Source organism: Mustelus asterias, chromosome 1 (assembly GCF_964213995.1).
Source record: "Mustelus asterias chromosome 1, sMusAst1.hap1.1, whole genome shotgun sequence".
NCBI lineage: Eukaryota > Metazoa > Chordata > Chondrichthyes > Carcharhiniformes > Triakidae > Mustelus > Mustelus asterias.
In genome coordinates this window covers 147,104,927-147,249,105 of record NC_135801.1, presented here as the reverse complement: position 1 = coordinate 147,249,105, position 144,179 = coordinate 147,104,927, and the positions used below count along the sequence as shown (strand labels likewise).

Genomic DNA, 144,179 nt, shown 5'->3' with positions numbered 1-144,179 from the left:
TACACGGTGGAAGAATTTAGCATGGCCAATGCACCCAACGAGCACATCTTCCAGACTGTGGGAGGAAACCGGAACACCCGGAGGAAACCCACGCAGACACAGGGAGAACGCGCAGACTCCACACAGACAGTGACCCAAACTGGGTATTGAACCTGGGTCCCTGGCGCTGCAAGGCAGCAGTGCTAATCACTGTGTCAGTTAAGGCCAGAGGTTGTGAAAATGGAAAAAAGACTGGTAAAAGAGTTAAAGGTTCTGCATCTTAATGCACACAGCATTTGCAATAAAATGGATGAATTGTTAGCACAGATAGAAAAAATATGTATGACCTGATAACCATCACAGAGATATGGTTGCAGGATGACCAAGGCTTGAACCTGAATATTGAAGGGTACTTGACATTTTGAAAAGACAGAAAGCTGAGAACAGGTGGTGGTGTTGTCCTGTTAAATAAAGATGTCATTAGTTCAGTGGTGAGAGATGACATTAGCTCAAAAAGGCAAGATATATGCCAGAATTTTATCGGCACACCTGCCCGGAATCGGGGTGGACAAGGCTCGCAGATGGCATTTTCCATGCGGGCGAGGCGGTATAATTCCAGCAATAGAATCAGTTTGTGTAGGGATCAGAAACAGTAAGTGAGAGGTCACTTGTGGGAGTAGTTTATAGATCCCCTAACAGTAGTTACATTATAGGGCAGAGTATACAGACGGAAATAAATGGAGCATGTAAGAAACGTGCCAGAATAATCATGGGTGACTTTAATCTACCTGTAGATGAATATAATTGACATAGGTAGCCGAGAAAATTAGTTCATAGAGTGGGTTCAGGACAATTTCTCAGAGCAGTACATTCTAGAGCTAACTAGGGAGCAGGCTATTTGAGACCTGGTATTGAACAATAACACAGGAGTAATCAATAAGTTCAAAGTAAAGGAGTCTTCAGGTGACAATGATCATAGCATGATAGAATTTCACTTTCATTTTGAAGGGGTATAGTGTTGGTCTAAGACAGCTGTTTTAAGCCTGAATAAAGGTAATTATAAAGGTATGAAAGCAAAGCTAGCTCAAGTGAACTGGGAAATTAGGTTAAAAGTAGAGTTGCAGTGGTAGACTGTTAAAGAAATATCCCTGTTGTCAGTATTACGGTCAATATTTCAATAATGTGGCTTGAGGCGAGCAAACATGGAACTGGCTGATGAAATGGAGAAGTCAGCCAATAATATGACTGCAGAGGCCAGCACAGGACAGAATGAACCAGAAAATGTCCAGTGCAGGAGCAAATATTCCAAACAAGTGGAGTCCAGTGAGTCCAAGCCTTATATCAGTGGCTTTGCTGGCAACTGCCTGACAGGATTCTGTTCTTTGTCCAAAAGAGACTTTCTGAAGGCTAATATCCTGAAGGGATAGCAGTTACTCACTGGATAAAACTGTCTGCATGTGACAGCTTTGATATCAGACCAGCAAATAGTGGTCCCATTTGAAAAACAGAATTTAAACAAGAGAATATGGAAGAGAGACATATTTTTAAGATTTGTTTTGCTTCATTAGTTGTTTGCAATCCATGGCAGTTTCGATAGCTTTTCTTCTGCACGTTTTCTTCACAAAATCATCAATAACATCATCATAGGTAAAATCTTGTAAGGAAGCATTTTCAATCACCAGCATTGCTAAACTTGTCAAATGCTCCTGACTGATCTTACTTCATAGATAATTTTTAATTCGTTTGGATAAAAATAATGTTCACTGGAAGCCTTTGTGATAGATACTGTTAAAATTATTTTCAGAATGGTTTCCACATTTGAAAAGGTTACCTGCAAACCATCACATACAAGTCTGTACAAATCAACAGGTGTTCTCTAAGCATAGAGCTCATTATTATCGATGAAATGAATGATTTTCACTTCATCTTCAAAAGAATTTGTGTCTAAATCCTCTGGGTAGAATTCAATTGAGTTCTTACTGCAGCAGCTCCTAGTATTGTCACCCAAATTTCTGTTGAAAAGCACGGAAAATAATTCAACGGTTTTCTTCAGAGATTCATTTTTACTCTGCAACTGCACCATTACTGTGTCAAAAATAACATTGACAGTCTCAATGATGATTAGCATGGTGGCACAGTGGTTTGAACTGGTACCTCACAATGCCAGAGACCTGGGTTTGATTATGACCTTGTGTGGCTGTCTGTGTGGAGTTTGCATGTTCTCTCTGTGTCTGTGTGTTTCCTCTGGGTCCCCCGGTTTCCTCCCACAGTCCAAAGATGTGCAGAATAGTTGGATTAGCCAAATGCATGGGGTTACAGGGATAGGGTGAGAGTATAGGTGAGATATTCTTTCAGAGAGCCGGTGCAAACCCAATGGACCAAATGGCCTCTTTCTGCACTGTAGGGATTCTATAATTCTATTCTCTTTCCCTTTTAACATGATTTCATTGCCTTGAGTTTAATCAAAAAATAACTTCCTAAGTCTTACGCGCTTCTCATCATCACCACTGAGATGTAGTCATTGTGAACTTCCATGACAAAACTTCTAACAGAATTTAACAATTGCGAAGCATTCAATAAAGTTGTAGCAACATTTTGCGACAATTTGCTGACAGCACTGATTCTTTGAAGTAAACATTTCCGCAAAACAGCAAAAACCGCAATATTGTACCTTTCAAACTTCTCTGCTCAGGATTTTGCTTCAGCTTTCACAGGTGGTTCTTTGAATTTAATGTGGCTACGTCTGATAAGCATTCCTTTATATCGGCAAAGTTCAGTTTCAAAGTCAAAACAGTAACATGCATGAGCAGACCATCTGGCATCACAAATTCGTTTGACCGTCAAATGTTCCCCATGTGCCTGTTCCCAGGGTGATTGCGGCATATTTCGCTGCTCTGTGGAAACCAAAAAAAGCGCACAAATTTTGAACAAATTCAATAAAATGCAAGGCCCTGCTCACATGATTCAGCTGCTGTGTTGCAGATTAAATTCAAGGAGTGACTGGAACATGGGATGAATAATGCACAGGGGCTTGCATTACCAGTCTTGCATGTAGATCTGAATATTTTCCTGCATCATTATCGAAGCTTTGTCCACAACAATTTTTGATGTTGGGGCGGCACGGTAGCACAGGGGTTAGCACTGCTGCTTCACAGCTCCAGGGTCCCGGGTTCGATTCCCGGCTCGGGTCACTGTCTGTGTGGAGTTTGCACATTCTCCTCGTGTCTGCGTGGGTTTCCTCCGGGTGCTCCGGTTTCCTCCCACAGTCCAAAGATGTGCGCGTTAGGTTGATTGGCCAGGTTAAAAATTGCCCCTTAGAGTCCTGAGATGCGTAGGTTAGAGGGATTAGTGGGTAAAATGTGTGGGGGTAGGGCCTGGGTGGGTTTGTGGTCGGTGCAGACTCGATGGGCCGAGTGGCCTCCTTCTGCACTGTGGGGATTCTATGATTCTATGTCCACACCTAAATTTGTAATGATTCCCAAAACCATTGTCTCCGGATACTAGGATTGTAGCTGAATAAAACAGACCAAACACTCTACAACATCACCATCGCTGGTCACATATCTTAAAATTATTGTTAATTGGTTCATATGACTCACATCTGGTGTTGAATCAACTATTATGGAATAGTATCTGGCATCTTTTACTCCATTAGTGAATTGGTTTCTGAGCCGCTCTGCCATTATAGTGATGAAATGCGTTAAAAGGTTGGTCTTCCCTGAGCCAGAATATTGGGCGGCACAGTAGCACAGTCGTTAGCACTGCTGCCTCACAGTTCAGGGACCTGGGTTTGATTCCTGGCTTGGGTCACTGTCTGTGCGGAGTCTACTTGGTCTCCCCATGTCTGCATGGGTTTCCTTCGGGCGCTCCAGTTTCCTCCTAGAGTCCAAAAGACATGCTAGTTAGATGTATTGGCCATGCTAAATTCTCTCTCATTGTACCTGAACAGGCACCGGAGTGTGGTGACTAGAGGATTTTCACAGTAACTTCATTACAGTGTTGATGCAAGCCTGCTTGTGATGCTAATAAATAAACTTTAGAAAATAATATTAATAGCTTTTCAAATGTTCTTTGAGAAGCTTGTCAAGGCAGCCTAAAAAATTAGTTCTTCGACTTGACACTGATGACTGATCATGTCCTCTTAAAGGAAGTCCCAAGAAAGATAGCAGATTGATTGTGGCAACAACACATCTCAGCATTTTCCTCCGGTAACACTCCTTTTCAAACTAAGGTGTTCACCCAGAATCTATTCTTCCAGATAATTTACATCTTTGAACGAATCGAGACTTAATATGGCTTTTGGAATTCTCATAATCAGCAAGATCTCTTCCAACATTTCTCCAGTTAGAGTACCCGTCAATGAGTGCTCGTTTCCCTTTACTAGGATGAGGGAATAATTTGCAAAGATAACACTGACTTGGCGATTTCTGAAAAAATCAATCAATTTGTCCTTTCCGTCATGCCATTTCTTTTCACCCTCAGAAAATGGGACTCATGAAGACTTCTAAACTGCTTTTGGCCTCTAACATCAAACGCTTTTCTCAAATTTTCCATGTCACCTATGTTCTCTGGTCTATTTATTACAAAATATATAATCATACTCAGTGAAATAGATTTTAGCCATAAGGCAATGTCTTCAGGATAGGTTTCTTCCCTCACTTCAGTTGCAGAAGAATGAGTTTGAGCAGTTCCATTCCCATTTTAGAGTCCACTTCTTCTTCTTCTTTAATTTTTTGTTCAACTTTTTCAAGTGGCATCTCCGGAACTCAGCAAGTCAAAATCAAAAGATAATTCACCCGTACTATTTGTGGACGAGGATTAATGGACAGTTTGTACATTGTTCAATACTTCAAACTTCCTAAATTAAAATGATAAACTCTCTTTTTGCTCAGCTTTGTCCTCTTACCTCACCTTCAATTTTCTGCACCTTTGACTGCCAGGTCGACAGTATTGCTTAATATTGACTGATCTGTCTTGATTTTAACAAATTATTTTCTGAAAGAACAGGCTTTTGTTTTGCCCTCCTCAGCCATGGGGTTCAAGTTGCCTCTGCTCACTCAACACCCTCGCTGTTCTGCTGGCTCACTGGCTGCCTGTCTGGTTATCTGGCTTCCTCACCTTACCCTTGGCTCTTTGCTCAGCCCTCCTCAGCCCTGTTAGTCTGGTCAAATCACCCTGCTGCTCCCCTGGATGTCTGCCAATGTCTTGTCGGCCCTCACATCTCACGTCTGTTCAATGGCGAACACCTTGCAAAATGTGCTGGCTCAGTCATTGGCCCCCTTGCCTACTGTCTGGTTGGCCTCACCACCTTGCCTTGGAGTCACCACCCACCAGGTCTTTCAGCCTTGCTGCTGGCCTGCTCGATTCTCCCCGCTGCTCCCCTCGCAACTACTGGTGCCTCCTCAGCCCTCGCACCTCACCTCTGCTTGCAGACGAAGACTCTGGGAAATGTGCTGGCTCATTCACTCACTGGCTTCTCTGCCTGCTGCCTGACCTCACCTCTCCCGTCTTCACCCGTGGTTCATTGCACACCAGCCTAGCTACTGGCCTGGTCGAGTCACACAACTGCTTCCCTTGATGACCACCAGCACCTCATCCTCAGCCTTCGAAGGGTGATCATTTTTTTCAGAGCATTGGAGGAAGGGATAGGAAAGATGGAGGATTGGGCTGATGGGTGAGCAAGATTGCATAAAGGCAACAGTTTTGGACAAGGTGGAGTCTATCCATTACAGTTAGCTTACCGCTGCAACAGGTCTAAAGCAGATGCCATCTCCCTGGCCCTGCATTTAACCCTGGAATATCTAGATAACAAAGACACCTATGTCAGACTCTTATTTATTGACTACAGCTCATCCTTCAACATCATTATTCCTACAAAACTCATCTCCAAATTCCGTGGCCTGGGCCTCGGCTCCTCCCTCTGCGACTGTATCCTGAAATTCTTAACTCACAGACCACAATCAGTAAGGATAGGCAACAACACCTCCTTCATGATCATCCTCAACACCGGTGTCCCACAAGGCTGTGTTTTCAGCCCCCTACTATACTCCTTATACACCTATGACTGTGTGGCCAAATTCCCCTCCAACTCGATTTTCAAGTTTGCTGATGACACCACCGCAGTGGATCGGATCTCAAACAATGATGAGACAGAGTGCAGGAATGAGATAGAGAATCTGGTGAACTGGTGCAGTGACAATAATCTCTCCCTCAATGTCAACAAAATGAAAGAGATTGTCATTGACTTCAGGAAGCGGAGTGGAGAACACGCCCCTGTCTACATCAACGGGGTGAAGTAGAAAGGGTCAAGAGCTTCAAGTTTTAGGTGTCCAGATCCCCAACAACCTATCCTGATCCCCCTATGCCAACACTATAATTAAGAAAGTCCACCAATGCTTCTACTTTTTCAGAAGACTAAGGAATTTTGGCATGTGAGCTACGACTCTCACCACTTTTACAGATGCACCTTGGAAATCATTCTTTCTGGTTGTATCACAGCTTGGTATGGCTCCTGCTCTGTCCAAGACCGCAGGAAACTACAAAAGGTTAAGAATGCAGCCCAATCCATCACATAAACCAGCCTCCCATCCATTGACTCTGTCTGCACTTCCTGCTGCCTCGGCAAATTAGCCAGCATAATTAAGGACACCACGCACCCTGGACATTCTCTCCTCCACCTTCTTCCATTGGGAAAAGATACAACAGTCTGAGGTCACATACCAACCTACTCAAGAACAGTTGCTGCTGTCAGACTTTTGAATGGACCTACCTTGCATTAAGTTGATCTTTCTCTACACCCTAGCTATGACTGTAACACTACATCCTGCACTCTCTCCTTTCCTTCTCCATGATATGCTTTGCCAGTATAGCATGCAAGAAACAATACTTTTCACTGTATACTAATATATGTGACAATAATAAATCAAATCAAATCAAAAGCAAATCACCCGAGGCAAGCTCGCCGTTGGCTCAGGCTGCTCTGGCCTCCTGAGAGCCTTAGGGGTCTCCACCAATCTGAGAGTGATGTTGCTCTAGATTGTTTGCTGATAGTCTCAATCAGCAAATTCAGAGCTCTCAGGCTGTGATTGATGCCTGGCACAGTAGCTAGCACTGCTGCCTCACAGCGGCAGGGACCTGGGTTCAATTCCCGGCTTGGGTCACTGTCTGTGTGGAGTTTGCATGTTCTCCCGTGTCTGTGTGGCTTTCCTCTGGGTGCTCCGATTTCCTCCTACAATCCAAAAGACATGCTGGTTAGGTGCAAAGGCTATGCTAAATTCTCCCCCAGTGCACCTGAACAGACGCCGGAGTGTGGCAACTAGGGGATTTTCACAGTAACTTCATTGCAGTGTTAATGTAAGCCTACTTGTGACACTATTAAGTAAACGTTAAAACAAAGACACTAGCCAACATACCCTTCCCGCCACCCCACCCCCCCCCCCCCCCCCCGCAACACACAATTGGTTGGGGTCCAGGCACAATGTGTTTCATTGTAAGTCCTCCTCTGATTCTAGGATCTTAAAAGAAATGGCTGCAGAGAGAATAAATGCATTGGTAAAAATCTTCCAGAATTCCTTCAATTCTGGAAGGGTCCCAGTGGCTTGGAAACTAACTAATGTGACATCTTTATTTAAGAAAGGAGGGAGACAGGAAACAAAAATCTGCAGACCAGTTAGCATAACATCTGTCACAAGCAAACTGCTAGATTCCATTATTAAGGTGGTTATAGCCGAATATTTAGAAAAACATAATGGGATCAGGCTTTGTGAAAGAGAAATCATGTTTAACTACTTCATTGGATTTTTTGAGGCAAGGTGGATAAAAGGGAATCTGTAGACATGACGGGTGGGGTGGGGGGGTGGTGGTGGGTGGTGGATTCTCTGGCCTCCCTGCAGTGTGTTTCTTGCGGCGGAAGGCAGAACACCATCCGCTGGCAGCAGGGTCTTCTGGTCAATGGGATTTCGCATTGACTGCACCCTACACCACCGGGAAACCTACGGCAAAGTGCACTGTCGGTGGGACCAGAATATGCCACCGGCATGAATAGCCGGAGAATTCTGGCCATGGTGTACTTGGATTTTCTAAACGCATTTGATAAAGTGCCACATCAAAGGTTATTACACAAGGTAAGATCACATGGTGTAACAGGTAACAGATTAGCACAGATGAAGGATTTGTTTGCTATAACTGGTGAAGAGCCATAGGGACCAGCCTTCAACTATTTACAATCTGCATCTGTACCTTGGATGGAAGAACTGAATGTATGGCAGCGAAATTCACCGAAAGCACCAAGATAGGTAGGAAAATAAGTTGTCAAGAACAGGTAGAAAGGGATATAGACAGATTAAATGAGTAGGCAAAACATTGGCAGATGAGAATTGGAGAATTGCTTTCCCTCAGACATTCATTAGTATGTGGAATTCTCTTCCCCAGAACGCAGTGCAGGCTGGGCCATTTGAATTTATTCGAGTTAGACAGATTTGACAAGGGCGTCAAGGGTTATGGGGGGCAGACAGGAAAGTGTAATTGAGACCATAACCAGATCAGCCATGATCATATTTAATAGCAGAGCAGGCTCAAAGAGCCGAATGCCTACTGCCTCATCTAAGTCAGATGTTCCGACGTTCCTATGTAAATGCAATTTCACTAGATGTCGGATGTTAACATCATTGTCAGAATTTGCTGCAGGCATGAAAATCAATGGTATTTCCTTTGGAGTGATTAATTTATAAATATATATCCTCATTACAAGGCAAACTAACATACGGGAAAATGCAGAACAAACAGGGAATGGTCTCATGATGGATGTCTTTATAAATGAGATTTGCTGTATCGAGTACAGGGTTTCCTTACAAATTTGGCATCTGTTTCTACTTAGCTGAAATTCTTACTGAAGTGGAACATTATTTCTCTCTGTGCCAGGAGATGTCAAGTGATCATTGCCAGCAAATGCTGAAGAGAATTCACAGAAATTACAACAGGGACTCTGGGCTGGGTTTTTACCTGGTCCCACTGGCCGTGTTTTTGGCGGGGGCGGCAAGTCAAATAGGGCAATTGCCCAGCCCACCAGCTTCCTTCCAGCCCACCTAAGTGCACTCCCATAACCCCCACAACACGGTAGGTTGATCTTGTCTCAACCACTGAAACCTTTGACAATGATGCATCAGAGGTCGCGAGGGAGTTGCCACAAAGTCTCATGGCATCGTGTCAAGCTTGAGTAAGTGAACCTCTTGCTGATTGCCCCATTCTGCCCTGACCATCTGTCATTCCAAGCTGATGAATCAGTACTCCCACATGTTGAACATCACTTCAAGGAAACACTGAGGGTGGCAATGTACTCTGGGTTGGAGACTTCAACGTGCATCATCAAGAGTGGCTCCACATCAGAGCTGGCCGAGTATTAAAGGACATAACTGCTGGAGTGGGTCTGCAGCAGGTGGTGAGGGAACCAACTAAGGGAAAAACATACCTGAACTCAGCTTCACCATCCTGCCGGCAGCAGGGCATCTATCTGCCCATGACAGTATCAGTAGGAATGGGTACAGTACAGTGCTTCTGGAGATGAAGTCTCATAATCACATTGAGGATACCCCTATAGTGCTGTTTGGCACCACCACTGTGTTAAATGGAATGGATTTCAAACACGTTTAGCAACTCAAGACTGAGCAACCATGAGGTGCTGTGAGTCGTAAGCAGCAGCAGCAGAACTGTACTCAACCACAATCTGTAACCTCATGATCCAGCATATTCCCCACCCTACTATTACCCTCAAGCCAGAGGATCAACCCTGCTTCAATGAAGAATGCAGGCAGACCCGCAAGGAGCAGCATCAGGCATACCTAAAAATGAGATGTCAACCCTGATGAAGCTACGAAACAGGATTACTTGCATGCCAAATGGCATAAACCAAATGGATAGACACAGCTAAGTGACTCCAGAACCAATAGATCGGATCTAAGATCTGCAGACCTGTCACATCCAGTTGTGAATGATGGTGGGCAATTAAACAACTCACTGGAGGAGGAGGCTCCACAAATATCCCCATCCTCAATGACCGAGGTGTACAAAATTATGAGGGACATAGGTAGGGAACATAGGAAGGACTTTTTCCCTTGGTAGAGGAGTCAATAATCAGGGGGCAGAGATTTAAGGTAAGGAGCAGGAGATTTAGAGGGGATTTGAGGATAATGTTTTTCACGCAGAGGGTGGTGGGAATCTGGAACTCACTGGTGAAAGGGTGGTAGAGGCAGGAATCCTCACAACAGTCGTGAAGCATTTAGATGAGCACTTGAAACACTATAGCATACAAGGCAATGGACCAAGTGCTGGAAAATGGGATTAGAATAGATAGCTGCTTGATGGCCGGCCAAATGGGCCAAAGGGCCTCTTATTGTGCTTTATGACTCTATAATGGGAGGAGCCCAGCATATCAGTGCAAAAGATAAGGCTGAAGCATTTTCAATAACCTTCAACCAGAAGTGCCGAGTGGATGATTCATCTCAGCCTCCCCTGGAGGTTCTCAGCATCACAGTGCCGATCTTCAATTTAGTTAATTCCACATGATATGAAAAAACAGCTGAAGGCACTGGATACTGCAAAGGCTATGGGCCCTGGCAATATTCTAGCAATAGTACTAATATCTTGTGCTTCAGAATTTGTTGTGTCCCTAGTCAAGTTGTTGCAGTACAGCTGCAACACTGGCATCTACACGACAATGTAGAAAATTGTCTATAGTCCTGACATTGTCCGATCTACACAAAGCAGGACAAATCCAACCTAACTTACTACCACCCCATGAGTGTACTCTCAATCATCAGTAAAATGATGCAAGGTGTTATCAGCAGTGCTATCAAGCATCACTCTCATAGCAATAACCTACTCACGAAAGCTCAGTTTGGGTTCTGCCAGGGTCACTCAGCTCCTGACCTCATTACAACCTTGGTTCAGACATGGAAAAAACTCAAGAAGTAAGATGACAGTGACTTCACTTGACATCAAGACAGCATTTGACCAAGTGTGGCATGAAGGAGCCCCAGCAAAACTGGAGTCAATGGGAATCAGGGGAAAATACTCCTCCGGTTGGAGTCATACCTAGCACAAAGGACAATGGTTATGTCTGTTGAGGTCAATCACCTCAGTTCCCGGAATCACTGCAGGAATTCGTCAGGGTAGTGTCCTGGGTCCAACAATCTCCAGTTGTTTTATGAACGGCCTTCCTTCCACCATAAAATTCGAAGTGGTTGATGTGCAATCATCCACAGACAATGTTCAGTAGCATTCACAATTCCTCAGATACTGAAGCTGTACATATTCAGGTGCAGCAAGACCTGGACAAAATTCAGGCTTTGGCTGATAAGTGACAATTGACAGGCAAGGACCATTTCCAACAAGAGAAATTCTAATTACCTCCTTTAGACATTCAATGGTGTTACCATCACTGAATTCCCCACTATCAACATCCTGGAGGTTACCATTGACCAGAAACTGAACTGGCTACAAGAGCAAGTCAAAGACTGGGAACTCTGTAGAGAGTAATATACCCCCTAACACCCAAATCAAATTCACCATCGACAAAGCACAGGTCAGGAGTGTGGTAGAATACCCTCCATTTACCCAAATGGTTAAATATCCAACAACACTCAAGAAGCTTGGCACCATCCAGGGTAATACAACCTGCTTGAAAGGCACTCCATCGACCGCTGTTGTACCTGTTAATTCTCAAATACTTTCGACCCATTTGCTTACTCTAAGGTTTTACCCTGATGTCCTTATTTGCAAGATGGACAAAGGACAAACACAAGTGAAGGTTCAACAAGTTTATTAATAATAACACTACTAACCCTTAAATTACCCACATAAAACAAGAGGATACTCCAGATTCAAGTATACTACCCGTAAAGATGGTTTGGTTGAACTGCAGGCTCGATTCTCTGAGTCCCTCTGGTCCATCGTCACGAAGGTGAGTCTCGATGGCAGCTTCTTCCTTCCTTCCTTCTTCAGTCAGTCTTCCAAATGGGCAAGGCTGTCTCCTTAGTCGAGTCTTCACTCCTGTGTATCTCCAAGTGTGTCCCTTTATCTCCCAGCCTGCTTGCCTTTCCAGAAACTTCTCTGGCTTCCGGCCAATGAGGTTCCAGGAGGGGGTTCCAATACCCAGTGGGTTTCTTGATGTCTGCCTAACAGGACACCAGGGTCTGCCCCCAGGTGTCCATCTTCATGCTGTTGTTCATGTATAACTTGTTATCAGATAAGGTATCTACTGGAACTCTTGGTGACAGAAAGGCTGGCCCGATCTGGGCTTCTAACAATAGGCCGGTGCATTTCAATAAGGTGCAATGATCTCCTGCTAAGTCTCGATAGATTGTAACGACCTTTGATGGGTGGTTGATGGGTCAGGCGCAGACACGTTTGTGAATTTGTACAATTGGCCTGCCTGAGGTTTGACTGTGTTTGATTTTAATATGCCCAATTCTTTAATTTAGGATATCCAATTTTATCTGCCTTAAAACTAGGCCCTGTTTATATCACCACACAACCAAAAACATTTACTCCCTCCAGGGCCAACATTCAATGGCAGCAGTGTGTACCGTCCAGAAGATTCATGCAACAACTCAGGAAGACTCCTTCAACAGGACCTTGCAAACGTGCAAGCTCTGCAACCAAGCAGGACAAAGGCACCACCACCTGGAAGATCACATTCAAGCCACAGACTGATCTGATTTGGAATTAGATTACTGCTCTTTCACTTTTCTTGGGTCAAAATCCTGGAATTCTCTCCTCAACTATATTGTGGATATACAAACAATACATGGACTGCAGCGGGTCAAGAAGGCAGCACCTTCTCAAGGACAAATACGGATGGATAATAAATGCTGGCCAAACCAGTGACACCCCCATCCCATCCCATTACTGTACTGCTTGTTCTCGAGCACAAGTCTTCTATACTGTGGCTAGTGTGTTTTCAGGGGCCATAACCTTTGCTGTACAAAGTGTCTTCAACAATTCCCTAGTATCACTTGGATTGAACCAAATTGTTGGAAGACTGGCATCTGTGATGCTATCTGACCTCAGGAGAAGATTAAGATAGATCATCCACTTGGCACTTGTGGCTTGCAATTGCTCCAGCCTTGTCTTTTGCACTGATGTGCTGGGCTCTCTCATCATTGAACGTGGGGATATTTGTGGAACATGGGGATATTTGTGGGGTTTGTGTCGGTAAGGGAAGTCGGCAAGTCAAATCTGTAACTTTGAGATAAGGATTGGCCCTGAGGGCCAGGGCGGTCAGGCTGCGGTGCGAAGTGGAGCTGGGCACGTGCCACGGCTGGATGAGGCGTCACCCTCCGGAGTAGTGCTGACTCTGGATGCACGCTGGGCCCTTCCTGTGGACCGCCCCAGCTGCAGTACCCATCGGCCTCCTCAGCAGGCAGGTGATCTTGGCCGGCACCACCAGCTGACTTAAAACTGGTGCAGAACAGGGGAATCCAATTGTTTCATTAAAACAAAGCCTCACGATGGCCGCAGGTGGGTGTTTACGTGATGTGATTTCTGCCCAGTGCTCTGAATGTCAAGTGAAGAAATTCAATGAAGTGTGGGTAAACAGGAAGGGTAACTACGACTCTCTTGGACGGGTCTCCTCGGAGAGTCAATTCTGGCTAGTTACCTCTGTGGTGTTTTTGACATATTTTTGGCGACCATAGTGACAGTCGTGCCTCCATGTAAACTTAGTAGCCTGCTTCTGAGGGACTAAACAACTACAAAAAAGCACAAGATGGCCATGATCTGCGTAGATCAGATACTTAGTTGTAAGATGGTATCACCCGCAAAAAACTATGGAATATCCACCTTCGACGGATGAGTCCGGTTGGGAAGCATCCCGGATAAACAACCTCCCCACAGCTGCGCCCTTAACAATGCACTGTGCTAAATGTCAAAGCCATAGTTACACAAGTTCTAGCTCTCTCGAGCTAGTAACAAGACCTGCCTCAACTCAAACAGAAGAGGAGATCTTGAGATCCTGTCATTACTACCTGCCCGACTGGGAGCTGAACTCAGTTGCTAGACCAAATGAGCCAGACCCTCGGTAGCGGACGACACTACATCTATTTTAGAAGAGCTCGAGTGGACGGCCCACCCACCGGAAGATACAAGCATCGTTACACGAACCTTCTACAATAAGAAATATTTTATTTCAAATATGGGAACAGAAACCAAGGCTAATGAAGCTGTAATTGAAACAGATGGCGAAACTTCTGAAATGGTGACCTTCATGGAAGGAGTCGTTTTCGAGCCAACATATGACAGAACATCGGTCAGGTAGGTGATCATCCATTACCGCATCGATGGGCTGCTCTGCACGTCCTGCAACACCCTCTTCCCGTTGATTCGTTTGTACAAGATCCATATGACCAAAGTGCACCAGATCAAGAACATCCGGACCATCAGACCTGCATCTACCCTGTCTATTCCTTTAAGTATTTTATAAGTTTCACTTCTCATTCTTCAAAATTCAAGAGAATCCAGGCCCAATTTCCCGGATATCTCTTCTTAGATCAGCCCTGCCATCCCCAGAACAAGTCTGGTGAACATTCGTTGCACTCCCACGTTGGCAATAATATATTTTCTGAGGTAAAAAAGTAAATTTTATTTATTTATTTTTCACAAGGAGGCTTACATTAACACTGCGATGAAGTTAGTGAAAATCCCCTAGTCGCCACACTCCGGCGCTTGTTTGGGTACACCGAGGTACAAAATAGTGTGTACTTAACATGGTAAGTGCACCCAACCACCACGTCTTTCAGACTGTGGGAGGAAGTGCTGGTAAAGTTGGGCGTGCAGCCATTAAGTCAATTTAAATGCATGCAAAAGAGGGTAAAGGGGGAACCAGCGCAGATCGCGCTACTCACCTCACGCCCGACGTTACCAAGTTTTTGCACCCAAAAACAGGCACAATACGATGGTAAAATCAAGGCCCAAAGAGTCATAGAGGTTTACAGCATGGAAACAGGCCCTTTGGCCCAACTTGTCCATGCCATCCTTTTTTTACTATTAAGCTAGTCGCAGTTGCCCATATTTGACCCATATCCCTCTATACCCATCTTACCCATGTAACTGTCTAAATGTTTTTTAAAAGACAAAATTGTACCCGCCTCTACTACTACCTCTGGCAGCTCGTTCCAGACAGTTACCACCCTCTGAGTGAAAACAATTGCCCCTCTGAACACTTTTGTATCTCTCCCCTCTCACGTTAAACCTATGCCCTCTAGTTTTAGACTCCCCTACGTTTGGGAAAAGATGTTGACTATCTATCTTATCTATGCCCTTAATTATTTTATAGACCTCTATAAGATCACCCCTAAGCTTTCTATGCTCCAGCAAAATATGTCCTAGTCCATCTAGCTTCTCTTTATCACTCAAACAATTAAGTCCCAGTAGCATCCTAGTAAATCTGTAAGACTAATAAGTCTGTAATTCCCTGTTTTCCCTCTACCTCCTTTCTTAAGTAGTGGGGTGACACTTACTAACTTCCCAATCTTCAGGAACTATTGCATCTGCAGCATTGGAAGATGATCACCAATGCATCCATTACGTTTACAAAAGCCACTTTCAACACTGGGATGCATAATATTGGGTCCCAGGGGCTTGTCAACTTTCAGTTCCATTAATGTTTTCAAACAACCTTATAACTTGTGCTAATTTCCTTCAACGCCGCATTCTCCCTCGTCCCTTGGATTTGTACACCTTGAAGATTTCCTGTATCTTCCTTAATGAAAACAGACACAAAATAATGAATGGGTGGAATCGTATCAAAAACGGCAACGTGTCAGGATCTGACAGAAAATCAGTGTGCTTCTCTCTGGAGAAACAGGCAGTTTTTCTCTCCAGATCGTATGGCATTTTGTCAAAAAAAGCAGCGGGCATGTTTCATGTCGTCATTAAGCACATCAGCAAAGCCTGACTCCAGAGATCTTTTTAAAGAGTGCCCCAATCAGAGCTAAAAATAACCTTCCCCTCACCCCCCTTTCAAGCAGTCATTGCCAGCAATTCCTTCTCCACGTCTCCTTCACATTACCACCAGCATTTCCCTCTTCCACGCACCCCCCTCCCACCCCGCCACATCATCACTGGCATTTCCTCCCCTTTGAGTGCACGCTTTTCCCATCCCCTACACATCTACAGTGCCAACCTGTGCCAGGGGCAATAATGGGAGCAGTGCCGGGGGCAGTGCTTGGGCATGTCTCTCTCCCCTGGGGGGCTATACTCGCCTTTGCGCTCCTGGAGGGATCCCCCTGACAGGTTCACGTTTTGATGAGCCTATTGTAAACCTCACTGGCCTGACATCATGTCGGTGAGGTTTGAAAATATGGCGAGAAGGGTAAATATGGCGGGAGGGGGGGGGGGGGGGGGGGATGGGGGAGATCCTGATAATTAGACTAAAATATATGTAAAGGCATTAAAATGAGGTTCTCGCCCTTTATGGGCGTGAATCTTGTGATCTCACTAACGAGGGGTGGGGAAAATTGGAGAAAGCGAAACCTCCAGGGAGAATCACGTTTCCCGATTGTCTCTGGATTTTCAGCCCACATCATCGTTCCCTTTGACGGTGAACACGGGCTGAAAATCACCCCCAATCCTTTAGCTTCTCTGCTATTTCTCTATTCTCCATAATAAATTCTCCTGTCTCTGCCTGTAATGGACCCACATTTGCCTTAGCCGAGCGCTTCCTTTTGACATACCTATAGAAACGTTTACAGTCCATTTTTATGTTTTTCGCCATATTGCATTCATAGAGGGGAATTTTGTCATCCCACCTGCCACGGGAATCGTAGCGAGTTGGGGGAGAACCATCCAAAGGTCTGTTGACCTTGGATGGGATTTTCCGATTTTGGGGTGAGCACGGCGAGAAAATCCTGTCCATAGTCTACGCTCCCTTTGTTTATCAGTTTCTTGGCCTTCCTTTGCTGTACTCTAAAAACCTCCCCATCCTCAGGATTCTCACTATTTCTGGCAACTTTACAAACCTTTCCTTTTAATCTAATACAATCTTGAAATTCTGTTCTCTATCATGATTGACTGGCTTTATTTTGGGGGGGGGTTGCACCTTAAAGGAATGTATAGGTCCTGCATGCTATGTAATAGTTCTTTGAAGATTATCCTTTGCCTATGCACAGTCATACCTTTTAATGTATTTTCCCATTCCACCTCAGCCAAATTTGTCCCTCATGCCTTCATAATTGCCTTTATTCAACTTAACACCCTAGCTTCAGATTGAACTTCTTCGCTTGCAACTATATTGTGGTTACTCATCTCAAAAGGTTCTTATGCAACACAATGCAAGCCCTTTTTCATTACATAACACTAGATCCAGAATTGCCTGTCCTCCAGTTGTCTCCCCAACATACTGGTTTTGAAAGCCATCCCTAACACATTCCGGGACTGTGTCTTCCACAGCATTAATGCTCACTTAGCTTAACCAGATTCTGCTCAGACTGAAGTCCTTTATGATTACAGTGCTGCCCATGCTGCATGCTTCTCTCATCTCCTGATTAATACCTTGCCCTGCATTAACATTACTATTAAGTGATCTGTAAACAACTCCAAACAATGTCTGGTGCCCTTTGCTGTTTCTTAGCTCCATCCAAGTAGATTCCATACATTCATGGAATCATAGAGTCATAGAATCATACAGTACAGGGGAGGTTCTTCTGCCCATCGAGTCTGCACAGACACGTGAGAAACACCTGACCTCCCACCTAATCCCTTTTACCAGCACTTGGCCCATTGCCTTGAATGTTATGTCATGCCAAGTGATCATCCAGGTGCTTTTTAAATGATGTGAGGCAACCCACCTCTACCACCCTCCCAGGCAGCACATTCCATTCCGTCATCACCCTCTGGGTAAAAACCTTTTTCCTCACATCCCCCTAAACCTCCTGCCCCTCACCTTGAATCTATGTCCTCTCGTGACTGACTCTTCAACTAAGGGGAATAGCTAGCCCCTTTCCACTCTGTCCATGCCCCTCATAATCTTGTACATCTCAATCAGGTCATCCCCTCAGTTTTCTCTTCTCCAACGAAAACAACACTAGCCTATCCAACCTCTCTTCATAACTTAAATGTTTCATCCCGGGCAGCATCCTTGTGAAACGCCTCTGCACCCCTTCCAGTGCAATCACATCCTTCCCATAATGTGGCGACAAGAACCGTACACAGTACTCTCGCCATGGCCCCATCAAAGTTCTATACAACTCCAACATGACCACCCTGCTTTTGTAATCTATGCCTCAATTGATAAAGGCAAGTGTTCCATATGCCTTTTTCACCACTCTACTAACATGCCCTTCCATCTTCAGCGATCTGTGGACAAACACAGCAAGGTCCCTTTGTTTCACATAACTTCCTAGTGTCCTACCATTTATTGGGCACTTTCTTGTCAAACTACTCCTTCCAAAGTGTATCACCTCACACTATCTGCCACTTATCTACCCACATGACCATTCCATCTGTATCTTCTTGTAGCCCGACACATTCAGCCTCACTGTTAACCATCCGGCCGAGGGCGGTGGGGGGGGGGGCGTGGTTGCCATGTTACATTCATTTCTAATAAATACATTGTACTGGAAGCAATGTCCTCTTCGAGCATATAATCATAATCACTGCTTTTATTGTTGAAACCCCAACTGTTCTTTAAGTCATCTCAAGGATCCATTACATCACTGAAGCATACAGATGGGACCTTGGTTTCATGTCACAAGTATGACAGCATTCCTCCAGTGTCGCAGTGAAGTGTCACTATAAGTTACATGCTGTAAGACTCTGCATGGTGCTTTTACCCTCAGCTTTCAAAAGCAGATTAAAAAGCGCTGTCAATTCAGTCAAGCTTTCAATATCCAGTTGAGTCTACTGGACATTAATCCAGGCTAACAACACTGGATGATTCAAGTCCAGTATGAAATGGACTTAAAGGGACAATGACAATTGCTGCTCATGAAGTACGTGACACGGGGTAGCAACCTTCCAAATGCACATCTTGAAAAATGTCAAAGCTACAGCACATTTAACAAAAAAATGAAGTAAAGGATGTAGGGTAACTTCACAACATTGCCATAAAACATTCAAAGCTATTTTCTTTCAAATGACAGCCTTAAGAGAAAAGGTTTGAAGACAAACTGATTTTAAAAATGCCTTCAACATTTTAATGAAAATAGTCTCATCGGTTTACATGTTGCAACAGTCGGCCTTCCAGCACTGAAAACACAGATAACATGAATAGCAAGGATGTGGCAGCCAGAACAAACAATTTCAAGCTTTGGGTAGCTGAAGATACATGTCCTTTGAATGGAGATTTGGAGCAAGATGGATGCTCTGTTTAGGATTGAGAACCAGAATTCCGCTCAGAATAAGGCATGTATTTTCTGAAGTTCTCCCTTCTTCGACAGTCCCTCAGTAAGGAGGATTTGCTTTCACTCTGGTTCAATGGTTCTGAGGTGACTGTTAAGTCCAAGATGGTTGACAAATCCTGGAGTGTGGTGGCTCTCTGGCAGTGAGTATCACCCTCTCGAGCTGCAGGGCTCCTCAACAATCCAGGAAAATATCTGCTTCCCTGATCCTTCCTTGTAATCCTTTTAGCTGCATTTTTAGGCCTTCATTCATTACTTCATTGATAGTAGTGTGTGATTACCTTCAGTTTGGCACATAAACTGGATCACAATCTCAATAATAATTGGGTGAAAACATTGAGCTTTAATGCAACCACAAAATTAAACTGTACAATAAGCAATACAAAAGGGCAATGTCCATATGGGAACAGACTCCCAGCCACAACAGGATGATAACATATAATGGAGTAACCTCTTTCTTTGTTCTAATTTCCGTACAACAAAAATTCTTCTTGTATTAGCTCACAACCCAAAAATAAATAAACTGAATATATGCAAGCTGTTTCTTCATATCAAACTGAAATCTCAAGTGAACATAGATGCCCAAAGAATACAATATCATTAACACATGGCCTGAATTTTTCATGTGATAGGATCTGGAGATTCAGCGGAGAACGCATCCCCACTGACTCTGACAGGCCAGCAAATATAAACCAGTGGTTAGATCAAGATACTGTGAAGAACAATCCTCGAGCAAGATTAGAGTCATAGAGTCATAGAGGTTTACAGCATGGAAACAGGCCCTTCGGCCCAACTTGTCCATGCTGCCCTTTCTTTTTTAAAACCCCTTAGCTAATCCCAGTTGCCCGCATTTGGCCCATATCCCTCTATACCCATCTTACCCATGTAACTATCTAAATGCTTTTTAAAAGACAAAATTGTACCCGCCTCTACTACTACCTCTGGCAGCTTGTTCCAGACATTCACCATCCTCTGTGTGAAAGAATTGCCTCTCTGGACACTTTTGTATCTCTCCCTTCTCACCTTAAACCTCCCCTACCTTTGGGAAAAGATATTGACTATCTATCTGATCTGTGCCCCTCATTATTTTATAGGCCTCTATAAGATCACCCCTCAGCCTCCTATGCTCCAGAGAAAAAAGTCTCAGTCTGTTCAGCCTCTCCTTATCACTCAATCCATCAAGTCCCGGTAGCATCCTAGTAAATCTTTTCTGCACTCTTTCTAGTTTAATAATATCCTTTCTATAATAGGGTGACCAGAAATGCACACAGTATTCCAAGTGTGGCCTTACCAATGTCTTGTACAACTTCAACAAGACATTCCAACTCCTGTATTCAATGTTCTGACCGATGAAACCAAGCATGCTGAATGCCTTCTTCACCACTCTGTCCATCTGTGACTCCACTTCCAAAGAGCTATGAACATGTACCCCTAGATTTCTTTGTTCTGTAACTCTCCCCAATGCCCTACCATTAACTGAGTAAGTCCTGCCCTGGTTCAATCTACCAAAATGCATCACCTCGCATTTGTTTAAATTAAACTCCATCTGCCATTCGTCAGCCCACTGGCCCAATTGATCAAGATCCCATTGCAATTGGAGATAACTTTCTTCATTGTCCACTATGCCACCAATCTTAGTGTCATCTGCAAACTTACTAACCATGCCTCCTATATTCTCAACGAAATCATTGATATAAATGACAAATAACAGTGGACCCAGCACTGATCCCTGAGGCACACCGCTGGTCACAGGCCTCCAATTTGAAAAACAACCCTCTACAACCATCCTCTGGCTTCTGTCAAGAAGCCAATTTTGTATCCATTTAGATACCTCACCCTGGATCCCGTGAGATTTAACCTTATGCAACAACCTACCATGCGGTACCTTGTCAAAGGATTATTATCATCTTAATCTCAAAATTAACATTGATTGGCAGTATGTGGGACTGCCGTCCATGCTTGGAAGGAAGTCCAGCCTTGGAGAGTTGTTGGCTAATCAGATTGGCAGGCAACTCTCCAGCCCATTCTGACAAGGCACTGCAGTGGCCAGAAGAGGTATTGCAGCTCTGTGCCTAGGATGAAGTGTAAGGAGCTGGTGTGAAAGTAACTGCCAGGGGTCCCAAGGAAGGGATGGTAGGGGATGCCTAGGAGGACCAGGGGAGTGGGGGGGGGGGGGACGACTGGATTATCAGGGGGTAGGCCAGTATAGGAGAAGGAGGCATCTGGTCCTTGAGGGGAGGGAGCCCCAGTTTAAAGGAGTCTTCCAATGGAGACACCCCTCACCTTATCGTCCAAGATTAAGGATGGCAAATCTTTTAGATTTCCTTTCCTGAGTTATCCTGAGTGGTCCTTTAAGGGCCTTAATTGGGGTAAAGGCAGGCTTCCCTTCAAAGAAAATCTCCATTCACTGCAGCGGGACTGGAGAATCCTAGCTGCGGGCAAGGTTGGAGAATGCAGCCTGAGAAAACGGCAAATGAAGGGTACAAAACTGTCTTCACCCAGGCATTCCACTGTGTTATAACACTGAAGATCATATTCCCGATAATCCACAATTCTAGAACAAATTGCACCAAAGTCACACCGGTTTTGTAAAGGGTTTTGGATCTCTCTCTCCCAACCTAAATCTCAATTGAGATTTATTCACATATCATCAACCCCACCATAAAATTGTCTCCGGGTGAGTGTAGTTGGGATCCCAGAGGAAATCCCACCAATGCAATTTCATGCTCTCAGCCCTCCCGCACACCTCAGAATCCACGCCAGGGGGAATGGGGCAGTGCGGGGAGCATAAAATTCAGGCCATAAGAAACAAAAATGTCTTTGAAAAAGACAATACAGACACATGTAAAATTGAAATCAAAATTTAAATCAAGAAAGAAAGACCTTTGAGCACCTTAGATGAAGCACAGTGTAAGGCATCACGAAAATTATGACCCTACTACCAATCTGTTCAATACCATAGATGCACAAATTTCTTTCACTTTTCAGTTTGATCCATTTGTGTTGCTATATTTCCTCAATAGATGATTGATGGTATTATTTGTTGTTCCCTTTACATTTGGTATTCTTGCATATCTGATAAGTGCAAGCTGAAAAGCTTTGACAACATGTCACTTTTTTCAGCAGCATATATTAAAGTAAATTTCACATGGTGTGGAACAGTAGCATTCTTTTGATTAACAAAGGAACAGAAAGCACTTTCTTATTGTCCATTTTTATTTACTAGTGTTTTCCAGAAAGGTAGACTTCAATAGCTAGTGAAATAAGTTTTTATGCAGCAATTTACCATACAACTACGCTCATAATTAAAATTTAATTCTGATTACTGTTAAGCATTGCATTATCAAAGGAATTTAAATGAATGGCACGTTCCTCAAGAAGACTGGCTGGAGGATAATAAGACTAGGACAGCTCAAATATAGACTGAGATATGAAACTTGCATCAAATTTTGTTTACCATATTTTCTTAAACAGTCTCAAAGAGTGCAGATGGTACTAATGCCATCAAAGAATGAGATGTTCTCTGAACCAGCAGGCCATATTCTTGGCACATAAAAGTTCAATTCAGTATATTATGTTCATGAAGACAAAATCAAAATGTTGGTTCTCCGGGCAGGAAATATGAAAGGGTTTACTTCATCTCTTCTGGATTTAGATCATCAGAAGTATTTTCTTAACCTTTGAATAGGATTTTCAATGAGTATGCAGAGTGCAAATCCGAGAATGTGCGCCAAAACTGTGTGACCGATGAAGAGGTAAAACTAGGAAGAGAAAAGAAGAGAAAACTAGAATGGTTCATCAATTTCAAATGATAAAATCACATATTTTGAAAAGACTCTCTCAGGAACTTAAGTGACTGTGTAATGTAACTCTTACATAAGCTTGAAATTTCCTCCGCGCTGTTCAAGCTCCGTCATTGTAATTTTGCCAGAAAAGTAGTGTAAAAAATGATATGCAAGTATCAAGGTGATGAAGGAGGAGCAGTCCTAAGAATATTCATAGTATAAGAAATGAAAAACAGAATTCTCCGGCCGTTCATGCCCCGCCGCCACTGCCAGTGAGAATGGAGAATTTTGCGCTTAGCCAAATCTCCGTTCACTGCAGCAGGATTGGAGAATCCCAGCTGCGGGCAAGGTCGGAGAATGCAGCCTGAGAAAACGGCAATTGAAGGGTACAAAACTGTCTTTCACCCAGGCATTCCACTGTGTTATAACACTGAAGATCATGTTCCCGATAATCCACAATTCCAGAACAAATTGCATCCAAAGTCACACCGGTTTTGCAAAGGGTTTTGGATCCCTCTCTCCCAACCTAAATCTCAATTCAGATTTATTCACATATCATCAAAAACAAAATGGTTATGAACCACCATAATCCAGCAACATTTTGACAATTTGAAGAGTTATTTTCTTTAATATTCCTTGATGTACTTAAGAGTGTTAACTTGGGTGGTTTGATTAATACAACTGAAAATGGGTTTATCACAAATTTCAAATTTCAAATTTCAATCACATTTCAAATCATAGAATCGACTCCACCATCTGTGAGTAAACTGATTTTAAATTCCTTAAAATAACTTCTTAAAGAAACATATTAAACTGTTTCCTGTTTAGATTGGGATACTACAGTTTCTTCATATCTTTAATAATAACATCCAAAACATACCTATTGATGTCTTTTTGCCTTTACATTTCAGCTTCAGTTTCTGGAGACTTCTTCAATGCTTGCAAATGAGCGCGATTAGTATAAATTCTCAATGATGATTCATTCATCTGGGGGCATGGCCAGTTTTGTGGCAGGTTCTAATCCTAGCACAATATTAAAATTAGGGGAAGGAACCATGGAAAGGCAAGTTGCACTGAGCGCAAGTTACATTGAAAAATTCCATGATTCCTTGTGCCAGTTAAGCTGATATTAGAGGGAATTATGTCAACAAAAAAAACAATTCCAGGTCAAAATGATCCAGATTTATCAGAAATTTATTATATATTCAGATGTACTTTTCTTTAATTCCTTAGAAATAAATATTTTTAAAAATCAAAAGAATGATCTTTGATCCAATTGATATTATTGTGGGACAAGACATGGTAAGTGTTCATTTATTTTACACTGATAGAGTGGATCAGAGGTAAACATAATGCTGTTCTTCCCAAAGTCCACAAACAACTACTCCGGTAGGCCCATCCTGTCAGCCTGTTCCTGCCGCACCGAACTCATTTCCTCCTATCTTGACTCCATTCTCTCTCCTCTTGTCCAGCCCCTTCCCGCTTACATCCGTGATTCCTCTCATGCCCTAAAATGAGGGGAAGGAATGGGCGGCATGGTGGCACAGTGGTTAGCACTGCTGCCTCACAGCTCCAGGGGCCTGGATTCAATTCCTGACCTGGGTCACTGTCTGTGTGGAGTTTGCACATTCTTCCCATGTCTGCGTGTGTTTCCTCCGGGTGCTTGGTTTCCTCCCACAGTCCAAAGATGTGCGGGATAGGTGGATTGGCCATGCTAAATGTCCCCTTAGTGTCAGGGGGACTCGCTAGGGTAAATGCATGGGATTATGGGGATAGTGTCCTGGGATGTGTAGGTTAGAGGGATTAGCGGGGTAAACGTGTGGGTTTGTGGAGGTAGGGCTTGGATGGGATTGTTGTCAGTGCAGACTTGATGGGCTGAATGGCCACCTTCTGCGCTGTAGGGATTCTATGTTTTATTATTCGGCAGGAACTGAAGAATGTAGACTGGGGGCAGATGTTTGAGGGCAAATCAACATCTGACATGTGGAAGGCTTTCAAGTGTAAGTTGATAGGGGTTCAGGACTGGCACATTCCTGTAAGGATGAAGGATAAGTATGGCAAGTTTTGGGAGCCTTGGATAAAGAGAGATATTGTGAGTCTGTCAAAAAGAAAAATGAAGCAGTTATCAAAGCTAGGAGCTGGGGACACACGAAGCAAGTGTGGAATACAAGGAAAGCAGAAAGAAACTTAAGCAAGGATTAAGGAGGGCTAAAAGGGGTCACGAAAAAGCATTGGCCAGCAGGATTAAGGAAAATCCCAAGGCTTTTTATACATATATAAAGAGCAAGAGGGTAGCCAGGGAGAGGGTTGGCCCACTCAAGGACAGTGAAGGGAATCTATGCATGGAGCGAGAGGAAATGGGTGAGGTATTAAACGAGTATTTTGCGTCAGTATTCACCAAAGAGAAGGACTTGGTGGACGATGACTCTGGAAAAGGGTCTGTAAATAGTTTGAGTCATGTTGAGATCAAAAAGGAGGAGGTATTGGGGCTCTTAAGAAACATTAAGGTAGACAAGTCCCCAGGGCATGATGGGATATACCCCAGAATACTGAGAGAGGCAAGGGGGAAAATTGCTGGGGCCTTGAGAGAAATCTTTGTATCCTCACTGGCTACAGGGGAGGTCATGATGTGGAGATGCCAGCGTTGGACTGGGGTAAACACAGTAAGAGTTTTAACAACACCAGGTTAAAGTCCAACAGGTTTATTTGGTAGCAAATGCCATTAGCTTTCGGAGCGCTGCTCCTTCGTCAAAAGCTATGAGGAGAGGTTGGAGAAACTTGGTTTGTTCTCACTGGATCGATGGAGGTTGAGGGGCAACCTGATAGAAATCTACAAGATTATGAGAGTCATGGACAGAATGGATAGCCAGAAGCTTTCTCCCAGGGTGGAAGAATCAATTACTAGGGGGCATAGGTTTAAGGTGTGAGGGGCAAGGTTTAAAGGAGATGTATGAGGTAGGTTTTTTACACAGAGGGTGGTGGGTGCCTGGAACTCACTACCAGGGGAGGTAATGGAAGCAGATACAATAGTGACTTTTAAGGGGCGTCTTGACAAATACATGAATAGGGTGGGAGTGGAGGGATATGGTCTCCGGAAGGGTAGGGGGTTTTAGTTGAGTTGGGCAGCATGGTCGGTGCAGGCTTGGAGGGCCGAAGAGCCTGTTCCTGTGCTGTAACTTTCTTTGTTCTTTGTCATCAACTTCAGGAAGCGTAAAGGAGAACATGCCCCTGTCTACATCAATAGGGATGAAGTAGAAAGGGTTGAGAGCTTCAGGTTTTTAGGTGTCCAAATCACCAACAACCTGTCCTGGTCCCCCACATGCTGACACCAACGCCTCTGCTTTCTCAGAAGACCAAGGAAATTTGGCATGTCAGATACGACTCTCACCAACTTTTACAGATGCACCATGGAAAGCATTCTTTCTGGGTTGTATCACAGCTTGATATGGCTCCTGCTCTGCCCAAGACCGCAAGGAACTACAAAAGGTCGTGAATGCAGCCCAATCCATCACGCAAACCAGCCTCCCATCCATTGACTCCGTCTACACTTCCCGCTGCCTCAGCAAAGCAGCCAGCATAACTAAGGACTCCACGCACCCCAGGCATTCTCTCTTCCACCTTCTTCCTTCGGGAAAGAGATACAAAAGCCTGAGGTCACATACCAACCGACTCAAGAACAGCTTCTTCCCTGCTGCTGTCAGACTTTTGAATGGACTTACCTTGCATTAAGTTGATCTTTCTCTACACCCTAGCTATGACAATAACACTACATTCTGCACTCTCTCGTTTCCTTCTCTATGAATGGTATGTTTTGTCTGTATAGCAGGCAAGAAACAATACTTTTCACTGTATGTTAATATATGTGACAATAATAAATCAAATCAAATCAATGTTCCAAAATGCTTTCCAGTCAATGAAGTACTTTTGAAATCTAGTCACTGTTTTAACCACAGCAACTAATTTAGGCATCGCAAGGGTCCACAAACAGCAAGTAGATATATCCATTTTTAATTAAATTGGTTAAAGGATAACTGTTGTCCAAGTAAACTGCCCTGCTGTTCTTCACATATTTCTGTGAGATCTTTGACCTCTAATGGGGCCTCAGATTAATGAAGGCAGCATTCAAGCACTCGCTCAGTACTGCACTGAAGTGTCAGTCCAGGTTATGTGTCCGAGTCTCTGGAATGGAGATGGAACCCAACTGCTTCTGATTCAGTGGCAAAAGTGCTACTACTAAGTCGGGACTGACATGTTTGGAATGGGATCAAGAACATGAACCTTGGTTAATTTTCTCCTTTGCAGCCCAGGGGTGCTGAGGCCAGTTGTAGTCTTACCGTTTTGAGAGATTAACTAACTTTGAATACACTAGGTGAATAAAACACGTAAACTTCTTTTTGTTTGGTTCACTGGGCAGTTACATGTATCTGAAAAACAGTTGAAAATTTGAAAATTGTCAGCTGTGATACCACCAAAATTTATTAGATACTTATAAGGGGTGGTATAGTGGAACAGTGGTTAGCACTGCTGCCTCACAGCGCCAGGGATCCAGGTTTGATTCCCGGCTTGGGTCGCTGTCTGTCCAGAGTCTGCACGTTCTCCACGTGTCTACGTGGGTTTCCTCTGGGTGCTCCGGTTTCCTCCCACAGTCTGAAAGATGTGCTGGTTATGTGCATTGACTCGAACAGGCGCCGGAGCGTGACAATTAGGGGAATTTCACAGTAACTTCATTGCAGTGTTAATGTAAGCCTTATTTGTGACTAATAAATAAATAATAAAATAAACTTTATTTAGGCTTGCACGTTTTTAAAATTCATTTATGGGTGTATAGGTGGTTGGGCCAACATATTTTGCCCATCCCTATCCTTCCATTTCTGAGGGCATTTGAGATGTAGGAAGGATGCTTCCGATAGTGGAGGTGTTCAGAACCAGGAGCATAGTCTAAGAATACAGGATAAAACCTTTTGGGACTGAGTTGAGGAGAAATTTCTTCATCCAGAGAGTGGTAAGTTTGTGGAATTCATTACCACAGAAAGCAGTTGAGGCCAAAACATTGACTATTCCAACACACTCTTTGGTGGTCTCTCATCTTCTACCCTACTTAAACTTGAGTTCACCCAAAAACCTGTTACCCAGACATTAAATTGCACAAATCTTAGTCACCCTCGTGCTCACTGATCTACACAGGCTCCCAGTCTAGTGATATCCCATTTTTAAAATTCTCACCCTTGTGTTCAAATCATTCCATCGTCTGTCCTCTCTCTCTCCCTATCTCTCTCTCTAAATTCTTTAGCCCTTAAAACCCTTTGAAATCTCTGTCCTCCTCAAATTATAGTGTTCCCTATTTTAATTGCTCCACTTTTTGTGATCATATTTTCAGCTGCCCCAAACCCAACCTCCGAAATTCTCTCCCTAAACTTCTTGGTCTCTCCCTCTTAAGGCACCTCTTAAATCTGGTTCTTTGGCCAAGATTTTGATCATCTGCTTTGATAATTCCTATTGTTGCTCGCTGCCAAATTTTATTTGGTAACGCTCCTGTGAAACAGCTGGAGATGTGTTAAAAGTGCTGTATAAATGTAAGTTGTTGTTATTGCTGTGGAAAATATTTGAACATGCCCAGTATTAAATCATGGGAGATATTAACATTTCTCACCATGTTAATGTCTGTGTAATGAAGGAGTGTCTCCTGTAGCCCATAATACACATCTATTACAGCAGGATGTATCAGGAAGCAAGCATAGCTGAGATTGGCTAGTGGGATCCATAACTTGCTGCATAGCAAACTTCGAACAAAACCTAAGGGGAAAATTGATAGAAAATTAAATTAAAATAGCAGTTGAGAATTTAGCCCAGGGTTCCAGTTGACATTAGGCCAATAAATATACATGCGCAAAATAAAAATCAACACGAACTTTAATCCCTTATTGAACAATCAATATACTGTCTTCCTAAATTGAAGATAAGCAGAATGATTGAAGATAAGATCCAAGTTAAACATTTCGGCATATTTGGCAAGATAAGGATCCCAAAACTTTTTTTTTGGTTTTTCCGCCTGAGAGTTTCTCCTCTCCTTTTCTGTTGCACTGACTCCTGTTGAGATACAATTCAACAACGCAGAGGGAGTGATTGTTGTCATTCCATTCTTCATGGAAATACCCATAACAAATGTCTACAAAATGTCATGGATCTGCCGAGTAATAGTAGGAACAAGAATTTAATAAAGAATGCGAAGGTATGATCTGTCCAGCAAAAGGTAAAAACCTGCATAGCGATAGCAGTAGCCAGCATTCAATGGAATGATGAGATGTAACCTTTTCCAGCAACAAGATTAGTAGGCAGCCAGGCAGAATTAGGCGTAAATTTCCCTATTATCAGGAAATAGCATACCTAGATGACTGAGAGATTAGTGACGGCATACAGATGCTGATTCTGAGAGTTAAGGAACGTGAGAGATGCAGACAGCCCAAATACACACAAAGGAGAATCAAAGTGGAATCATGGTATAATTGTCAACATCTGCAGAAGCAGGCAGGCTAGTTTACAACTCACAGCCAAGAGACATTGCAACATATAAGAGCCAACAGGCCATTTTAAAATCTCACAACCAGAGGCCATTTTAACATCTAAGAAGTCTTACAGTCAAGGTAGTGCTGAAACCTTCATAGAGCTGGTTTAAATATCTTTGCTGAACCAGGAGGAGACATTTCCCAGACTTGATTATCTGCCTTGTACGGTGTGGTAACTATAAGCTGGATTTGATTTATAGATTGATTTAATTTTGATGTTGTTTGGAAATGGGAAAGTCTTAAGGAGTTCAGGAATTGCAGATATTTTGTAGCAAGGGGTAATTTCTATATAAACTGTTGTGTGTGTTTAGTAATTTCTATATTTAATTGCCTTAGCGTATTATAGTCATATCTGTGTGTATTTTCCTTTTCTCTAATTTAGTAAATAGTCTTTACTAATTGTTACACAATGACTGGGCTAGTTATCCTCACTGGGGATTTCACATAATTCCTCACACTATTCCAAAGACAAAACCATTCACTCCACAAAATAGTGTTTCAATTTGAGTCATCCTCACAAATAACATCCACGTGGTTCATGACATGGCTCACTATTTTCCAGCGACTGTTATTGGTTGACAATCAGAAGCTGAAACTCTTTTTGATATTATTTCTTTCCTATCACTTCTCAGCTGATTTGTTTCCTTTTAACGTCATTATCTTGCCAGCACCAGGAATCCGAGGAGCAAGATGGAATGAGAGGGCCTGTTCCTTGGTATGACTCCAAACATCTAGCTCTTCATCCCTTCATTTCGATTAATTACCTAAAAATACTTCTGCTCTTCTGTAGGGATTTTAGGTAGTTGAAATCGACAGAACCTCCTTTAATATTGCAGCCACAGTCCCACTTTAAGAAAGGCAAGTACTCTCTGAATGGCAAAAATCTCCACAGTAACCAACATGTCCCACCTCACCAGTACCCTCGTGAAATAATTAAGAATCCAACCATCCAAAATAGAAGATACTTGCTTTGGAAATGTTGTGCCTCAAATTTATTTTTGAGAGATTTTACCTCAAGTTCCAGGTATCTTCTCCAAACATTGAGAAGAGAGTCCTACTTTATCTTCTGCCTGTCTAGTGGGAAATAACCACTGATCTCCTGTCCCAATCGAATTGCAGGATAAAAGGACACCCAGCCAAAGCGGATGGAGTCTTTCATTATTTAATCAGATTAGTATTCGATGATAGCATGCAATCTTAAGCACAGGCTTGCTCCACCGGACCCAGCAAGAACTTTGGATCACCTCCCTTCTCCCATGGCCACAATCTCCTCCTGTGCCCACTCCAGATTACTTATTTTCGTGCCAGGGACTGCTCGTTCTGCTTCCAGTTATAGTATCCTTCCACCAAACAGCTGCTTAGCTGCTTTCCACTAGCTTTCTGTTCATTTGGTTGGGATATTGAACATTGACCCATCAATGTGGCCCAACCATTGACCAAGTCTTCTGCTGCTTTTCCCGGACTGGCCAACCAACCCTTAACTTCTCTTTGTATAATGTATGTACACTAGCTTCCAGCTTTTTCCCAAATAGTTGCATGGCTTATCCCTGGCCTCCTTTCAATTCTTAAAAATATTAAAGGTTACCAAAGGTTGATGCGTCCAATTGCAGGTTAACCATTCCCTCAGCTGCACATAATTCTGTTTTGCCATCAGATGCAGCATGATATTAATGTTATGTCACTATGGATTTCTATTGGCACAATTGTCAACCCAATCTTGCATATTTAAAATATATACTATTTAAAATATATACTACATTCAAATCCTCACCACATGTCCTGACTCGATCCATTTAATACTCATCTTTTCATTATTCTAGAACTCTATAACATATAGTCATAGAGAAATACAGCACAGAAACAGGCTCTTCGGTCCAACCATGGTGCCTGTGTTTGGCCCATATCCCTCTAATCTTTTCCCAACAATTTACTTATCCAAATGCTTTTTAAATGTTATTATTGTACCTGCCTCAACCACTTTCTCTGGCAGCTCACTCCATATTCCCCCCACCCTCTGCGTGAAGAAGTTGCCTCTCAGATCCCTTTTAAATCTTTCCCTTCTCACCTTAAACCTATGTCCTCTAGTTTTCAATTCCCCTACCCTGGGAAAAGGACTATGTGTGCTCATCCTATCCATGCCCCTCATGATTTAATGTTCCACGCATGAAAAAAAATGTAACAATACGCTGTGTGCAATGTGGAAAGAAACAGCTGGAAAGGCCAAAGACACTGTTTTAAAATTGCTGCAGTAGTCACCTGACTGGAAAATTGGCCAGGTTTCTAGAAACATCTAAAATTGGATTACCAAAGGGTGTACCTGGGCAGTTCCCCTGATGAATTTACCATTGTCTAATCTCTCAGCACAAAGGACAATAGACCATCAGACTTCCTGACTCTAAAAACTACCAGGAATAAAGAAGGACTAATAAATCTCATCACAAAAGGTGCTAAGGATGCATATCTGTTTCAACGGCATCTTGATAGCTTTGGCAATGAGAAATTGAAACTTCTTCTTTAAAGTAGATTGCATTCTATTGTGTGCCAATAGCTAGCTGTCATGTGTTTGAAACTCCACTTATGAGAAGCTTTGATGGTAAGCTTGTCTGTTTGTTACAGCAAAAGCTGCCTGCAGAATGCAACAGTAACATTAAGAAGACAACTGCAAAATGTACATCACCTCTGTCTCTCCCTGTTATCCTTAAGTTTGGAACCCTATCTCTGTTACATTTTGGAATTCATCACAGAGACTTTTAATCAAAAAAAATTGCAGGTGCCTTAGCATCCACGTTGAAAAAGACAGGTCAGAGTTCAAAAGAGATTGTCTTCAGAAAACAAACAATTTCCATCAGCCTCAACACCACTGGAATTTCAAGACTACCAAAGGGACGTTGGAACTGTGTGAGAAACATCTGAAACAGCAGGAAACATCTGAAATAGTTGAACCATCATGGAAAGACTGTGTAAGCCCCCAGAATACAAAACTTGTTCAAGTTTCCAATTCCATCCGAGAATCAATCTCCTTGCTATTCATCCAGAAGAGGCTGTGCAGTTTCATGAGAACTTATTGTCCCTATTTTTTTTAAAAACCCTTCACTCCAACTAAAGTATCAATTCAACCCAGAAGACAACAGGCCTACATCGATCAAAAACTGGGCTACAAAGCTTTAACTTAATCTGTATCTAATTTTTGCGTATGTGATAACATGAGTGATGTGAGCAATCAAGACTTTGTGTTCAAACGTCCAGAGCAAGAATGTGATAATAAATAACCTTCTTTAGATTTAAAAATCACCAGAAATCCTACTACTGGAATTGATAAACAAACATTGCACACTCAGTTACAGACTGGAAGGGGCCACACAAATCCTGTCACAACACTTTCCACTAAACTGAAGTCTGTGCAAAGTTTGAATACGGTTTTTTTTTACCTGGGGAGACTTAAGATGCACAAGATACAAGAAGAAAATGCTGTTTGATAAACACTTCCCTCTCTCTCTTGTGGATCTTTGTTTATTTTACAATGGCTATTGCACACCTAAGTTTTCCTTCTGTGCCCAAATTTCAAGTGTGCCAGCCTACACATTCTTCCTCTCCCTTCAATCCTCACCAAGGACTTCAACTTAATTCTTTTGCAGTATTTCAGAGTGGCTCAACTTTCTTCCTTCAGTCTTCTCCTTCCTTAACAAGTTACAGGCTTTTAAAACCTTGACATCCTTATTTCTCAGATTGCTGCATTTTCAACTAGTCTTTTCAGCTTTGATGTTGTCCCAGACTTGGAGCCTTGGCTGTTCACCTTGATTTTGCAAGAAAATAATCGTTACTGTAGTTTGATATTTGAAAATGTGGCTTGCTTTTTTGTTAAGTTAGAGTTTCAATTAAATAATAGTTCTCATAATCTTGGGATTGTTGCAGAGAACTGCGTCTGTAGTACGCATGTTCCTGCAGGGGACGACTGCAATTCCCCACCCACAGTACGTAAATCCCAATTATACATGTCCTAGTGATTTAGAAAAAATGTGACTGAATGTTCCTTGCTCAGGGATGAACTTCACCCCACCATTTTCTTTTAGCATTTGCATTATAAAGCTAGTTCTTTGAGTGCATCCAGCTTCCTTTCTTTAACACCACAAAGGGTCCTGAACAAAATTTGACCTTAAAACCTCCAAACATGCTGCAGGCATTCAATAGGTGTTCACAAATACATGGAGTGTTTCAAGTATTGCCTAGATTCTAGCACTTATCTGAGCATGACAGGTACCACACTGGTTCTCAAAACTCTGCATTATTTCAATAATGTAAAATGGTTTGCTTTTAAAGGTCATTTGACGAGAACACTCCTTACTGATGCGGGTTTGTTGTTCACAATGCATTAAAGTCATACTTTTTGAGAAAACTATGAATGTCACAGCTTTAAATAAAATTAATGTACTTCAAAACTATCCTATAACCTTTCATTGGCCTGTTGATGGCTGTCAGTGCTTAGTACATGACTGATAGTAAGAGCTCCCCTACAGTGAAGAATTGCATTGCTGCCACAGTTTCAACCTCCATCTGCTGGTTGCAGATTGACTTCAGATTCTGATGTAAACTGTCCAACCTGAGCCTCCCATCCATTGACTCTGTCTACACTTCCCGCTGCTTCGGCAAAGCAGCCAGCATAATTAAGGACCCCACGCACTCCGGTCATTCTCTCTTCCACCTCCTTCAGTCGGGAAAAAGATACAAAAGTCTGAGGTCACGTACCAACCTACTCAAGAACAGTTTCTTCCCCGCTGCCATCAGACTTTTAAATGGACCTACCTCGCATTAAGTTGATCTTTCCCTGCACCCTAGCTATTAATTTAACACTACATTCTGCACTCTCTTGTTTCCTTCTCTATGAACAGAATGCTTTTTCGTATAACACGCAAGAAACAATACTTTTCACTGTACGCTAATACATGTGACAATAATAAATCAAATCAAATCAAATAACAGGCTTTTTGAAATGTCATTTTAAGACATTTTGATGCCTTTCTGAATGCTATTTCAGGATTATAACTTAAGTCAAAATGAAACAGGCTCTATCGGTTCAGTTACTAATTTTTCTACTTAGTATGAACACAATCCATGTAGGTCAAAAGGTTTAATTCTTGGCATTTATAGATCTCAGTCAAGAGTTAAAGGTAGTGAGATTGATAAGACTGGTCCTTTTTACCTCATGTCATGATATAACCTAAGACTTCAGCTAGATGTCCTGGCTGAGGATCACTCCTTGTTGTCAGCAATCACAAGAGGAAATCTGAATGCATCAGCGGAAAATCTAGTTTAAGTTTTTAACAAGTGAAAATTTTCGAAGAGCTGTCTACTTTTCCCAATAATAGTACTGTACCTGCATATCCTTCTTCACATGCAAATATGATCCAGCCAACAGCAGCAGCCCATGCGGTTCTGTGCAATGCCTGATACAGCGCAGGAAGTACAGAGTAGTACTCAATTGAGACATCTAGTGCATACCCCAGTGCTATCACTGCAGCCATGGTGCTCAGAGAACACAGCCAACCAGTAAGAACCTGAGTCTAGAAAAGAAAGAACATTGGTGTTGTTGCAGCAACATCAATCTGCATTTGATACAAAAGAATGTTCAGTGCAACTTTGAAATCAGAATATTTATGAGAATATTAGAATCATAGAATCATAGAAACCCTACAGCGCAGAAGGAGGCCATTCGGCCCATCGAGTCTGCACCGACCACAATCCCACCCAGGCCCCACCCCCACATATTTACCCACTAATCCCTCTAACCTACGCATCTCAGGACTCTAAGGGGCAATTTTTTTTTTTTAACCTGGCCAATCAACCTAACCCACACATCTTTGGACTGTGGGAGGAAACCGGAGCACCCGGAGGAAACCCACGCAGACACGAGGAGAATGTGCAAACTCCACACAGACAGTGACCCGAGCCGGGAATCGAACCCGGGACCCTGGAGCTGTGAAGCAGCAGTGCTAACCACTGTGCTACCGTGGTTAGGACAGGTGCTGAAGGCTTGGTCAGAAGGAAGGGCGGGAAAATGTTGCAGACCACAGAGAGTCAAAGGCATGGAACAATTTATAATTGAGCCATGTTACAAATTAGGACTTTAGTTCCATCCATTTTGGGATGGAAGCATCATAGGTCAGAAAGAGCATGGATAATTGCGAAAGTAAGTGATGCATTGAACTGTATGGAGTTACAGTGACAATTAGGATTCTAAATGGATCCTATTGTGAGCTTGTATTCCAATTTTTCTTTCAGTGAAATGAGTTGGTGAAAAACTATGATCTCGCATATAAAAAGATGAAAATCAACCCCTAAGAATTTGTCAGCAACTAGCACTAAATTCTGTGATAAATATAGTCATCTACCTATTCTCTCCCTTCTTGAGAAGAGATGTTGGGCCGTAACTTCCTCGGCGTGGCAATCAGCAGCAGATTGTTACTCCGTACAGACTTAGCAATGCTTAAAACGTATAGCCCCTGTTTCGCCCGATCTTCCTGATTCAGGCCTGGTAAAAGTCAAGCAGCATATTCCCAGCTCCAGCGACAAAGCGTTAAAGGAACAAAGCGAAGAAGGACATGGCCCCTTTTTAAGGCACTATCTGCTGTAAAGCAAGTGAGTTTAAAAGTCCCATTGAAAGGGAGAAGGTAAGTTTCTACGGTAAGTGAACAAGGTGGGGGGGGGGGTGGTGGGGATGGAGTATCGGACATCAGCTTTGGAGGGAGTCAGACATTGGGGGGTGGGAGTCACACACCGGTGGGTGGGTAGGGGGGAGAATTGGACATTGGGAGAGGAAGTTGGACATTGGGGTGGGAGGAGACAGACATCAGGGGAGGGGGGGGGGGTGATACCTCCCCCTTGCCTCTGACCTCGCAGAGGGCCCTCAATAGCCCCTGTCCCCACTAGCGGGGTAAGGAAACCTGTTGCCCATTAGTGGAGAGCAGTCGTAAACCCTGCTGGAGGGAACCATTCCCAGTGGTGGGGAGGTGGGAGTCGCTAGTGGGTCTGGAGAATACCGTTCCAGGTCTGCTAATCATATGGAAATTGTAATTTCCATGTGATAATCAGCTCCGCGCTGATTTCTGGGGCAGAGCTGATTGCACTAAAGAAAAGCACTTGGGAGACTAAATAAACCTCATTAGTTTCTCCCAGCCTGCTGCACTGCTCAAGCCATCATCAAAATGAATGGCAGAGCAGTCTCAAAGGGCCAAATGGCCTTTTCCTGCTCCTATTTTCTATGTTTCCATGTGAGAGAGATTGAAGTGATTAACCTCTCCAGTGACAACCTTTATTTTTGCAAGTGTTCCATCAATATAGTTTGAACTAGTGATTTGGTATTCATTGCCTGTATGACTTTTTCTGCAAAATGGTGATAATCAGGCAGCAAACGTATTGCTTGCAGTAAGTGTCAACATTTGTCACAGGATGTCATAACACACAGTTACTGTAGTGCAAAGGGTCAACTCTAATGATAGCTACTGAGCATGTACATACTGATCTGTGTCAATCAATGAGTGAAGATGTGTGCAGTGCAGCTCAGAGTGCAACTGTGGCTAGGTCCTCTTGTGATAACCTTTCAAATAGTTAGTGATATAAATAAAGGAGTTCTGAGCAAAAGAATATTGCCTCAAACTAAGAACCCATTGAATCCAAAACCAAACCTTCAGTAAGAGTTATTGGACTTCATTACAGTAAATGATGGGAAGGGTGTTGGGAACACGTATATCGGTCAACTTCAAGTCATCTGCACACAGAGAACATTCATAATTCTTCACAAACAGATACACTTAGGACAAGTTTTGCCACCACACAAACACAACATAAAAGTCTACTGTTGATTTTTTCACCTCATCAATTGTCTTAAAATAAGTACCTTCGTTGTCAGCAAAGGTGTTTTTCTCTGATGCATTAAAATGCCCAGCATAATTCCAATTAAAAATGGACCATAACGGCAATAAGGCTTTGTATAATATTGTATGTTGTACATCCCATGTGTAAACAGTCTGAAGACAAACATAAAAATGTTTAGTGACAGAAAATAAATGGATATTAAAATAATGTTATCTAATAAATTCATAGTGAGAAGGTCTGGCCTCGCATTGTTCAAAATCCCAAACATTATCATATGTGAGTGACCTAACAGTCAGTCTTGAGTCCTCATGTCACGCTATTATAATTCAGTTTGAAGTAGTTTTCATGATTAACCCATTCCATAACATTCCCTTTCTTATCTACCCTGTGAAGTCATCTCTCAGCATCTCCTTTCAAGACTAAATAGCCCAGGTTTTTCCAGCCATTCGTCATATCGCAGGCTCATGACACTAGGAATTGGTCTCATAGATATCCTCTGAATAACATCCAAGGCTTAATTCAGGGTAATCACTATGGCAATTCCAAGCCTTCCATTCTAAGCATGACTTCCTCCAATGTGTACTCTGCTGTTTTGACTATACATTTATTTACATTGCTGATTCCTGCTCTGCAATGTATGTGCTCATTGAGCTTTGTTTCGACTGAAACCGTTAGGTATTGTTCAAGTTCATCTTTAGCTATTTTTAATTTGAGTATATGTAGCCCATGGGCAGACGGTGGCTGCCCAGCTTAGTGGAGGGAAAGAAGTCTCACCTCAGAGTTCCAGAAGTGCCACCAGGGGCAATGGCCATTGAATGGAAAACAAGCAGCTTCCATATTCAAAGTGCCGAGTGCCCAGGATGAAGGTAAGTACGGTATAGAAGGGGAAAGAGCGCCTGGGAGGTGGTGGGGGAGGGTGGAGGTTTGATTGGTGTGGGGGGTGTCCCAGTCAGAAAAAGGAGCCAGCAAGGGGTGCCCCTACTTCCTGCCTGTCTGAGGCCCATGCAGCCTAACTTGTCCCTGCCCTCCTCACAGCTGCCTCAGAATTGCAGCCAGCTAGAAGCAAGTGACCAATGGACCTCAACCAGGATGAGAGCAGGCGAGCTGACCTAGGCCTTACCTGATCCCCCCCCACCCACACCACCCCCAACATTTCCTACAGGTCAAGAGCAGGAAAGACACCCAGTGAGTTTTATGCGCCCTAACCCCCACCTGTAAAGCAGTTGGTGGGTGCCAGTAAAATTTATTTCTTCCTTTTTACAGTACTTCATACTTAACCCTAACTTTAGTCTAATTCTTTTCATTTTTTCCAAGCTATCTGCTCAGTCTCAACTTTCCTTCTTAGTTATTTTTCAGTTGTGAATTTGACCAGTTTACATTAAGATTCTGAATTGCAGTTGTGAACATAAAATAAATTAAAAAGCAACATCATTCACTAAGAAGTCCACTCAGCAATTTTCCTCACCTCAACATAACTCTTTCCATGCGTATAAATATAACTCAGAACAAATCTTCAAAGCATTGAAGATATTTTCTGAATCTCTAAGAAATGGGGCAGGACTCTACCCAACTTCTATCCCCGTACCCCGAGTACATAAAAGTTTATTTATTAGTCACAAGTAAGGCTTACATTAAGACTGCAATGAAGTTACTGTGAAATTTCCCGAGTCACCACACTCTGGCGCCTGTTTGGGTCAATGCACCCAACCAGCACGTCTTTCAGACTGTGGGAGGAAACTGGAGCACCCGGAGGAAATCCACGCAGGACGTGGGGAGAACGTGCAAACTCCACACAGACAGTGACCCAAGCCAGGAATCGAACCCGAGTCCCTGGCGCTGTGAGGCAGCAGTACTAACCACTGTGCCACCGTGCCACCCATACCCCAAATATCCTCCTGATCTGCAGGCCTCCTGATCTGCCACATTCCTCCAGAGGGCTGACCTCATCCCTACATTAAGTGGCCATCAACTCTGCGAATTGCCAGCCCTTCCTCAACCTGCTTGCAGGAAAATGGCCTGGAGCAGGATGGAGTGGGGAACTGGCCAATGGCTCAAAATTCCACACCTGCCCACATCAGTGCCCATCCCCACAGGAGCTGAAAAAATCAGCCCATGGTTTAATTAAACTATGCAATTAAACACTCTGGGGTATAAGACATATCTTAGATTTCTTCATAATGTTTACTTCTGCCCATGTTGACTACAACCAGAAATTATTGACTGGAAGTTATTGGTGATGCTGTCAGCAGATGATGTTTCATGGACTTGTATGGCATGCATCTGTCTGCTACTTAGTTGGAGACGTGAGCCCGGAGTTTCTCAGACCCTCTCCCAATTCTTTGGAGGAGCAGTGAGAATCCTATTTATGCATGTAAATAGCATCCCCACCACATTTCCAGTGATGTTTTAACAGCGGAGGGTGAGCAGCTCCGAGGAGTCTTTGCACCAGGGCTAAAACTTCTGTTTAAAATAGCAAATGGAGCAATGTCATAGAAGCACATCAAGCATTTATCTAATAATATCTGTGTGGTGGACCTCAGTTGTGCCTTTGTCCTATATGGACCACCGTTGTGTGTGTTTGTCATACCTGGACACATCCCCTTCCAGTTTGGTTCCTCCCCTCAGCACCTAGTATAAAGGTGGCTGTCTCCTCCCCCTTGTTCAGTCCAGGTCGGTTAATTGTTGGGATCTGCTCCTGATTCTGTTGTGAATAAAAGCCTACACTTATATTGGCATATCGGTAGTCTTTCGCCTTATTGATAGTGCATCAATTTTATTCACAACAGTTACTAGTATGGAGCAGTTTCTAAAACCCGACAAGTTAGCTTTAGACCCTCAAGAGGTTGGAGCCTCTGATAAATTTGATCATTGGTTGGACTGCTTCGAAGCATTCGTCGACACCGCTACGGCCATCGACACCGACGCTGCTAAACTCCACGTGCTCCGCGCCCGGGTAAGCGAAACGGTCTATGGAATCTTCCGGGACGCTGCTACTTATGCGGACGCTATCGAACTCCTAAAAGGGCAGTTCCGAAAGAGCCCTAACGTGGTTTACGCCAGACACCTCCTAACTACCCGCAAACAGCAGCCAGGAGAATCGTGCGCCCAATTTCTGCGCGCCCTGCGAGTCCTCGCCCGAGCATGCGACTGTAAGGCTGTTTCAGCAGCTCAGAACACGGAGGATCTGATCCGCGACGCCTACGTTGCGGGCATTGAGTCTACATACATCCAGCAGCGTCTGCTGGAACAAGATGACCTAGACCTCCGGAAAACGGCCACGATGGCTGAAACGTTAGAAGCAGCCTCCCATAATCTCGGGTCTTACCTTGGATCCCGTTCCACCGACGGCTCCACTGCGACGGCTGCTCCAGCAGGGCCCAAATGTTACTTTTGTGGCCTCCCTAAGCACCCTCGGCGTCACTGCCCGGCAAAGGACGCGATTTGCTCCGGATGCGGTAAGCTAGGCCACTTTGTTAAAGTCTGCAGAGCAAAGCCGCTTCTGAAGACTCGTGGAGCCATGTGTGCTCCGAGGGCGCGGCCATCTTTGATGCAGGCGGCGGCTGCGCGCGAATCGCCATCTTGGATGCGGTCACCGGAAGTGCGGGAATCGCCATCTTTGATGCGGTCACCGGAAGTGCGGGAGTCGCCATCTTTGAGACTGGCATCAAGGCAAGCTGAGCAGGAAGCTTCATCCGTGACGTGATCAGACGGCGACGAAGATGGATTCTTCTTTAATTCAACAGTGGCATCGATTTGCCTGGACCAGTCGCAGCCACATCAACTCTCCAAGTCCATAATGGAGATCAAGGTAAATGGTTATGCAGAAAACTGCCTGTTTGACTGTGGGAGCACGGAAAGTTTTATACACCCTCGCACAGTGCGTCAATATGCCCTTCCCGTGCGACCCTGGAGCCAGACCATCTCCATGGCCTCGAATTCTCACTCAGTGGAGGTCCTCGGGTGCTGCTTGGTGACGCTGACGGTACAGGGCACAGTCTACGAGCGTTTTCGGCTCCTCGTGCTGCCGCGACTCTGCGCAGCTGTACTGCTGGGGTTAGATTTCCTCAGCCATCATAGAAGCGTCATCCTGCAGTACGATGGCCCTTATCCCCCGCTCTCCGTCTGCCAGGCGCCGTCACGGCAGCGCCCCTCGCGCACCACCTGCAGTCTCTCGACCCTCAAGATCACCCCCCCCCCGTTATTTGATAACCTCACCCCGGATTGTAGGCCTATAGCCACCAAGAGTAGGCGCTATAGTGCGGATGACCGGGCCTTCATTCGGTCCGAGGTACAACGTTTGCTCCAGGAAGGGATTATCCAGGCCAGCACCAGCCCCTGGAGGGCGCAAGTGGTCGTAGTTAAATCGGGGGAGAAACACCGCATGGTGATTGACTACAGCCAGACCATAAACAGGTATACCCAACTAGATGCATATCCTCTTCCCCGTATCGCGGACATAGTCAACCACATCGCGCACTATAGGGTTTTTTCAACGATCGATTTGAAATCGGCTTACCACCAGCTCCCTATCCGCTCGGAGGATCGCCCATACACTGCCTTTGAGGCGGATGGCCGCCTCTACCAGTTCCTCCGAGTCCCCTTTGGTGTCACCAATGGGGTCTCAGTCTTCCAACGGGCCATGGATCAAATGGTGGACCAGCACGGACTACGGGCCACTTTCCCGTATCTGGATAACGTCACCATCTGCGGCCATGACCTGCAGGACCATGATGCCAACCTACAAAAATTCCTTCGTACGGCCACTCTCCTGAACCTCACATACAATGAGGCGAAGTGTGTTTTCCGGACACGCCGCCTCGCCATCCTTGGGTACGTGATAGAAAATGGTGTCCTTGGCCCCGACCCAGCCCGTATGCGTCCCCTTATGCAGCTTCCCCTCCCTACTACCCTCAAAGCACTGAGGAGATGCCTGGGCTTCTTCTCTTATTATGCCCAGTGGGTTCCCCGTTACGCAGATAAAGCCCGTCCGCTCCTAAAATCGACCTCTTTTCCCCTGGCAGAGGAGGCCTGTCGGGCCTTCGGTGACATCAAAGCGGACATCGCGAAGGCCGCGATGCACGCTGTGGACGAATCCATCCCATTCCAAGTGGAAAGTGATGCGTCTGACTTTGCCCTAGCTGCCACCCTTAACCAGAGGGGCCGTCCGGTGGCCTTCTTTTCCCGGACCTTACAAGGCCCTGAGATTCGACACTCCTCGGTCGAGAAGGAGGCCCAGGCCATCGTGGAAGCCGTCCGGCACTGGCGCCATTATCTCGCGGGCCAACGATTCACCTTAATTACGGACCAGCGGTCAGTTGCCTTCCTGTTTAACACCAGGCAAAAGGGCAAGATTAAGAATGACAAGATCTTGCGGTGGAGGATTGAGCTCTCCACCTACAGATATGACATCATGTACCGGCCTGGGAAGCTCAATGAGCCCCCAGACGCCCTCTCCCGTGGATCATGTGCCAGTGCCCAACTAGACCAGCTACAGTCCCTCCATAACGACCTCTGTCACCCGGGTGTCACCAGATTATTCCATTTTGTCAAGTCCCGTAACCTGCCCTTCTCCCTTGAGGAAGTCCGGACGATTACCAGGCAATGCAGGGTCTGCGCTGAGTGCAAACCGCAGTTCTACCGGCCAGGTAGGGCGCACCTTGTAAAGGCCACTCGCGCGTTCGAGCGCCTTAGCGTTGATTTTAAAGGCCCCCTCCCCTCCTCTAACCGCAATGTTTATTTCCTGAATATCATTGACGAATACTCACGTTTCCCTTTTGCCTTCCCCTGCTCGGACATGACCACGGCTACAGTGATTCGGACCCTGAACAAGCTCTTCACCCTGTTCGGCTTCCCAGCCTATATTCATAGCGACCGTGGGTCCTCTTTCATGAGTGACGAGCTGAGGCAGTACCTGCTCACCAAAGGCGTTGCCTCCAGCCGCACCACTAGCTATAACCCCAGGGGCAATGGTCAAGTAGAGCGGGAGAACGCAACCGTCTGGAAGGCCGTTCTATTAGCGTTACGGTCTAGGGGCCTTCCAGTCAGCCGTTGGCAAGACGTCCTTCCGGACGCATTACATTCCATTAGGTCACTCTTGTGCACAGTGAACAATACGACCCCTCATGAGCGGATGTTTTCATTTCCCAGGAAGTCCTCCTCGGGTACTTCGCTCCCGGATTGGCTGATGTCCCCGGGACCCGTCCTGCTTCAGAAGCATGTCCGGACCCATAAGGCAGATCCCTTGGTCGAGGAGGTCCAACTGCTCCATGCTAATCCCCAATATGCTTATGTAGCGTACCCTGATGGGCGGGAGGACACGGTTTCTGTCCGTGACTTGGCACCCGCGGGTGCCCCGGAGGTCACCACGTCCTTCCGCCCCACGGTCCCTGGTGTCGTCCATTCGGAGACTGCTACGCCACTTCCTCCCTCAGTCCCTGTCCCCAATGTAGTGCGCCCAGAGCCTGTTGCAGCCCCCCACCCCCCAGCTCCGGTTCCCACTGTTCCCCATACGCCACCAGGGCCACAGCCCATTCCTCTCGCCCCTATGTACAGCTCGCTTGAGTCGCCGGAGCCGTCGCCACGCAGTACCCGACGACTGGACGGGACGACGGATCGGTCCGCTTCACACCACCCAGCGCCTTCTCTCGACGCTCACTGTACGGAGCCTGGGCCGACATCGCTCCCTGCTCGGACGACTCTGCGACCTGCACTACGACGATCGCGACGACGGATCAAACCACCGGTTCGTCTGGACTTGTGATATTGTTTCCGCTTCACCCCCGTGTTGTTTTTTTAAAAGGAAGGGGTGAATGTGGTGGACCTCAGTTGTGCCTTTGTCCTATATGGACCACCGTTGTGTGTGTTTGTCATACCTGGACACATCCCCTTCCAGTTTGGTTCCTCCCCTCAGCACCTAGTATAAAGGTGGCTGTCTCCTCCCCCTTGTTCAGTCCAGGTCGGTTAATTGTTGGGATCTGCTCCTGATTCTGTTGTGAATAAAAGCCTACACTTATATTGGCATATCGGTAGTCTTTCGCCTTATTGATAGTGCATCAATCTGGACAGTAACTTTTTTTCTGGAGTTAACAGTGTATCGAATCCAACACTTACCTGGAATCAAAGTGAAGTCCTATTGGCAGTTTGAAGAACCAGGAGATCAAAGCAGTGACAATAAAACAGGCCAACAACAGCAATCCTGCCAGGACAATCATTATAAACCTATTCCTGAACACAGATAGAAAAGTTAGTATGCCTGCTCTTTAATATATCATCATTCATCTCATCCTGATGAGCGATGTCAAGTTGTCACCATTAAGAAATTATTTCAAGGTTAAAGCATCCGAAGTCTATGCAGGTTAAAAAAAAGATAGTTTTCCCAGACCTTTCCAAATGTTCTTCCCTCTGCCCAAACCACTCAACCAGATTTCCCAATTGGTAACCCAATATATCAATTGGACGCCAGTAACATCGTTTAAATATTCCGGAAACCACATGGAGATTGCTAAAGAAATTTCACCCACCTATTTAAAATGGGTACCAAGGATTACTTGTAAAGTGGGTAATGAATGCCCATTGAAGGGCCTCATCCTGTCATCGCTGATGGTGCAAGAAGCCATCCCATGCAGGGTTGCTTGCCGACTTCCAGGAGAAGTGGCAGATGGTCTTCAACCCAGATAAATGCGTGGTGGTCCATTTTGGCAGGTCAAATGGGATGAAGGAGTACAATATAAAGGGAAAGACTCTTAGTACTGTAGAGGATCAGAAGGACCCGGGGTCCGGGTCCATAGGACTCTAAACTCGGCCCCGCAGGTGGAGGAGGTGGTTAGGAAGGCGTATGGTGTGCTGGCCTTTATCAATCGAGGGATTGAGTTTAAGAGTCCGGGGATAATGAAGCAGCTATATAAGACCCTCGTCAGACCCCACTTGGAGTACTGTGCTCAGTTCTGGTCACCTCATTACAGGAAGGATATGGAAAAGATTGAAAGGATGCAAAGGAGATTTACAAGGACATTGCCTGGATTGAGTGGCATGCCTTATGAGGATAGGCTGAGGGAGCTCGGTCTTTTCTCCTTGGAGAGACGTAGGATGAGAGGAGGCCTAATAGAGGTATATAAGATGTTGAGAGGCATAGATCGGGTGGACTCTCAGAGGCTTTTTCCCAGGGTGGAAATGGCTGCTACGAGAGGACACAGGTTTAAGGTGCTGGGGGGTAGGTACAGGGGAGATGTTAGGGGGAAGTTTTTCACACAGAGGGTGGTGGGCGAGTGGAATCGGCTGTCGTCAGTGGTGGTGGAGGCAAACTCAATAGGGTCTTTTAAGAGACTCCTGGATGAGTACATGGGACTTAATAGGATGGAGGGTTAAAGGTAGGCCTAGAAGGTAGGGATATGTTCGGCACAGCTTGTGGAGCCGAAGGGCCTGTTTTGTGCTGTAGTTTTCTATGTTTCTATGTCCTTTATTCAAAGGATTTCCGTGCCTGATCAAGGGATTCAGCATTGGGAAGTGTGGTTCGGTCCTGGGGAAGGCCCACCATTGGCCTGTCAAGTCCTGAGAGGCACATGATGTGGTCGGCCTTCCGAAACAAAAAGTCAATGGTCAATTACCTCTAAAGGTTTCTTGCCATTGTGTTTTAGGGCTGTTTTCCTTTGGCTGATCTTTGTTTTCTTTTTTAACGTATGAGTACTTAGAACAAAGAACAAAGAACAAAGAACAATACAGCACAGGAACAGGCCCTTCGGCCCTCCAAGCCCGCGCCGCTCCCCGGTCCAGGATTGAATCCTGAATCCAGGATCCCCGCCCAATTTTCCAGCCTATCTACATACCAATATCCTATCCACCGAGCTGTCCCTCACAGCTACGATGCTTTGTTCATTACAACCTATTAACTCACCCCCACCCCCCCATTCCAGACCATGTGATCTCCAGGGAGAGGCGAAAACCCAGAGTGAAAAACCCCAGGGCCAATATGGGGAAAAAAAAAATCTGGGAAATTCCTCTCCGACCCCCTGAGGCGATCGAAACGAGTCCAGGAGATCACAATGGCCCTGATCGGAAAATGCTTCCCAACCCTAGTCATTTCCACTTCCACGAACACCATATGAATTCCCTGCCCCCGAGACAGGTTCCCAACTATCCGCAGTCTCGCTCTGGACTGGCACCAGCAAGATGATCATAGAATGAAGCCTTGAAACGAGAAACAAGGAACAATTAGCCCGCGCCGCTCCCTGGTCCAAACTAGACCACTCTTTTGTATCCCTCCATTCCCACTCCGTTCATATAGCTGTCTAGATAAGTCTTAAACGTTCCCAGTGTGTCCGCCTCCACCACCTTGCCCAGCAACACATTACAGGCCCCCACGACCCTCTGTGTGAAATATGTCCTTCTGATATCTGTGTTAAACCTCCCCCCCTTCACCTTGAACCTATGACCCCTCGTGAACGTCACCACCGACCCGGGGAAAAGCTTCCCACCGTTCACCCTATCCATGCCTTTCATAATTTTATACACCTCTATTAAGTCTCCCCTCATCCTCCGTCTTTCCAAGGAGAACAACCCCAGTTTCCCCAATCTCTCCTCATAACCAAGCCCCTCCATACCAGGCAACATCCTGGTAAACCTCCTCTGTACTCTCTCCAAAGCCTCCACGTCCTTCTGGTAGTGTGGCGACCAGAACTGGACGCAGTATTCCAAATGCGGCCGAACCAACGTTCTATACATCTGCAACATCAGACGCCAACTTTTATACTCTATGCCCCGTCCTATAAAGGCAAGCATGCCATATGCCTTCTTCACCACCTTCTCCACCTGTGACGTCACCTTCAAAGATCTGTGGACTTGCACACCCAGGTCCCTCTGCGTCTCTACACCCTTTATGGTTCTTCCATTTATCGTGTAGCTCCTCCCTACATTATTCCCACCAAAATGCAGCACTTCGCATTTATCAGGATTGAACTCCATCTGCCATTTCCTTGCCCAAATTTCCAGCCTATCTATATCCTTCTGTAGCCTCTGACAATGTTCCTCACTGTCTGCAAGTCCTGCCAGTTTTGTGTCGTCCGCAAACTTACTGATCACCCCAGTTACTCCTTCTTCCAGATCATTTATATAAATCACAAACAGCAGAGGTCCCAATACAGAGCCCTGCGGTACACCACTAGTCACAGGCCTCCAGCCGGAAAAAGACCCTTCCACTACCACCCTCTGTCTTCTATGACCAAGCCAGTTCTCCACCCATCTAGCCACCTCCCCCTTTATCCCATGGGATCCAACCTTTTTCACTAGCCTACCATGAGGGACTTTGTCAAACGCTTTACTAAAGTCCATATAGACAACATCCACGGCCCTTCCTTCGTCAACCATTTTGGTCACTTCTTCAAAAAACACCACCAGGTTAGTGAGGCATGACCTACCTCTCACAAAACCATGTTGACTATCGTTAATGAGTTTATTCCTTTCTAAATGCGCATACATCCTATCTCTAAGAATCTTCTCCAACAACTTCCCCACCACGGACGTCAAGCTCACCGGCCTATAATTACCCGGGTTATCCTTCCTACCCTTCTTAAATAACGGGACCACATTGGCTATCCTCCAATCCTCTGGGACCTCACCTGCGTCCAGTGACGAGACAAAGATTTGCGTCAGAGGCCCAACGGTTTCACCTCTCGTCTCCCTGAGCAGCCTTGGATAGATTCCATCAGGCCCTGGGGATTTGTCAGTCTTTATATTCTCTAACAAACCTAACACTTCCTCCTTTGTAATGGAGATTTTCTCCAACGGTTCAACACTCCCCTCCGAGACACTCCCAGTCAACACATCCCTCTCCTTTGTGAATACCGACGCAAAGTATTCATTTAGGATCTCCCCTACCTCTTTGGGTTCCAAGCATAAGTCCCCACTTTTGTCCCTGAGAGGTCCGATTTTTCCCCTAACAACCCTTTTGTTCCTAACGTATGAATAAAATGCCTTGGGATTCTCCTTAATCCTGTCTGCCAAGAACATTTCGTGACCCCTTTTTGCTCTTCTAATTCCCCGTTTGAGTATTTTCCTACTTTCATTGTACTCCTCCAGAGCTCCCTCCGTTTTTAGCTGCTTGGACCTAACATACGCCTCTCTTTTCTTTTTGACCAGTCCCTCAATTTCCCTGGTTATCCACGGTTCTCTAATCCTACCCTTCCTATCCTTCTTTTTTACAGGCACATGCTTGTCCTGTAGCCCTAACAACCGTTCCTTAAAAGACTGCCACATACCAGATGTGGATTTACCCTCAAACAGCCTCTCCCAATCAAGAGCTGCCAATTTCTGCCTGATCCCAATAAAGTTAGCCTTCCCCCAATCCAACACCTTACCCTTGGGACACCACTCATCCTTTTCCATCACTATCCTAAAGCTAACAGAATTGTGGTCACTATTTGCCACATGTTCCCCAACCAAAACTTTGAAGACCTGACCGGGCTCATTCCCCAGTACCAGGTCCAGTATAGCCCCCTCTCTAGTTGGGCTGTCCACATATTGTTCCAACGAACCCTCCTGTACACATTTTACAAATTCCTCCCCATCCAGAGTCCCTGCCCTCAGCGATTTCCAGTCTATACCAGGGAAATTGAAGTCTCCCACTACAACAACCCTATTTTTCCTGCACCTATCCAGTATCTCCTGACATATCCATTCTTCCACTTCCCTTGGGCTGTTGGGGGGCCTGTAGTACACCCCCAACATAGTGACTGCGCCTTTCCTGTTTCTAAGCTCCACCCAGAGTGACTCGCTACACGACTCCTCCGAATTGTCCTCCCTCTGCACCGTTGTAATATGCTCTCCAACCAATACCGCTACTCCCCCACCTCTTTTGGCCCCTCCTCTGTCTCGCCTAAAACACTTGTACCCTGGAATATTCAGCTGCCAGTCTTGTCCCTCTTTCAACCAAGTCTCTGTCACCGCAACCACATCCAAATTCCTTGTGCGCATTAAGGCCCCAAGTTCGTCTGTTTTACCTGCTACGCTCCTTGCATTGAAGTATAAGCACTCCAGACCCCCAGGCTCAGTGAGGTTGTCCTCCCCCAGAGTGCTCTTCTTCTTTGCCAGCCTTGTCCCAGCCCCAAGCTCGTCCCCAGCCACCACACTTATAGACCTAATAGTTTGATCCCCACCCCCCTGCCATACTAGTTTAAACCCCCCCGAACTGCACTAGCAAAGCTCCCAGCCAGGATATTTGTGCCCTTCCAATTTAGTTGTGACCCCTCCCTCTTGTACAGGTGCCATCCTCTCCTGAAAACCTCCCATTGGTCTATGAAAATAAAGCCCTCCCTCCTGGACCAGTCCTTTAGCCAGGCATTCATTTGAACCAACTCCCTATTCTTAGCCTCACTGGCACGAGGCATTGGGAGCAGCCCAGAGATGGCCACCCTAGTGACCCTACTTTTTAACCTATTTCCCAACTCCCTGAATTGCTCTCTTAGGACCCCCCTACTCTTCCTATCTACGTCATTTCCACCAATGTGTATAATGACATCCGTTTCTTTATCTTCCCCTTTTAATATGCCTCCTATCCGCTCGGAGACATCCGTGACCCCAGCACCAGGTAGGCAGACTACCATCCTGGAGTCCCGTTCGCCCCCACAGAATCGCCTGTCTGTGCCTCTAACTGACGCATCCCCCACCACTATCGCTCTCCTAACCCCTCTCGTGCCTTTCCGGGCCACAGAGCCTGACTGTGTGCCAGTGACCTGGTCACTGTGTCTTACCCCTGGAGAGGCACACTCCTCCACACTATCTAAAACAATGTACCTGTTTTGGAGTGGGACAACCACAGGTGACCCCTCTTCTAACTGTCCACTCCCCTCCCCTCTCACACCTGTCACCAAGCCCTTCCTATTTTGAGACACCTCTGGAGTCCTCCCTTGTACTTTACCCTTCTGCCCTTTACTCCTCCTAACTGTGACCCACGTGTCATTCTCCCGATGCCCCGGTGTAACTAGTTGCCTATAACTGCTGTCAATTTTTCTCCCATTTTCCCTGACTAGGCTAAGGTCAGCGATCTGCAGCTCCAGTTCCCTAACACGGTCCCTCAAGAGCTGCAGTTCCACGCACCTGGCACATATGTGAACCTCTGGGAAGCTAGGTGTTTGCAGGAACTCCCACATCCCACATCGGAAGCACTGAACTGGCCGATCACTCATACCTGCCCTTATCCTTTATAGGGTTGGGTAAAAAATAACTAGCCTTGCCTCGCCCTTTCACCCAAGCCCTGTGAGCCAAAGCCCTTATAGTGCACACTCTGCTACCCACTCACTCCACTGCCCGCTCCCGACGCTGCCCGCTGTATAGTGCAGACGGCTTTTTATGCTCCCGGCGAACCCCCCAAGTAACTGCCTTTTATACTAAGACTCAACCTCCCAGAATCCCCTTCAGCTGACCTCACTTCCTCAATTCAAAACCCTGAAAAAAGCCCGCGAAATATACTAGGAATACCCTTAAATGAATAAATGAATAATTAAATCACTTCTTAGCTTACTCTCAGCACTCCTGCTAAGACTCTCTCCCCCAGTCTCACTCCAGTTAAACAAAGAGGAGTTGGCAGAAGATCCTATCGTCCTCCCTGTACATGGCCAATTAAGTATGTAGAGCTTTATACTTTTGCTCATCACCCATCATCAAGAGGTCTCTCATTTAAGACAGAGTTGAGGAGATTTTTTTCCTCTCAGAGTGTCTATAGTCTGTGGAATTTGCTTCCCCAGGAAGTGATGGATTGAGGCAGGGTTATTAAGTATTTTTAAGGCCGAAGTGGAAAGATTCTCGAATGACAAGTGTGACAAAGGTTATTGGGGATAAACGGGAAAGTGGGGTTGAGGCCAGAATCAGATCAGCCATAATCTTCTCAAAATGGCAGAACAGGCTCAAGCGGCTGAATGGCCTACTTCTGCTCCTAATTCGTATGTTCTTTCGAGCTATTCTGTAAGGCCTGCTGACATGTTGGGAGACACAATGGCACAGTGGTTAGCACTGCTGCCTCACAGCGCCAGGCACCCAGGTTCCATTCCAGCCTTGGGTCACTGTGCGGAGTCTGCATGTTCTCCTCGTGTCTGCGTGGGTTTTCTCCGGTTTCCTCCCACAGTCTGACAAACGTGCTGGTTAAGTGCATTGGCCACGCTAAATTCTCCCTCAGTGTACCCAAACAGGTGCCGGAATGTGACGATTAGGGGATTTTCACAGTAACTTCATGTAAGCCTACTTGTGATACTAATAAATAAACTTTATGGGCCCGATTTTACCTTGTGTCGCGCCCATCTTTAGGCACGGAAACTTGGTAAAGTCGGGTGTGAGGTCAGTAACGTGATCTGCGCCCACGTCTGCGCAGATGGCCACTTTACCGAAACCCGGGAATGGCCGTGATCTGCTTCGCACCCAAAACTGGCGCAATGGCAATTTAAATGCATTTGCATGCATTTCAATTGAATTAATGAACTGCCCGCCCAATTTTATCAGCATTTCTCCCTTTACCACCACGTTCGCCAATCCGGAATCGCGCTGAAATGGACATGCTGAATAAAAGTCTGTTTCGGGCGCTCCAGCTGCTGAAGAGGTGAGTTCAGAGCTTCGAACGGCTCTCTGACACAGATCGGTGGTGGGGGGGGTGAGGAGGAGGGAGGCTGGCCGTGGGGAGCGAGGCCAGATCATTCTCTGGGCGAGGGGGGGGGGGAGGAATGAGGCCAGATCATTCGCTGGGGGGTGGGGGGGGTGGGGGGGCAGGGGAGTGAGGCCAGATCATTCTCTTGTGGGGGGGGGGGGTCAGATGTACCTCGGCGGTGGGGCGGGGGGGAGGAAGTGAGGCCAGATCATTCTCTGGTGGGTGGAGGGAGGTGGTAAGATGGATCTCTGGTCGGGAGGACGATGGGGGGGTGGGGGGTGGGGGGGGGGGCGGGCTGTGGGGGGGGCGACTGGGGAGGATCCACTGTCACTCTGTGGGCGATTGGTGGGGGGTGGGGGGAGGGGGCAGGGGTTCGCGATTGGTCTGCGTAGCGGGGGGGGGGATGGATAAGGGGGACAGTGATGTCTGTGGGGGCCATCGCTCCCGCTTTTTGTTCCCAGGCCGCTTTCTCTGCTTTCTGCAGCCCGGGGGTGATCTGACACGGGCGCGCTTTTTCAATTTGTTTCTAACTGCGCATGCGCAGTTCAGAGCTCCGATCGTTTCGGGCGTGCTAAGCCCCGCCCACAACGCAAATCAGACCCATGATTTTATTTTCAGGCTAAGTGCGTATGGGGGCGCCTGAAATCAGATTTCCAAGTCAGATCTGCATTATGCCCAGATTCAGCACTTAGAATAAAAATGGTAAAATCAGGCCCTCTGTGTCTCTCTCTGACAAGTTACCCTTATCAGCTTAAAGTGGGCATGGAGATCACCAACATTAAGCCAAAGAAGTGAATCCTGGAAAGTCAAAAACATAGAAACTTAGAAGATAGGAGCAGGAGAGGCCATTTGGCCCTTAGAGCCTGCTCCGCCATTTATCACAATCATGGCTGATCATCCAACTCAATAGCCGAATCCTGCTTTCTCCCTATAACCTTTGCCTCCCCATTCGCCCCAAGTGCTATGTCCAGCTGCCTCTCCAGTGAGATTAACACTCCAGTATTGAGCGGATGCTCATAACGCACTGACACAACTCTGCATAACCAGAAAATCAGAGAATCCCAATGTAGGAACCAGTGAACCACACTGGACATCCAATAATCACTTATTACAACAGAAGCAACTGAGCCCCACTACATAATGAAGCTTACCTGTACAGCAGAAAGATGAAAAGAGGTGTTGTGATGTAAAACTGGAAGTCATTTGCAAGATACCATGTCCAACCCATGCACTGCAAACACATTGTTTGTTTAGTAAGCTATGTCATAATAAACGTACAGCAGTCTATATCATTCATCTCTTAGAACATCCTAGCCAAGAAATCCTGCTCCCTTTTGGGGTGGAATGCGAGCACAGCTGATCGAGACAGAGGCACCAGAATTAGAGGTGGGGCTGAATCCTTCAAGTTTCTAACCAGTCACAGGAATCCCTCCAGAAAGGAGGACGTGCCCCTCATTTATCCCTCTCCACATCTTCGAGCAGTTTGAGGCAGTAAGTGCGATTCTCTAGGTCCATTCGCCGTGCGCACAAATTCTGTTTTCTAAAACTCGCAAGAGGGACATAAGGGGATTTACACTCGTGAGATTACCAAAGGCGATGGTCCCGGATTCTCCCCGATAACGTGATCAGTTCCATGGCCCAGAAAGGGTGTGAACCTGATTTACATAAATTAGAATGTATTTAAATATAATTAAACAGTTGCTTCAAACCACCCAAAAAGATTTCCCCCCTGACAGTCACGCCAGTGGGAATCACGATTGGTTTCCAAAAATGATTGTCTTGGCGGGGTTGGGGGGCGGGGGTGCTTCAGGAATGCGGAGGCTGACCCGACCATTGAGTGATGGGGCGAGAGGTTGGCCCTCTGAGTTCCCTGTCTGCCGAGATTGCGGTGGGGGGGGGGAGTCTTGATGTTTGGGACTTTAAGAATGGGGCGTCCTTTGTGGAGCTGGCCTTGCTAGTTCTATCAGGCCCTGTTCCACCAGAACTAATACAGAAAATACCGCGCCTCCAACCCGCTGCTTTTTTTGTCAAAGTGTCCCAAGATCTAAACTGAAAAGCTGGTGGCGTTTCTGATGGGAAACATGCTGGTTTCAAGTCAGAACCAGGCACTATGCCATTTTATTGGAAAGTTCTGCCCAGTATGCCTCAATGGACTTCCCAGGCAATGCTGGAAAACTTGTCAGAAGGGCTTCCTTCGTTGGGCCTAATCCTATGTCTGTGGAAAACAGTTATTGGTGCAGTTCAGGTTGCAAGTAGACACCATAGGGGGTATTATTCAATTTCAATTGAAATCAAAGAAAATTGAAGAGTCACTAAAATTGACCAATATGGGAAATTCTTTTAAATATTTTTCAATCCTTTAGGTCACAGAATCATCGAAAGCCTATTGTGCAGAAGGAGGCCATTTGGCCCATTGAGTCTGCACTGACAACCATCCCACCCCAGACCCTATCCCCACAACCCTACACATTTACCCTGCTAATCCCTCTAACCTACACATCCCAGAACACTATGGGCAATTTAGCATGGCCAATCAACCTAGCCTGCACATCTTTGGACTGTGGGAGGAAACCGAAGCACCCGGAGGAAAGCCACACAGACACGGGGAGAATGTGCAAACTCCACAAGACAGTGACCCAAGTCGGGAATCGAACCCAGGTCCCTGGAGCTGTGAGGCAGCAGTGCTAACCATTGTGCCACCATGCCGTCCTGACTAGACTATGGATAATTCCCTTGAGATGCTAGAATGCTACTTCATGATTTCTTTGGTCATGCTAGGTATATGCCTTGTTGCATCATAAGAGGTAAAGATACTTCCCCTCACTCCATCCTGCCTCCATTTAGGGTTCTGACAAAACTAATGAACCAGACATAAAGTCTGGTTGCATAAACCCAACAGGCCCACTGGAAAAGCAGCCAGGTTCAAACCGAGGTTGGATCGAAGGAAATTTGTGTTCTCGTAGCTGCTAAAACTTTGTGGGCAACTTTTTTGAGGTGGATGGGGAGAAGCATTGCTTCACCACTGACAGTACAACTGGGCCATTATCACACTATCAATACAGCCTGGTGGTAGGGAGGAAGCTAGAGATTGCTAATGACGATGTGGTAAGGGGCTGGTTGCCTCAAGAAGCAGAGAGGCTGCAATCAGCAGGAGGAGATCAGTGGGTTCCTGGAGTAGGCAGTGGGAAGCACACCTGCTCCTCCGGACCCACTAGGAGTGCTGTAAAATGCACTAACTCACTGCAGCTGGCAGATCTCAGGTCAATTTTGCTACCCTAGGAAACCCGATTTAAATCAGTGTCTCTATTGAAACATGGAAGCTTAATTTAATATGTTAATGAAGTGTCCCACAATTCCATGGAATACTTAAACATCATGAAAGCAGTTGTTCTGAAAAGAATAGTATTTGCCAATGTGGTTGCTTAGGGTTGTATGCCCTATTATCCAGTTTTAACCAAGCCAAACCTCTGCCACCCAGCACAGCGACGTTAATTGAGGCCATTATTTTTCCTAACAACTACAGCTGTGGTTCTGTTTGCCTCCACCACCATCGGCTGCCGTCAATGGTGGTGGAGGCAAACTTGATAGGGTCTTTTAAGAGACTTCTGGATGAGTACATGGGACTTAATAGGATTGAGGGTTATAGGTAAGCCTATATAAGGTAGGCCTAGGTAGGTAGGGACATGACCGGCGCAACTTGTGGGCCGAAGGGCCTGTTTGTGCTGTAGTTTTTCTATGTTCTATAACATAATAAATAATGCACTGGTCATCGAGCTTGAATAATAGTGTAAATCGAAAAGCCACCAAGTATACACATTGGGTTACTTTGAAAACCATAAAATGATCTGTAAATAATAAACTGTCTGACTTTGTACTAATACAAAACTTACACATTGATCAATCATTATAAAGTTGTTCAGAAACAACAGATTTGTCCACCAGGATCTCTTGCATTTATCCAAATGGGATGCTGCATTTTCTCCGAAGGACCTCCAGGGAATAAGCGAATACATTCCAATAACTAAGCACATTGTGTACAGATAAAGTGGGAGAATTCTGAAAATAAAGGAAAGGAATGCTCAGCAATTTTGTTTCATCATGTTTCAGATTGACTGACAGATAGATTCTATAAAATATCTACTATTATTAATCCAATATAACAATAAAGCCACAGAAAGGAGATGGAGCAGATAATTAGATCCACCTCTTACAGTGTGTCATTGCAAATATAAAGAGCGGTATATAAAACTTCTACAAAGAAATTCCTATTTTGCAGATGGGTAATCAGATAGCTGAAACGTCAAACCAGAGAATTCAACTCCCAGGACAGAGGCAGAATGCAAATGACAGAATTTAACGCGGTGTCACATCTTTCACACTTTTACCTGGCAACTTTTCCCAATTGCGTGGGAAATACAGCTTACAAAAAAGACATGCCGCAAATGCTGCCTTCACAGATTGGAAGAAAGTAATTTTGCCAGTATCACTTGCAACCATTCCCATAAAATAACACACTGCAGTGAAACCCTTTGCCTGAAGCAACAATCTGTACCTCAGACCTGACATTGCATTCATTCCAATTATAAAATCTTCAGTAAGACAACCACAAATGCAACAGCTCCATAAGACACATTGATTAAGGCTGACAGTTGCACCTACTCCTGTCATTGCCTGTTGTTGTAATGTACTATTATTATAATTTTTTTAATTAATGGCACTAATTTTAGGCCACATTGCTTTTCTTGATCTGACTCACTTAGGGGCATAGTTTATACCATTTGCTAATTTTAGCAGAAACGTAGATATGAGTAGCAACCAATGCTTGTTGTTTTATATTGCCTGCTACTTTTTCCACAGAAATGAGCAAATTAAAGGAAATATAAATTTTTTAATGTTACAGCAAAATCAGTAATTAAGTCCTGCTTTCATGTTTGTTAATTATTTTTGAAGGTTCTGGAGATGGACTTTAAGAGAACATTTCCTCTCCAAAGTCTGAAGGGCTGGTCGATACCAAGGCCAAAAAGAGTGAAGTAGGAGATAAAGTCTGAAGATGCAGGATAGACTATTTAGGATGGAGATGAGGAGACATTCCTTCACCCAAAGAGTGGTGAGCCTGTGGAATTCATTACCACAGGAAGTAGTTGATGCCAAAACATTGACTGTATTCAAGAGGTGGCTGGATATAGCACTTGGGGCGAATAGGATCAAAGGTTATGGGGAGAAGGCAGAATTAGGCAATTGAGTTGAACGATCGGCCACGATCGTAATGCATGGTGGAGCTGGCTTGAAGGTCCAAATGCCCTCCTCCTGCTCCTATCTTCTGTGTTTCTATGTTTTTATGTTTAAATTAGTTCCATTTAGATTTGGGAGAAAACTGGAAGATAGTAAAGAAAGTGGAGGCAGAATAAAACTCGGCAGCGAGAGAACAGTCAGCCTAATGTTGTGGTAGGGAAAGCTGTAAAGACAATAATCTGAGACAAGACTTATTGTCACTTGGAAAAATGTGTTAATAAATGACAGCAAGGATTTATTAAAATGTTTTTGACAAACCTGATTGAATTCTCCAATGAAGTAATACAGATGGGCAATTAATTACAGTTGATGTGCATATGATGGAAAAACAGCACTTGATAAAGTACCAAATAAATAGACAATGAGTACAGTTGAAGCCCATGGATCTAAGAGGGAAATAACCGATTGGGTATGAAATTGGCTGAAGGACAGAAAGCAGAGAGGAACGGTGAAAGGTTGTATTTCAGATTGGAGGAAAATATACAGCGCTGCCCCCCAGGAGTCAGTATTAGGACCAGTGCTCACTTTGATATATATTAACGATTGGGATTTGAGTAACAGAGCATAATTTCAAAGTTTGCAGATAACACAGAAATCATAAATATAGTAAACAGCGAAGAGAGTAGTAACAAACTTCAGGAGGCATTGACTGGTGAAGTGGGCAGACATATCTGGTTGAAAATATGCCATGGAGGCAAGAAACAGGAACCAGGACTGTTTTCATGTCAGGTACCCTCCGCCAGGGGAAACTGATTATAGTTCAGATTTTTGCAGGGTTGAGCCTTTAATTGGTGAAGGGTTTCCTGTCCACTTAGGGCCAATAGAGTGGGTCAGATGAAGTGTAGGATGAATTGAGACTCCCCACATCAGTCATCACTGAGGTTGCTGGCTGTCCTGATGGAAAGATCTGTAGGTTGTGCCAAAGCCTTCTATTGCACAAGAGGAAAGTGAGATGTCACAAGGGAGCCAAAGGCCAGGGGCACCCTTGCTTCATCAATGCCAAACAGGAATTCTTTTTAATATTATTCAGTTGCTAGACCAGCATTTATGAGATACCTTCTTGAACTGCTGCAGTCCCTCTGGTGCAGGTACACCCACATGTTGTTGGGGAGTTCCAGGATTTAAGTGTCATGGTGGCGCAGTGGTTAGCGCTGCTGCCTCACAGTTCTAGGGACTTGGGTTCGATTCTGGCCTCGGGTGTCTGTCTGTGTGGAGTTTGCACATTTTCCCCATGTCTGTGTGGCTTTTCACCGAGTACTCCGGTTTCCTCCCACAGTCTAAAGACACGCAGGTGTGAGCCTGTAGGTGTACCCGAGAGGGAGGAAACCCAGACCTCCGTACATATCCCACCCAGGCATGCACCATGTACAGGTTACTCCAGTGACCCATTGTCTCTCGAGACAAAGGGGCCAAGGAATGTCCAGAATATTAACCCAGCGACTGTGAAGGAGCAGCGATATATTTCCAAGTCAGGATACTGAGTAGCTAGAAGTCATAGAGGTTTACAGCATGGAAACAGGCCCTTCGGCCCAACTTGTCCATGCCGCCCTTTTTTTTAAACCCCTAAGCTAATCCCAATTGCCCGCATTTGGCCCATATCCCTCTATACCCATCTTATCCATGTAACTATCTAAATTCTTTTTAAAAGACAAAATTGTACCCGCCTCTACTACAACCTCTGGCAGCTTGTTCCAGATACTCACTGCCCTCTGTGTGAAAAAATTGCTCCTCTGGCCACTTTTGTATCTCTCCCCTCTCACCTTAAACCTATGCCTTCTAGTTTTGGACTCCCCTGCCTTTGGAAAAAGATATTGACTATCTACCTTGTCTATGCCCCTCATTATTTTATAGACCTCTATAAGGTCACCCCTCAGCCTCCTACGCTCCAGAGAAAAAAGTCCCAGTCTATCCAGCCTTTCCTTATAACTCAATCCATCAAGTCCCGGTAGCATCCTAGTAAATCTTTTCTGCACTCTTTCTAGTTTAATAATATCCTTCCTATAATAGGGTGACCAGAATTGCACACAGTATTCCAAGTGTGGCCTTACCAATGTCTTGTACAACTTCAACAAGACGTCCCAACTCCTGTATTCAATGTTCTGACTGATGAAACCAAGCATGCCGAATGCCTTCTTCACTACTCTGCCCGCCTGTGACTCCACTTTCAAGGAGCTATGAACATGTACCCCTAGATCTCTTTGTTCTGTAACTCTCGTATTGGCAGGTTTCCAATGGGCAGTGGATAGTAACTGCTTTTTCGAGCTAGATCATAAATTGTCTTTCTTGATTGTGGCACAGAGAAAACACAGAATTTTCTTTGAATGTCCAGTAACCAAGTGGGCAAAACGTCTGTACGAGACAAGGAATGAAAAAGTAAATGAAAATGTAATTCGAACAAATCTTTGTGACACAAACTTCCAGGTGGTGGTGTTCCCAGGTATCTGCTGCTTTATCCTTTCAGATGGTAGTAGTCATGGATTTGGAAGTTGCTGCCTAAGGTGAATTCCTGCTGTGCATCTTGTAGATGGTACACAATGCTGTCGCTATTAGTGGTAGAGGGGGCGAATGTTCATGGAAGGAGTAGCAATCAAGCGGCTGCTTGGTCTTTGATGGTGTCAGTCTTATTGAGTGTTGTTGGAGCTGCACTCATCCAGGCAAGTGGAGAATATTCCATCACAGTCTTGACTTGCGCCTTTATATGTGGACAGGCTTTGAGGAGTGAGGAGATGAGTTACTATTCAAATGTTTCCTAGCCTATGACCTGTTCTGTAACCACATTATTTATATGGCTGGTTGTGGTTCTAAATCATAGCAGAATCGTAGAATCCCTAAAGTGCAGAAGAGGCCATTCATCCCATCGAGACTGCACTGACTCTCTGACAGATTATCTTATCCAGGGCCTTTCCCCCGCTCCTGTAAACCAATGCATTTACCACGGCTAATCCATCTAACCTATACATCTTGGGATATGAAGGGACAATTTAGCATGGCTAATGCACCTAACCTGTACATCTCTGGACTGTGGGAGGAAACCGGAGCACCTGGAGGAAACCCATGCAGACACGGGGAGAATGTGCAAACTCCACACGGTCACCCAAGGCCAGAATTGAACCCGGGTCTCTGAAACTGTGGGGCAGCAGTGCTAACCACTATGCCACACTTCTGGTCAATGGTAAGCCCCAGGATGTTGATAGTCAGGAATTCAGAAATGGTAATGCCATTAAATATCAAGGGGTTGGAGATAGTTATTGCTTGGCACTTGTGTGTCATGGATCTTATTTCCCACTTGTCAGCCCAAACCTAGACATTGTCCAGGACTCCTGTATTTGAATATGGGTTGATGAATTATGGGGAGCTCCTGCAGTGTTGTCTGGAAATTGAGGTGATTGACCTCTAAATACCACAACCATCTTCATTTGTGCCACGTATGACTCCAACCAATGGAGGGCTTTCCCAATTTTTGATTTGATTTATTATTGTCACATGTATTAGCATACGGTGAAAAGTATTGTTTCTTGCGTGCTATACAGACAAAACATACCGTTCATAGAGAAGGAAAGAAGAGAGTGCAGAATGTAGTGTTACAGTTATAGCTAGGGTGTAGAGAAAGATCAACTTAATGCGCGGTAAGTCCATTCAAAAGTCTGATGGCAGCAGGGAAGAAGCTGTTCTTGTGTCAGTTGGTACGTGACCTCAGACTTTTGTATCTTTTTCCCGACGGAAGAAGGTGGAAGAGAGAATGTTTGGAGTGTGTCGGGTCCTTACTTATGCTGGCTGCTTTGCCGAGGCAGCGGGAAGTGTACACGGAGTCAAAGGATGGGAGGCTGGTTTGCATGATGTATTGGATGACATTCATGACCTTTTGTAGTTTCTTGCGGTCTTAAGCAAAGCAGGAGCCATACCATTTCCATTGACTCCAGTGTTGCTCGTGCTCCTTGATGCCATACTTGATTGAATGTTGCCTTTTTGTCAAGGGGTGTCACTCTCACCTCACCTCTGGAGTTCAGCTGTTTTGTCCATGTTAAAACCAAGTTTGCAATGAGATCAGAAGCTGAGTGACCCTGGTGAAACCCAAACTGAGTGTCAATGTGCAGGCTATTGCTCAGCAGTTGCTGTTTAATAGCACTGTTAATTATCCCTCCATTATTTTATTGATCATCAAAAGTAGACTGATGGGGCGATAATCAGTCAGATTGGATTTGTCCTGTTTCTTTTGTACAAGACATACTTGGGAATTTTCCACATTGTTGGGTAGATGCCAGTGTTGTAGCTGCACTGGAACAGCTTGGCTGGGGTTGAGGCTACTCCTGGAGCACAAGTACTCGATGTTATTGCCGGAATATTGTCTTATGAGTTGCGTAATTGTCCACCACCATTTACAACTCGATATGGTAGAACTCCAGAGCTTTGATCTGAGCTTTGGTTGTGGAATCGCTAATTGCTGTCTTTAAATGCTGTTTATGCTGTTTGGCATGCACGTGGTTCTTTTTGTAGCTTCACCAGGTTGACAGCTCATTTTTAGGTATGCTTGGTTCTGGTCCTGACCCGTCCTACTCCACTTTTCATAGATACAGGGTTGATCTCCTGACTTGGTGACAATGGTAGAGTGGAGGATATGCTGAGCCATGAGGTTACAGATTATGGTTGCATATAATTCTGCTGCTTCTGGTGGTCCAAGGTGCCTCATCAGGGTTAGCGTCCAGTCCTAAGTTGCCATGTCTGTTCAAAATTTATCCCACGTTGGGAGTGCCACACCACATGATGGAGGAAGGGACTTTGGCTCCACAAGGAGTGTGCGTTTGTTACTCGTCCTATATTGTTTCTGTGCCGCTGTTTGTGGCTCCAGTGGAGGGGTTTACCTTGTCCCCTATGAACCTTCCACATACTTTGGAGGTTGGAGTGCAATACTGAGGCAACCTATGACTGAGGATGAAGATGTTGTGGCATATGCCAGAAAAGTGAGCACACATAAGAAGAAAGTTCTTTTTGTGGTCCGGTTGTATTTTGAGGGAGCATAAGCTTTTCCTCTTGATGAGTATCACTGGAGCTGGGTGTCTTGATGGCCACATGAAAGAATGCAATGATGCCATGCACCTGGTAGAATCTAGCTCAAAACCCAATGCCCACTGCCCCTGCAAAGGCACACTTGTCATTAAATAAATGTGCTCTTACAGCACTGGCAAAGAGGGTATCTGTGACCTGCTAGATGCATTGGTGTTCCGCTCTTATTTAGATGTCATTAAGGTCTGCAGCTGATCTTTGGAAGGAGCCAGTAGGGAAGCAGCTCATGGCCATGGCGACCCTGACAGTTACTGGCAGGTCTTGCTGTGTCAATGCTGTAAGATCTTTGGTGATGAAAGCACAGAGTCTGTGATCATCTTCCTGGATGGTCACAGTCTCCTGTGGCACTGGGTCTCAGGTAGTCTTTGGGTTTGGCCTCCATGTCTTTCTTTCACCTTGTAGGCCCTTCTGATGCTCGGAGCTATTCCCATCCTGCTGAGGATTGCTGTAATATGGCTTTAAGGAATAGCAGCATGCCATAATGGGATGGGAAGTGTGTCATGGGATCCAGTCTCAGTCTCACTTTGCCAGGAATAGCAGCATGCCATCATGGGATGGGAAGTGCGTCATGGGATCCAGTCTCAGTCTCACTTTGTCTAACCCAGCAAAAACAGAAAATACAAACCCAGAACTACAAGTTGACTTCATTGACAATGAACTTGAAGATGCTCTCCAAATTGTTCTGGTATATTTTGTGCAATGCAGATGCCAGCAGTTAGAAGGAGAAACAGCAGAAGAAGCAACACGACTGAAGCTGTGAAAAACCATCATTGAAGGATGGCCTGATTCAATCGAGCAAGTCCACGAATGGGTGAGACCATTTTGTCCTGACTGGAATAAGCTAACCACCTCCCAGGGAGTCATTTTTAAAGGCAGACAGATCAGCATACTGGAATATTTGTGATGTGATATTATTCGACAACTTGATTACTCACACATGGCATGGATCAAATAAGAAGACTCAAAACAGAGATAGTCTATTGACTGAGTATGAATAAAGGAATTGAAGTCATAGTCAAGAGGTTTGAGGCATGTGAAGAGCATATGCCAATTCAGCACTAAACACCACTGATTCCATATGAAGTTACTATCCATCCTTGGTCCAAAATCACATCCGATATCTTTCATGTCCATGATACTAATTTGATTAACATCGTTGACTACTTTACCAAATGCACCATTATTTAACCATTGTATACCAAGCACAAATGTCACAGACACTCTTAAGTGCTGTTTATATGCTGTGCCGAGAGATCATTATGGATAACGGTCTGCAATTTATTGGTACACCATTTCCGGATGTGTGTGGGAAGTGGAATATCAATCACACTACTTTTTCTCTTCATTACTCTAGATGTAATGGCCTAGCTGAATAAATGATTTGCATAGTGAAATCCCTAATACTCAAATGTTGACATACCAAGGAAGATCTATACACTGCAATGTTACATTTGAAAGCTTTACCTTTAAGTTCAACTATTCCATCACTGGAGAGTTTATGTTTGGCAGACCAGTGTATGGCAATTGATCTAGTCTCTCAGAAGCCAACTTTTAAAACTGAAAGAGATGTCCAACATGCACAATAAAAATGCAGGCAAAGTATTGCCAAGTTTATAGTTGGTTTTAAAGTTTATTTATTCGTGTCACAAGTAGGCTTACATTAACACTGCAATGAAGTTACTGTGAAAATCCCCTAGTCGCTATACTCCGGTGCCTGATTAGGTACACTGAGGCAGAATTTAGCATGGCCAATGCACCTAACCAGCACTTATTTCGGACTGTGAGAGGAAATTGGAGCACCCAGAGGAAACCTACGCAGACACGGGGAGAATGTGCAGACTCTGCACAGACAATGACCCAAGCCGGGAATTGAACCCAGGTCGCTGGTGCTAACCACTGTATGACTGTGCCAACCAAATAAAACCATATGCTCACATCCAGGATCTCACAGAAGGTACGTGGCAATAAGTCAAAGTCACAAGAATTTGTTCAGAACCAAGAGGTTCTGACATTATTAAACACAAAGGCGCAATGGTGAGGCATAACTGAAGACAAATAAGATCCATTCCAGCTCCTCTACCACCGTATAATCCTATTGCATTAAGTCAAGATCCAAAATGCAACCAGGAACAACATCCAAGAATGAAAATCCCACATATTTCCAATCAGTAAGAGAATAAAGGGTTATGGGGATAAGGCGGAAAAGTGGAGTTGAGGATTATCACATTAAAACAGTTACAATCTCATTGAATGGTGGAGCAGACTCAATGGGCTGAATGGTCTACTTCTGCTCTGATGTCTTATGGTCTTTGGTCTCATAAATCACTGCGAGGAATTAATGAGACCTCCAGACAAGGTTACCGATAAAGGATCTGGACGTACTAGCAGATTACCTCTATGCTTTTAGAGAGTCATAAATTCACCAGTCCTATACATTTATGTAATGGTAAATAACAATGAACATGTGTTGTAAATAGTTATACTTCCTTGGAAGGGGGAAGTATCTTTAACAAGAAAGGAGAATGTTGTAATTTTTTTTAAAGGAAAGGAGTGTGCCATTACTAGAAGGGAGGTGTGTCATGTGATTTGGTCTCAGTTTCACTGTGGCCTATGAGCAAAACACAGCACAAACAGCTCTGCTGCTGATGTCTTCAAGTTTTCTACCATTATATAAACATTCCCATGCGTCTAGTCTAAATAAATGAACCCAAAATGTGTTTACACAATCACTTATGAGTGATTTGTTCTTTTATATCATTACATATAAAAAAAAAGTATGTTGCCTCTCATCACCATTGGGGGCCCAAATTGGGCAGCACAGTGGCAAATGGTTAGCACTGCTGCCTCGCAGAGCCAGGAACCCGGGTTCGATTCCCGGCTTGGGTCACTGTCTGTGCGGAGTCTGCACGTTCTTCCCATGTCTGCATGGGTTTCCTCTGGATGCTCTGGTTTCCTCCCACAGTCCAAAAGATGTGCTGGTTAGGTGCATTGCCCATGCTTAATTCTCCCTCAGTGTACCCGAACAGGTACCAGAGTGTGGCAACTAGGGAACTTTCACAGTAACTTCATTGCAGTGTTAATGTAAGCCTACTTGTGACTAATAAATAAACATACTTTAATACTTTAAATAAAATCTGGCACTCATGCCCTTATTGTCAGTTGGAGTCTCCCTTCTGGGCAGGTGACCACCCATTGTCTTTGTAGGCCTTGCCTCCTGCACTTTTGCCTTTAAAATGCTAGGGAATGTTGATGCCATTTAAAGCCTGGGCAAAGAGTGCCCACTCTCCCTGCCACCTGTGCAGTGTCAAAAGATTCCCCCTTACTAAGTGCTCAATCCCGCTTTCCCCACTCTGGTCCTCTTAAGGAGCAGGGTGAAGCTCTGGGACGCCCCTTGCACTCCTTAAAGACAGCCTGCCTTCAGCCTGTCAGTTTCATGGAAGTGGAGGTAAGCTGTTTGACACTTTAAAAATTGGGACATCAGCCCCTGACAAGCTGTAAATGAGAGTTTTAACACATTTAATTGACCTTAATGGGAATGAGAGGAGGTTTCCAGTCTCACGTGCCCACTGCACTGGTAATCATTCTCAGCACCTGGATCAGTGCTTTGAAACTGACATGACATTTTTCTGAAATTCCATTGTTAATGTTTAAATTATGAGGAAAGCTATTGACATGTACTACATTATCAAGCAGGTATGTGCTGTCCACACTAAGACTATTATGGTCTTTACGAGACCATTAAGAACAAATTATCTTAGACAGCTCATCTAATTGACAGAAGATTTTCCGAGACAAATTTAGTTGCAGGATATTTGCCTATCCAGTAAGTCTCCAGCTGAGATAAGCTCTAGGATGTGACTTCCCTCTTCACCACAGGAGCACGTAGATTTAATCTTGGCATGTGGATGTCATCTAAGAATTTACACTTATAGATGACAGCTAATTCTAATTAAGATGGACAAGTCTTGGCGTTGATACTGAAGAGATTTGTAAGATATAGGATTCAGAATTTACCTTTGTAAACAAGCTTGGATAAAAATATCTTCTTGCCTGTGGCCTTCTTGACATACTGCTCAACTAATACGTGAGCAGATATCAAAAAAGTACAGATAAAACACGAAGGGCTGGGTTTTCTAGTCCCTCCCACTGGTAGGATCTCTGGTCCTGCTGAAGTCGTACCCTGCAGTGGGTTCCCCCAGTGGTGGTGGCGCTGGTTGGGGTGGGGGGAGCAGGACCGGAAGATCTCACCGGCAGCCAATGTCTTGCCACATTTGCTGCGGAAAAAGCAGCTGGGGGTGGTGGGGGGCGGAGGGGGGGGGAGGTGGTAAATCCTGACAAAAACATGGAAATGCTGGAAATCTGAAGTAAAAAACAGAAACATCTGGGCTGTGAGGAGATTTACAGTTGAAGTGGCAGCTGCTCATAACTTTCATGTTTCTGAGCCACGCCAAGTTGCTGCTGGAGACATTCTGGACATCCATCAGGATGGAGAGCTGCCCATGACTGTGCAAAGCAAAAGTAAAGAAGGAACGTGCATTTATATATCACTTCCCCTGTTATTGTGAACTCCAATAGTGCTCAGCAGCCAATTCATTACTTTTGAAGTGTAATCACTTGTACTGGAATGCAGCAGACAATTTGCACACAGCATTGTTCCACAAACGGCAGTGAGGTAAATAACCAGTTAATCTGCTGTGGTGTTGCTATTTGAATGGTAAATATTGGCCGGGTCATTAGGAAAACTACCCTCCCCTTTGTTGAGCATTCGCCTTTGCAGACATGCCCAAAAGGTGGCACTTTCAACCCTGCTTCACTCCTACACTACTGGACTGAAATGTCAGCCTAGATGGGGTTTGAACTCGTGAGCTGCCTGCCGCTCAGAGGCAAGCTGACTCACAGCACTGTGCTGATACTCATGCCTAAATGGTGAATGAATAATGCAGAGAAACTGACACGTTTAGTGAAAAGAGTGGAGCAGATGAGAAGAGAAGTTAAGAAAGAAAGAAGAAAATGTATAATGCATTTTGTGATCTCAGGATGCACTTTTTAGTCACAGTTCTAATGTAGAAAATGCAGCAGTTTGCACACATGAAGCTCCCACACACAGCAATGAGCAAAGAACACGATCTGTTTCAGTAATGTTGGTTCAATGATAAATAATGGCCAGGACATCAGAGAATATTATCCTGAACTTCTTTGAATAGAGACAGGGGGCAGAATTTTACCAGCACTCCCACCCGAGTTTCGTACGATACCACCCGAGGTTCGTACGATACCACCCGAGGCCAATGGGGAATGCTGTTCTCCGAGCCGAGCCTGCCCACGGAACCGGGGGGGGCGTGCCGGTAAAATTCCGGCCAGGGGATCTGCTACTTCCATTTGGATGACCAGATGATAATAAGATATAGGAGCAGAATTAGGCTATACGGTCCATCGAATCTGCTCCACCATTCAATCATGGCTGATATGTTTCTCAACCATATTCTCCCGTAACCTTTGATTCCTTTACCAATCAAGAACCTATCTTTCTCTGTCTTAAATTCACTCAATGACTTGGCCTCCGTAGCCCTCTGTGGCAGTGAATTCCATAGATTTAACGAGGCAGACATGGCCTCGGTCTAAAGTTTAATTGGAAAGGCTCCAACGATGTAGCATTTACTGAATTATCAACTTAGCATTTGTATTAAAAAAGTTCATTGACAAATGACATGAAACAACAACTTACCTTTGTATTCGCCTAATCACATAATCCTTTAGAATTTTGAAGGTCAGACCTTCCTCAGAATACATGTTTAATAGTGTTCTCGCACTCAGCAAACCACTGAAAAAGATCACAAGACAAATTGGCATTTGTTCACGGCCAGTCTTTATATTCAACCATGTAGAAATATTCATGATTATCAAAATTACTGATTGCTAATGATTTCGAAATTGATCTAATAGTGCGTCACAACATTTTTCTCATTCTCGAAGGTCAAGGGCCATGCACCTGCCAGGCAATGGCCATCTCCAACAACAGAGGAAATAACCATCGCCCCTTGACATCCAATGGCATTACTATCACTCAATTCCCCCACTACCAACATCTTGGGGCTCACCATTGACAAGAAACTGAACTGGATGAGCCATACAAATTCTGTGACGACAAAAGCAGGTCAGAAGTTAGGAAACATGCAGTAAGTGACTCACTTCCTGACTCTCCAAAGCCTGTCCGCCATCTGCAAGGCAAAAGTCAGGAGTGTGATGGAATACTCTCCACTTGCCTGGATGACTGCAGCTTCAACAACACTTAAAAAGTTTGACGTCATCCAGGACAAAGCTTGATTTGCACCCCATTCACAAACATCCACTCTGCACCACATTAAGAAGTCTCACAACACCAGGTTAAAGTCCAACAGGTTTATTTGGAATAAGAGCTTTTGGAGCGCTGCTCCTTCATCAGATGAGTGGAGAGGTAGGTTCACAAACACAGCATATATAGATAAAAACACAACTGCAAGATAATTACAGATTAAAACGAGAAGAATGGTTGGAATGTAAGTCTTTACAGGTAATCAAGTCATCATGTCCACCAAGTGAAAGCAGTGTCTACTATCTACAAAATTCACTGCAGGAACTCACCAAGGTTCCTTAGACAGCACCTTCCAAATCCACGATACTATCTAAAAGGACAGGGGCAACAAACACAGGAAAACAGCTACCTGCAAGTTCCCTTTCAAGGCACTCGCCATCCTGACTTGGATATATATTACTGTTTCTTCTCTGTCGCTGGGAACAAATCATGGTCCTCCCTAACAGCACTGTGTGTTTACCTACACCACATGGACCACAGCAGTCCAAGAAAGCAGCTCACCACCAGCTTCTCAAGGAAAATGAGGGATGGACATTAAATGTTTGCCAAGCCAATGACACCCACATCCCATAAATGAATAAGACATAAAATATTGATAGTGCCAGTTTCAGCTCTGTGGGAGGCAAGGGAGGAGATTGCAGGGGCTCTAACATTAGGGCCGGAATTTTACCGCCTCGCCCACCACGGGAATTTGAGCAGACAGAGAGTGGACAATGGAAAGTTCCGTTGACCTCGTACGGGATTTTACAGTTTCGGGACGAATGAGGCCATAAAGTCTTGCCCTAACTTTCAAATCCTCTCTGGCCACAGCACTACCATTGACACAGGAAGGGTGCCAGAGCCTGGAGACAGTAAGAAGTCTCACAACACCAGGTTAAAGACATGTCTGACTTTAACCTGGTGTTGTGTGACTTCTTACTGTACCCACCCCAGTCCAACGCCCGCATCTCCACATCGAGGCCTGGAGGACAGCTAATGTACCATTATTCAATAACGGAAGGAGAAATAAACCAGGTAATTACAGGCCAGTGAGTCTACCATCAGTGGTAGAGAAATGATTAGAAAATGTTCTGAGGAACAGAATTAATCTCCACTTGGATCCATCTAATCTAGGATAGTCAACATTGTTTTGTCAGGGAGAGAGCATGTCTGACAAATTTGATCAAATTTTTTGAGGAGGTGACTAGGTATGTAGATGAAGACTGTGCAGTTGATATAGTCTACATGGACTTCAGTAAGGCTTTTAACAAGGTTCTACATGGAAGACTGGTCAACACGATAAGAACCCATGGTATCCAGGGCAATTTTGGAAATTGGATCCAAAATTGGCTTAGTGGCAGGAAGCAGAGGGTGATGGTCAAAGGTTGTTCTTGTGACTGGAAGCCTGTGTCCAGTTGTGTACCACAGGGATCAGTGCTGGGTCCTTTGCTGTTTGTGGTGTACATTAATGACCAAGACATGAAAGTAGGTGGTATGATCAATTAGTTCGCAGATGACATGAGAATCGGTGGTGTAAATAGCAAGGAGGAAGATTTTAGATTACAAGACAGGGCGATATAGATAGGCTGATAAGGTGGGCAGAGCAGTGGCAAATGGAATTTAACCCTGAAAAGTGTGAGGTGATGCATTTTGGGAGGACTAATGATGCAAGTAAATACACAATGAACGGTCAGATACTAGGAAGTACAGAGGACCAGAGAGACTCTAGGGTGCATGACCATAGATCCCTGAAGGCATCAAGATAGGCAGATAAGGTGGCTAAGAAGTTATTTGGGACACTTGCCTTTATTAATTGAGGCATAGTATATAGGAGCAGGGAGGTTATGATAGAGCTGTATAAAAGAATCGTTAGGCCACAAGTGAACTACTGTGTGCAGTTCTAGTCGCCACACTACAGAAAAGATGTGGTTGCACTAGAAAGAGTGCAGAGGAGATTCACCAGGATGTTGCCTGGGCTGGAGTGTTTCAGCTATGAAGAGAGGATGGCTAGCCTGGGGTTGTTTTCTGTGGAGCAGAGAAAACTGAGGGAGGACCTGATCAAGGGTACAAAATTATGAGGGACAGATAGGAAAGGAACATTTTCCCTCAGTTAAGGGGTCAATAAACAGGGAGCATAGATTTAAGGGAAGGATCAGGAAATTTAGAGGGGATTTGGGGAAAAACATTTTCATCCAGAGGGTGTTAAGAATCTGGAACTCATTGCCAGAAAGGGTGATAGAGGCAGAACCCTCACAACATTTAAGAAATATTAAGTTGAGCACTTGAAATGCCACAGCATACAAGGCTACAGACGAAGTGCTGGAAAATGGGATTAGAATAGGTTTGATGGCCAGCGCAGGCAAGGTGAGCCGAAGGGCCTCTTTTTGTGCTGTAAAAAACTCTATGGATCTGCATCCGAACTGTGGTAAGCTGCAAAACTATGAATCAGGTGCTGGACAGTGAGATTAAAATGAGTGGTTAGCTTACTTTTTCTCCTCTTTGGCCGGTGCAGATGCGATGGGCTGAAAGGCCTCTTTCTGCACTGTAACAAGCTCTATAATGCCATTGAATGTCAAGGGGTGATGGTTAGATTATTTCTTGTTGGAGATGGTCATTGCCTCGCACTTGTGTTACTTAATGTTACTTGCCACTTGTCAGCCCAAGCCTGGATATTGCCCAGGTCTTGCTGCAGAGGACATGGACTGTTTCAGCATCTCAGGAGTTGCGAATGGTGCTGAACATTGTGCAATCATCAGCAAACAATTCGCTTCTGACCTTATGATGGAACGAAGGTCAGTGATGATGCAGCTGAAAATGATTGGAGTTAGTGATGTCCTGGAGCTGTGATGAACAACCTCCGACAACCACAACTATCCTCCTTTGTGCTAGGTATGCGTCTAACCACCAGAGAGCTTTCCCATTGACTCCCATTGATTCCAGTTTTGCGAGGGGCAGCACGGTGGCACAGTGGTTAGCACTGCTACCTCAGAGCACCAGGGTCCCAGGTTCAATTCCAGGCTTGGGTCACTGTCTGTGAAAGAGGATTCCAGGCGCGGATCTATTTGATGCCCAGATCCGTCACTTAGACTCAAAATGGTAAAATTCCCCCCATTGTCTTGATATCAAGGGCAGTCATTCTCACCTCACCTCTGGAGTTCAGCTGATATGTCCATGTTTGGACCAAGGCTGTAATGAGGTCAGGAGCTAAGTGACCCTGGTGGAACCCAAACTGAGTGTCAGTGAGCAGGTTATGGCTAAGCAAGTGCTGCTTGATAGCATTGCTGGTAACCCCTTCCATGATTTTACTGGTGATTGAGAGTAGAATGATGAAGTGCTTATCGGCTGGATAGGACTTGTCCTGTCTTGATGGACAGGACATGCCTGCCAGGTAAATGCCAGTGTTGTAACTGTACTGGAAAAATTTGGCTAGGGATGCAGCATGTTCGAGAAAAAATCTTCAATACTATCGCAAGAAAATTGTCAGGGCCCATAGCCTTTGCAGTACCCAGTGCCTTCAGCCATTTCTTGGTATCACATGGAGTGAACAGAATTGGCTAAAATCTGGCACCTGTAATGCTGGAGACCTCCAGAAAAAGCCAAGATGGATCTCTACTCGGCACTTTTGGTTGAGGATTGTAGCAAATGCTTCAGCCTTATCTTTTCCCCCATCATTGAGGATATTTGTGGTGTCTTCCCCTCCAGTGAGTTTAATTATCCATCATCATTCGCGACTGGATGTGCCCGGACTACCAAGCTGAAATCTGATCCTTTGATCGTAGAATCGTTCAGCTCAATTCATCATTTGCTGTATATGCTATTTGGCACACAAGTAGTCCTGTGTTGTAGCTTCACCAGGTTGGCAATTCATTTTTAGGTATGCTTGGTGCTGCTCCTGACATACCTTCCTGCACTCTTCACTGAACTAGTGCTGATCCCTGGCTTCTTGGTAATGATAGAATGGGGACGTGGTGGGCCATAAGGTTACAGGTTGTGTTTTGAGTACAATTCAGCTGCAGATGGTCCGTTGCACCGCATGGCTTCCAGTCTTGGGTGGCCATGTCTGTTAGAAATCTATGCCATTTAGCATGGCAAACACCAAATGTCGGAAGTTTGGCACTATGGAAATTGCTCACTTGGAGAGCCAGCACAGTCAGAATGGGCTGAACTGCCTGGATCTGTGCTGTAGTAATTCTGTGGTTCTTATTTGCATTTGTGCGAACAGTGCATATACGCAATGAAGGTGGAAACAGTAAAACTGGTGCCCGCAAACACACTATTAGTAAAATGGAGAAACATATGGTGCAATCAAACCAAAAGGTGCCAAAAGAAGTAACATCATTCCCATTGGTTATGTTGGGACTGTTCTAACTGGATCAGAATGTTCTCAGTGCCTGTAAGTTAGTATACTGAGGAGCATGGACAGAATAGATAGCAAAACTGTTCCCACTCCAAAAAGGGTCAAGAAAGAGAGGTCACACATTTAAAGTGACTGAAAAAAGAAACAAATGTGATGAGAGAAAAACCCTTTTCACAAAACAAGTGATTCAGATCTGGAATGCACTGCTTGAAGTGTGGGAGGCAGGTTTAATGGAGCCATTCAAGAGGGCATTGAATGATTACTTGAATGGAAACAATTTGCAGGGATATGGAGAAAAAGCAGGGGAATGGCACAAAATCATGATGCTTGTATGGAGAGCTAGTGCAGACATAATGGGCCAGATGGCTTCCTCTGCACTCTAACAATTCTGTAATACTGTGTCTGGGCACTGAAGGCTTGTGATGTGTAGTGGACATTGTGTGTGCCTCCTCCAGGACAACCCAGGCGTCTGCCTGGGTGACAGTTCTGGAGGTAAACTCGAGTATCAGAAGGGTGATTTGACTACCTGCAAGTTGTTCTTGCCTCATTGCAGGGAAAGTGATGCATCTTGCTTTGCTGGTGTGCTTGTTTGCAAAGAATGAGGAAATCATAGTTATGTATTATCTTGCGGTGTCAACAGATGCAGCCCAGGATTGAAAGATTATAAGAGACCGGTGGGCCATGTGCGCAATGTACAGATGCTGCCACATGCAATCTTCCTTCTGGTGTGTGCTCAGGATCTACTCCTCATGATGAGGGCACACACTAGCATTATTTAAATAAGGTGACCTGTCTCTGAACTCACGCAAGAAACAATACTTTTCATTGCATACTAATACATGTGACAATAGTAAAATCAAATCAAATGACCCTGTCCTACCAGCAACTGGATAGATTTGATTCTTTCCCAATTACCACCACACTTTTCAGAATCTCCAATGAGCAGTGAAGCTATGCTTTCCCACAGCAAAGGGGAGATTTTGAAGAGAGACTCATCCTTGACTTATCTTGTGCATTTCCTTGAGGCTGGCTGAGAGCGCCAATGGCTTGTCCTTGGACTACATCATTCATCCAGCTTCTGAGCAGTGGTATGTACTCAGAGAACATCACCCTCAAAAAATAGATTTGCCAGTCTGAAGCCACAGCCAGTCTGAATCACCATTAGATTTCCAGAGAGACTAACACATTGCTGCATAATGTCACCAAAATGTCAGGCATCAGATACGATCTCCCAATTTAGGAATAAGAATGCAGCTTCCAGGAATGTGTCGCAAAATTTCACGTAAAATTCAATATGTGTCTTAAACAGTGACCCGTACAATGTTAAAAACAATTTCTTTCAACTTTGAGTCAAACACAATTGGGGATCCCAATACTTGATTAGTTTGTCAACAGCATACTAGCAGGAATTGTTCAAACCAGCAATAATCATGCACAAATTATTTTCTCTTCTCCACATCAGATCATAAACATCTTCTGTTGATTGCCTGGTGATTGTTTCTGGGCAAAGCAATAAAAATTATAACACAGTTCAGCTCTCTTTTTAACTCACCTAATCAGAAAAAAACTGTCCACTGCCAAATAGAAAGGACCACCAAGAGAAAAAACATAAAGGACGTTGTTGGGGACAGATACCAACCACTCTACTGGATTATCTGAAAGAAATAAAAAAAAACCTTTTTGATATTTTTAAACTGGAAATGATAAATGTGACCAATGTGCAATACTTATGTGCCTTGTAAACATGCTGAGTATGTCAGAAGTCCAAAGATGTGCGGGTTAGATTGATTGGCCATGGTAAATTGCCCCATAATTTCAGGGCGACTAGCAGGGTAAATACATGGGGTTAGGGGGTTAGGGCCTGGGTGGATTGTAGTCAGTGCAGACTCGATGGGCCGAATGGCTTCCTTCTGCACTGTAGGGATTCTATGGTTCTCTGATTCTATGAAATTATTTGTTTATCGTATAAAGCTAAGAGAATGTGCAATAAGGTCATTTGACTTGCATGGTATGTTTTGCCCTGTCAAGGATTCTATCCAATCTGCTGAGAAAAGCAACCTATCACAGATACAGTTTATGTGGATATAAATCTCTGGGACTTTTTTTCTCCAAGACCCAAAGGTCTTGAATAATGCCAGCTTTATGACTCTCCGACCTTGTCCACAGCTAGGAATCTCTGGCCGCGCAATTGTGAATGGAGGTTAGGCTGAGCGGCGAATTCTCCATTCTCGCCGGGACGAACGAGATCAGAGAATTCCGGCCACTTTTAACTCTGCTAGTCCTACTCCAAAAGTGACATATTCTCAATTCTAAGTAGCATGTGAACAACATGGAACTAATTTTCTGCTTCTGTGCTCTGGGCTTAGAGCAGCACATAACAAAAACATTGCGATAATGGACAGAAAATCAAGTTGGCTGTATAAGGGCTAACCATTTTCCACGCCTGATAACCATTCACTGCTCCGCATCGGAATCATAAATGCAGAAAATTATCCCTGATGCTCCCTGGAATGGATAATAATCTGTTTCTGTCTTTTTTTTCATAACCTTCAGTGTCTGAAATAGATATTTATCTGAGCTACCTTTAGAGGATTTATCAAGACTAATTAATTGCTTTGCTTGGCAGTCAATTATAGATATGAATTGCCAGGTAAAAATATTCCTTCTAATCATGGAACGACCAACGCTGTTCCTTCACCCTCACTTTGCCTACATCAATATATGCAATTCTGTATAAGTGAAGTCTGTAAACAGAGGTAAACACTAACAACACAATCTTTTTTAATTAAGAGTTATATTAATATTTTTTCTATAATGTTTTCCCTTACCTCTAAATGAATATTGCAAAACAAGCAAAAACAACATTTTAAAAAGATGTACACATGTAGAGATAATATTTAGTATAATTCACTGTACCTAAATTGTCAAACAAAACAAAATGGCAAACATGCCCTGAAATTATCCACAGTAAACTCAGAACTCGGATCCCATTTATTACTGAATATGTTCCCGTAGTATTCTCAGTGGATAACACGGCAGGGATACTGTTTTGTACAGCAAAGCTTGTAAGTATCCAATTGAAGAATCCTGCAAAGACCAAATAGCATGGAAAAGACATGGTTAAGATTTGTTAAAGCATGCTGCTGAATATCAGCAAATTACTGCAATGTGGCATCAACTGCAAAAATCCAGATATCCTGGCTCACTCTGACACAACACTACCAACGGAGTATGATGCGATTAGGCAAGAATTAGGGGGCATAAGTTGGGAACAGAAACTGTCAGAGAAAGGAACTAATGAAAAGTGGAATTTTTTCAAGGAACAAATACTGGATGTCCTTGATAGGTATGTTCCTGTCAGGCAGGGAGGAAATGGCCGAGTGAGGGAACCATGGTTCACAAAAGAGGTGGAATGTCTTGTGAAAAGGAAGAGGGAAGCTTATGTAGGGATGAGGAAACAAGGTTCAGATGGCTTGATTGAGGGTTACAAGTTAGCAAGGAATGAGCTGAAAAAGGGGCTTAGGAGAGCTAGGAGGGGACATGAGAAGTCCTTGGCGGGTCGGATCAAGGAAAACCCCAAGGCTTTTTACTCTTATGTGAGGAATAAAAGAATGACCAGGGTGAGGTTAGGGCCGGTCAAGGACAGTAGTGGGAACTTGTGTATGGAGTCAGTGGAGATAGGCGAGGTGATGAATGAATACTTTTCTTCAGTGTTCACCAAGGAGAGGGGCCATGTTTTTGAGGAAGAGAAGGTGTTACAGGCTAATAGGCTGGAGGAAATAGATGTTCGGAGGGAGGATGTCTTGGCAGTTTTGAATAAACTGAAGGTCGATAAGTCCCCTGGGCCTGATGAAATGTATCCTAGGATTCTTTGGGAGGCAAGGGATGAGATTGCAGAGCCTTTGGCGTTGATCTTTGGGTCCTCGCTGTCCACGGGGATGGTGCCAGAGGACTGGAGAATGGCGAATGTTGTTCCTCTGTTTAAGAAAGGGAATAGAAATGACCCTGGTAATTATAGACCGGTTAGTCTTACTTCGGTGGTTGGTAAATTGATGGAAAAGGTCCTTAGGGATGGGATTTACGACCATTTAGAAAGATGCGGATTAATCCGAGATAGTCAGCACGGATTCGTGAAGGGCAAGTCGTGCCTCACAAATTTGATAGAATTTTTTGAGGAGGTAACTAAGTGTGTTGATGAAGGTAGGGCAGTTGATGTCATATACATGGATTTTAGTAAGGCGTTTGATAAGGTCCCCCATGGTCGGCTTATGATGAAAGTGAGGAGGTGTGGGATAGAGGGAAAGTTGGCCGATTGGATAGGTAACTGGCTGTCTGACCGAAGACAGAGGGTGGTGGTCGATGGAAAATTTTCGGATTGGAGGCAGGTTGCTAGCGGTGTGCCGCAGGGATCAGTGCTTGGTCCTCTGCTCTTTGTGATTTTTATTAATGACTTAGAGGAGGGGGCTGAAGGGTGGATCAGTAAATTTGCTGATGACACCAAGATTGGTGGAGTAGTGGATGAGGTGGAGGGCTGTTGTAGGCTGCAAAGAGACATAGATAGGATGCAAAGCTGGGCTGAAAAATGGCAAATGGAGTTTAACCCTGATAAATGTGAGGTGATTCATTTTGGTAGGACTAATTTAAATGTGGATTACAGGGTCAAAGGTAGGGTTCTGAAGACTGTGGAGGAACAGAGAGATCTTGGGGTCCATATCCACAGATCTCTAAAGGTTGCCAGTCAAGTGGATAGAGCTGTGAAGAAGGCCTATAGTGTGTTAGCTTTTATTAACAGGGGGTTGGAGTTTAAGAGCCGTGGGGTTATGCTGCAACTGTACAGGACCTCGGTGAGACCACATTTGGAATATTGTGTGTAGTTCTGGTCACCTCACTATAGGAAGGATGTGGAAGCGCTGGAAGGAGTGCAGAGGAGATTTACCAGGATGCTGCCTGGTTTGGAGGGTAGGTCATATGAAGAAAGGTTGAGGGAGCTAGGGCTGTTCTCTCTGGAGCGGAGGAGGCTGAGGGGAGACTTAATAGAGGTGTATAAAATGATGAAGGGCATAGATAGAGTGAACGTTCAAAGACTATTTCCTCGGGTGGATGGAGCTATTACAAGGGGGCATAACTATAGGGTTCGTGGTGGGAGATACAGGACGGATATCAGAGGTAGGTTCTTTACGCAGAGAGTGGTTGGGGTGTGGAATGGACTGCCTGCAGTGATAGTGGAGTCAGACACTTTAGAAACATTTAAGCGGTTATTGGATAGGCACATGGAGCACACCAGGATGATAGGGAGTGGGATAGCTTGATCTTGGTTTCAGATAAAGCTCGGCACAACATCGTGGGCCGAAGGGCCTGTTCTGTGCTGTACTGTTCTATGTTCTATGTTCTATAACTACAATAACAGCAGATGCTTCATCAACAGGATGAGGGGGCACTTCTGTTCCAAGAGCAGCTGGATGGATGCCACTGACCAGTATGTTACACATCTAGGGGACTTGGAAACACAGAGATGCAATATGCAGCTATTGAAAAAGAGGCCCTCACAGTAACTTGGGCTTGTGAGAAGTTCTCTAACTGTACTGTTGGGCTGAAAGTGACCATTGAGACAGGTCACAAACCATTGGTCTCACTATTGGACGAGAAAGATCTCGCCAAGATGCAGCCCCCAGAATTCTGCTTGCGTTTCATGCGCTTGCCATATAAGATAGTGTACATCCCAGGAGAAACATCAAACGACCGCAGACACAATGTCCAGGGCCACAGTCAATCATCCTGTGACAAAAATTGTCAATCTGGTCAACAAGCTTGAGTTATATGCCAGATAGCTCCAAAAGCCTTCAACAGATACGCCAGGAGCAGGTATCAGAGAAAGAATGTGCCCATGCCTGTCAGTACTGCCTACAAGTTTGGTGGCTGCTGCATTCACGTTGCAATGATATGAAAATTACTTCAGACAGTAGAAAGGGGTAACTTTAAATGATGATCTATTAGGGAATGATAAGCGAGAGGTTAGTCACTCTTGTCTCACTCTGGCCAGAGATTCTACAATGAATCCGCTAAGACCAGTGGGGTATCATGAAATGCAGAGCACGAGCTCCGTCTGCAGTGTGGTGGCCGGGAATATCAAGAGCGATTGAATAAATGATTTTAAACTGCCCGGTGTATGCACTACACAAACCATTTGATACACAGTCTGATTTCAAGAAGAAATTAGATATAGCTCGAGAGTCTAAAGGGATCAAGGGATATGGGGGGAAGGGAGGATTAGGATACTTAATTCGATGATCAGCCATGATCAAAATGAATGGCGGAGCAGGCGCGAAGGGCCAAAGGGCTTACTCCTGCTTCTAGTTCCTATGTTTCTCTGTTCTATGCCCAGAAAACACAAACAGGTGGAGCAGGAGAAGTTTTCCCTTCATTCCTCATGGCAAATTTGATCTTTTGTGGCGGCACAGTGGTACAATGGTTAGCACTGCTGCCTCACAGCGCCTGGGACTCGGGTTCAATTCCAGCCTCAGGTCACTCTCTGTGTGGAGCTTGCACTTTCTCCCCGTGTCTGTGTGGGTTTCCACCAGGTGCTCGGGTTTCCTCCCACAGTCCAAAGATTTGTGGGTTAAGTGGATTGGCCATGCTAAATTAACCCTAGTGTCAGGGGGATTAGCACGGTAATACCAGGGCTCATGGGAATAGGGCCTTGGTGGGACTGTGGTCGGTGCTGGCCCGATGGGACGAATGGCCTCATTCTGCACTGTAGGGATTCCAGGATTCCATGAACCTCCTCTCATATATCTGAGAAAAGTAGATATAGTTTGCAACTAGATAAATAATTGCAATACCAGTAATAAAACTTCAACTCCAGACCATCAAAGTCAGCCCAAAGCAGTTGAGACTATAACTTCTCCAAATTTAATAGAACAAGATCTACAAGAGCTTTTTGTTTTAGGTTAATTTGATTTGATTTGATTTGATTTATTATTGTCACATGTATTAACATACAGTGAAAAGTATTGTTTCTTGTGCGTTACACAGCCAAAGCATACCATTCATAGAGAAGGGAATGAGAGAGTGCAGAATGCACTGTTACAGTTATAGCTAGGGTGTAGAGAAAGAGCAACTTAATGCAAGGTAGGTCCATTCAAAAGTCTGATGGCAGCAGGGAAGAAACTGTTCTTGAGTTGGTTGGTACGTGACCTCAGACTTTTGTATATTTTTTCCGACGGAAGAAGGTGGAAGAGAGAATGTCCAGGATGCGTGGGGTCCTTGATTATGCTGCTGCTTTGCCGAGGCAATGGGAAGTGTAGATAGAGTCAATGGATGGAAGGCTGGTTTGCGTGATGGATTGGGCTTCATTCACGACTTTTTGTAGTTTCTTGCGGTCTTGGGCAGAGCAGGAGACACACCAAGCTGTGATACAACCAGAAAGAATGTTTTCTATGGTGCATCTGTTAAAGTTGGTGAGAGTTGTAGCTGACATGCCAAATTTCCTTAGTCTTCTGAGACAGTAAAGGTGTTGGTGGGCTTTCTTAACTACAGTGTTGGCATGGGGGGGACTAGGACAAGTTGTTGGTGATCTGGACACCTGAAAACTTGAAGCTTGTGACCATTTCTACTTCATCCCTATTGATGGAGACAGGGGCATGTTCTCTACTACGCTGCCTGAAGTCGATGACAATCTCCTTCATTTTGTTGACATTGTCACAGAGGTTAGCACTGCTGCCTCACAGCGCCAGGGACCCGGTGTCAATTCCTGGATTGGGTCACTTTCTGTGTGGAGTTTGCACGTTCTCCCCGTTTCTGCATGAGTTACCTCTGGGTGCTCCAGTTTCTTCCCACAGTCTGAAAGACGTGCTGGTTAGGTGCATTGACCCGAACAGACGCCAGGGTGTGGCGACTCAGGGAATTTCACAGTAACTTAATTGCAGTGTTAATGTAAGCCTTACTTTTGTCTAATAAATAAACTTTTATCTTTACTTTTTGAGGGAGAGATTATTGTTGCCGCACCAGTTGATCAGGTTCTCGATCTCATTCCTGTACTCTGTCTCGTCATTGTTTGAGATCTGACTCAGTACAGTGGTGTCGTCAGCAGTTTCTCAAATATTCAATGTTTATTTACACAAGATAAAGAGGTGTCAATTGCTTGTAGTTTCTGCCATCAATACTTTAAATGTCTAGTTGATTTAGGTTATGGCTTATGAAGTTATGAATGATTGATTGGTCTTTCAAAACTTTTTCAGATTTACCATTTTTACTACATGGGTCATTAGTTCTTTACAGAGTATATACTGGGTGAATTGGCATGGGAATGCCATAGGTTTATATGGAGAAGATGAAAGGCCATGGTGGAGTGGCATAGTTTGGTACGGAGTGCATGAAAGGCCATGGGGAAAGTGGATTGAGGGGCATAGTGGCACAGTGGTCAGCACTGCTGCCTCACAGTGCCTGGGATCCAGGTTTGATTCCTGGCTTGGGTCACTGTCTGTGAGGAATTTGCACATTCTCCCCGGGTCTGTGTGGGTTTCTTCCAGATGCTCAGGTTTCCTCCCATAGTCCAAAGATGTGCAAGTTAGGTGGATTGGCCATGTTAAATTGTCCCTTAGTGTCAGGGGGAATGGCTAGTGTATATTCATGTGGTTATGGGGATAGGTCCTGGGTGGGATTTTGATCGGTGTAGACTCGATAAGCCTAATGGCCTCTTTCTGCACTATAGGATGCTATGCTATGATTTTATGGCATAAATCCACATGTGGATGTGAGTAAGACTATTTACTTTTCAAAAAGTTCCCCCATTGAGACTATGGTTCACGGCACATCTAAGGGTCCATGAACTATATGGCTCCTTGAAAAGCTAGTCCATGAAAATTGCAGTGACCTGGTTGATGTCTATCCTTGCAATGGAGCGGCCAGGTTGGGAGTGGGTTCATGACCTGCACCAGCCCGCACCCTTATCCCACACTGACAAAAATTGGTGCTGCCAGGTATGGAGCTGGGAATCCTGGAATTGGACCATGGTGGCCATTTTGAAAGGTTCAAATCCAGCCCTGCTGGTCAGATAGTTTCCTCTGAGTGGTAGAATGATTCAATGGAGGAACCTTCAGTGTCTGAATGGCATAGCATTAAGGATTTATGCTCCTTTTATAATGTTTTTAAGACTCAGGCATCAGTTGCCTCCAAAAGGTTTGCTTAAGGATGGCCCCGTGCAGAACAAGGTAATTAATGATATGACAATTTAGGCAAAATGTAATTTTGCCACCATAACATAATTTCACAACTGAAACTTATTATTGCAGCAACTAAAGTCATTTTGACTTTGCACTATTACGACTTTGAGGTAGATTTTTCACTTGCTGATATGGTGCAAAACTTTCATTCTAGATCAGCTGCCTTTTCGAGATATTGCCCAATTTTCATTTTCACTGAAAGGAGAATGTGGGTCTCATGATCTACGTCAAATGAAAATGGGTTTCTAACCTGATCTCTCGGTGTGTGGTTTTTTATTGAAAAATGGAAGGCCAGTGAACTCTGTGCATGAAGATGGGAAAGTTATTGATGGCAGATGAAGCATTCTAATACCCTTTCAACAGCTCACATATGCTCTGCCCAATAACGCAAATCAACATCAAATTCAGCACCCTTAAAGCGCAGGCATCCATGTGAACCGTCTAAGTTCCATTGCCAACTTCGTAATACCTAGTTGGGTCGAGTAATTTTAGATTGGGAGGTAGGATGTTAGAATTTGATGTTTGTAAAATGTTGGGGGGAAAAGCATTGCATGGTCCCTTTAAAATGTGATGCTTTTTCTGCGCTTAGAAATTTAAAAAACATGCCAGTACACAGAGAGCCCAAAATGAAACATCTGTATCGAAAGGCCAAGCAGCAGTTTTTACCAAGGCAATAGGCTTTTGAATTTAGCCAAGCAATTTGAATTAAACATTTAGATACCAAAAACGTATTAAATTTAAAGCTGATGGTCTTGACAACGTAGAACCAATCCTATTGAAGAGTAACTGCCACCTGCCAGAGCTAACAGCTCACAGCTCTCACCTCTCAAGAGAGAGAGAGATAGAATCGCCGGCTCTCATAGCTTCATTTATGTCTTAGAGAAAGCACCATCTAGATAGCAAAGGTACCAAAGAAGAAAGAAGTCCCAGACAGAGAAATCAGCAGAGAAGGCCCAGAATGTTCCAGAAGACACAAAACCTGGTTATAATTTAGAGAATGACTAAATTCTATTTTTGTTAATGAATGGGAATTGCATGTATTTGAAGCATACCATTAAAATTTTGTTTTATTCGGGAATAGTTAATAGAAGAGATTTATCCAATTTGTTAACAGTTTGGTGAATTTGTTCACTGTTAGTTAGATAAATCAATTGTTATGTATTGATTTTAGAGTGAGTGTCAAGGATTTATTTTATATTTAACCACTAGAAGTTGCTGAAGAGCAGGTCGTACCACTTCACACATTTTCTTTTACAGATTATAGGGCAAGGTATTCCTCTTTGGGTGTTTCGGTGTTAGTTTTCAGAGGGGGGATCAACACTTTATAACACTAGTCACGTCTTAATTAGATAGCTTAATGTTCTGCGTTTAAGCTCAGTAAAAAATAAGTTAAGACCTCTGTCCCAAATTGTCTCACACACCTTTGGTGTAATCGTCCTTCCAATCACTTCAATATTTTTTGTAATTCCTTGATCCACTGTCATTAGAGATTTATACATATGCAGCCCTGTGGGGGATCTACACCAGATGGACTGCAGTGGTTCAAGGGCAGGTAGGGAAAGGGGACAAATGCTGCCCCTACTTCTGTCCTCACATCCTGAGAAATAACTTTTAAAACTGCATTATTTTATGACGCAACATTTCTTTTCCAATAAGTTATTAGTAAAATTAAATATACCTTACCTGCTCCAGTGTTCTTTTCTGTTGATTCCATTGCACTCTGCCCTGGTGATTCAGGTTTGGCTTTTGTAATGGTTACTTGAAATTGCTGGCCATTCATCCTATTAAATGAAACTGCCCCATAATGCTGGTGAGCTGAACTTAAACCATCTTCCAACTCATTAGTAGATGATCTGCTTTTCCCCTCTTTTATTGTTATAAATATGGACCCAGCTATCGTCATCATTATAAAAAAAGCAACAACAAACCTGTTTTAGAAAAGAGATTGTCAGAAATCGTCTCCATATAAATATGGAAGTGCAATGGTAAGTCATTAAATACTGTATATATGTAATACGTACATACAAATTCCAACAAAGGCATCAATATGAGGAACATTATTTTGGCAATAGACGCTTTTCACTCTGTATGTGTTGTTAGACACAAGGAGTGATAGAATTGGTGAAATGTCTATAAAAGACATGTTCTTGATAATACCTGAAAGTAGAAAAAAAAGGTAAAAGTACAGTTTTTAGTAATAGAAACTTATATTTGACTCTACGAGATTTAAGAAAAAGCATAAACTAAACTCAACTCCTATTGTCTACTTAAAAGCAGAAAATTAGACAGTACGCTGGCAGTGTGCCAGAATTCAATATAATAAAATAAAAGCAAAATACTGTGGATGCTGGAATCTGAAACAAAACAGAAAATGCTGGAAAATCACAGCAGGTCTGACAGCAACTGTGGAGAGAGAATAGAGTCAATGTTTCAAGTCTAGATGACCCTTCGTCAGACCTGAATGCCAGAATTCAAGTTTAGAACATAATTTCTGTAGCTGTCCCACTGACTCATATAAAACTTGAGCTGTACAGACCAATAACCCCCACATCTGGGCTACAATTAACTCAACACTCCTAGGATAGGATGAGGGCTGTTGGAGGTAATAGGGGATAGATTTTCTTTTGTGATTGCTCTCCATTGACCTCTGATGGAAAGTCTGCATTGCTCACATTTCATGCTGATTTGTGTTACTCATTATGGTCTTGTGGCACATTCTGTCTATCTAGTAATGGGTCCAGGCCTGATTGGTCAGTTGTCTAATGATCAACTAGTGACTATCCTCTTTGATGAGACGGAGATAGGGTTGGTCTTTTTGGCTTCAGCCCTCTGTTACAGACTCAGTAATCTAATGTATGGGTTGTAATTTGTGCCTTCGATAAGGACTGCTTCGATGCTGTGGCAGGATCGGCAACCTGGTTTGAGGGATTTGAGATTAGAGTTCCAGGAGAGGAGTGTGTGAATTTGGGAGGCGACAACATTTTCGAGGAATTTGGAGAGCAAATAGAGATTAGAGACAGGGTGGTAGGACAGAGGAGTGCCGAGTTGTATTTTTTTATGGCAGGTTTGAAACAGTGGGGACAGCATCTGAGGAGAAAGATCCCTTAATTGCATTGAACAAAGAACAAAGAAAAGTATAGCACAGGAACAGGCCTTTCGGCCCTCCAAGCCTGTGCCGATCATAATGCCCTAACTAAACTAAAAACTTTCTGCCCTTACTTGGTTCATATCATTCTATTCCCTCCCTATACATGTACCCATCCAGATGTCTCTTAAATGTTGCTAATGTGCCTGCTTTCACCACCTCCTCTGGTAGCATGTTCCAGGTACCCACCACACTCTGCATGAAAAGCTTCCCCCGCACATCGCCCTTAAACTTTCCCCCTCTCACCTTGAACCACTGCCCCCTTGTAATTGACACTTCCACTCTAAACAAATGCCTCTGACTATTCACCCTATCTATGCCTCTCATAATTTTGTAGGCCTCTATCAGGTCTCCCCTCAGCCTCTGTCTTTCCAGAGAAAACAATCCTAGTTTGTTCAATCTCTCCTCATAACCAACACCCTCAAGACCAAGAAACATCCTGGTGAACGATCTTTGCACTCTCTCCAAAGCTTCTACGTCATTCTGGTAATGTGGTGACCAGAACTGCATGCACTACTCCAAATGCGGCCTAACCAAGGTTTTATATAGCTGCAACATGATTTCCCAACTCTTGTACTCAATGCTCTGGCAAATTAAGGTAAGAACGTCATATGCCTTCTTAATCACCTTGGCCATCTATATTGTCACTTTTAGGTTGACATGGGAGCCAGGACAGGAAAATCAAAATACTGAAGATGCTGGTAATTTGAAATAAATACAGAAAATTTGAGAAATAATCTGCAGGTCAGGCGATGTCAGTGGAGAGAGAAACATAGTTAACGGGTGGAATCTTTTGGAGGTGAGGGAGGTTTAGCCATCAGATGGAGAGCTGACAAAGGACCAATGTCACCTCTTTTAGGAAAGTATCACCATATCTTGTTCAAGGACCCGCTCTCAGTGGCTCCCCACCTCCTATTTCTCATGCCAGGTCCCTTGATCAGGCAGTGATTGCCTTTGAACAAGGGACCCTGTCAGGAACCAACAAACAACCCTGCATGTGTTGTTTGTAGTGCACCCCACATAACAAGCCCCCTGCTTACTGCCGGGTTAATAACAGCATCAGAGTGGCTTAAGTGGACATTCATTGGTGGAGGGGCTGGAAGGCCATCCATGGGACTAAATCCGGGTGGAGATGGGAAGGAGCTGGGGTCCATCATCCACAGACTTCCTGCTTCATTAAGCACCAAACTCACCAGAGGGAAGAAGACAAGATTCCGTCCAATATTTCAAATCTGAAACATTGGGGGTGATTCTCCGGGGCTGCTAGCTCCCGACAGGAATTGCGATGGCCTGCTGAAACAGGTGCCAGGGCTAAAATGGGAATTGCGCCCAACATCAATCCCGTTGCAACTATCCCAGTCCTCCCCACAGGCCCTAATCAGGTTCCCACCCAGAGCGGGCGGGAAACTCATTGATATTCTGAAAATGTAATTCACATCTTATTACCGGATTAATTGCCGGCTGCTCCAGCTTCCCATATGCTGCCACCCTCCCAGCGGAAAGTCCAGCGGGCACCAAACAGTACAAGTCCTGGGAAGTGTGGGCTGATGGGGGCAGGACCTGTGGGGACCCTATATCACTGTGTCTCTCTTGTGGAGGGGAAGAGAGGGGGGGGGGCTTGAGGCCTCTGACTGGGGGGCTGTGGGGCAGGGGTGGGTTTTGGGACACCCTCCTGTCTGCATGATGTGGAGGAGGAGAAGTGAGTGGTGACCTGTTCTTTTAGTGGTGGGCTGAAGGTTGACCTTCCATGCTGAGGGGCTGGAGTTTCTCCCCTTGTCAGCGAGAGGGGTTGCAGGGCAGGCGGGGGGGGGGGGGGGGGGGGGGGTGCTGCCAGCACCAGTGGGAAACACTCCAGTTTTCTCGCTGGTAGGAGCACTTCGAAAACAAAATGGGAGAATTGGGGCCATTACCTCTTTTTCCTCTCTCCTCAGATGCTGCCAAACCTGCTGAGTATTTCCAGCATTTTCTGTTAAATCCAGGAAGGGGCATTGAGTGGTCTGCAGTTTAATGGAAATAGAGTAGAGAGCAGGAAGTGGAGCACATGGACAAGGTGATGAGGGGGCATCAGTGTGTGATGGGACAGAAATTAGGGAAAGGTATTTATTCTGGGCTGGATCAGGGGGATCCTTTGAAGACTTCTGGCCAATGGCTAGAGGCAGCTAATGAAATAGTCCTAATTGTCGATGTCCAACAGCTCCTTGAACTTGTGATTGGAGGTGAAGGTGGAGGAGATAGGGCAGAGTCTTTCAGCATGTATCACTCCACTTGCTGCAGACTTTAACAACTTTGTGCAAATTCAGGAGACACTAAACATTTCTACAATTACAACAAAATGAATCAGCAATTAACCTGAAAGTAGTTGATAATCCCTTTAAGTTTAAGTTTATTTATTATTATCACAAGTAGGCTTACATTAATACTGCAATTAAATTACTGTGAAAATCTCCTAGTTGTCACACTCCGGCGTTTGTTTGGGTACACCGAGGAAGAATTTAGCATGGGCCAATGCACCGGGCTAGCACAGCTTTTGGACTGTGGGAGGAAAGAAGAACATCCGGAGGAAAGCCACGCAGACACAGGAAAACATGCAGACTCTGCACAGACAGTAACCCAAGCCGGTCCCTGGTGCTGTGAGGCAGCAGTGCTAACCACTGTGTCACTGTGCCACCCATCAGGAGGCTTAAAGAGGTTTAAATCACAGGAGGGTGGGAACATCCTTCCTGTTGCTGAATGATCTTCAGCTATGCATGCACTGGAGCAGAGTAGAACTATGTAAGCAGCTTTAAGGGGAGATTGGAATAAAATAAATTGAATAATAAATGATAGGCCAATGACTATGTTAACATACGGATCACAAGGGGACAATCAGTGCAGGACTCTGTGATGGAATGTTCCGCTAATGGATTTGATAGGAAAATGGAATCTATTTAGAACTACATTTATTGTAAAAGTTACATCTCATGGTGCCTTCACTGCAGCTCTCTAAATATCTAGCAGAGCCTTTACATTTACAGGACAGATTTGGTCCTGCCTGCTCTCCCCATGAAGGAATATTCCTTGATGCATGTTAAATAAGAGCCAAGTTTAGTCCTGTCAGAACATCCCATTGAGAGGGGATGACACTGAATGCCAAACCTCAACACTGGTGCCCCAGACTCAAAAACAGCTTCTTCCCTGCTGTCATTAGACTTTTGAATGGACCTACCTTGCATTAAGCTGATCTTTCTCTACACCCAGCTATGACTGCAACACTGCATTCTGCACGCTCTCATTTTCTTCTCTATGAACGGTATGCTTTGTCCATATAGCGCAAGAGCAATACTTTTTATCGTATACTAATACATGTGACAATAATAAATCAAATCAAATCACATGTATACATAAAATACATTCACCCTTACCAAACCACTCAGGCATCATTATTTCTTCACTCTTACAAGAACTGGGCACACAAATAGCGACATCATAATCAATCATGCCCTATTCAAAAGAAAGAAATGTCATTGTAAGATCAGCTCTACAAGACTAGCAACAAATATATTTGACGAAAAGTCTATGATATACCTGTTGAATTGTCAGTTTACAATATTGTCCACTAAACTTTCCAGAAGGAGTTTGAGCTGAGGTACATTCACTGTAGGACCCCAGTTGATCAACATTTCCATGTAGAATATTGCTGCCTTCTTTTCCAATGGAATCATACACTGAATATCCCAAGAGAGAAAACATCTTTATTATGTATTGATAAGGACTTTTTTAAAAATTTGAACTAAGTCAGAGTATAGCGATGAGCCGAGAGATAGTCAAGGCAAATATAGTTCATAGAAAACCACATCTTATTAAAGAAGGACTGATCTGCTGAATGAAGCTTCATAAAACATCAGTGTGTGTGGCCTCAAGAGCTCGATAAAAACTTGCATAAGTTAGCACTTCTCCATGGGGCTATGTACCATGTGAACAACTCATACTGTTTTCCATTCAAACTTCATTATAAAACCACAAGAAAAGCACTTAAAACATAAAAACGGTAGCTGAGCAGGGAGACACAGAAAGAATCAGACGAGGTTGTGGAATGTAGTGCACAATTTTGACCACTGTACACTAGCAAAGATAAGCAGGCAAAGGTGACAATCCAAAAAGAAAAATCAAATTGATATCTATCTTCAGACATCTTAAGACATCTCAGCTATGAGGAAATGTTGAAGAAAGACTGGAACTGTTTACTCCAGAGAACAGAAGACTCAGGAGAAATAAAACTAAGAAAGACTTGCATTCATTTAGCACTTTTTACGATCACTGGATCTTTCAAAGCTCTTCACAGCCTATGGTGTACTTTTGGAAAGTAGTCACTGGGTGGGGGGGGAGAATTTTCCGATCCCATTCCCAGGGGGAGGGATCGGCACTGGGAGCAGGAAATCCCACGGGAGTCACAAAACGTGTTTACGCCAATGGGATTTTCTGCTCCAATTTTCCCAGCCCCCGCCAATGACGTATTTAAATATCATTATCAGACCTTTACGCCAGTGTTGGATTTTCCATTCATGTCGGTGTGAGGGCACGCCAGCATGAACCATGATAGGTCCCCACGATGTGTACCTCCCCATCAGAACCTGCCAGAGGCACGCAACTGAGTACATCCTCCAGGAGGGGGAGTGTCATGCCCAGGCAGCACCCAAACATTACCCCTTGCCACTGCTCAGGCCCTTCTTGGGCACTGTTTCTTGACACTGCCCCCTGACATTGCCCCAGTAATGCCCTGCACTGCTCCTCGCAGTGCCAGCATGACACTGTGGGACCTGCCCCATAACTTTTATTTTTCGAAGTCCCTAAATACATGGTGGGTGAAGCCATTCTTGGGGCCCAAGGCTTCCACGCTGCCTTTCCCGTCCACTGTGCAACTCTGCCTAAAAGTGAGAAAATTCCACCCATGGTGTTATACAGCAAAGTCAGCAGCCAATATGTGTGCAAAAAACTCCCACCAATGTGCTGATGTCCAGGTTGTCGTATTTCTATGTGACGTTGATTGAAGAATAAATATTAGCCGGGACGCTAGTGATAACTCCCCTGCTATTCTTCAAAATAGTGCCATGGAATCATTTACATTCACCCAGGTTGGCAGGTGCGGTCTCAGTTTAGGCCAACAATGCGGCACTCCCTCAGTTACTGCACCGAAGAGTGAACCTTGATTTTCACGTTCAAGCCCTGAAATGAGACTTGAACCCAGAAACTTGTTACTCTGAGGTAAGAGTGCTCCAACCTGAGACACAGCGGACATTATTAAACAATGCCATGTTCTTAGGACATAGATAAATTGAACCCTAATAATGGTCATACATTTTCACAAACATTGGCTTTCTCATTGCAACTTTACCAAAACCCAATTATTTCCAGCCAATGTTATGGTGCGAAATCAGGACAACTCTGAGGAAATTCAAGACTGATATACTTATCACAAAATCATAGAATCTACAGCACAGAGACAGGCCCTTCGGCCCAAACTGGTCCATGTTGACCAAAATGCCCATCTAAGCTAACCCCATTTGCCTGCATTTGCCCCATATCCCTCTAAACCTTTCTTATCCATGTATCTGGCCGAATATTAAATATTAAATGTTCCTGCCTCAACCACTTCCTCCAGCAGCTCATTCTACATACGTACCACCCCTGTGTAAAAAAGTTGCTTCTCAGGTTCCCATTAATTCTTTGCCCTCTTAACTGAAACCTATACCCTCTAGTTCTCGATTCCCCAACCTTGGGAAAAACACTGAGTGCATTCACCCTATCCATGCCTCTCATGATCTTATACACCTCTATAAGATCACTGCTCAGTCTCCTACGCTCCAAAGAAAAAAGTCTTAGCCTGTCCAATCTCTCCTTATAAGTAATATACTTTAAAATCAAGGAACATGGGCTTGAATTTGGAAGAGATAACATGGAATAGACAGTTTAGATTCAGTTACTTAAAGCAGAGGATGACAAAGACATGAAACAGATTGTCTGGGGTAGTTGATGGTACGGCAAAACTTCAGAGAGGATTACAAAAGTTTTTTGAGTGAATGGGTGATAATAATATTCATTGTGTAACGTGATTTCTCTGCACAAAGTTGATAGAGGAAGGAAATGAGTAGCTATCGGACACTTTCCTACAAGGAGAAAAGGAAAGTAAAAGATTCAGCTATCCATCGCTACCTGCAAAACTCCCTCTTCTGCATCTCTGAACAGTTGTCACAAAGCACCCTATCACATTCTGACTCCTTTAGCTAAGAAATGCTATGGCAGTTAGCTTCTCTGGCACAGGCTACAAGGAGCCTGTAAGATAGTGTATCATGTGCATTGTAGTTGTCAGACGCATACATTCCACACCTTCTCAGGGATGCCCTTATAGAAATCATAGAATCCTACAGTGCAGAAAGAGGCCATTCAGCCCATCAAGTCTGCACCAACCACAATCCCACCCAGGCCCTATCCCCATATATTTACCCACTAACCCCTCTAACCTATGCATCCCGGGACACTAAGGGCAGTTTAGCATGGCCAATCAACCTAGCCCGCACATCTTTGGACTGTGGGAGGAAACCGGAGCACCCGGAGGAAACCCACGCAGACACAGGGAGAATGTGCAAACTCCACACAGATGACTGCTGGAAAGGCTGCCATCAGAAAGGTACAATACTGCATAGGAATTAGGGATGCATATACATTCGGAATTAGGGATGGGAATAAATGCTGGCCTTGCCAGTGACATCCAGATCATATGAACGAATATAAAAATATTCTGGCTGTTCTTTGCCATTTAGCCACATGGATAACAGTGCAGGAGGTCATAGGCAATGTGATAGGACTCGCAATTTCTAAAAACCTCGGTCTATTGATTCTACTTTGTAATTATTTTCATTCCATTCTGTTCCTTCCTTCCATCCTCTCTATCTTCTGTTACTCCATTCCAGATTCAATACACTTCCCTTCTTTTTACTTCCCCTTCACTCCCTTGAAGTTGCAATTCTATTCCTTTTCGTGGGTTTGATGTGCTGTTTTTAATATAAGCCTCTGTGCTGATGTTATCTTAGCATTTCCTGTTAGACATTACACAATACTTCACAGGTTCAAAAAACATGTTTTCAGTACTTACTTAATAAGGCGTACATTTGGGGGTTTTCAGACCGAAGTTCCTCAAGAAACTCATTGCTGTCATCCAGACATTCTGAAGATAGATTTCTCTCAAAAGTTCTAAATTGAGGCAGGGACAGCACAAGCAACATCCACACCAGCATTTTCCCAGTAGGTTAAAACCTTCCTATTGCTGTCCTTTGGCTAGCCCGAGTTATGGATATATAAATATATATATATATATAACATGTAAATATAAATATTTACATATATATATATGCTTATACACTTGACCATTTATGATGTCATTTGGCCTTTGGTCCTTATGCTACCATTGAAATGGTTCGTCAAAAGATCTATAATTACACCATGCAAATTAAAGGCATGAAATTGGTTATATTCAAGAGAAAGTACGAAACAAATTTAAATCCTTGTAGCTACTCTGCTGAACAGCTGTTCAATTGACGGATGCGTAGATCCGCAGGAACAATTTCCACCCTGAAATTACAATGAGCACAACCATCTTTTCAGTTACAGTTAGCATTTGCCACATCACCGTCATGGTCATTGTTTCTAAAAGCAAATTTGGTTCAGTGCTTACCACAAACTGATTTCCGATGATGACAATCTCCAGTAGCCAGTCAGCATCCAGGGGACAAAGGGCTGAAACCGTGTTAAATGTCAGTTCGGAAACAGATCATTGCAAGGAAATAGCTACTTAATGCACAAAAAGGGAAATTATTCTGAATTCAATTATGCTCAGTTCTTTATGTAGCATTTTATCGATTCTCAAAATTCTTCATAGCCGATTAGCACTTTTGAAGAAGAGCGATGGTTATTGTGTAGGTAAGCCTACTTGTCTGACCAATAAGAATTAAAAATTAAGGCCAGAATTTTACCAGGCCATTTAGTGTGGACATGGTGGGGAAAGAGCAAAATGGGAGTGGGCCATATTTGGCTGAAAGTCCAACACCTCGACGTCGCTTTAGGGTTTTACCAGCAGTGGGAACCATGGTCAGCAGACTTTGGACATCGAGGTATAAGGCACTGAAAAAGGCACTTGAAAGGTCAATTAACTTCAATTTTATGGCATATTTCTAATCTAATTAATGGCACGCAGGGACTACAAGTCTTTGGAGCTGGGCCTGGTTAAAGGAGGTGCAGAGAAAGCAAGAGCTAAACGTTGTTTCTCAGAGGCAGTCATCAGGAGAGCTAATGTGTGGTGGCAAGAAGGGTACTGCACTAAGGGCATTGCTAAACCTCAAAAAAGGGACAAGAAGCTACTAGAACTGTGGGGGCAAGTTAACAAGGTCACAGAGAGACAATGGCACTTGGTCCAAGGAAAGGACTCAGCAACACATTTGGTTGGGGGTTGGGGAGGGCATGTTGGTAGAAGGCCTATAAATCAGAGAGAGACCACCTGCCATGGGCCTTATCTACCCTGGCATTGGGGCTCCCATTGAGGAGGAGAGACGGCTCATATATGGCCCCAGTCGGAGCATATTAACAACCCCAGGATGATTAATAGGAGCAGCTCTGGGTGGGCAAGATGGAGAAAGATGCATAGTAGCACACCAACATCCTCCTGCATGCCGAAGAGGGACACCCAATTCCAGTGGAACAGACAATTACTGCAGCTCTCAACTTTTATACCTACAGTTCCAAGGATCCGGTGGTTTCCAAGGATCCACTAGTGGCATATATGGGACAGCCTAGTTGGCAGCCCATCAGTGCATTAAGAGCATGACCGATGTCCTGTTCAAGGGGGTTGACAATAATGCACTATTAAACAACTTAGACACTCAGGCATTGACGTTTGGGATTGTGACTGGATTCCCCCAATTTCATCGACTGCATGCCTATCAAGGTTCCAACAGATCAAAGAACAAAGAACAAAGAACAGTACAGCACAGGAAACAGGCCCTTCAGCCCTCCAAGCCTGTGCTGCTCCTTGGTCCAACCAGACCAATCGTTTGTATCCCTCCATTCCCAGGCTGCTCATGTGACTATCCAGGTAAGTCTTAAACAATGTCAGCGTGTCTGCCTCCACCACCCTACTTGGCAGCGCATTCCAGGCCCCCACCACCCTCTGTGTAAAAAGCATCCCTCTAATATCTGAGTTATACTTCGCCCCTCTCACCTTGAGCCCGTGACCCCTCGTGATCGTCACTTCTGATCTGGGAAAAAGCTTCCCACCGTTCACCCTATCTATCCCCTTCATAATCTTGTACACCTCTATTAGATCTCCCCTCATTCTCCGTCTTTCCAGGGAGAACAACCCCAGTTTACCCAATCTCTCCTCATAGCTAAGACCCTCCATACCAGGCAACATCCTGGTAAACCTTCTCTGCACGCTCTCTAACACCTCCATGTCCTTCTGGTAGTGCGGCGACCAGAACTGGACGCAGTACTCCAAATGTGGCCTAACCAGCGTTCTATACAGCTGCATCATCAGACTCCAGCTTTTATACTCTATACCCCATCCTATAAAGGCAAGCATACCATATGCCTTCTTCACCACCTTCTCCACCTGTGTTGCCACCTTCAAGGATTTGTGGACTTGCACACCTAGGTCCCTCTGTGTTTCTATACTCTTGATGGCTCTGCCATTTATTGTATAACTCCTCCCTACATTATTTCTTCCAAAATGCATCACTTCGCATTTATCCGGATTAAATTCCATCTGCCACCTTTCCACCCAATTTTCCAGCCTATCTATATCCTGCTGTATTGCCTGACAATGCTCATCGCTATCCGCAAGTCCAGCCATCTTCGTGTCATCCGCAAACGTGATGATAACACCAGTTACACCTTCTTCCAAATCATTTATATATATCACAAATAGGAGAGGTCCCAGTACAGAGCCCTGTGGAGCACCACTGGTCACAGACCTCCAGCCGGAAAAAGACCCTTCGACCGCTACCCTCTGTCTCCTGTGGCCAAGCCAGTTCTCCACCCATCTAGCCACTTCTCCTTGTATCCCATGAGCCTTAACCTTTTTAACTAACCTGCCATGTGGGACTTTGTCAAATGCCTCACTGAAATCCATATAGACGACATCCACGGCCCTTCCTTCCTCAACCGTTTTTGTCACTTCCTCAAAAAACTCCACCAAATTTGTAAGGCATGACCTCCCTCTTACAAAACCATGCTGTCTGTCACTAATGAGATTGTTCCGTTCTAAATGCACATACATCCTGTCTCTAAGAATCCTCTCCAACAACTTCCCTACCACGGACGTCAAGCTCACCGGCCTATAACTTTCTGGGTTATCCCTGCTACCCTTCGTAAACAACTGGACCACATTCGCTATCCTCCAATCCTCAGGGACCTCACCTGTGTCCAAAGAAGCGACAAAGATTTCCGTCAGAGGCCCAGCAATTTCATCTCTCGTCTCCCTGAGCAGTCGAGGATAGATGCCATCAGGCCCTGGGGCTTTGTCAGTTTTAATGTTACCTAAAAAACCTAACACTTCCTCCCTTGTAATGGAGATTTTCTCTAACGGGTCAACACCTCCCTCCGAAACACTCCCGGTTAACACGTCCCTCTCCTTCGTGAATACCTATGCAAAGTATTCATTTAGGATCTCCCCTATTCCCTTGGGTTCTAAGCATAATTCCCCTCCTTTGTCCCTGAGAGGTCCGATTTTCTCCCTGACAACTCTTTTGTTCCTAACGTATGAATAGAATGCCTTAGGATTCTCCTTAATCCTGCCTGCCAAGAACATCTCATGACCTCTTTTTGCCTTTCTAACTCCCTGTTTGAGTTCTTTCCTACTCTCTCTGTATTCCTCCAGAGCTCCATCTGTTTTCAGTTGCCAGGACTTAACGTACGCCTCCCTTTTCATTTTAATCAGATCATCAATTTCCCTGGTTATCCACGGCTCTCGAATCCTACCTTTCCTATCTTTCCTTTTTACAGGCACATGCCTATCCTGCAGCCTTATCAATTGTTCCTTAAAAGACTCCCACATGCCAGACGTGGACTTACCCTCGAACATCCTCTCCCAATCAACGTCCACCAATTCCTGCCTAATCCGGCTATAGTTAGCCTTCCCCCAATTTAGCACCCTGCCCGTAGGACAGCACTCATCCTTGTCCATTACTATCCTAAAGTTAACAGAATTGTGGTCACTATTGCCACATGTTCCCCTCCCGAAACTTTGATGACCTGACCGGGCTCATTTCCCAGAACTAGGTCCAGTATAGCCCCCTCTCTAGTCGGGCTATCTGCATACTGTTCCAAAGAACCTTCCAGTATGCATTTTACAAATTCATCCCCGTCCGGAACCCCAGCTCTAAGCACTTTCCAGTCTACACCAGGGAAATTAAAGTCCCCCACTACAACAACCCTATTTTTTCTGCACATATCCAGAATCTCCTGACATATCCTTTCCTCCACTTCCCGTGGGCTGTTGGGTGGTCTGTAGTACACCCCCAGCATAGTGACTGCACCCTTCCTGTTTCTGAGTTCCACCCACAGTGACTCAGTACATGACCCCCTCTAAGTTGTCTACCCTCTGCACCGCGGTAATATGCTCCCTAACTAATATCGCTACTCCCCCATGTTTTTTAGCCCCTCCTCTGTCTCGCCCAAAACTCTTATACCCCGGAATATTCAGCTGCCAGTCCTGTGTTTCTTTTAACCAAGTCTCCGTCACCGCAACCACATCCAAATTCCGCGTAAGCATTAAGGCCCTAAGTTCGTCTGTCTTACCCGTTACGCTCCTCGCATTGAAGCAGATGCACTCCAGACCTCCAGGCTCACTCAGGTCATCCTCCTCCAGAGTGCTCCTCTTCTTAGCTAGCCTTGCCCTGGCCCCCAGCTCAACCCCAGCCTCAGTACTTACTGACCTACTGTTTTGTTCCCCACCCGCCTGCCAATAGTCCTCGTCAACAGGATCAATGATCAACTGATCTTTGACCACCAAAATCAATTCTTTCAGGTATGTGCATGGTTCTCAAGAGGAAGCCACAACACCTAATACTTTGTCAGTTGCAGGTGCCATAGCTTTTCCAGCCCCTATGCACCTTCAGGGATGGATACTTAGAGACAAGGACTACTCACTGAGGACATGGTCACTCGCACCTGTGAGGATCCCATGCACAGATGCAAAGGAGAGGTACAACACTTTCCATGGGTTAAACTGAGCAATCATCAAGCAGGCTTTTGGGTTTCTGTAGATGTGATTCAGGTGCTGGGATCAACACAATATGTTCCAGCAATGGTCTCCCATATATTAGTGAACTGTGGTGCATGACATAAGCTAACACAGCAGAGGACGGAGGCTTTGAACAATGCGAACATTGCAGATCACGATAGCTCCCTTGCGAAGAGGGTTTGGAGGAGTCAACTAACCAGACAATGCAAAATGAAGAACTCAATGGTCACAGGCAAGGCTCAATGAGATGCATTTAAAAGAGGCTCAGGTCATAGAGTCACAGATTCATACAGTACAGAAGAGGCCCTTTGGCCCATCGAGTATGCACCAGCAAAACTACACTAAATCTGCACTCATCCCACTTTCCAGAATCGCGAAGGCCGCCTTGGAGAACGCTTACCCGAATATCAGAGGCCGAATGCCCGTAACCGCTGAAGTGCTCGACAATCACCAGGCAAGACTGTTCTCTTCCTGTTGGGGAGCACTTCAGCGGTCACGGGCATTCGGCCTCTGATATTCGGGTAAGCGTTCCCCAAGGCGGTCTTCGCGACACATGACGGCGCAGAGTCGCTGAGCAGAAACTGATAGCCAAGTTCCGCACACATGAGGATGGCCTCAACCGGGATATTGGGTTCATGTCACACTATTTGTAACCCCCACAGTTGCCTGGACCTGCAGAGTTTCACTGGCTGTCTTGTCTGGAGACAATACGTATCTTTTTAGCCTGTCTTGATGCTCTCTCCCCTCACGTTGTTTTGTTTCTTAAAGACTTGATTAGTTGTAAGTATTCGCATTCCAACCATTATTCATGTAAATTGAGTTTGTGTCTTTATATGCCCTGTTTGTGAACAGAATTCCCACTCACCTGAAGAAGGGGCTTGGAGCTCCGAAAGCTTGTGTGGCTTTTGCTACCAAATAAACCTGTTGGACTTTAACCTGGTGTTGTTAAACTTCTTACTGTGTTTACCCCAGTCCAATGCCGGCATCTCCACATCATGCGTATCAGGTAGACAACGTTGGCTGAGTTGCAAGGGTAGGTACTGTGTACCTGGTAGATGGTGTTCTCACGTGAAATGATGGCATCTGTGTCGATGATCTGGCACGACTTACAGAGGTTGCTGTGGCAGGGTTGTGTGGTGTCGTGGTCACTGTTCTCCTGAAGGCTGGGTAGTTTGCTGCGGACAATGGTCTGTTTGAGGTTGTGCGGTTGTTTGAAGACAAGAAGTGGCGGTGTGGGGATGGCCATGGCGAGATGCTCGTCTTCATCAATGACATGTTGAAGGCTCCGGAGGAGATGCCATAGCTTCTCCGCTCCGGGGAAGTACTCAAATACTCCTTTCAGGCGAAGCAACATTTCACCTGCACCTCCTTCAATTTGATCTACTATATTCGCTGCTCCCAATGCGGTCTCCTCTGCCTTGGTGAGACTAAACATAGACTGGGTGATCGCTTTGTGAAACACTTTCACTCAGTCTGCATGGATGACCCCAACATTCCTGTAGCTTTTCATTTAGACTCGGCCTCTTCCCTACATATCCACCCTTGACCTGTCACAATGCTCCAGTGAAACCCAACACAAACTGGCGGAGCAACACTCCATCTTCCAATTGGGCATGTTACAGCCCTCAGGATTCAACATTGAGTTCAACAACTTTATACTGTGATCTTTCTCCTCCATTTGGACCCCCCCTCCCCCCGCAATGCAAAGATCCTCTCTCCCACTGGGCCACTTGTCACTTGTTCTTTAGTTTTGCTTTCATTGAGTGCTGAGCTTTGTTCTCCTATTAACATATTCTGATATCTTTCCTTTATGTTATTATCAGCATGCTTTACAACCCTTCACACTGTCAGTAGTGCTTCCTCTGTCTTGTATATTACACATCTTTGTTGCAATCGCTCCTAGCTCCCCCCAATCATTGACCTTCTGTTCTACTCCAGTTGCTCCATCCCCTCTTATACAATCCATCACATTTCTCCCTCTTTTTAGCTCTTTTGAAGAGTCATATTGGTCTTTGAACATTAACTCTGTTTCTCTCTTCACAGATGCTGCCAGGTCTGCTTGAGTTTTCCCAACATTTTCCATTTTTGTTTAAGATTTCCAGCATCTGCAGTGTTTTGCTTTTATTATTATGTTGTTAGAAAGACCCAGATTGGGGCCAGGATGGCTCTGATCAATGGTGCCGCTTATCATGAAAAGGGTGAAAAAAAATTATTCTGTCTTTTAGCACTGTGTGGATGTCTTCATGTCAGTCACTGACCAATCATTGTGTAGTTTGAAAAAAAGTGCAAAATGGCACAAGTTTCATACCTATCCATTGTCCCATAGTTACAATTTTCCATATAAACTATTTTCACTTAATTTCAGCTTTTCGAGAGAGAAAATAAACTGTTTCCAATTTAGTCCTTTAAGAACAGGCACTCCTAACTCTTGACTTGTACTAGTAAACATCATTCATCCACTTCACTCATTCTGTTTTGTTAGAGGCAAATTTCTAGTTCCGATGAATCTCTACACCCTGAGGGATCAATTTGGTTGCACCCATTTTGAGAGGTCCCTCCATAAGAGGTACTCAAATGATGATGTCCAAGATGTCCTGAGTTCATGGCCTCAAATCTCATCATAATGGAGACAGCGGTAGGGTGCAAGCTTGCTCAGGTTAGTGCTCCCATTTCCAAGTACTGTAGGTATCAGATTGGATCTTTTTTCTTTATTCATTTGTGGGACATTGGCATCGCTGGCTGGCATTTATTGCCTATCCCTAGTTTCCCTTGGAGGGAAGTTGAGAATCAACCTCATTGCTGTGGCTCTGGAGTCACATGTAGGCCAGACCAGGTAAGGACAGCAGATTTCCCATTCCTAAAGGACATTAGTGAACCAGATGAGTTTATCCAACAATCATCAATGGTTACGTGGTCATAAGTAGATTCTTCATTCCAGGTTTTTTTCTACTGAGTTCAAATTCCACCATTTGCCGTGCTGGGATTCGAAATCGGGTCCCCAGAACATTAGCTGGATTAATAGTCTAGTGATAATACCACTAGACCATCACCTCCCCATCACTGGACTATGAAGGAGGAAAGGGTGAACTTTGGAGACAATGTTCTGGATTCATTGGGGAAATCGAATACAAAAATGCTTCCATATTTTCCGCATTTCTTATTGAGATTACCAGGTTAGAACTGGTCCTGTAACTACCAGGCTGAGACCAGTTACTCCGGTTAAAATCCAACTATTTGTGCTGCAACATATACAGCTTCAAACTGTGATTCACTCCTCCCCCCACAATTAAAAGCTTTCGGACTCTTGGGAGCCGAAAGCATGCAACAAAATAATGCTCTAACCAGTTGTTAGATATTGTAGCACAAGTACATTCTGTACTGTAAAGCGTTCAAACAAGAGATCATCTACAAACATTTCCATATTTTAGGTTCTTTTTTGGCAAGAACTGACTGTATTTACTTTATAATATAAATCAGCAGGCATTTTATGAGAGGGAAGAGCATATTTTATGGTAACCTCTGTTAAAAAAGCTAGTGTCACTATAGCAACAAATATTGGAAATCAGTCAACTTCTGTGAAGGGAACAGGCAGGACGACACTGAGTCTTTTCTTTCTTCAGGGTAGAAAAGTGAATGGCAAGCAAAACAATCGGGGGAAGAAAAATGGGAGAAGGAGGGAAACAGCTACTGGCAGCAAGCAAAGGGAGAGAATTAACAGCCGATTGACTTGTGGCCTGACATGAAGTATAAGGTCATCTCAGTCAAACAACAGAACATAAACAAAGGTATTAAAGGAACAAGAGGCAATGGGTGAGATTTTCATGGAAATCAGCAGAGGCTGGTGACAGGCAGGAAAAGTGGGTCTTGAAGATGTCGACAGCAATGGTGGTTCTCCGCCATATTGTCTGGAACTTAGAGAAAGAATCTTCAAGGATCGGGTCCCACGATTCATTGCTGGCCTCTGATTCGCCTGCCCCGCCAGAAACTTAGAAACACCAGGATCAGGGAACCATTTTTTAAAGGCCGCCCCAGGTCACATGGACCAAATAGTTAACCTGGAACACCTCCTGGCACCCCCCTCCAGGCAGTCCCCTGGCACTGCTTGGGCACCCTGGCATTAATCGAGCAGTACCTGGGCACTTCCCAAGCATCCTTGGCACTACCTGGGCCAGTGGGCTGTGCCTAAGCGGTGTCACGGGAGTGCCAGGTGTTTCCAGATTGCTATCAGGGCAGTACCTAGATTTGACCCTCTCTGCTGAGCGTTGATTTCACCTGAGCTCCCATAAAATCATAATGTGGAGATGCTGGTGTTGGACTGAGATGGACACAGTAAAAAGTCTCTTTAACCCGTGATTATTCCTCTCTCCTCTCGCATTGTCTGTACTTGCAGAGACTTGATTGCCTGTAGAGACTCGCACTCCAACCATTATCTTAAATTGAGTCTTTGCCTATATATGCCGTGTTTGTGAACCCACCTCTCCACTCACCTGATGAAGGAGCAGTGCTCTGAAAGCTCGTGCTACCAAATAAATCTGTTGGACTTTAACCTGGTGTTGTGAGACTTCTTACTGTGCCCATAAAATCATAGTCATAGAGTCATACAGTGCAGAAAAGGCCCATCGAGTCTGCACCAACAATATCTACCACTAAAGGTGCGCTAAGCCCACTTTCCTGCACTTGTCCCATATCCTTGAATATTAAGATATTTCAAGTGCTCATTCAAATACTTTTTAAAGGTTGTAAGGTTTCCAGCCTCCACTACCTTCCCAGACAGTGCATTCCAGATTCCCACCACTCTCTGAGTGGAGATGATTTTTCTCAAATCCCCTCTGAATCTCCTGCCCCTTACCCTAAAACTATGCCCCTTCGTGATTGACCTCTCAATCAAGGGGAACAGCTGCTTCCTATTCACCCAGCGATGGTGAAGGAGTTGGTCTTAGTACCTCAACATCAGCACCTCTGAGGGACACGAGAGATCACCAGAACTAGCCTTGGTGAGTAGAAGCATCCGCAGTGCTGAGGCTTCCCAATGTAGCTGAGTCTTGACCACAACATCAGATGGGGGTAGAGCGAACTGCATCCCCTGCACCATAGAATCTTGGAAAAGTTACAGCACAAAAGGAGGCCATTCAGCTCATCTTGTCCATGCCAGCCTGAGGTCACCCAGGTGCCCTTTCTAATCCCACCTTCTTGCATGCAGCCCATAGCCATGCAGCTTACAGGACTTAAGGTGCAGATCCAGGTACTTTCTAAAAAGGTTTAGTCTCTGCCTCCACCACTAACTTGGGCAGCAAATGCCAGACCATTGCAGTTTTCAGACACATTGCAGTTTCTGTTCACTCTCCCCACTCGTGATGCCTACCTTGCCTTCCTCGACTTGCTTGTGGTCAGCCGCCCTGGCAATTCCCCCATGGCTCCCTCTTCCATGCTACTCATGATGTTCTCTGGCCCCTTTCACTGGTATTGTAAGCCTGTTTCTCCTGTAAAAGAAGAGAAAAAGGGCAGCATGGACAAGTTGGGCCGAAGGGCCTGTTTCCATGCTGTAAAACTTTATGACTCTAAGAGAGGGAGAGAGAGCGAGAGAGAGAGAGGGAACACAGAGAGAGAGAGAGAGAGAAGGGCACCATTGCCCTTTCTGACCAATACCAATGGCTCATTTTCATAAGAAGCTGCATATCTGACACCAGTTAGACCTCAGCAGGAACATTTTGTGCTGTTCTGTGTGTCACATTATGGAAAGGATTTGGACACATTGGAGAGATTGCAGAAGAGGTTTACAAGAATGGTTCCAAGGATGAGGAACTTCAGTTATGAGGATAGATTGGAGAGGTTAGGCTGTTCTCCCTGGAGAGAAGGTGGCTAAGAGGAGATTTGATAGAGGTGTTCAAAATCATGAAGGGGCTGGATAGAATAGACAGAGAGAAACTGTTCCCACTCGTAAAAGGATCAAGAACAAGAGGGCACAGATTTAAATTGATCTTCGAAAGAAGCAAATGTGATGTAAGAAAAAACTTTTTCACACAAGTGGTTCGGCCCTGGAATGCACTGACTGGAAGTGTGGTGGAGGCAGGTTCAATCAAAGCATTCAGGAGGACATTAAATGATTATTTGAATAGAAACAACATGCAGTGGTACGGGAAAAGGCAGGGGAATGGCAGTAAGTCATGATGCTTGATTGGAGAGTGGGTGCAAACATGATGGGCCAAATGGACTTCTTCTACACCATAACAATTCCATGATTCTGAGGTATCAATGGTGGCAGGTCCACAACATGCCAAGGCTCTGAGCCTTGCTGAGGCATCAGTATGTATGCTGGGCACACTTTCCTCCCATGCTCAGGAGCAGCGTATGCATTCTCAGCTGGAGGGTGGGATTTTATGGCCTGGCTCGTCCCAAAACCATAAAATCCCACCCGAGGCCAATGGACCTTCCCATTGTCCACCCTTCACTTGCTCCGGTACCTGTGATGGGCGGGGTGGTAAAATTCCGGCCGGATTGTCTACTGGAGATTTGTAATAATCTTGCCAAGGCCAGTTTTGCACACAGCACCAGGGAGCTGGATTCGATTCCTGGCTTGGGTCACTGTCTGTGCAGAGTCTGCACGTTCTCCCCATGTCTGCATGGGTTTCCTCTGGGTGCTCCAGTTTCCTCTCATAGTCCGAAAAACTTGCTGGTTAGGTGCATTGGCCATGCTAAATTCTCCCTCAGTACCCAAACAGGCGCCAGAGTGTGGCGACTGGGGGATTTTCACAGTAACCTCATTGCAGTGTTAATGTAAATTTAAACACCCTTTATTTACACAGTGAATGAAGGACTGCTTCTGCAGCTACAGTACACAGGTCAAGCCCAGGAGTCCTGTGACTGCTGCCCGAGTAGAGACAGCTGATTTTAAACTCCTGCTGCTTCTTTCCTATTGGGCAAGCCTCCACTCACTTAATCGCGGAGCTCATACTCTACGAGGCCCATGGAGAGATCTATTGATCATCCCCCGTATCCATCATAAAAAGATTAAATACCCAAAGGTTTTTCCTATGGGTTCATTCTCTCCTTGCCAGAATAAAAACTGTTGCTGACCCTCTTCTGGCACAGGACCCAACTCCTTTGGACAGCACTCTGTCTACTCACTGTCTCCAGCACTCTAATCTAGGCTTGCTTGGTCTGAGAGGATGGCCTTATTTTGTCACCCTCCTGAAAGTGGACCTCCTCCCTCTCTCTCTCTACCTCGAGGAGGATCTCCAGCTCAACATGTGCAGAGCGAGGGGCATCCCTGCCCTTTGTTCCAGCTCCCTGCCTTTCCTGCTCCATGTTTATTCCAGCAAGTAAATCTGTAAAAGAGCATCCGCTATAATGGTTGCCAATGTGAGTTTTAATCGGGTCCGCCTCTGCTCTTGTCCCGCTGCTACTAAACCCACCTTCCAGCCAATAAACTGCCCACCTCTGTGAAAATTCTGCCCTAATCTCTTTTTCTATGGCTTAATGTCTGTTCCCTGATTCTCTGTGAAGCAACTTAGGATGATTTCTCCATTAGAGATATTATGCAAATTCAAGTTGTTTTTTGTTGAACTGTCCTTGGCAGTACCTTTGCCAAATAAATGATCTCCAAGCCGATTAATTTGATTAATTCTTTCTCTCCGTCAGTTGCACACCAAGTAACAAGAGGCATGAAACACATATAGAATCATAGAATAAAATCATAGAATCTTTACACTGCAGAAGGAGCCCATTGAGTCTGCACCAACCACAATCCCACCCAGGCCCTATCCCCATAACCCTACTTATTTACCCTACCAATCCTCTGACACTAAGGGGCAATTTAACATGGCCATTCAACCTAATCCGCATATCTTTGAACTGAGAGGGGAAACCGGGGCACCTGGAGGAAACCCACGCAGACACGGGGAGAACGTGCAAACTCCACACAGACAGTGACCCAAGCCGGGAATTGAACCTGGTTCCCTGGCGCTGTGAGGCAGCAGTGCTAACCATTGTATAGCACTGCTGCACATATAGCATATTAGTGATGGCTTTACATTAAAATGCGCAAAGGATGGAGTTAAAGGCACCTACTTAATGAGTTGATAGAAAATATTCCTTTGAAAATTCTCACAAAGTACAGAATGTTCCTCGTGACAACACTTGCCAGAGATTAACGGGAGGACTTTGAATAGTGTGGAGGAGCAGAGGGATCTAGGTGTATGTGTGCATAGATCCCTGAAAGTTGGGAATCAAGTAGATAAGGTTGTTAAGAAGGCATATGGTGTCTTGGCGTTTATTGGTAGGGGGATTGAATTTAGGAGTCGTAGCGTTATGTTGCAACTGTACACAACTCTGGTGCGGCCGCACTTGGAGTACTGTGTGCAGTTCTGGTCCCCACATTACAGGAAGGATGTGGAGGCTTTGGAGAGGGTGCAGAGGAGGTTTACCAGGATGTTGCCTGGTATGGAGGGGAGATCCTATGAGGAGAGGCTGAGGGATTTGGGATTGTTTTCGCTGGAAAGGCGGCGGCTAAGAGGGGATCTTATTGAAACATATAAGATGATTAGAGGTTTAGATAGGGTGGATAGTGATAGCCTTTTTCCTCTGATGGAGAAATCCAGCACGAGGGGGCATGGCTTTAAATTGAGGGGGGGTAGTTATAGAACCGATGTCAGGGGTAGGTTCTTTACCCAGAGGGTGGTGAGGGATTGGAATGCCCTGCCAGCATCAGTAGTGAATGCGCCTAGTTTGGGGGCGTTTAAGAGATCCGTAGATAGGTTCATGGACGAAAAGAAATTGGTTTAGGTTGGAGGGTCACAGTTTTTTTTTTTAACTGGTCGGTGCAACATCGTGGGCCGAAGGGCCTGTTCTGCGCTGTAATGTTCTATGTTCTATGTTCTATTATACACTTTTCTGCTTTTAATCAAAAAGTAGTTGTTTCATCATTCATAACTGTTTTAATGTCAGGTACAAAGAATTATAATCGGTTTAACACTCTACTTATTAGGTGGCTAATTCATTCAATTGTTTTGAATATTTTTCGATAGGCATCGCAGGATGCATATTTCAGAGAATAGGTTAGGGAGGCTACTGCCCAAGACATTATGAATAACACAAATCAGGAAATACTCACCAATTCAGAAAGCTCTGGCAAGCATGGCAAGCGTGATTTTGGAGATTCACTACAAAAACATGAGGGTAGAACTTGTAGGCTTCAGTAAAATGGTTTTATTTCCACATGCATGAGGGAAAATCAGTATGGACCCAGTGAAGTCCAGTCTGTATCTAGGCTGATTCTGAAGATACAAAGGCTGTACACATTACTTCTACTGTTCTCTGGGGTCCGGAGTATTGTAATACAGGATATCATTGCTTGAATTGATTATAGTTGATCACATTAGGTGGGTCTACTGTCCTGGATAATCGGTTGTGTCCGGCTATCCTTGCCTATCTGTTTTGTGATACAAAAGCGATGTGTGTGATAACCGCTCCATCTCCCCAGTTTCTAGGAACAATGGCTTCTCTAGACTCAGTGGAGCCTTGCTAATCAGTATCGACCCTGCATTGTTCACCAAGGCCTTGAAATGATCTCACCTGTAAAGTAACTGTGTCGGTAGCCTGAGATGTTAATTGGGTATGTCTGCCTGCAGTTACAGTGGATCCTGTGTTTTAACCCTTTCTTAGACATTCCTTTTCCTGCCGTTACTTGCACACCCTGGATTTGCCCCAATACTGGATTCTGTCCTACTACAGAACTGAAACATGCTCACTGACCAATATTAGCACTTCAGCAAAGAACAAATGAATTCCCACTAAAGGCAGATGATGGGAAATAAGGAGACAACTAATATTTAATAAATAACTCAATCAGACAGTCAGAAGTGAAATAAGAGAGAAACAACAGCTTCAGAAGCCTGCAAGACTTCCATCGAGAAAATTACTGGAAAATCTTAAAGCGTTCTGATGAAGCAAGGGAAATGCATTTCCCCTACTTGCTTCATCAGAGTTTTTCCTCCTTTCACTTTAGCTTCAGTAAAGTATTTTTAACATGCTGACCTTTGTGATGGTGATGTGCTTTGGGTTTTTTAAGGATATTGGGCCATACTCAAACCTGCTTTTTCTGAGCACAGAATTGTCCTCTGCACTAAAGGGACCTCAAACCCATGTCAGGTCTCTTATTTTAATATGGAATACACCTTACGCTCATTTCAGTTGTGGGTCCTGGATGTTTTACTTTGCCTTAAGGGGTGGCCAGGACTGCTGCCTCACAGCGCCGGGGACCTGGGTTCAACTCCCGGCTTGGGTCATTGTCTGTGTAGAGTCTGCACATTCTCCCCATGTCTGTATGGGTTTCCTCCCACAGTCCAAAAGACGGGTTGGTTAGGTGCATTGGCCATGCTAATTTGTCCTTCAGCGTACACGCACAGGTGCCGGAGTGTGGCGACTAGAGGATTTTCACAGTAACTTCATTGCAATGTTAATGTAAGCCTACTTGTGACACTAATAAATAAAATTTAACCTTTAAGCAATAGGGGAGGCCATATAATTCTGGCTTTAAAATGAGTTTATACTTCCTGCTTATCATGCTGGGTGTTTAATCATTCACTTAACACCCAAAAATGGGCACAATGCTACCAAATGCATAGGTCATACAGACTCAGCAGTCTATCATTAGTAACAAGCCAAAAGCATAAAATACATGAATGTGAGATAAATGTACAATTACCTCATAAATATATGTAAATGTATTATTTTTGCAATTCGGTAAGAAAGCCAGTTCTGTACTTCATTGTGAAACATAGAGCAATGTCGATATTAATAGCACCCCTGCTGAGTGAAAGGCAAAAGCTTGAAAGCTGTGTAAATCACCCTTCAAGCAAAAGCTGAATGTTTTCAATGGCTGTGTGAATAGCTATAAAAAGAAGTCTAATATTTGGTGGAATCGAGCAATCAAACTTAATAAACACAAAGTGCCTCAAAAATTTATAAATTGGAATCGGTCATCAGTAGAAAAATTGAAGTGCTGAATAAATGCTTAACAATGGGAAGGGGAAGATTTGCTTTGAAAGCCCTTTCCTGTTGAAGAGACAGTAAGTAGTCTCACGACACCAGGTTAAAGTCCAACGGGTTTATTTGGTAGCACGAGCTTTCGGAGCGTTGCCCCTTCATCAGGTGAGTGAAGAGTTCGGTTCACAAACAGGGCATATATAGACACAAACTCAATTACAAGATAATGGTTGGAATGTGAGTCTTAACAGGTAATCAAGTCTTTACAGGTGCAGACAATGTGAGTGGAGAGAGGGTTAAGCACAGGTTAAAGAGGTGGGAATTGTCTCCAGCCAGGACAGTTACTGAGATTCTGCAAGCCCAGGCAAATCGTGGGGCAAGTTCGGAGCCTTCAACATGTCATCAATGAAGACGAACATCTCGCCAAGGCCATCCCCACACCTCCACTGCTTGCCTTCAAACAACCATGCAACCTCAAACAGACCATTGTACGCAGCAAACTACCCAGCCTTCAGGAGAACAGCGACCACGACACCACACAACCCTGCCACAGCAACCTCTGCAAGACATGCCAGATCATCGACACGGATGCCATCATCTCACGTGAGAACACCATCCACCGGGTACACGGTACATACCCTTGCAATTCGGCAACGTTGTCTACCTGATACGCTGCAGGAAGGACGTCCCGAGGCATGGTACATTGGCGAGACCATGCAGACGCTAAGATAACGGATGAATGAACACCGTTCGACAATCACCAGGCAGGAGTGTTCCCTTCCTGTTGGGGAACACTTCAACAATCAAGAGCATTCAGCCTCTGATTTTCGGGTAAGCGTTCTCCAAGGTGGCCTTCACGACACACGACAATGCAGAATCGCTGAGCAGAAACTGATAGCCAAGTTCCGCACACATGAGGACGGCCTCAATTGGGATCTTGGGTTCATGCCACACTATCTGTAATCCCCACTAACTGTCCTGGCTGGAGACAATTCACACCTCTATAACCTGTGATTAACCCTCTCTTCACTCACATTGTCTGCACCCGTAAAGACCTGATTACCTGTTAAGACTCGCATTCCAACCATTATCTTGTAATTGAGTTTGTGTCTATATATGTCCTGTTTGTGAACCGAACTTTTCACTCACCTGATGAAGGGACAACGCTCTGAAAGCTTGTGCTACCAAATAAACCTGTTGGACTTTAACCTGGTGTTGTGTTCTTACTGTGCCTACCCCAGTTCAACGTCGGCAACTCCACATCTGTTGAAGAGAGTGCAAGTATAGAAAAAGGTGTATACGGATTTCTAAAAAGCCTTCAATAAAGATCCTCATTAAAAAAATTACTTCTCCAGCTGAAGGCAGTAAAAGCCCAGGTGTGGATGATGAAATAATTCAAAGGAGAAAGGCAGTGCATCCTTGTTGGATTCAAGTACGATCTTACTGCCCGTTCATGCCATACTCCCGCTGCAGCGTGGTCAAATCACCGTTCACTGCAATAATTTATTTATTCATTTATTAGTCACAAGCAAGGCTTACATTAACACTGCAATGAAATTACTGTGAAATTCCCCTAGTCACCACACTCCGGCGCCTGTTTGGGTCAATGCACCTAACCAGCATATCTTTCAGAATGTGGGAGGAAACCAGAGCACCCAAAGGAAACCCACACAGACACAGGGAGAAATTCCACACAGACAGTGACCCAAATCGGGAATCAAACCCGGGTCCCTGGCGCTGTGAGCTGTGCCACCTTGAAAAAATAAATAAACTTTAAATAACTTCAATTTATGTTTGTATTTGTGGGTGAAGAAGGTGAAACATGATTTTAGCTTCATTTAAGAGTATTTTGGGAGCTGGGTGCCAGGAAGTCTGGGGGCCCAGTTTGCCTACATGCATTTTTAATGAAGTTTCACAATTCTTGAAGTGAAGAGGAGTTACAAAGGAGTTCAGTGAATTTAGGGAAAAAAAACATAAAGCAAAAAAAAACTGTGCTGTTGCCCAGTGACAGTTGTCCAGGAACACACAGAGACACAAGAATAGACAGAATGTCAGTGTGTGTCTCCCAAAGAGTGAAAGCAGAAGTTCAAAGTTCTCAGGTAAAACATCTTGCAAGACTGTTGGGTAACAGAGTTTAAGGAATTTGTGTTTTTTTCTGAAGTTGAAGCAACAGTGAGTTTGGATTGTGGATTTTGGGTGTCTCAGCTGAGGGAAAAGCATCGAGCGAATGCTCAGAAAATTGTTTGCAACTGTGCCAGCCCAAGCAAGAAGCTGTGGTAAATTTTCACTGGGGTTGTGTGTCTGTAAGGATATTGCTGAGATAAAATGAGCAGTGCAAGTTTGAATCATTTTCTGATGCTTATATTGAAATCTTTCCAACCTTTATGCCTAGTGTAATATAGTTCTTTTTTCTTGTTTAATAAGCATTTTATTCTTCATGTTAAAAGTAGACTGGCAGACTTGTGTAAATGTGTCCAGTAATTGACCTCCACGGTTTTTGGAACAAACAAGATCAATCAAGCCAGGTTTCACTCTGGGATCTGACTTGTTCAGTAATAACAGCAGCTGTGATCGTAACAGTATTTTAACTGATGGTTTTTGGCTCCTGGAAAGTTGCCCACTCCAGATAAGCAGAGGCCAGCAGTACTCCATTTTAACTTCTGGTCAGTTATAGCCTGCACAGTCTCATAGAATCATAGAATCATATAGCACAGAAGAGGCCCTTAAGCCCATCGAGTCCGCAACGATGGGTGCAGAGGAGATTCACCAGGATGTTACCTGGGATGGAACATGTAAGTTATGGTGAGAGGTTGGATAGGCTTGGGTTGTTTTCGTTGGAGCAGTGAAGACTGAGAAGCGACCTGATCAAGGTATACAAGACTATGAGGGACATGGAGAGAGTGGATAAGGAGCAGCTATTCCCCTTAGTTGAAGGGTCAGTCACAAGGGGACTATACGTTCAAGGTGAGGGGCAGGAGGTTTAGGGGGGGATGAGAGGAAAAACGTTTATACCCAGAGGGTGGTGTCGGTCTGGAATGCACTGCCTGGGAGGGTAGAAAAATCTAAACTCCCACCTAATCCCATCTGTAAGCACTTGGCCCATAACCCTGAATGTTATGATGTGCCAAGTGCTCATCCAGATACTTATTGAAGGATGTGAAGCAACCCACCTCCACCACCCTCCCAGGCAGTGCATTCTAGACCGACACCATCCTCTGGGTAAAAAGGTTTTTCTTCACATCCCCCCTAAACCTCCTAGCCCTCACCTTGAACCTATGGTCCCCTTGTGACTGACCCTTCAACTAAGGGGAATAGCTGCTCCTTATCCACTGTGTCCATGTCCCTCATATTATTGTACACCTCGATCAGGTTGCCTCTCAGTCTTCACTGCTCCGACGAAAACAACCCAAGCCTATCCAACCTCTCACCACAACTTAAATGTTCCATCCCAGGCAACATCCTGGTGAATCTCCTCTGCACCCGCTCCAATGCAATCACATCCTTCCAATAATGTGGCGACCAGAACTGCACACAGTACTCCAGCTGTGGCTTCACAAAAGTTTCATACAACCCCAACATGACTTCCTTGCTTTTGCAATCTATGCCTCGATCGATAAAGGCAAGTGTCCCATCTGCCTTTTTCACCACTATACCAACATGTCCTTCCGCCTTCAGAGATCTGTGGACAAACATGCCAAGGTCCCTTTGTTCCACAGAACTTCCTCGTGTCCTACCATTCATTGAATACTTTCTTGTCAAATTACTCCTTTCAAAGTGCATCACCTCACACTTTTCAGGGTTAAATTCCATCTACCACTTATCTGCCCATTTGGCCATTCTGTCTATATCTCCTTTTAGCCCAAGACACTCTGCCTCACTGTTAATCACCTGTTCAATATTTGTGTCATTAACTTATTAATGTCATCAATGTCATTTGTAAAAATGACGAATAAAAGGGGACCCAACACAGATCCCTGTGGTACACCGCTGGACACTGGCTTCCATTCACTAATGCAGCCTTCTGTCATCATCCTCTGTCTTCTACAACTGAGCCAATTTTGAATCCACTTGAACAAATTACCCTGTATGCCATGTGAATTTACTGTCTTTACAAGTCTCCCATGTGGGACCCTGTCAAAGGCTTTGTTGAAATCCATAGAAACTACTTCAATCACACTACCCTCGCCTACGCACCTGGTCACCTCCTCAAAGAAGCAGGCAAGAAGAGAGCCAGAAGAGGCCTTGCTGGTTTTTTTCTAATCATAGGACTCCTCCAACACCCCAGCTCACATATCTTGTCAGGATTGTGTTTTTATCTGAAGCTGCATCTCCACGTCATCCCTGCTGGTTTTGTGCAGGAATCCATGAGGAGACAGTAAACTGAGTCTTTGGATTTAATCACCCGGCCTCGATCTCTAGAGACTTATCAAATCATCATCCACTTTCAATCCATTCTTCTGCTTTTCACCGTGATTTAAAATAAAAGTGGTGAGGATAGAGGCACACAATCACTGGGCTGAGTGCTCCAGATCATTTCTGGGGACTCATTCTTTTAGTCATTTGGTAATACAGAACTGGAGTATTGCTGAAAAAAAAGGACATGCTGTCAAAGCTGTTGCCTTGCACTCATCAGGATAGCTACATAAGATAAACCAACAGTAAAGGCAACAACAATTTATACTGCATGGGAAGAGAGTGCTGATTGGTGGCAAGTGGAGTCTGATTGGCAGAAGCATTGCCATGGACAATGCAGCAAAGAACAGTTAACTGTTAACTGGTCGCTTTTCAAACCAGGCCTGTCTGATTGGTAAAGACATTGCCATGGGAAATGAACCAGAGATTGGCTGTCCCTCAAGGATGCTGCTGTCAAGAGTGAATAAAGATTACTGATGGGAGAGATTTTCACTCCTTCAGCTGGCAGAAACGGGTGGTAGTGTGTTAAAGTGGGGAAGAGCTCTTACCACCCTAATGTCATCTTTCCCTGGGCCTTTGGCTGAGTATACCAATGTAGTATAAAATGTTAACAGATGGGATATGCTAAAGTATGATGGAGATGATTATGTACTATTGACATCAGTCAGTCATGTGTTAGACTCTCTCTCTCTCTAGGATTAATCTCAGTACAATTAAGATAACAACTTGAATCTGGCAGGTGACTCATTATCTAAATTGCGCTCCAACTCGATTTTCAAGTTTGCCGACCACCGTAGTGGGTCAGATCTCAAACAATGATGAGACAGAGTACAGGAAAGAGATAGAGAGTCTGGTGAACTGGTGCGGCAACAATAATCTCTCCCTCAATGTCAATAAAATGAAGGAGATAGTCATCGACTTCAGGAAGCATAGTGGAGGACATGCCTCTGTCTACATCAACAGGGGTGCGGAAATGGCTGAGAGCTTTGAGTTTCTAGGTGCCCAGATCATCAACAAGCTCTCCTGGTCCCTCCGCACCAACACTATAGTTAAGAAAACCCACCAATGCCTCTACTTTCTCAGGAGGCTAAGGAAATTTGGCATATCAGCTACGGTTTTTACAGATGCACCAGAGAAAGCATCCTTGGTATGGCTTCTGCTCTGACTGAAACAAGAAACTACAATGGGTTGCGAACGAAGCCCAGTCCGTCACTCAAACCAGCCTCCCATCCATTGACTCTGTCTACACTTCCCACTGCCTCAAAAAAGCAGCCAGCATAATTAAGGACATACTCTCTTCCACCTATTTTCATCAGGAAACGATAGAAAAGTCTGAGATCATGTATCAACCAACTCAAGAACAGCTTCTTCCCTGCTGCCATCAGACTTTTGAATGGACCTGCCTTACATTAAACTGATCTATCTCCACACCCTAGCCATGACTGTGACACTATATTCTGCACTCTCTCCTTTCCTTCTCCCCTATATACTCGATGAACAGTATGTTTTGTCTGTATAACGAGCAAGAAACAATACTTTTCACTGTATCCCAATACGTGTGGCAACAATTAATCAAATCAAATCACCATTGCTCAGCTCCCTGGGCTTTAGCTTCACCATTGCTTGGCTCTCTACGCTCCTGCCCTGACTTACCTTTGCTTTGCGCTCCCACCAGCCTTCAGTATACTGTTTGCTGCTTCACTAATCAGAGACTGTTTCTCATTGTCATTTTCTGCTGATAGGCTAATTAACCAGTTTTTTTTTAGACTTTTCCAATTCAATCAAATCAAATCCAATTCAGAGTCTCAACAAGTTGAGACATTTCAGATCCAGGCTGACAAGACAGGGCGAGCGACCAAACCACCCTGTCCTGGGCCTGATCTACATGAGCCAAGCTGATTGGATTAGGGGGAGGTTCCTCCTCCAAGACTTGAGCTCATTTGCATCTTAGCCAAAAGGTTTGACAGCAGAAAACACAGGGAGGGAAGCAGCCTGTGATTGGAGGAGCAGCTTCAAGCAGAATCTTGCATTCAATCTCAGCTGGTTGGCTGGAGTTTTGAAAACCCTGTGCGAGAACCTCTCCGGCTATGTCGAGGGCATCCTGAAACCCATTGTACAAAGAACCCCCAGCTTTTGTCGCGACACGACGGATTTCCTACAGAAACTCGGCACACATGGAGCAGTTGAACCAGGAGCGCTCCTCGTCACAATGGATGTCTCGGCACTCTACACCAGCATCCCCCATGACGATGGCATTGCTGCAACGGCCTCAGTGCTCAGCGCCAACAACTGCCAGTTTCCAGATGCAATTTTACATCTCATCCGCTTCATCCTGGACCACAATATCTTCACCTTCAACAACCAGTTCTTCATCCAGACACACGGAACAGCCATGGGGACCAAATTCGCACCTCAATATGCCAACATCTTCATGCACAGGTTCGAACAAGACTTCTTCACCGCACGGGACCTTCAACCGATGCTATACATTAGATACATCGATGACATTTTCTTCCTTTGGACTCATGGTGAACAATCACTGAAACAACTATATGATGACATCAACAAGTTCCATCCCACCATCAGACTCACCATAGACTACTCTCCGGAATCGGTTGCATTCTTGGACACACGCATCTCCATTAAGGACGGTCACCTCAGCACCTCACTGTACCGCAAGCCCACGGATAACCTCACGATGCTCCACTTCTCCAGCTTCCACCCTAAACACGTTAAAGAAGCCATCCCCTACGGACAAGCCCTCCGTATACACAGGATCTGCTCGGATGAGGAGGATCGCAACAGACACCTCCAGACGCTGAAAGATGCCCTCATAAGAACAGGATATGGCGCTCGACTCATCGATCAACAGTTCCAACGCGCCACAGCGAAAAACCGCACCGACCTCCTCAGAAGACAAACACGGGACACAGTGGACAGAGTACCCTTCGTTGTCCAGTACTTCCCCGGAGCGGAGAAGCTACGGCATCTCCTCCGGAGCTTTCAACATGTCATTGATGAAGACGAACATCTCGCCAAGGCCATCCCCACACCCCCACTTCTTGCCTTCAAACAACCGCACAACCTCAAACAGACCATTGTCCGCAGCAAACTACCCAGCCTTCAGGAGAACAGTGACCATGACACCACACAACCCTGCCACAGCAACCTCTGCAAGATGTGCCGGATCATCGACACAGATGCCATCATCTCACGTGAGAACACCATCTACCAGGTACACGGTACATACTCTTGCAACTCGGCCAACGTTGTCTACCTGATACGCTGCAAGAAAGGATGTCCCGAGGCATAGTACATTGGGGAAACTATGCAGACGCTGCGACAACGGATGAATGAACACCGCTCGACAATCACCAGGCAAGACTGTTCTCTTCCTGTTGGGGAGCACTTCAGCGGTCACGGGCATTCGGCCTCTGATATTCGGGTAAGCGTTCTCCAAGGCAGCCTTCGCGACACACGACGGCGCAGAGTCGCTGAGCAGAAACTGATAGCCAAGTTCCGCACACACGAGGACGGCCTCAACCGGGATATTGGGTTCATGGCACACTATTTGTAACCCCCACAGAGTTTCACTGGCTGTCTTGTCTGGAGACAATACACATCTTTTTAGCCTGTCTTGATGCTCTCTCCACTCACATTGTTTTGTTTCTTAAAGACTTGATTAGTTGTAAGTATTCGCATTCCAACCATTATTCATGTAAATTGAGGTTATGTCTTTATATACTCTGTTTGTGAACAGAATTCCCACTCACCTGAAGAAGGGGCTTGCAGCTCCGAAAGCTTGTGTGGCTTTTGCTACCAAATAAACCTGTTGGACTTTAACCTGGTGTTGTTAAACTTCTTACTGTTTTGAAAACTGCCAGGGGAGGGGTATAGAAAGCCTTTGCAGGCTACACCTTGACTCCTGGACCATACCTTGGACAAGCCTGCACTAATATATCTGTGTCTTTTTGAAGACATTTATGATTCACTTCACAGTTAAGTATGCTCCCTATTTATGATTGTCTGCGTCCGTATCCTAATTCCTAAGTCCAGTTAAGTCACGTGTGTGGGGATATCTAAAGCAGCAACACCCTAGCATCGATCCTTAAAGGGATGTGCTGTTTATATTCCTCTGATCTGAAACAGTATTCAGTAACTACTCACTGACTTTCTGTCCTTCAATCAACTTCCTATCCATGCTGCGACTCTCCCTCTAATGCCATGAACTTTAATTTTATCAACAAGTTCATTATGTGGTACCTCATGAAATGCTTTTTGAAAATCAATATACACAACATTGTGGTTTCTAAACATTGACCCACTACTGATGTCAGGTTGACGGATCTGTTGTTCCTTAATTGATCGCACAGCCTTAACTTTATCAATGCATTCCATTTCTGCCCCAAAGAAATTTGTTGAACATGGTTATATTTTGTTTGCTGACCTTCATCTTTGTCCTAATGCAGCTTATATTTATATCTGGCCTTTCATGTAATAAAACATCCCACAGTGCTTCACAAGAGCATTATAAAGCACAATTTGACTCAAAACCAAAGAAACAGAATGGTTACATAGAACATAGAACATTACAGCGCAGTACAGGCCCTTCAGCCCTTGATGTTGCGCCCACCAGTGGAACCAATCTAAAGCCCCTCTAATCTACACTATTCCAATATCATCCATATGTTTATCCAATAACCATTTGAATGCTCTTAATGTTGACGAGTCCACTACTGCTGCAGGCAGGGCATTCCACGCCCTTACTACTCTCTGAGTAAAGAACCTACCTCTAACATCTGTCCTATAACTCTCACCCCTCAATTTAAAGCTATGTCCCCTCATGCTAGCCATCACCATCCGAGGAAAAAGGCTCTCACTATCCACCCTATCTAATCCTCTGATCATCTTGTATGCCTCTATTAAGTCACCTCTTAACCTTCTTCTCTCTAACGAAAACAACCTCAAGCCCCTCAGCCTTTCCTCATACGATTTTCCCACCACACCAGGCAACATCCTGGTAAATCTCCTCTGCACCCTTTCCAACACTTCCACATCTTTCCTATAATACGGCGACCAGAACTGTACGCAATGTTCCAAATGCGGCCGCACCAGAGTTTTGTACAGTTGCAGCATGACCTCCTGGCTCCGAAACTCAATCCCTCTACCAATAAAAGCTAACACACCATGCGCCTTCTTAACAACCCTATCAACCTGGGTGCCGACTTTCAGGGATCTATGCACATGGACACCCAGATCCCTCTGTTCATCCACACGACCAAGTATCTTACCATTAGCCCAGTACTCTGTATTCCTGTTACTCCTTCCAAAGTGAATCACCTCACACTTTTCCACATTAAACTCCATTTGCCAGCACAGAAGGAGACCATTTGACCCATTGTGGTTATGCTGTGTCTCAGCAAAAGCAATTCACCAAGTGTCACTGCTCCCAACTTATCACAGAATCGCAGAACTCACAGGCAGTGCATTTCAAACCTTAATCATCTGTTACGTGCAAAGCTTTTTCCTTATGTTGCTTTTGTCAAATACCTTAAATCCTTGTTCTCTGGTTCTTGTTTCTTTCACTGACAGTAACGGTTCCCTGTTACTCTGCCCAATCCCTTCGTGATTTAGAATAACTCTATCAGACCTCTTCTCAGCCTTCTCTTCCCCAAGGAACACAGTTCCAGCTTATCCAATTCAATTCCTTAACTCAAGTTCCCCATTCCTAGAACAATTCTCTTAAATCTTTTTGACTTATGCATTCTTTATAAAGTGTAGAGCTCAAAACTGGACATAATACACCAGTTGAGACGGAACCAGTATTTTATACAGGTTTATCATAACTTCCTTGTTTTTGTCCTCTATGCCATATTTATAAAGCCTAGGGTTCTGAACACTTTATTCAGCACTCTTTCAATCGTTCATCTTCAATGGTTTGTGCATATATGCCCCCAGGTCCCTATTAGGGTGGGTGCTCATAACCTTGATCAAAGAGGTAGGTTCTACGGAGCATATTTTAGGGGAGAAGCGAATTAGAGAGATAGAGAAGTTTAGGAGAGGAATTCCAGAGCTTGGGCCTTGGCAGCTGAAGGCATGATGAAATAGCTCCTCAGATGCCGGTGTCCCTTCACCAGATACTCTTTATTTACAAGCTCAATTCCACTCCGAAGAGCGCTTCAGATTCAAAGTGTCAGTGGTTCTTAGTATATACACAGGTGAGTCTCCCTGATTGGGCAGGCAATCATTACCTCAGTGAGGGAGCTCATATTCCAAGAGGCCAACCTCATGGAGATCATTACACATGGGCTCCCAAAGGAATTGCAATTAAAATTGAGGATAGTTAAGAGGCCAGAATTTGATGAGCACAGATATTTCATAAGGCTGTGGGCTGCCAAAGATTATAGAATTAGGAAGTGGCAAGCTCATGGAGAGATTTGAAAAAAAAATTGAAAAGAAGAATTTTAAAATCAAGGCATTGCTTAAGCTGGTGCCAGTGTAAGTCAGAGCACAGGAATAATGGAGTGAGCTGGGTTTGATGTTGTAAGGATACAGAAAACAGAGTTATGGATAATCTCAAGCTTACAGAGTTTAGAATGTACGTGGCCAGCCAGATGGGCATTGGAATTGTTACCATTATCTTATTGTTTCTCGAATCTTTCCCACTACTGAACTAGACAAATCAATCTATTATTATTTGATGAATTTCTTTCTTCCTTGTGCTACACTGACAAACTTAGTCTTCTGGTATAACTTTCATTTTCAAGGAAATGTGAAGGAATGCAGTCAGAATCTCTGCTATTTCCTCTCTAACTTCCCACATCTGAATGTATATAACCAGGGCTTTGAGTCTTTTTTAACTTTGGATTCTAGCAACTTGAGTTCAGCATTCTTATCCATAAATATCCTATTTAATTGACTACCAGATGCTCTTTTACTAAATCACTGCAATTTTCACACTCTCTTGTGAAACTGAGAACAATTTCTTTATCATCTCTTAATCTTCCATGAGATCTCATTTTTTTGTTTGCTACAGGCTTTTCTTAAATTTTTATACCTTTTTTAAACTCTATGATCTCCTTGAATATCATTTAAATAAAGTGGACCAGGAAAAGCTGATGGTACAAAGACCAGGGACACACATTTGAAGTTTTGAGCAAGAGATGTGGCGGGGAATTTGAGAAAGAACATTTTTAAACAGCAAGTGGTAAAGAGGAAGTTTTGTGGCACAATGGGTAGCATCCCTGTCTTTCAGCCAAAAGCTCTGGGTTCGAGTTCCACAGTAAGAAGTCTCACAACACCAGGTTAAAGTCCAACAGGTTTATTTGGTAGCAAATACCATAAGCTTTCGGAGCACTGCTCCTTCGTCAGATGGAGTGGAAATCTGCTCTCAAACAGTGCAAACAGACACAAAATCAAGTTACAGAATACTGATTAGAATGCGAATCCTACAACCAGCCAGGTCTTAAAGGTACAGACAATGTGGGTGGAGGGAACATTAAACACAGGTTAAAGAGATGTGTATTGTCTCCAGACAGAACAGCTAGTGAGATTCTGCAAGCCCAGGAGGCAAGCTGTGGGGGTTACTGATGGTGTGACATAAATCCAACATCCTGGTTTAGGCCATCCTCATGTGCGCGGAACTTGGCTATCAGTTTCTGCTCAGCGACTCTGCACTGTCGTGTGTCGTGAAGGCCGCCTTGGAGAACGCTTACCTGAAGATCCAAGGCTGAATGCCCATGACTGCTGAAGTGCTCCCCCACAGGAAGAGAAGAGAACAGTCTTGCCTTGTGATTGTCAAGCGGTGTTCATTCATCCGTTGTCATAGCGTCTGCATGGTTTCCCCAATGTACCGTGCCTCGGGACATCCTTTCCTGCAGCGTATCAGGTAAACAATGTTGGCCGAGTTGCAAGAGTAGGTACCATGTACCTGGTGAGATGATGGCATCCGTGTCGATGATCCGTGATAAACTCAACATTACTGGAGCCCCCACGCCGTAAACAGCCGTCCACGAAGCTTCAGAAACTAGAAAGGGCAGGAATTGCATTGGGAGGGGTCTATCGCCAAACTATTAAAAGAAAACATAATTTCAAAAAAAAAAGGAAAAACACACACTAGCGCGCACTTGGGAGTCCCCGAGTGTTAAGCCTGGCTGGGGCAGAGATCCCGATCCACTTGGGGAGCGTGTGCATTTGTCACTGAGGCTTCACACCCCAGAGGCTTCGACGGAAGCCAATGGTTCGAGTTCCACCCCAGGACTTGTTGGCCTAGGAAAGTGTGTTCATAACTCAGTCAAACAGGTTGAGTGTCAACCTGCAAATCCTTCCAAACACACCAGTGGCTGATGGTCAGAGAAGGAGAGACTCTTAGTCAGCCACACTTGATGTGGAGTGGCGCCCTTCAAGCTATAAACCACTGGCAACAGACTAGCGACCTGTTTCGGGAATTACTAACTATAGAAGCAGATGAATGTCTGCCTTAGTGCAGCACTAGGTGCAGGAAGAGAATTGGAAGTGGTAATGACCTGGAACTTGTTGCCCACAGGGTGGTGGAAGTGGAAACAATCAACGATTCCAAAACGAAATTGGATTGGCATTTGAAGGAAATTTGCAGAGCTACGGGAATTGAGGGAGCAATTGGGACTGACTGCACTGCTCTGCGCACAGCAGGCATGGATTAAATGGGCTGAATGGCCTCCTGCTCTGCCGTAAATGACTTTTTGGCTTCTTTGTAGCCAACTAAACTCTTTCAATATTCTATCTCATCTTTTTTGCTTTCCCTTTATATTCTGCTTCAATTATTAGCCCTCGAATTCTAATGCACATGTTTTCTTTTAAGTCTCATTTGAGCTTCTCTGCTCATCCAAGGAACTCCTATTTGTACCTCATGTTTCACCGGCTTGAACTTCTCTCATTATTAGTTCACTGCCCTTCTTGATGGCATTTCTTTCCAATTTATCTAGATTATTTGTCTTATTCTGCTGGAACTTTTAGTTTTCAGTCAAGTGCTTTTATTTTTGATCACTCAATCTCGCTTTCAATTTTCTCATATATTGAACCTAATTATGCTGTGATTGAACTGCTAATGACATCTCTCCTCTTGGTCTATGTTGTGATCTGTTCTTGTTAAGTTGTTAACCTTCAGACTTTGCTAAGTCAATCCTCTTGATGAAACAATAGGTTCAAAGAAAGGCAGTAAACTTTTTAAAAACAGATTTTAAAAAGTCAAAAATTGAGTCATGGCTATTTTAACATATTTTGTCTTGTGTTCTGCCAATTCACATAACATTAGCTTTCAATTTAGAATGTAGTTTAGAATAAGCTCTTAAAACATAATTACTGCTGAAAATAAATATTAAAACAGATTGTTGCTCAAAACTGATAGCTTCTCTCAAGGCTTTGAGGCTGTTTAGCATAACTGTGGACCCTGGAGATAGTTTTTCTGATTTTAAGGATATTGATTTCTGTCAGTTATGATTTACATATTATAATACTTAGCAAGTGGAAATACCAGAAGTGACCCAGAAAGCACAATGCCCAAGAGGGTCACTAAATCGGTAGTGGTTAAACCATGTGCAATGCTGAGCGTTAATCAAGGAGTCCTAACAACCAAGATTTTAAAACACATATAATTGCTGGTCTCATATGACTCCAATTGAGTTAACCATTTACCTAAATATGAGGTACTGTAAAGGTACCATGCAATTACTTCAGCTAATATTCTTAGTGTCTTCTTTTTAGAAATGATCGCAGGTTAACATAAAATCCATTTTTCAATTCCAACATGTACATTTAAGTTCCCATATTTTAATTAGCAGCACAGGGAATACAGATAAAAGCAAAATACAGCGGATGCTGGAATCTGAAACCAAAACAGACAACGTTTCGAGTCAGGATCATCCAGGCTTGAAACGTTGGCTCTATTCTCTCTCCACAGATGCTGTCAGACCTGCTGAGATTTTCCAGCATTTCCTGTGACAGTGAATACAGGTCTGGAAGACTACCTTAACAATTTACAATCCCATTCATCTCAACAATCTCAAGTGATTTCAACACGTATACTTCCATGGTCCGACCAAAAGTTTATTCTGTGCTCATGTAAAGAAATTCCTCAAATTATTCCTTCTCTCTATATCAAAGTTTAACCTGAAATTAGTGTTCAGGATTCACCCCCTTAATCCTCTTTTCATGCTGCTTCTTCAATTTCCATCTTTAATGGCATAAAAGCTCAAACGTGAACATTTCCTTTCTGTTGATGCCCACGTTCTTCCTCCCACAAACCACCCACCAAGCCAGAAGCTTTTTCCCAGGGTGGAAGAGTCAGGGGGCATAGGTTTCAGGTGCGAGGAGATGTATGAGGCAATTTCTTTTACACAGAGGGTAGTGGATGCCTGGAACTCACTGCCGGGGGAGATAGTGGAAGCAGATACGACAGTGACTTTTAAGGGGCATCTGGACAAATACATGAATTGGAGGGATATAGGACAGATGTTAGAGGTAGGTTCTTTACTCAGAGAGTAGTAAGTGCGTGGAATGCCCTGCCTGTAGCAGTAGTGGACTCGTCAACATGAAGAGCATTCAAATGGTTATTGAATAAACATATGGATGATATTGGAATAGAGTAGATTAGAGGGGCTTAAGATTGGTTTCACTGGTCGGCGCAACATCAAGGGCCGCAGAGCCTGTACTGCGCTGTAATGTTCTATGGTCCCTGGAAGGGTAGGGGGTTTTAGTTCAGATGGGCAGCATAGTTGGTGCAGGCTTGGAGGGCTGAAGGGCCTGTTCCTGTGCACGGCATTGCAGAGGTGGGGTGGAGCAGGGTTTGAAATGTGTATACTTCAATGCCAGGAGTATTCGCAATAAAGTGGGTGAACTTGCAGCGTGGATCAGTACCTGGGACTTCGATGTTGTGGCTATTTCAGAGACATGGATAGAGCAGGGGCAGGAATGGATGCTGCAGGTCCCGGGGTTCAAATGTTTTAGTCGAAGTAGGGAAGGAGGTAGAAGAGGGGGAGGGGTAGCATTATTGGTCAGAGATTGTATCACAGTGTCAGAGAGGAGGTTTGATGAGGACTTATCTGTTGAGGTAGTATGGGCGGAGATTAGAAATAGGAGAGGAGAGGTCACCCTGTTGGGAGTCTTTTATAGACCTCCTAAAAGTTCTAGAGAGGTTGAGGAAAGGATTGCGGAGTCAATCCTGCTTAGGAGTGAAAGTAATAGGGCAATTGTTATGGGGGATTTTAACTTGACTAATATTGACTGGAATTGTTATAGCTCTAGCTCGTTAGAGGGGTCAGTTTTTGTTCAAAGCGTGCAGGAAGGTTTTTTGACTCAGTATGTAGACAGGCCAACTAGAGGTGAGGCTATATTGGATCTGGTGCTGGGAAATGAGCCAGACCAGGTGCTAGACTTGGAAGTTGGTGTGCATTTTGGTGATAGTGACCACAATTCGGTTACGTTCACCTTAGTGATGGAAAGGGATAGGCATGAACCTCGGGCCAGTGGTTTTAGCTGGGGGAAGGGTAATTATGAGGCTATTAGGAGAGAATTAGGAAACATAGGTTGGACTAGGAGATTACAGGGACTGGGAACGTCCGACATGTGGAGTTTTTTCAAGGAGCAGCTACTGCGAGTCTGTGATAGGTATGTCCCTGTCAGGCAAGGAGGAATTGGTAGGGCTAGGGAACCGTGGTGCACCAAAAAAGTTTCTTTGTTGGTTAAAAAGAAAAAGGAGGCTTATGTTCGGATGAGACATGAGCACTCGGGTAGTGCACTAGAAAGCTTTAGATTGGCTAAGAGGGAGTTGAAGAGCGAGCTTAGAAGGGCTAAAAGGGGACATGAGAAGACTTTGGCGGATAGGGTTAAAGAGAATCCTAAGGCGTTCTATAGGTATGTCAAGAACAGAAGGTTGGTTAGGGCAAGTTTAGGGCCAGTTATAGATGGCAGAGGGAAGTTATGTGTGGAACCGGAGGAGATTGGTGAAGCATTGAACCAATATTTCTCTTCGGTGTTCACGCAAGGGGACATGAATATAGCTGAGGAGGACACTGGGTTGCAAGGGAGTAGAATAGACAGTATTACAGTTGATAAGGAGGATGTGCAGGATATTCTGGAGGGTCTGAAAATAGATAAATCCCCTGGTCCGGATGGGATTTATCCAAGGATTCTCTGGGAGGCAAGAGAAGTGATTGCAGAGCCTCTGGCTCTGATCTTCAGGTCGTCGTTGGCCTCTGGTATAGTACCAGAAGATTGGAGGTTAGCGAATGTTGTCCCATTGTTTAAGAAGGGGAACAGAGACTTCCCCGGGAATTATAGACCGGTGAGTCTCACTTCTGTTGTCGGCAAGATGTTGGAAAAAATTATAAGGGATAGGATTTATAGTTATTTGGAGAGTAATGAATTGATAGGTGATAGTCAGCATGGTTTTGTGGCAGGTAGGTCGTGCCTTACTAACCTTATTGAGTTTTTTGAGAAAGTGACCAAGGAGGTGGATGGGGGCAAGGCAGTGGACGTGGTATATATGGATTTTAGTAAGGCGTTTGATAAGGTTCACCATGGTAGGCTTCTGCAGAAAATGCAGATGTATGGGATTGGGGGTGATCTAGGAAATTGGATCAGGAATTGGCTAGCGGATAGGAAACAGAGGGTGGTGGTTGATAGTAAATATTCATCATGGAGTGCGGTTACAAGTGGTGTACCTCAGGGATCTGTTTTGGGGCCACTGCTGTTTGTAATATTTATTAATGATCTGGATGAGGGTATAGTTGGGTGGATTAGCAAATTTGCTGATGACACCAAAGTCGGTGGTGTGGTAGACAGTGAGGAAGGGTGTCGTAGTTTGCAGGAAGACTTAGACAGGTTGCAAAGTTGGGCCGAGAGGTGGCGGATGGAGTTTAATGCGGAGAAGTGTGAGGTAATTCACTTTGGTAGGAATAACAGATGTGTTGAGTATAGGGCTAACGGGAGGACTTTGAATAGTGTGGAGGAGCAGAGGGATCTAGGTGTATGTGTGCATAGATCCCTGAAAGTTGGGAATCAAGTAGATAAGGTTGTTAAGAAGGCATATGGTGTCTTGGCGTTTATTGGTAGGGGGATTGAATTTAGGAGTCGTAGCGTTATGTTGCAACTGTACACAACTCTGGTGCGGCCGCACTTGGAGTACTGTGTGCAGTTCTGGTCCCCACATTACAGGAAGGATGTGGAGGCTTTGGAGAGGGTGCAGAGGAGGTTTACCAGGATGTTGCCTGGTATGGAGGGGAGATCCTATGAGGAGAGGCTGAGGGATTTGGGATTGTTTTCGCTGGAAAGGCGGCGGCTAAGAGGGGATCTTATTGAAACATATAAGATGATTAGAGGTTTAGATAGGGTGGATAGTGATAGCCTTTTTCCTCTGATGGAGAAATCCAGCACGAGGGGGCATGGCTTTAAATTGAGGGGGGGTAGTTATAGAACCGATGTCAGGGGTAGGTTCTTTACCCAAAGGGTGGTGAGGGATTGGAATGCCCTGCCAGCATCAGTAGTAAATGCGCCTAGTTTGGGGGCGTTTAAGAGATCCGTAGATAGGTTCATGGACGAAAAGAAATTGGTTTAGGTTGGAGGGTCACAGTTTTTTTTTAACTGGTCGGTGCAACATCGTGGGCCGAAGGGCCTGTTCTGCGCTGTAATGTTCTATGTTCTATGTTCTATGTAATTTTCTTTGTTCTTTGTAAACTAATCGAGTGCCCTGAGCAAACTCCAGGATCAGGTGCAGCTCCCTGGATAGGCCATATCATTTTAACATTGGTGAACATATGGTACTGGATTTGCGGCCTGTCTGCCGTGCATGGTCACCCAGATCAATAACTCACAGTTAAAAGGCCTCACGTGCCTGGAATCAGCTACTATGTGGAAAAGAGCCAAGACGAGCTAAAACTTCCCTTTGTGTCTTCCCCCCGTGCACCTGCAATTCCTCTGCGCCATGGGGAAACCAGAAAAAGATTCTTGATCCAAAGGTTTCCCAGGCAGCCCTTCACAGGAGTTGTCAAATATGGGAAAATGAAGCTTCTGCTACATTAGAATATCACCACTGAGCTTCTGCCTACTATAGTTTAAAGTTTATTTATTAGTGTCGCAAGTAAGGCTTACATTAACACTGCAATGAAGTTACTGTGAAAATCCCCAAGTTGCCACTGGGGTACTGTTCGGGTACACTGAGGGAGAATTTAGCATAGCCAATGCACCTACCCAGCACGTCTTTCAAACTTTGAGGAAACCGGAGCACCCGGAGGACACACAGACACACGGAGAACGTGCAGACTCTGCACAGACAGTGACCCAAGGTTGGAATTGAACCTAGGTCCCTGGCGCTGTGAGGCAGCTGCGCTAACTACTGTGCCACTGTCACCCATCGGGAGAAGGCACAAAGCTAAAACCATTACCTTCAAGCCAGGAGATCAACCCTGGTTCAATGGAGAGTGCAGGAGCAGCACCAGACATACCTAAAATTGAGGTGTTAACCTGGTGAAGCTACCAAACAGGACTACTTACATGCCAAATGGCAAAAACAGCAAGTGATAGACAGAGCTAAGCAATCCTATAACCAACGGAGCAGATCCAAGCTCTGCAGCCCTTCCACATCCAGTCATGAATGGTGGTGGACAATCAAACAACTCACTGGAGGAGGAGGCTCCACAAATATCCCCATCCTCAAAGATGGAGGAGCCCAGCACACCAGTGCAAAAGATAAGGCTGATGTATTTGCAGCAATCTTCATCCACAAGTGCCGAGTGGATGATCCATCTCGGCCTCCTCCAGTGGTCCCCAGCATCTCAGATGCCAATCTCCAGGCAATTTGATTCACTTCGCGTGATATCAAGAAACGGTTGGAGTCACTGGATACTCCAAAGGCAATGGGCCCTGATAATATTCCGGCAATAGTACTGAAGACTTGTGCTCCAGAACTTGCCGCTCCCCGAGCCAAGCTCTTCCAGTACAGTTACAACACTGGCATCTATCCAACAATGTGGAAATTTGCCCAGGTATGTCTGTACACAAAAAGCAGGACAAATCCAACCGGGCCATTTACCGCCTAATCAGTCCACTCTCGATGATCAGTAAAGTGATGGAAGGGGTCATCAACAGTGCTATCAAGCAGCACCTGCTCAGCAATAACCTGCTCAGTGTCGCTCAGTTTGGGTTTCGCCAGGGTCACTCAGCACCTGACCTCAAATATGGACCAAAGAGCTGAATTCCAGAGGTGAGGTGAGAGTGACAGCCCTTGACATCAAGGCCGCATTCGACTGAATGTGGCATCAAGGAGCCCTGGCAAAACTGGAATCAATGGGTATCAGGGGGCAAACTCTTCGTTGGTTGGAGTCATACCTAGTACATAGGAAGATGGTTGTGGTTGTGGAGGGTCAGTCATTTCGGCTCCATGGCATCTCTGCAGGAGTCCCTCAGGGTAGTGTCCTAGGCCCAACAATCTTCAGCTGCTTCATCAATGACCTTCTCTCTATCATAATGTCTGAAGTGGGGATGTTCACCGATGATTGCACAATGTTCAGCACCCTCAGGTACTGAAGCAGTTCATATTCAGCGACTCCTCAGGTACTGAAGCAGTTCATATTCAAATACAACAAGATCTGGACAATATTCCCCCACTGTCAACATCCTTGGGGTTACCATTGGCCAGAAACTCAACTGGACTCACCACATAACCACAGTGGCTACAAGAGCAGGTCAGAGGCTAGGAATACTGTGGTGAGTAACTCACCTCCTGACTCCCCAGAGCCTGTCCACCATCTACAAGGCACAAGTCAGGAGTGTGATGGAATACTCTCCATTTGCCTGGATGGGTGCAGCTCCAACAACACTCAAGAAGCTTGACACCATCCAGGACAAAGCAGCCCACTTGATTGGCACCACATCTACAAACATACAAATCCTCCACCACCAATGCTCAGTAGCAGCAGTGTGTACTCTCTACAAGATGCACTGTAGCAATTCACCAAATACCCTTAGACAGTGCCTTCCAAACCCACGACCACTTCCATCTAGAAGGACAAGGGGAGCAGATAAATGAGAACACTACCACCTGCAAGTTCCTCTCCAAGCCACTCACCATCCTGACTTGGAAATATATCGCCTTTCCTTCACAGTCGCTGGGTCAAAATCCTGGAATGCCCTCCCTGATGGCATTGTGGGTCAACCCACAGCACATGGACTGCAGCGGTTCAAGGCGGCGGCTCACCACCACCTTCTCAAGGGCAACTAGGGATGGGCAATAAAATGCTGGCCAGCCAGCGATGCCCATATCCAACGAATGAATAAATAAAAGATCTCAATGTAATTAAGGTCAAGATCTGATGTAGCAGGTCTCCAGATTTTGGCGTCTCATCCATGTGTCTGGGTTTGTGTAGATTCCACATTCTAATTACTTTGTATAAAATGCTTGCTCCAGCCTTTCCTTTTAATTCTTTTCATGATTTTCTTAAATTTGAGCCCCCTTGTTGCTGTCTTAGCAATCAGTGGAACCGTCTGTCACTACTTACCAGATCATGACCTTTCATAACCTTTAAATGCCATTTACACTTCAATTCCTATTTAGGAGTCTATTATTTATTCAGTTGGTGCATTTACATGATGATTCCTTAATCTAGTCATATCTTGAAAGAAAATTGAAGCTGTTCCATGCTGAACAATCACACTAAACAATTAGAGTGTTTAATTTCTATCTACCGGACATTGGGCTGCAAAAGACACGCTTTAGTTGGGGATTGTAACTTCCCTTTATTCAGGCAAGCTGAAGATACTGGCTAATAAAAATGCTGCACATTACATTTTGGGATTTTAAAAACTTTTTAAGGTTTGAAATGTTGGGCGGAATTTTTCACTACCGCCATCAACAGAAATCATGGCAAACGTGTGCACAAAATTTGGAGTTTTGGTGGCGGGAAATGAATTTGGAATTTTGTTCTCCCACATTTGATGGTGGGTTAAAGGCAGCGTGACCCCCACTGTGATACCATCCTGTGATTCCCCTTCCCCCTAATCAAAGCTGCACAAAGTACATGAATATATCAGAGCACAAAGTGGCTAAATGAACACAAGCTGTTAAATTTAAGGTGGCACAGTGGTTAGCACTGCTGCCTCATAGCGCCAGAGACCCGGGTTCAATTCCCCGCTTGGGTCACTTTCTGTGTGGAGTTTGCATGTCCTCCCCGTGTCTGCGTGGGTTTCCTCCCAGAGTCCAAAAATGTGCAGATTAGGTGGATTAGCCATAATAAGTTGCCCTTTCGTGTCAGGGGGACTAACCAGGGTAAGTGCATGGGGTTATGGGGATAGGTCTGAGGTGGGATTGTGGTCGGTGCAGACTCAATGGGCCAAATGGCCTCCTTCGGCACAGTAGGGATTCTATGTGACTTTCCTACTGATCTATATTGGGGATCACATTTGCATTTACTTGCATATTATGAATGCTCATTTACAGGCCAACTTGTTGCAATTATGTTCCCCCCTCCCAATGAATTGCCCTGCCAGGGGACATCAGAGGAGAGGGGGAGACCAAAGCAGGTCTAGGAGTGGTGTGGGGGTGGAGGGGACAGAAAAGACAGAGGACTGGCTGGGATGGAGGATTGCAGTGGAACATGCATGGGAAAGAGGAAGAAGACGGAGGCAGAGGCATGACTTTGAGCAGTAGTTGGTAGAACACAGGAGGCAAGGGGTAAGACAGAGGCAGCACTAGGGGTTGGTCAATGAACAGAGTTTACTTGTGAAAGTCTGTCCTGGTGCAAAGAAAAGTAAGAGAATGTCTTGCAGCCGAGACCACACTGTCGGAGGCATATTGAACACTCTTCTAGGCTGAGGCTATGCTTTCAGAGGCATATTGAACAGACTGACCTGGGGCTGAGGCCACACTGTTGGGGGGATATTGGTGCAAGTCTCACAACACCAGGTTAAAATCCAACAAGTTTATTCGGTAGCACAAACTTTCGGAGCACTGCCCCTTCATCAGGTGAGTGGGAGCTGTGTTCACAAATAGGGCATATATAGACACAAACTCAGTTTACAAGATAATGGTTGGAATGCGAGTCTTTACAGGTAATCAAGTCTTAAAGGTACAGACAATGTGAGTGGAGGGTTAAGCACAGGTTAAAGAGATGTGTATTGTCTCCAGCCAGGACAGTTAGTGAGATTTTGCAAGCCCATGCAAGTCGTGGGGATTACAGATAGTGTGACATGAACCCAAGATTCTGGTTGAGGTCGTCCTCATGTGTGCGGAACTTGGCCATCAGTTTCTGCTCAGCGATTCTGCGTTGTTGTGTGTCGTGAAGGCCACCTTGGAGAACGCTTACCTGAAGATCAGCAGCTGAATGCCCGTGACTGCTGAAGTGTTCCCCAACAGGAAGAGAACACTCCTGCCTGGTGATTGTCGAGCGGTGTTAGTTCATCCGTTGGGGAATCATTTGTTGATGTATAGCTCAAAGGCTTATTGGGGGATGCCAATCATGCCTTTCACATGGAAAAGATCCTCATCAGCTCTGCAGCCTGCTCTTCATGGGTTAAGAGCGTCCTCAGCTCCAAGGTGCCCCTCCAGGTTTGGCTCTCCCTTGCCAATTATGGATGATCTTGTCCCAAATAAAGACAGATGGATTGACTGTGAGCACAATGGATGAAAGAGCATTTCAGAATTGTACAGCTCTATGAGGTTAGAGAAAAGAAATGGAACTAACTGGATTATTCTAGAGAGAGCTAGCATGGACATGGTGGGCTGAATGACCTCCTTCTGTACTGTTTTGACTATATCTTGATGTGGAGATGCCGGCGTTGGACTGGGGTAAGCACAGTAAGAAGTCTCACAACACCAGGTTAAAGTCCAACAGGTTTATTTGGTAGCAAATACCATAAGCTTTCGGAGCACTGCTCCTTCGTCAGATGGAGTGGAAATCTGCTCTCAAACAGTGCAAACAGACAGAATCAAGTTGCAGAATACTGATTAGAATGCGAATCCTACAACCAGCCAGGTCTTAAATGTACAGACAATGTGAGTGGAGGGAACATTAAACATAGGTTAAAGAGATGTGTATTGTCTCCAGACAGAACAGCTAGTGAAATTCTGCAAGTCCAGGAGGCAAGCTGTGGGGGTTACTGATATTGTGACATAAATCCAACATCCCGGTTTAGGCCGTCCTCATGTGTGCGGAATTTGGCTATCAGTTTCTGCTCAGCGACTCTGCGCTGTCGTGTGTTGTGAAGGCTGCCTTGGAGAACGCTTACCTGAAGATCCAAGGCTGAATGCCCGTGACTGCTGAAGTGCTCCCCCACAGGAAGAGAACAGTCTTGCTGTTCTGTCTGGAGACAATACACATCTCTTTAACCTGTGTTTAATGTTCCCTCCACCCACATTGTCTGTACATTTAAGACCTGGCTGGTTGTAGGATTCGCATTCTAATCAGTATTCTGCAACTTGATTCTGTCTGTTTGCACTGTTTGAGAGCACATTTCCACTCCATCTGACGAAGGAGCAGTGCTCCGAAAGCTTATGGTATTTGCTACCAAATAAACCTGTTAGACTTTAACCTGGTGTTGTGAGACTTCGTACTGTGTTGACTATATCTTGCCATCCTTCCAACAGTATTGATGCTTATCCCCACAGGTAGTAAGTATATTGGACATGTCAAAAAACATTGGTTATTGCAAATCCCTGTTCTCTACCTCATCTGGGTTCTTGTTGTCCTGGTACTAGGTCTGGAGCAAGTTGGACAAATACCTCTCTTGTTCCTTTATGATAGTGTCTTTAGTGGAATGTAAGAACAGGATGCATAAAATACTGAAGGTGGCAATGCAGGTTAGGAAAGAGGTAGAAAAAGAGAGGATTGGATTGCTCTCCTTAAGTTGAAAGGAGATTAAATAGAGATGTTCAAAATTATGAGGGATCTAGACTGAGTGGAGAGCAAAGAACTGTTCCCATTACTGGAAGGGTTCCGAGCAAGAGGACACTGATTCAAAGTGATTGCAGAAGAAGCAATGGCAACATGAGAAAAAAACATTTTTAAGCAACAGGTGGTTATGATCAAAAATACACTGCCTTAAAGTGTTGAGGCTTTCAATGGAAAAATAGATAAGCAAAATTGCAGGGCTTTGGGAAAAGGCTAGGGAACTAGCACTCACAAAATTGTTCTTGCAGCAAGCTAGCATGGAATCAACAAACTCTCCTGTGCTATAACCATTCGATCGATGATTGTACCTTCATAATTTTGTACACCTCTATTAGGTCTCCCCTCATTCTCCATCTTTCCAGAGAGAACAAGCCCAGTTTACCCAATCTCTCCTCATAGCTAAGACCCTCCATACCAGGCAACATCCTGGTAAACCTTCTCTGCACTCTCTCTAAAGCCTCCACGTCCTTCTGGTAGTCCGGTGACCAGAATTGGACGCAGTACTCCAAATATGGCCTAACCAGCGTTCTATACAGCTGCAACATCAGACTCCAGCTTTTATACTCTATACCCCGTCCTATAAAGGCAAGCATACCATATGCCTTCTTCACCACCTTCTCCACCTGTGCTGCCACCTTCAAGGATTTGTGGACTTGCACACCTAGGTCCCTCTGTGTTTCTATACTCTTGATGGCTCTGCCATTTATTGTATAACTCCCCCCTACATTAGTTCTTCCAAAATGCATCACTTCGCATTTATCTGGATTAAATTCCATCTGCCATTTCTCCGCCCAATTTTCCAGCCTATCTATATCCTACCGAGATCTATCTATAGAATACCGAGATAAGAGGGAACAAAAAGTTTATACTGCATGAGAAGAAAGTGCTGATTGGTTGGCAACCAGAATCTGATTGGTAGAGGCATTACCATGGAGAATGCACCAGGTGACTTACAGTTGACTGCCAAGCATAGTTTAACATTTAAACCAGGCAGTTTGATCCTGTAGCCAAAGCCCTGGGGAATGAATCAGCGAATATCTGTCAGTTATTTGGTTTCGCTGAAACAGGCACAATGGCCGGAACTCTACCACCTCGCCCGCCACAGAATCAGTGCGGATGAGGGTCTGACAATAGTAATCTCAGTTGACCTCGGGCAGGAATTTCTGGTCTCACCCAAGCGAGGCCATAAAATCCCGCCCATAGTATGTACAAATTCTTTCTGTCTGCAAAGAACAGGCGTCTGTGTATTAATGTATGTAGTTTCCACTACACGCAACTGGGCCACACTGCAAGCCTGATTAACAATCTGAATTTGGTTGTCGGCGTAATTCTTAGCACAGAGGATTATTTAGCAAATGTAGTCCAATCATAGAATCGCACCTAATGTTGGACACGGTTTTGAATTTCGCAAGCATGGGCTGGTTGGGTATGGTCTGTACTTTGTCCATTGCGAACAGCAGCTGGGACATGCTGTTTGATACGATGCACTGATCTTTGGGATGTACGGCCTACATACCTAGCATCACACTAGCTCTGAAATTCATATACCACATTACTAATGTGTGTGATAGGCAGAACACCTTTTTGGCTTCACAGCAGCATCCTGTAAGTGGTGAATGCCACTCACGTTGCTATTGCATAGTCACCTGTTGCTCAAAGTTTTGAGATACCTTAACCTTCCAAGGTAATCTGTGGTAGACTGGCCACGTTTTGGGGCTGAAAGTGACAGCCTTCGGCCCATTCATGAGTTTGAGTAATACACCGTGTGAAATGATCTGCAGCCATTATTCTGCCAGATGCCTTTGATGTGCTCTATATCATCATCAAGCTTGCATGTTGAGCAAATGGCTCGGGCCCTATTTACAAGGTTACTGATAAGGCCAATCTATCAGCTTGTGGAACTGTAAGAGTCCCAATGAGTGCATTGACTAAGTTCTATACTACTAAATGACTATTTGTTTAGATTATTTCAATCTACTTTTTACATTATTGTAAGTTTTTCTTAAAATCAAAGTATTGTTTTCCCAACTAATAAACATCAAAGATTTTGGACAAACATTTTCAATAGTTCTGCCTTAAGTTTAAACCAGCCTTACAGGCATAGGAGGCAAAAAACCCTTTCTGCCTGTGCACCAAATTCCCACTCTAACCAAATTCACTATTTTTACATTGTGTATGCAGCACTCCATTCACAACCTCTGCACGTATTCCAAAAGAAAGGGCTCAGTATTTCTACGATGGTAATGATGATGTCAACTTTCTGTGTGCATCTTACTGGTATTTATATTGCTTCCACTGGTCGCATTAAGTTGAACTGGTGTCACTACTGCGGTTATGAAGTAAACAAGAAAGAGCTAAAATTTGCTGCTGTATTGTTAAAATGAAGTCTAGGATCCCTCATGAGCCTCAGTGCTATAAAACTTCATAATTTAAAGCTGTACAAAAATTCGAGTCAAAAAGTATCATCACTTGCGAGAGAATAAAAACCTTTTTTTTCCACACATCAGCTCTTTAAATACTTTAAACATTTATTAAATGTTTAAACTTTGATGAGATTACAGCTGACAAATTTTACTATCAACGACAGCAGCAAGACATGCCCTAGGAACGTAACAAGACAATGGCTACATTTTTTTTCATGCCATTAAAGTCTACACCAAAGAAAACATGTTAAAAAAGTACAAAATTTTTATTGGACTAAACACACAAGATATAAAAGCCTCAAAAAAATATGATAATGAGAAGCTCAGATTTGCATGACGGGCAATTTACAACCGTAAAACAGAAGAGCGCTTTTCCCTGTATCATATCTGCACATTTGCAGCCTTGTTGAAAATGTCACTTATGTTACCTGCTGGTAAAATGCAGAACCTGTCTGGAATTGAACTCCTTAGAGCACTCATTGATGTTGCTAATATAACTGATGCTATGGTGCTGTTTAACACTCCAGCCTGCTTCACCCTTCTCCCAACATTCCTCCTCTCTTGAGTCCCACTCAGCCACAGTTTTTAAAAATACAGCAATTCACTGAAGTCTTGTTTAAATAGGAACATTTGGGTTCCAATTGAAAGGCCCGTCACATAATTAGGGCATCGGTTAATTAAAATAAAAATTGCAAAGGAGAGCTTTCTGCTGCTGTGTGAAGTCCAGGGCAGTCAATTAACTAAAGCTGCAACAGACCTCGCAGAAAAATCAACGGGTATGGACAAAGACAAGTAATAACAAATAATAACAATGGACTTCTATCTGTGCTGGACTGGGTATGATAGGTAGAATAATGTATTGTGTGTGTAATTAATTCCCTGGTATACTGTTACATTATTTATTTTTAAAATGGGGAATATACTCCAGGCGTGGGCACTTGCTTATTTAAAGTAAAACATTTTGGAATTCTAAAGTTGATAACAAATAAAATACAAAAATATAAAATAAATAAAAGCAAATTACTGCGGATGCTGGAATCTGAAACCAAAAGAGAAAACGCTGGAAAATCTCAGCAGGTCTGGCAGCATCTGTAAGGAGAGAAAAGAGCTGACGCTTCAAGTCCAGATGACCCTTTGTCAAAGCTTTGACAAAGGGTAATCTGGACTCGAAGTGTGAGCTCTACAAAAATATAATCTTCATCTATTGCGCACCAAATCCCCCCAGTTGATGGAATCCAATTTTATCATTAATTAGAGAAAAAAACATCTCGAGTAAAGTCTTGCGCAAGGCTGGCTGCAATTCCACTCTAATTTCAATGAAAGTTACAGGGCCACCGATGTGTCCAGGATAACCAAATGGATCTGGAAGCTACAGTTTAAAAACAAAATGATTTAACAAAATTCAGGTGATTCTCGGATGTTGATCGACATTTATAAAAACGAAAAGGGCCTTATCGATGCTTTCTTGACAAAACTGCTCTGAAAATGTTGGTGTGCTGATTCCGATGCTTGGAGAAGCTTGCACTATGCAGCAGATGAGAAACCTCCAAATCTTCATTTTAAAAGATTGAATTTAACAAAATTCATGGCAGGGATTCCCCCCCCCGACAGTGGAGATGACGGCAGGATTTTCCAGTTTTGCCGCAGTCAATGGCAATTTACATTGCTCACTGACGACACCGCTGGGGAACCCACACGCCAATGGTAACCTGCCTCCGCCACCAAAACCCCACCATGGGGTGTGTGTGTGTGTGGGGGGGGAGGTGGGTGGCGAAAAGTCCCAGCCTTTGTGTTTGTGGATTTTTCAATCTGTTACATTAGACTTCTGCTCCTTTTTAAACTCAGCAATGAGAATCCTACAGCAAGAGACACTTCTCCACCCAGTTCAGCACCAAATACTCCGAAATTGCAACTGAGCGAATTCAATGCAGAGTTGGTCTTCCTCTAATTTCTACAACTGTGTGCTTTTATCCAAGTTGGAGAAGCATCTCCTACCACATCAATGTGCTGTTTCCATTTACCACATGGCATTAATTAGAAATCTCAGTCATCTGACTGGAATTGTTAATTTAATGCCAATTAGTGCCACAGAAGAGACCACTCAGAACTGCACTTATAAAGTCACAGAATGTCTATGGTACAGAATGGGACGATTCGGCCCATTGAATCTGCACCGACTCTCCGATAAAGCATCTTACTCATGCCCTCGCCCAATCCCTGTAACCATGCGCATTTGCTATGGCTAATCCAACCAACCAGCGCATCTTTAGACTCTGGGAGGAAACTGGAGCACCCGGAAGAAACCCAGGCAGACATGGGAAGAATGTGCAAACTCCACACAGACAGTCACCCAAGGCTGGAATTGAACTCGGGTCCCTGCAGCTGTGAGACAGCAGTGCTAACCACTGTGCCTTATTTCACCTAGGACTTTTACAAGTAACAAAGAAAACAAAAGGTAGGGATATGTTCGGCACAACTTGTGGGGCCGAAGGGCCTGTTTTGTGCTGTCGTTTTTCTTCTATGTTTCTAAGAAATCCATCAGTGCAGGCTACACTTGAACCTGGCCTCACCAGTGCTGAAAAAACATGTTGGAAACCCCCCGCACCCCAGCCTTTCCAGTACCCCATCAAAGCTGGGAGAAAAACAGCATTTGAGTCAGGCATGATGCTCCTCAGTGCACTGTCTTCCACTTACTAACATAAAAGAGCACTCTATAAGGTAAGTTAGCAATATGGCAGCACCCTTTACAGAGTAAATATATCTTGGTTCTTTTGCAGATAGTCATGAAGTCGTTATTGTGTCTTTCCCCTGCCACCTTACGCTCACAGTATGGATTCATGGTGCTTTACTAGAAGTTTACAACAGAGAAAAAATAACTTCACAGGACATAGGGTAAAGCCACATTACCATTCCATCAATCTAGGCACAGTAAGTAGTCTCACAACACCAGGTTAAAGTCCAACAGGGTGTTGTGAGACTACTTACTGTGCCTACCCCAATCCAACGCCAGCAACTCCACATCATCAATCTAGAAAAGACCTCGGACTCACTTAGGGGTGGGAATCAACAATTACAATTGGCTCCCTGTGGAAATTAGATAAGACAAAAAATTTGCTGCAGCAAAGCAATCTTGTCAGACTTGATAGGAATTTAGTCAAACCAATCTATTGTTAAAAGTTTTGTCAATCATTAAGGAATCCCCCAGACAGCACAATTGGAAGATAAATCAAGACATTAGTTAAACAAGAAGAAAATTACCACCTTATAGTCATTTCATTTCCTATTGTCTATCGAACTTGATTCTTAGAATAGAACTTTTCTAAACAAAATATTGACTTCACCAGGCCAAGCCAAATATTAAGGTTTACTCTTCAGCCGAGAAAGGCTATCAGGAACAGTTCCACCATTTGTGAAAGCTCGGTCTTGCAGGATTCAAGTGCACTCTGAAAAACATCAGTCTTAACTGCAGTATTTCTAGTCTGCCCCTTTATCCTTTGTTTCTCAACCTTTGGTAGTGCAATTTTTAAAACATTGCATTATTGTTCAACAGTACTGGCTATTTAAACAAATAGCATTAGCTGTATTTCTGAACTTTCACCACTGGGTGCCACCATAATCCTGTAAGAGCCCCTAGAGGGAGCAAGTAGTTCCTACAATAAACCTAAACAAAAGTGTCCAAGATTTTTTTGGGACACTTGAGTGCATTTCATGGAGACTTGCATGCCACATATAAAATATTTAATTAGTATTATGCTGGCACAGTGGTTAGCACTGCTGCCTCACAGCGTCAGTGACCTGGGTTCAATTCCAGCCTTGGGTGGGGGTCTGTGTGGAGTTTGCACGTTCTCCCTGTGTTCTCTGGGTGCTCCTGTTTCCTCTCACAGTCCAAAAGTGTGCAGGTTTGGTGGATTGGTCAAGGTAAATGTGTGAGGTTATGGTCATGGGGGGGTGGTAAGATGCTCTTTCGGAGAATCAGTGCAGACTCAATGGGCCCAATGGCCTCTTTCTGCACTGTAGGATTCTATGACTCTATGTAGCTCAAGCTATTGGACTGGCTGGATGATTGGTCTGCAATGGTGCTTCACTGTCTTCTCCACTTCTGAGCAAACAGACAGATCCTGAGTGCTCTGGTTTAGTGAGAATTTTTCTGACAATGAGTCAGTAAATTTAAGAATGGCCATTTGAAAACATAAGCTGCATGTGACCCATGCACTATTGTTTTGGACACAATCGCCTAATGCAATATCTCCATTATGGCTGATTTCCAAGATGTAATTTTCTTCTGGGTGACTTGAGTTGAAGGTTATTGGTGTGAGACTAGTTCAGTTCATGCTGCCCGTGTAAACACATCAGGGATTTGGTAAGGTGCTGTAAGAAAACATTAAAGGGCACTAGGGAAAACAAACAGAATGCGGACCAATTATCAGGCAGTACAATGGCACTCTGCCAAATTCGTATGGTTGTAGTTCAATTCCTATAACTTATAAAAACCAAAGTCTGAAATGGCAACCAGTTTCTGTTTATTAATCCAGGTTTACAATTATCCTATTTCTGCATCGGACAAAAAAAGTCACCTCTCAGACACCTACTCATTAGCACACACATGCGAATAGGCACATGAACATACACACACGCGAATACTCACATGAACATACACACGCACACATACACACACACGCGAATACTCACATGAACATACACACACGCACGCACACACACACACACACACACATATGCTAACAAGCAAACCAATTTCCCTCAGATCTTCACTGTTAATTCCAAGGAGACCAGCACTTGTCAACCTCTTAAAAAATAAATACTAAGTTGCCCATAAACATTCATGGTTTTCGGACTTGAACACAAACACACACATACCTATTGGGGGTGGGGGGGTAATTTTCCTGAAACCTTTTTCCTTCAATCAATGCACCACATATTTGAACATCTAATCAAGTTATCAAAGTACAATGATGATGCGATATACATCCGTTTAATTTGGTCCATCTGATGCGAACTCCTATTCAAAAAAGACAAGTGTTCAGATAAAGCAGCTTAAGGTGAGTAAACGACATTTCAACAAAATCTGGTTAATTGAAATTCAATTCCCCTGTTTTTTTTTCTATAAATAAACTCAAAGAATACCATTAATTTCTCAATACTGAAGACCAATTCACTACGTGGTGACCAAACGTAAGCAAGGTTTGTGATGACAAGAAAACTCTGTTTTGTCGCATTTTTTAAAAAAATGAAGTAAATATATATTTCAACTGTACAAAAAAATGTATGCTTCTTCAAAGTGTTGAGTTTTTCTTTTAATCAAAACGACAGCTTAGAAGTGACGCTGGCCATGACAACAGCTCCAGTCTGTACAGGTTAAGGTGTCTGAGAGGTTAACATGATGTTCCAGTAAAAGCTGCAACAGGGATGAAGTTTGTCCCAGTCAAAGTGGTCCCTCCTGCCTGAAGTCACCTCCACTGTTTGTTAACTGAATGTCATTCTGAGAGAATTGCGCCTCATTTTTCTGACGCGCACAACCGCTTGGATTTTATGAAGGCCATGCCATGTGTCCGCATGTGTGTGTTCAAGGCAGCTTCACTTTCAAAAGTTTTGGAGCAAACTTTGCATTTTTTGTCCGCCAGCATCATTTCAGCCTGACTGTCCTCCAGGCTCATTTTGCTGTCTGCTGGGCTCTCCTCCCTGGCCCCGTTTTGTCTGGCGACTTGCTGGGCATTTTTCATCTTGTGGACAATGAACAAGTGTCTGGTTAGAGACTGGAGGGAGGTATAACAAAGGCCGCACTCCCTGCACTGGAAGGTTGAGCCGTCAGTCTTGTGCTGGGGTAGGTGCTCCTGGAACTGAGTTACATTCTCTGTGGTGAAGCCACACACGGCACACTTGTTGAGTTTGATGACATTGATTTTCAGCTTCTTCAAAGGCTGCGTGATGGCCCCTCTAGGAGGAGGTCGAAGTTCCACCACCGCATCCTCCAACTTCCTCTTCGGTGGCGACGGCATCTGCGGGAGACAACAAGGTTCCAAGTAAAATACATCTTGCCAATCTCAGGGAAATTCCAGTAGCATTGCATTTCTCACCACTAAAGAAACTGCATCTCTTCAGAACACCACAATGGGTTTTAAATTGCATATTTTAAAGTAAAGTTTATTTATTAGTCACAAGTAAGGCCTACATTAACACTGCAATGAAGTTACTGCGAAATTCCCCTAGTCGCCACACTTCGGTGCCTGTTCGGGTCAACGCACCTAACCAGCGCGTCTTTCAGACTGTGGAAGGAAACCGGAGCACCCGGAGGAAACCCACGCAGACACGGGGAGAACATGCAAACTCCACACAGACAGTGACCCAAGCCGGGAATCGAACCTGGGTCCCTGACGCTGTGAGGTAGCATTGCTAACCACTGGGCCCACCGTGCCATCCATATTTTGTCTTGCATATTAGCGATTGGTACAATACAAAATCAAACCAAGATTTGGCAATGATAATAAGAATATATCTTAACGGAGGGATTCAAGTACTTGTAATGTCAAATAATGACAACATACCTCTGGTGGTTTGTAACCATTGGCTGGACCCAAGATTGAAAACAATCCATGCTATTACGCATGTAAGTGGTACACTGAGAACTCTATTATGTTTGTCAGGAGTGCAGATTCTGTGTATCTTCTTTTTCTCCACAGTTTTTCTATTGAAAGGGGTAAGGGTGGTAAATTTGTGCTCACATATTGGAAAATGGAACACGTGTTTAATTCATTAATCAAGTATTCTCTGATCTCTCATGCTAGCCTTCATTTCTTTCTTTGGTGAGAATGGGTGGAATTCTCTGGCCAGTCACGCTAGCGGGTTTCTCCAGTCCCACTGTTAGTGAAGGGAGATTTGGTTAACCGTCAAATTCTTCATCCTTGCTTGCAGCAGGGCATGAACCACTGGAGAATTCAAGCCATTGTCTCCACTGATGCAGCACGGGGGAGTTTCTACCCACCTGCTTGATGCATGTTGGACCTCTGAGAGTTTCCTAGGATCAGCCTAATTTGCACTTTTCAAGAAGGTTCCTGATTGAACTCCCACCTGTCCAAGTGAGTGTGCATGTGGCAGTGGGGAGGGAGCGTGCCAAAGAATTGCTGCAGGCTTCAGTAGCTGTGGTAACAGAACAGAGCGGGCTATCTGGCATGAGGCAGAGGGGAAACAACTTGTGCCGCAGCTTTTTAAAAAATTAATCACGGACTAACGTCAGAAATCTCTGACCTCGTCCACGCTTGGGATTATCCGGTGCCGCTGCAGAGAATGGAGTTTTGGCTGAACACCAAATTCTCACTGGCAGGAGAACGGGGTGGGACGAACGAGATCAGCCAATCCTCTCCTGAAGGCGAAAACCAATTACCCTGTAATCAATTCTGCTCTTGGAGAGGGGAGGTGAATTGTAAAATTTTGATCTTCGCCAAGATAATATTGCAAGGAAGGGAAACTTCCATTGCCATTCTCAATAGAAAATCCCACAACTGCCAGGAATCGGTGGCAGTCAAAATAATGGCTGCTTTATAACCCTTTAATAGTGCAATTAAACCAGAAATGTGTTTGATCTGTTGCAGAATGAGGGGCACTTGACTTCAGCTGTCTTTGCATTTTTTCTACATGTGGGAAAGCAAGTATTAAAGCGTTTTTACATTGTCCCTGCAGTCATGTCCTAACTTCTGAAAGATAGGGTCAGAATGTTATCAACCAGGGCTTAAGACAAAAAGGTCTGCATTTGTTTTGTGACGAGGAATCAAACACATGCACTATAGCGCAAAGTCACTGCGGTGTGATGGGCTGGAAATTGTAGAACTTTTGTGATCTGTAGTGAAATGCAAATGCTTCTCGGTCACTTCTAATGGGTAAAATTGTTAACGACTTCAAGTGGGTAGGAACATTAACTTTCCTTTTTAGTCCATCAAGAATGTGGACCAATGCAATTGTACAAAATCACCAAAGCGTCCTCCATATTTCAACATGTCAGTTTTTCATGCAGTTTATACATGTAACACAGGATGAAAGTCCATACTAACAACGCAGCATGACCGGGCTGGTTTATGCATATCACAGACAGGGAAGCTTCAGTAAGGGGGCAAGGTGTCACCACCCATGAGGTAAGGTTGCCATCTGAAAAATCTCCGTTCATCGCCTGTGAAGACAAGGTGATTCAGTCCCAGTCATTCAAATCCATTAATGTGAGGAGTTCAGGATACTGCTCTTCCTTAGTTCCTCGGTATTTTCCCTCAGATTTGATTTTTAATTCAATTCCCAATTTACAATGATAAGCAAAAGATCAGATTCAACTATTTGATGCAATGAAACTCAAATCACAGGCACAGGAAGCAGTTTATCTAAGTAACAGACCATGAATTTCTGCATTTTGGTCATTTTGTCTCGCCTCTCCACCCATCACCATGGGTTTATTTACTTAAAGGGGGCAGTCAAGACCCAGAAAGCCTAGCAACCTATCCACCAGTCTCACAATTCAGCAAGTCCCCAGGTTCAATTGCTTAACTCTGCTGAACTGATTGA

At 44.5% G+C, this 144,179-nt stretch overlaps 2 protein-coding genes across 11 annotated transcripts in view; both read right to left on the bottom strand.

The window, feature by feature from the left end:
* Positions 1-23,029: 23,029 nt before the first annotated feature.
* On the bottom strand, positions 23,030-92,888 carry oacyl (O-acyltransferase like). Its single transcript, XM_078225059.1, has 13 exons — positions 92,747-92,888; positions 89,182-89,321; positions 89,019-89,097; positions 84,494-84,629; positions 84,156-84,400; positions 74,804-74,906; positions 68,289-68,384; positions 56,101-56,266; positions 53,362-53,441; positions 37,610-37,739; positions 35,090-35,276; positions 28,806-28,948; positions 23,030-23,131 (listed from the first exon to the last, which is right to left on the bottom strand). The coding sequence occupies exons 1-13, from the start codon at positions 92,886-92,888 to the stop codon at positions 23,030-23,032; spliced, it is 1,749 nt and encodes a 582-aa protein (XP_078081185.1).
* A 42,828-nt stretch (positions 92,889-135,716) lies between these two features.
* znf532 (zinc finger protein 532) overlaps positions 135,717-144,179 on the bottom strand; it is a 235,567-nt gene continuing 227,104 nt past the window's right edge. For 9 of the 10 annotated variants that reach the window (XM_078220043.1, XM_078220022.1, XM_078220032.1 and 6 more), the window contains one exon: positions 135,717-141,634. In XM_078220043.1, coding sequence (XP_078076169.1) covers positions 141,134-141,634 — 501 coding nt within the window. In that variant the 3' untranslated portion in view covers positions 135,717-141,133. Of the gene's footprint in view, positions 141,635-141,692; positions 143,797-144,179 lie in introns of those variants that run through there. The other variant, XM_078220089.1, reaches the window with a different exon arrangement.

Coding starts and splice junctions, on each gene's coding strand:
- oacyl (XM_078225059.1), bottom strand. CDS start 92,888: ATGCTGGTGTGGATGTTGCTTGTGCTGTCCCTGCCTCAATTTAGAACT. Junction 89,322..92,746: donor CCAAATGTACGCCTTATTAA/GTAAGTACTGAA, acceptor TGGGATATTCAG/TGTATGATTCCATTGGAAAA. Junction 84,630..89,018: donor AATGATGCCTGAGTGGTTTG/GTAAGGGTGAAT, acceptor TTCTACTTTCAG/GTATTATCAAGAACATGTCT.